This window comes from Pocillopora verrucosa, chromosome 7 (assembly GCF_036669915.1).
Source record: "Pocillopora verrucosa isolate sample1 chromosome 7, ASM3666991v2, whole genome shotgun sequence".
NCBI lineage: Eukaryota > Metazoa > Cnidaria > Anthozoa > Scleractinia > Pocilloporidae > Pocillopora > Pocillopora verrucosa.
Genome location: NC_089318.1, coordinates 14803577 through 14932679, shown reverse-complemented (window position 1 = coordinate 14932679; position 129103 = coordinate 14803577). Strand labels below are relative to the sequence as shown.

The following is a 129103-nucleotide window of genomic DNA, read 5'->3' as shown; positions in this document are numbered from 1 at the left end:
GCTTCCCTATATTGTTCCTTGTGTCTCTCTCTTAGTCGCTCTGATTTGGCTTCCAAGACTTTCTTCTTGAGAGCTCTTCCGTTCTCAGTGGCTTTCCAGTTATCCTATGTGATCCACTCCTTCATCTTCCTCTCCTTTGTTCCAAGGCAGGCTTTGCAGGTCTGCTCGTAGGCTATCTTAAGCTGTTGCCACTTTGTATTGATGTCTCCCAAGCCTTCCAGCGTCTGATCTTCAGCATCTGCTTATACCTGGAACTTATTCTTCAGCTGTAGTGTGAAGGCAGTCTTATACTTTCAGGTCTCGTAGCTTCTCTACGTCAAAGTGTTGTCGCCCTCTCGGACTGGATTCGGTCTTCCTTAGCTTCGGCTTAAGTGTAGCAGTCACAAGGTGGTGGTCACTTCGCACTTCAGCTCCTCTTCTCACTCGGACGTCTAGCAGTGATCACGTCCACATCCTGTTGATTATTAGGTGGTCAATCTGGTTCTTATCTCTTCCATTGGGGGAGTATCAGGTCAGCTTGTGGACGTTTCGGTGTAAAAAGAGCGGCCCTCCAAGGGAAAAATCATAGGCGGTGCAGATGTCCAGTAGCCTCTTTCCATTGTCATTCATGGAGCCACATCCTTCTCTCTCCATGGCCCTTTCGTAGTTCCTGTTGTCATTTTCAACCTTTGCATTGAGATCTCCCATCACGATCTTCATCCCATGACGCTGCTTGAAGCTGCTCGTAGGTTTCCTTGTTGTCTTCCTCACTGTCCTTTGTTGGTGCGTGACACTGGATGATAGTTGTGTTGATGTGTCTCACTTTCAATCTCACTTTTATGAGCCTGCTGTTGATTGGCTTCCACTCTATCAGGCACTTCTCGAGACCTTTCTTGAAGATGATGACTACTCCCTGATGGTGCTAACATCTTCTCTTTCGGAATATAGCACTGTTTCTCCTGTGTTGATTTTGTGTCTGCCTGAAGCTACTAGCTTTGGGCTCACATTATTACTTAAAACTACAGTGCATCAATAATTTCCAAATTTAGTTTCTTCTGCCAGCATGGCAAGAAATCTAATTTAGTTAACAAATAAATAAGCCTTGACTGTGTTCTGTTCTGTCGTAAAGCACGCAGGAAGCGGTCAGGGTGCTAAAGAAGGGTGGGGGGAAAACACGAGACGTAATCTGTTCGTTTCCGCTGTTATTTTGTACGGTTTCTATTTCCCGTCACGCAGTCCGAAGATTTTTTATATCATCACGACATCAAAAATAATTATACGATTGGGCAGATGCTACAGCAATACGTGTATGCTTCAAATCAAAGCTACCTTTGTCTTGAGATCAGTTTTGAATTAGCCCTGATTAGTGCTTACCTTGGTTAGCGCAGGTCCAGAAAGGTTTTGAAGTTAACAAAAACTGGTACCAATTTCAAATTTTATTAATCCAGGAAACTAGTTTTGTTTTTCAACAAATGCCAAAACCATTTACATGATAAGATGTATTTTATATATGTAGCGTGGTTAATTGTAGCGTGGCAGCTAGATAATCATAAAAACAGTGTAAAAACTCTCTGAGTTCTTTGAATCATCTCTACAATACATTAATAACGCCTTGGGCGAATTTCTGAATCTACTGAAGTTAAAACTGGTCGATGACGTCATAGCGAAATGCTCCAGAAAACCACTTTGACGCAGGAATCGAGTTTAACAACAACAATTTCGAAATTGGCGTTCTCGATTCAGTAAAAATAGCTGTGTCGCTCAAAATCAAAAAAAGATGATCGTGGGTGTTACGTATTAGGCTCCTGAATATCTGACTATATTTGCAGTCAGGAACTATATTCACGGACTTCCGACAAATACCTCATCCAAACCTAGTTTGTAATGGAAGTGTTTGAGATATTAGTTTTGAAATACCAAGCCATTCTAAAAATAACAGTGGATTTATTTACTATAAAATCGCAGGGTTCTACGGTCTGCCGCTTGCGGTCTCAAATAGCCGGACTAAACATCCGGCAGTCAAAAGCATTCACTGAATTTCACATATATCCTCCTCCAAACGTAGAGAGTATTTGCTGTTTGTTTGGAAATTCCAAGCTATTCTAAAAATCATTTCGGACTTGTAGTTTAAAAGGGAGGATTCTCCGAGATTGTGCTTACCATGAAGACTGCCGTTCATGGCCTCAAGTAGACTAAATCCCCGAAAGTGAAAAACGAGTAACAAGTTCCCACAGAGAGGCCCATTCAAAATCATTGGGAATGTTAGATGTTTCTTTGGAAATATCGAAATGTGAGATTCGGTTAATGTCGGACAATTCGTCCACTTCAAATCCACAATATTTTTCTAGAATCGCGTAGTATTTCCAAACAGACATCAAACAATCTCAGTAGGTTCAAATAAAGGCTTTTGTCGGACGTCCGCAAATATTTATCGACAGTGAATGTAAGCGTAAGTTTTCTATTTGTGTCAAGTACATAGTGGTGTTATGATATATAGAGGCTCGGATATTTGTTCAAATTGCAAACAAACAGAATACTCTCAAGACATTCTGTGGAAATTCCTGACTGCCGGGTATTCACTCTACTTTAGAAGTTGTTTGGCTGCTGGGCACTTAGCCATTGCGACAACAATATCGTTACATTGTAGAGGTTTACGGTTCCAGTGATTGCAAAACGTTTACTCAGGCCGATTTCAAGATCTCTTACAGACACTGGTTATCGACTTTTTCGAGATTCATCTCGAAAAAAATTTCTATCAAATATGTCTTCTTTGCCCTAAGTTCCCTCTAAACAGCCGCAGAGAAGGGATAGACTAATCACTTCTTACGGATTGAGGATATGCTTCACATTTAGCAAAATATTTCCATTGGAAGAGAAACATTCATTTGAATATTCGTTTAATACGTTTGGTACCGATTTGAAGGTCCTTGTCAGACGTTCAAACATGTACAGGAACATGGAGGGTAAAATAAGAGGAAAAAAGACGCAGGAAAACAAGGCTTGAGTAAAAACAATCAAAACAGGATTTCTGGGAGTAATTACTCAGCCCTAAGCCTGATGGAGAGGCAACCCCCATTTTCATTCTTTTTTTTGTGGGGGAGGGGGCCAGGAATGGGGATAGGGATTTAAGTCCCAATATGATAAAAAAAACAAAAAAACAATAGGTGAAGTTAGACAAAATCTCAGAAAAGGTTCTTTTAAGTGGAATAACCTTAAGAATCCTGAAGTACAAATGTAAAAGAATAAAGAAAGGCTGTAGTTCAATAGTTTTATTGAACATAATTGTACATGGTAATGAACATCATTACATGTTAATGAATGATAATAGAGAAGTCTTCTCTCTAATTACATTTTTTCCTTCAATTGCATCCTTAGGTATTAGGCTCTTTCGTGACCTAATTTTTCTACAACAGCTTATCGAATTTTTGTCAACGTTACAGTTATCACCTTTGAGTGAGAGATGTAGAAATCCATGTGAATAGCCCCTTTGATTACTGCCAATTTTTTCATTCACTAAAAAGCACCTGCTAAAAACCAAAGAAATTATTAAATAGCAGTAATAAGTACACTGTAATTAACTTATATGTTTTTAACGTCTCACCAGAACACCTAATTGACCTATCTTCCATTATTAAGTAACTTTGATCATTTGAAGGCACGAACAGAATGTTGACCATGATGACGGTCACTTGAAAATTGTTTCTTTATTGTGAAATGAATAGAGGCTTACACTTTACTTAAAAGACAAATCTTCTTACCCATTTTCATGCCAACATGTAAGGTTTTCTGCATTTGTTAATGCAAAAAGCAAACACCTAATCAAAAAACTGCTTGAGGTCAATGTGTAGACCTTATACACCACACAACAATTAACTTATCAATTGTGAAACAGATTTCTAGCTACAAATGACCAAAAATCCCTTTTGCGGAACACACTTCCTGCTCATATTTTATTATCTAAGACTTAAGATGAATTTAAGACTAAGTTACATAACTTAAGTTTTGAGTGAAACACCTGGCATCCATGAAAAGTCTTTCTTTTTTTTATTTATTTCCATTTGATTAGGTAACTAGACTAGATTAGGAATTCTTTTAGTATTTTACTTAATTCATCGGTAATTGTTTTAATTACTGTAAACTGAGTGGATATAACGTGGTTAAATAAAGTTACTAAAAAAATAACTCAAAGAAAACAAGTGAACTATTCTAGACAGTAGCATTCGTTATTCAGATCTACGTACGGTTCATCATTCCTTTTCTGTTCCTCATCAGACTCAATTCTAAAGTTTGGATTTTTGGTATGCTCACAGTAAAGCAAGTTATCCAAAAAAGGTAAACCACAATTCTGCTGTCGTGCAGATTTTAAGAATCCACAAGAATAATCATCATCTTTTGAGGGAGGACAATCCAGAAATAAGCGATGATGTAGAATGACCCACAGATATATAATAAAGAATAAACCACCTTATTTTGCGATAGTAAAGAAGAATGTTACTTTCACAGTCATGCATCAAGACATAAAAACCCCCTGACCATACATTTAAACTAAGAACCATTGCATTTTTACTTTCATGTCTCTCTTTTTGAACATTAGAAAAAGTAATTGCAGTAGAAATTATCAAACATGCTACATTTGTTCCTGTTTAAGGTGACTCTGTTGGATGTATTATTACCTTCATCGCAAACAACCGTGAAAGGATCAGTATTTGTAGCAAATATTTAATTTTTTCAAATTCATCGTCATAACACATTTTAACGAGTTCAATGTAATATAAAAGATGTGGTAATCAATAAATCATACCTGGTGTTTGGGAGGTCATGAGTTTGATTCCCATTATGGACTTAGGTCTTTCTTTTGTTCCACAGTCGTGACATGTTGATGATATCACGTCTTTCACATTATCATTTCCCACTTATCTTTTTGTCTTTCTGAACAAATGCAACAAATGAGGAAGATTAATGCACCATTATTGTGCAATAACACAATAACATTGAGGTTTATTGTAAACTAAAAAAACCTCAATCTATCTCCATCAACAGCCAAGCTGTATCAGAGGAAAGCTGCCATTTTGCTTATGTGTGTGCACCGATCCCAAGTTGTGCTTGCTAATCACACACAAAATTCAGGTTTTTCAGGGACCTTTCCTTCACAAAAGATGACAGAAAATCTGAGGGGCTTTCCAAAATTGGGGAAAACAATGGCAGGTCGCCAAATTAGTTTTTGAAGTATTATGCAAAAGATGAGCTACAATGGCAACAGATATAGCGTCAGAAACGCCCTTCACAAATTACCAGACAACAGTATTATACAGATGTCAAAATTTTTTCCTTCTGATTGGTAGCACATTTTATAAAACTTCATTGTTTTACACTCAACACTGAAGAATCCCTTCGAGCCTCTTTAACATACAAGTAACTCAAAATTACTCTGGCCAAAAGAAGTCAGTCTGGATTGATAAATGTTTATCTCTGGCTCAATATCTTACGGTATGTCATTTGAATTGTATTATTTATAAGTTTTACCTGGAACTGAGACAATCATATCAAATTCCCCATACTAAGCTTTCCCGTGCCCTTATGAAACAAAACATTGAAACATTAACTCAGAATTACACAAAGTTAAAAAAGTTATTACAGTAACTTTACATAACTAACTAACGTAGAAACTAAATAGGCATGGAAAAGAGATGCATACTGCTGTGCATGGAACAATAATGATTTCTGTACTCAAATTACAAAGTGCCATGATCACTTTTAAACAAAACTACTTTAATTTTTATACTGTCATGTAAACGTGTTGGATAACCAAAAAAATGTTCAGAGGTTGTAATTTAAGACTGGTAGCCAACATACTAGCAAGAATAGGCCATCTTAGAGTTCTGTGAAATGTAGTCATATCTCTACATAAAAGCAAAGTTTGGGGTGACCTTGACATCACAGACACCAAAAACTAGTATGCATAAGAACTAAAGGATTTGCATAACGAAAGCAATAGGGTTTATAAAGAAACAAGGTCATTGCGAGCCTCACTTCCACTAAAAGGCTTAGTATCTAAGCCCATAATATGTAAAATAGCCTGTTGTGGGCAATTCCATTCACTACAGCGAGTTTTGCAAAATACTCAAAGCATGAGTTCTAAGATACAGTACAATTTCTTTTTACTGAGACCTAGGGGAAAAAGTACAATTGGGGTATTTCTTAGTGGAAATTTTCACTTCAAAAATCTCTGCATTTATACTTGGATTTAAATTGTTTGGTGCACACAAGAACATCACATAGAAAATTCTATTATAAGGTTATCAGGAACTTTACATCAGAGCACAAACACCATTATTTATGTAATGTCGATTAAAAAATTTTGTTGGTTAAAAAACGCGACATTAAGGAACAAAGACTATAAGTTCAAACTTATGCTTAAAGACAGGCGTAGAAATAGCCTGTACTCACACATCGGTTCCCGCTTGCACCCTAAACAGCTAAGGGTGACTTAAACCGGTAAAAACAAGTATGCTAACTCTATAAGACTGAAACTGGAACTAATGGAAGGAACCGCTAATAATATCGATTTAGGTCCACGTGTTAAGGCTTGTGACCTAATTTCTGAGTAAACGAAATTGACGAATTGGCTAGGAGAGTTAAGGATTATAATGAGAGGTAGAGAAGCCTCGATCTGACGTTTATTGCACCTTTTAAACTTAATTTCAAATTATCTTTTAGCTTCTTTTCGTTTCATGTGAAAAAATTGATAAACAAAATTAATTATAATCTTCCCGTAATACTTATAAATCTGTAAACAATTAATTAGCGTGGAGATTGAAATAACGCTAATTAAGCTTTATTAGAGGCCAGGCTGCATTCCATGCCAGTTTCACCAAGGATCTTAAGCATGGATCTTTGACCTTTGCAATATTAATATTTGGTGAATCACCTCATGTTGTGAGGTTGCCCCGCGGAAATTCAGTGTTCTTAAAACAAATATTGGCCAAAGAAGCGAAGCTTCGAGGAATAGCATGCTAGTTTTCATATGCTAATTTTATGCTAGTTTGGTCAAGGGGAAACTATTAGACCAATAGTTCCCAGACAAAAAAACTGTCTTTTATTGTTCACCACTAAGTTTTCTTCCTCTTGCCCATTCAAAATGAGCATCTAGAATTTTCTTTAATGTTTTTTTAGGGTAAAAGCCAAAATCTGAAATGTAACAAAAGAAACCTTAGATGGGCACTTTGAATTGATAGTGCCTCTCCGCGGATAAGCACTATAGTGTCACGTGTAAACCAATTGAAATCGGAGAAAATTTGATGGTGAACTATAATGAGGGATAGTCCAAAACATTAATGTCAAATGTGGAAAAATCCATTGACAGTAACTGCATGAAAAAATACTATAGTGTCTAAAATGGTATCCTTAAGAATGATTATATATAGCGGTAGTGCATTTTTTCATTCCTAGTCAGAAATATGAGTGCACTTGTACAGCTACTTAAGCTGACCTTTCTGTTTCAGTTTCATTACAATGGTCGGTTAGTTGTAGGGAATGGCTCTTTAAAAAAAGCTCTGACATTACTCTTTTTTTCGTTCGACAAATTGAAACGAATGAAATTTCTGAGGAAAAACATTATCCCGAGACTTCATCCCGAGACAGATCTCAGTGAAGGATTTTTTCCCAGTTAGTCGGTAGCTTGGTTTCCTTTGAATCAAATCCAGTCCAAGAAGACAAATATATATGCTTACTTCTCTATTCGTCTGAATCATAATTGATGGTACTCTACTCTGCTTTTAAATGAACTAAGCTTACATATAATTAAAATATGAATTTATGTACCAATACCCTTCATTTCTTAATTTCTTATCATTATAATGATAAACTATGCCATATTTTCGGGCTTATCTCTTGTTCTGTGTCTACCAATGCAGATCCATTCATCTCCATAATATCCAGGTTTTCATTTATAGTTGTACGATCCTTTGATATTGGTACAAACGGCATAAACATTGTTCAAGTATGAGTTTTTTTAGGCACACTTGTCCTTGTCTGAAATACAACAGGAGTCTCTTGTAATTAAAACTTATGAACAAAATAAAGAGACTCTTGAGGTCCCTATGCCAACGATAAATTCCCTTTCGCTAATTAAAACTACAATAGATCCTTTTTTCAGAAAGCTGAGGCTGATGTCGAAATACACAATACCGACAAGCGAATTTTCTTAACGCTTGAAGTGGATTTGCTCTTCTTGGAAACTTTCAGTTGAAACTTTGTATACCATTTTCCGTTTATTCTTCACTCTACAGGTGGTAGAATGAAGAATAAACATTTCAAGAAAGGATACATATCGCTATCGTTGTCATCTTCATCGTCATCGCTATCTTTATTATCATATGATCACTATCATTTTCTCCTTTTCAAACAAAAGACCTTTTTCTTTTGAGTTGAACGTCACAAATGTAAGAATGATGAAGTGGAGTTTCATATGGATCAATAGATGGCGCCTGAAAGGTTTTTTCATCGTTATCGGTTATTTTTATTCTTAATTTTTTTGAAAATTTAACTATTTACTCAATAAAATTTGAATGTCAAAAATTTACAAACGTTTTGCTTTTGATATTTCCATGCTAGAAATTCTGTATCAAGGAGCAGCGGGGAAGCAAAAAATCGGAAGCGATTTCGATTTACCGATCGCGCGCGAGGTTGAAAGCATAGTGGATGCATGGAAGGTAATCAAGAGAAAAATCAATTTGGTTCAAGTCACCCTGGGTATAAATAAACAAACACGTAAGAATAAGCGATATAACACAACATAACATAATTTATTTAACTACAGGGTGTGAACATTTTACGATTTATGCGTTCTACAGAAACAGCTCATTTTCCCTTGTTAATAAATAAAATATCAACTAGAAACATAAAGCAGTTATGCATTGATAATAAAATTCATTATTTTGTACAAGAAATACAAATAATCACTTATAACAATGGTAATAGGTGATCGGTGAACGCAACTGTGCCTTTGTGAAAAAATTCACCATTCGTTACCGGTTAGATTTGTTCTCTAGATGTATTACGCAATTAAGAAGCTGGTGTTGCTCTCAGCTTCCCATCAATTAAAACACATTTTCGAGAAGTTGATTGAAAATTAAAAATAAATGAATGGTATTTTGGAAAACTTACTTGGACATGAATTCCAGACCAGAGAGCTTAATAGAAGAATAGTTTGATTTTCAGCAACACTTCAATTTCATTAAGTCGGCCTTCACAATCTTTTTCACTTCTCTGATCTTCCAAACGTATAAAATGGGATTCAGGGATGAATTCAGATAAAAAACTGAAAATGAGACACGAAAAAGGATCGCCCCAGGAATACCTGAAGGAATTATCTTGTTTATCCAAAGGATAGCTACGGCAATGCAGGGGATAAATAAGAGAATTAGTGTAAACTGAATCCATGCTATGCTAGAAACAGTCTTCTTAAATCTAGCCTCATTTAACTGAGCTGTTCGGTTGCTTCGCTGCTGAGCTCGTTTAAAGTGTCCATGTACCTGCCGTCGATGTCGATAGAGGAGGGAATAGATCTTGATGTAGGAAGCGATGGATGTTATGAAACACAGCCCCACAACAACAAGGAATACAAGCTTAGCAAGATCCGCAGCAACTGTAGTGCACCTCCATCCGCCCAACATACAGCTCAGTAACCAAATGCAAATCACAATTACTCGAACCCGCCTTAATGTAACAACGTTTCTGTATTCCAGCTCCAACACCAGCGCGAGTAGTCTGTCCACGCTTATTGCTGTCGATGTTAAAATGGATAGTGTAGTCAAAATAAAACCTAAAACACTGTTCACTTGTTCGCTGAAGTATGAAAGGTTAGTGCTGATGATCCCCGACGTTATTATCGCATGCACAACGAGAAGTGGCTGCAAAATTAGACCTGTGAGAAGATCGGTAACTGCCAGAGAAACAAACCAAATTTTTGTGGGAGGTGAAATTGAAGTCACCTTGTAGAGAGCAACGAGGATTAAAACATTGCCGATGCATGCTGTAATAGAAGAAAGAGCATTTAGAGCTATACTGATGGCTGCTAATTTTAGTGGCGTTGGTGATGGAAATATTTCTGAGAACAGTGCGTTCCTATCATCTTCGCTACTCAAGTTTGACATGACAAGCTACGTCGGTTAGAGGTCTGCGAGGAAAAATGTCCCTTTACAAACGTAACGCCTTCGATGACTCTGACCAGAGCTTGATAGACTTTTATACTTATTTCTTCAATAATGCAGAGCACGATCACGGATTTCTATTTCCTGTGTTAATCATTTCAGACACTGTAGAAACTTTCAAAGAGAGAGGATCTTTTTAGACTTCAAACATGACTTAAATGAAGCGGATGGATCAAAGTAGGATGCGGCAGAAAAAAAAAAAGAAAATAGAAAACCCGCAGCTGGTCGTCATTTGGTTTGGCAGGAAAACCATTACCATTGTGATGCCAGTTGTCTACGATTGATTGATTTCGTTTGCTAATTTAATATCAAGAAGAAATGAGCACTTGAAGGCTGAGTAATCCCAGCTGTATGTGCTTGCCATTTCATCAATTTCGAAATACTAATATGAAAGCGATCTTTGCAGTAATGAACACTACTTAAGCAGTGGTGAAAATGAGGCCTGAATTTTTTTTTATTTTTAATAGGCCTTAACTACTGTAAAACAGTGTTCATCACTGCGAAGATCGCTTCCTTATTCATTTCCTTGTCTGCAGTTCACATATATGATTTTCATATATTTACAGTCATTTAATTTCTAAATACTATATTTTAAACGATAATAAATTGTTACTCTTTACAATATTTAAATTGGTCTTTCGGCTTCTACTGATTGAGCAAACATGACGATAAAGAGTACCGCGGCAGTGACTGTGGAGCGTGAACTATATTTTGCCAATGCTTAGAATTTGTTTTACTTAGGCGTAAGACGAACTTAGAAGCTTTGAATCATCAAATTTTGAAACAGTTTCTTTTTATTATTATAAAAAGCTTGAAAGCTATTAGCGAAGCGTCCATGGCTGATATTGCTTGAAATTAATTAAGTTCCCGCAAAGGACAAAATAATGAGGTTCACATTCAAATTCACGAGTCATATACCAGATTTGATTGTCAGATCCAACCAAGAGCCCGAGTATTTAATGCCGTCCGACAAAGGAACACGCTACAGTTAATAACTGATCGCGACAACTATACAAATCACCACACATGTTAATATATTCTTGTGCCGCCGCCTAACACAACAACCGAAACCCAGTGGGTAAAATTAGTTAACTGGAGGAAAATATTTCAATAACTGTCACTGCCACTTACAGTTTAGTTCTGCTTAGAATAATTAAACTTTCTTGTTCCACTCAATTAACGTCCTGATGCCAGGTAAGTTCATTATCCATCCATTTTGTATTCTTGCCAAAATTTATGGTAATAAGTTTAAGTCAAACCTTGTTTTTTTTTGTTTTGTTTTGTTTTTTTAGTTGTTCTTGTTGTTGTTTTTTTTTTAGCTTGTAGAATTTCCCACCTGAAAAGCGAGACAGAAATGATCCTAGAATTCAAATGAGCTCCCTTAGCACACGAATGAATAAAAGTTGAACCATCTTTCAGATCATCTTAGTTATTATTGTCCAATTCAAAGTTTTGTTAAGGTGGAAGTGCATAACTTTTATTTCCATATTAACTTGGTCCCTTGCTTTATGAGCAAATTTTTTGAGCTTTGGAACCTCATGTCGACTAAATTTTGCATTAATCCAATTTTGACGGAAATTTGGTAAGGTAATTTAATACATAAACAAAGATACCTTTCTTAAGAGTTACAGAAGACTCCTTTAATTCGAAATGGTTCGAGTTATCGAGAGTTTCCAACTGCATTTGATAATGAAAATACGGTTCAGACCATTTTTTCTCTGTTTAGAAAATGCAAAACTTGATAAAATTGTATCGCAGGTCAGAGAATGGACTAAGGAAAATTAAACATTTTGAGAAAGGATATGACTTCAAACCCTTAACCTAAATACGGTCGAATCTGTATAGGCGGCAGCATATCAAGTGGTCACCCTGTATTTGTTATTTGGGCAATGTAGTATTATTAACTGAGTTGAAAACATAAATTGACCACCTTAAAGAGTTTCCAAGCTGACGTTTAGAGCGTTAGCCCTTCGTCAGAGCGAATAGAGAAATTCTGAGTTGTTTATAAATGCACAAAATGGAGCTAAGCTATTGATGGGAATATGGTGACGAGACAACAAGAATGAATTAGTTGAACGAAAAGCGCTCGTTGATACTGTGAGGATTAACTGAAAATGCCGATTTGAAAGATAGCTCTTTGTTCTAGTGTTTTGTGGCTGTCCGAACCGCCCAGATGAAGAGAAACGCGACAAACTTCCATATGCTTCTTGGAATGATTGCGGAGATTAAAGTGTCCAGCGACTGCGCTTCGGATGAGTCTTGATTGTAATTTTTTCCAATTATCTTGTCTTTTCCAATTTACGTTATCAACTCAGTTAATTTATAATACTAAATTACCCTGTTATACTCTCCCATCGACGTAGCACCACAGTTTCTTTAGAAACTTACCCCTTTTCACTTTTAAGTCATTTGACGGTTAACCTGTAATTAGTGGTCACCCCACCATTTCCCTTGGGTGACCGTTTAATACAGAAGCGATTGTATGAAAAAATCGATGGCTGCTTCAAAATTTTTTTCGTCTTTTATCATTATCATCATATTATTTATACTTTTTTTTTAACTACACAACTATTAATTCTGACTTGAAAGTCAAAGATTTGCAATCACTTTGGTTTTTAGGTTTCCATGCAGAAATTATGTCAGTAGATAGCTTTTGGGAAAAAAATGTAGCTATTTCGAGTTACCAGGATTGAGAACAGAGTAGGTGAACGAAGGCAAATAAAGGGAAAATTTATTTGCTTCGAATTGACGTGGGCATCAGTAAAAGATAACACAGTCAGAATAACAGATATAACATAACGCTGCGATCTTCTATTTGAAAACGGGTTGTGAACTTTTTACAGTTTGTGCGTTCCAAAGAAACAGCTGATTTTATCGTGTAAATAAGTAAAATATCAACCAAAATTGACAGAAATTAACCACAAGACATAGTGTGGTCGGCCTGTGTCCATAGAAGAGAGATGTATTTACCAAGAAGACCGGTTTAGCTTTTGGATAAAAAAAAATCGTACCTTCTCTTTTATATGCTGCACACTCAACGAAAAACGACAAAATCACAACGCCCGCTCCGAGAAAAATTTGGGAAAAAGGTGTCGATGGCTAGCTGTATGCTGTCATAGACTTTAGAATCCACTGTTAAACTAAGATTTTTGTAGTGAAAGAAACTTATTTTGAAGTAAGACCTGTTTTTTTTCCCTGCGAAGGAAAAGATTAAAGAAAAAAAAACAATCATCCTTTTTCATCAAGAGACTTGCGAATAAAAATATCACACCTCGCCATGGTGCGTGTTGATTGTAAACGAAAATAGCTGAAAATACATGCTCTCGTAAAAACTAGGAATAATTCCCTTGCTCAGTTCATCTTGTATCTCAACATGGTTGCCAGAATTCTGCGCTTTTCTGTAGGAAGAATCCTCGTGTTATTTAGAAATGTTGGTTATGGAAAATGAGCGCATCGTCCGAAAACAACCGTGCGCCAGAAACAAGGTCAGCACTCACCCTTGGAAAAATTATGTTGATGGCTGTATACGTTTGACAAAGACTGTTAGAATCCGCTATTAAACTATGATATATATATATATATATACATATATTTTTTTTTTTGGATGAGAGAGACTTTTTTTCAAGCAAGACCTGTCATGTTTACCGAAAGAGACGATTAAAACTCGCATCTTCGGCATTGTGAGTAAAAATATCACACCTTCATCTCGCCGCGTCATGATTGAAAACGCTTTTTTCTAAAAATAGAAGTAATTCTCGTGTTAGGTAGAAATGTTGGTTTTAAAAAATGAGCGCCTTTATGTTTTCGTGTATCTCCATCCGCCCAAAGTACAACTCAACAACCAAAACAAAACTCAGCCGCTCGAACTCGCCTTAATGTGACAACATTTCTATATGCCAGGCGCAAAGCAAGAGTGGTTAGTCTATCTACGCTTATTGCAGTCGATGTAAAGATGGTTGTTGGGCTGAAAATAACACCTGAACCACCGCCCACTTATTGGTTGTAGTATAAAAGGTTGCTGTTGATGGACACCAACTTTGGTATCATATGCACAGCAAAAGAAGTTGCGTAATGAGACGTGTGAGAAGATCGGTAGACACCAAACATCGAAACAGAAGTTTCGTGTGAGGCGAAATCGAAGTCACCTTGTAAAGAGCAATAAAGATGAAGACAGTAATGGAAAGAAAAACGTTCAGAGATATGATGAAGGTTGTTACATTAGTCGATTTTAATGGAGATTTGTTTTCGTCCGTTGCGTTTTTTTTCATCTTCAATACTCAATTTCGACATGAGAAGTGAAATCGGTGTCAAGATTGCGTGGAAAAAATATTTGTAAAATATCACGAATACTTAATTTGTGGTCAATATTTACATGAAAATTAGTACTTTTACTCTTCCTTTTTTTCTTTTTCTTTAATTGAATATACTGGCAGAGCACCATCAAATATCGAATGCTATTTTTCGTGTTTTTTGTATCTGTAGAAACTGTACGCATAGGAACAATTTTAAGGTTTAAAGAGAAATGACTCTTAGAGTTTAAAATGTGGCGTAAATGAGTTGGATCGATGTTTTAAAATATTTATGAGGTTTGAGGCACAAAATTAACAGAAAAAACACAGTATTTTGTCTTTTGCCGTAGTAGGACACTGTTTAAAAACCCTTTGTGGCAACAATGCAAGTGAACCCGTTTGCTTAGTGGATAAGAAAGGGGCATACAAAGACATAGGAATCCCAGCTGTGTCTTCTTAAATGTAACAGTTTTATTCATTTGGCAATATTACATTGCAAATGAAAATAAAGTTTGACCTTGTATGTTTGTTAAAGTCGTTTTATGGCTCATACCGATATAACAAACATGATAATAAAACGTTTCACCGTAGCCTTAAAGAGATTAGCCTTCTCTGTTAATTGCATTTGAAATATTTATGAGGTTCGAGGTTCAAAAAGAAAATTCAGTTTGACTGGCGACAATTTGCTCTTGCTACCATCATGTTTTCGTGCATGCAAGTTTTGACCTCCACTGACAATTGAAAATTATTAATTAGCAAAAACGTTAGACACAAACTGAAACTGCGGCTTTACCCATTGATTTAATTATAAAACGGGGAAGTGAGAGTGTTAATTAGGACACGGAATATGACAGGGAATCTTGAATATTTGCAGACAAATAATGCCTTCTTCCAAGGGCTCGCAATTCACGGTCATCATACAAAATCTCAATTAAATAGTTGATGCATGAAAGCCTATCTGAAACTAAAGGAATTCGTTAGATGTGCAAACTGCTCAGACAAAGCCATCCATTGGCTGAAAAAGAGGACTGAACCAAGAATATGCCTAAAAAGGCTTAGATTCCTTTTATGGAAAGTGGACCGCCCACGTCATACAGATTCGCCAAAAGTTACGGCCACCTTTGGCTTTAAAGAAGGCTAAGATCCTCAGCGCTTGGACAAGGCCATCCTTATGAAGCCCTTAATTTCACTTCGCATTTCCTATTGTTAAAGTACTATCGTTCGATAGTGGAAGGAAACCAGAAAAAATATAATCACAGTGGAGCTTTTGTATTCGTAATTGGTCAGTGATCTTTTCAAGGAAACACAAAATTGGCTGTAACCTCGGTTTGTACACATCATTCGACTGTTCTCCTCATTACCTCGGCGTTTTCGTCTTGCCATAACCTCTGCAATGAACAATACCTCTGCTTCTACCATCGGCTCAAGACAAGATCTTGATTCATCAAAGAACTCTCCCTCCAGAATGGAAGGAGTCACATTGTGTAGTGCTTTTATGCTGACATTTGTCTTAGTTGTTGCGGGGAACTTAATCACTATTATTCTTTTTGCAAAAAACAAAAACATTCGCAAGAAAAATTTATTTTTACCCATCAATATGGCGTTTGCTGACCTGTTTTTAGGAGCTGTTGGTTTACCTATATACATTTATGATGTTGGCTTCTATTTCCAGCTGTGGACCAGCCGGATTGGGAACTTGAGCAGTAACAATCGTCTCTATATTTTCTTCCTGGCCCTTGATACATTCTTCTCACAGGCTTCAATCATTTCTGCAGCCTTCATATCCTGTGAGAGATTTTACGCCATGTATTGGCCGTTTAAGCATCGAACATTATCAACTCGAACATACCGTATCCTTATTATTATCGTGTGGATAATTACCCTATTTATATCGGCGATCTGGACTGGATCAAACCTCCTTCTTTCTACCAAGCACACCATGTTTGTTTGGGGGCTATATACTTTGATTCTCGTGCTAATAATGTGTGGCTGTTACATGGGTATTTGGCGAAAGTTTCAGAGTGGTAGTGTCGCCACTTCACACCAGCAAAACAGAGACTTGCAAAACAAGCGCTTGACAAAGACCTTGTTATTTGTATCTGGCCTTTCTTTGCTGGCTTGGTTGCCTTTAATAATATCAAACTTCTTGAAATTTTTCTGTCTTTTACCAGTAAAATTCAAATTTTATTTCATGGTAAACCTTATAAATTACTTCAACTCTTTTGTCAATCCGGTTGTTTATGCATTACGAATTGTCGAGTTTCGACAAGCTCTAACTACACGTTGTTTTCTCGGAAGAGAGCCAGCGATGAACACGTCACTTGCTGAGGTTAGAAGTGAGACGAGAGGAAAAACTGATTTCATCTATGAACTGGCGTTTGAACAAGTTGTAATGGATATCAAACTGTAAATGACGTCTGTACAGTTTTACTCCTTTTTTTTTTGTACTTTCTTTTTCCTTTGAGCTGTTTGTGCTCAGGACACAAAATGAGAGCAAATAGTAACCTGATGCCAGGAAGTTAGGATGAAAACCTAGTGGCGGTTTACTACATTTTTTGTTATTCTTCAGATAAAATTTTCGTGAATAATTTAATAACTAATGACAACCTTAATTCGGCATGTTTCACCACGGTTTTAGTTTTAAGGCTTTGAAATAAAGTACCCTTGTATGAATTTATAGTTTTATGTTTATAATTATCTCGACCAATGTTTGACTTGCCGACGATAAAAATCAACTGTTGAGTTTTATTTGTAACTCAGTGTAAATACACCTGTGTAAAGAATATTCAAAACCATTTTGTGATAGTTACTTCTAGTGGTTATTCGATACATGTTTAACTGTGTGTGTTTTTAATTTATCATCGCATTAGCATACTTTATTGTAACAATGTACATCTAGTAAAGGTTTAGTCTTCATGTTAATGTAATGGAGAGTTCATAAGTGCACGGAATATCAGAGGAGATGTTTCTTGAGTTCGTGTGATGAAAGAAAAACATACGAACAAAATTAAAGGCAATTAACAACAGTCGGAGAACTGGCGCATTTTTGCAACGGAATAAATAAGATAAATTGAAATAGATGAACAGATATTTTGGAAACGTGCTCGGACAGGAATTCTCTACAAAAATGCTAAAGGAAAGATTTAGGTTGATTTTAAAAACCATATCAATACCCTGATTTCAGTTTTCAAAATTTGTTTCATTTCTTGGATCTTCAAGACCGTGACAGTATGGGGTTCAGAGACGAATTCGAATACAGGACTGAAAGTGCGACATGATAAGGACCACAGCAACCTTTGGGAGCATTTTCTTCCAAGTGCAAAGCATATTCCCTGCAACATAAGACATATAGCAGATAACTTATGTAAACTGAACCCATGCTACGCATGTACTTGCCGGTGATGACGGTGAAGAAGGAGATAAATTTTGATATAACAGGCTGGATGGAGGTTGACAGGCATAGCCCTAAAAAAAAAAATGGGACATTTCTGTATACCAGGCCCAAAGCAAGAGTAATTTGTCTGTTTATGCTTATTGCAGTCGATGTAAAGATGGATGTTGCGCAGAAAATAACATATGAACCACCACCCGATTGTTAGCTGTAGTTTGAAAGGTTATTACTGATGGACGCTAACTTTGGTATCATATGCACAGCAAAAAAGCAAACCTTGGCTCGTAATGAGGCCTGTGAGAAGGGCAATAAGGATGAAGACATTGCCAAGAAATGCGGTAATGGGGAGAAAAGTCTTCAGAGATATGATGAAGGCTGTTACATAGGTCGATTGTAAAGGAAATCTTTTTGTGGCCTTTGGGTTCATTTCATCTTCAATACTTTAGTCCGACATAAGAAGCGACGTCGATTTAAAGATTGCGTGGAAAAGATCTCTCTAAAATGTCACAAATGCATAAATTATGGTCAATATTTACATAAGACGCTTTAAAGCTAAGTACTTATGCTAACTGATGAGGCCTTGTGACCAAATCAGCGCTTAATTAACTTCATTCTTATTTTTTCCTTCGATTGAATGTACGGATAGTGCACTATCAAAGATCGAATGCTATTTTTTGTGTTCTTTGTGTCTGCAGAAACTTTTCGCATGGTATAAAAATTTTAACATTTAAGGAGAAATGATTTTAGAGTTTTAAATGTGGCCCAACTGAGTTGGATCGATGTGTTAAAATATTTATGAGGTTCGAGACACAAAATTAACAGAAAGACCACAGTTGTTTTTGTTAGGCCGTGGTAGGAAATCATATAATTACCCTTTCAGGCAGCGATGCAAATGAATCCGTGGAGAACAAAGTGGCATACTTAGACATAGAAATCACAGCTGTGTCTACTTAAATGTATCAGTTTCATCAATTTAGAAATATTACATTGCATATGAAAATAAAGTCTGACCCTGAATGTTTGTTGTAATCGTTTTATGACTTATACCGATTTAACAAAAATGATTATAACTGAAAATTAATTATTAATTGAAAATTTATTACTGCAATAAGCCCTAAGGTCTGAATTAATGCTCTGCTGATATTTTGAATTTTTCTACCAAGTATTTAAGTGTACTAAGAGGCTAGCCATTTTTTATTCTTGCTAAAATTTTCTGATTCAGATGTTCAAAATTTTTTTAATTTTCAAATTCAAATTACCGTAAAAATAAAAACACAACCCTCAAGTTATGAATTATGCCTGAAGTTTACTTAGCTAGTTAAAGGTTATTCATTCAGCCAACCAATCATTGCATGGTTGTATCAAAATAAAAAAATTAAAAAAAACTGTTTATTGCTGAAAATCATGTGCTTGAACTCAGACCAACCCATGAAAGAGGAGCAGTATAATATTTCGAAATCTCAGATCTCAATCAACACAAGTTAAGATTAGTTTTTTCAATCATGTTCTAACGTATTTTTGCAGAACTAACATGAGTTAATGATCATTCTCCACACGCGATGCAGGTTCATGAAAATACAGGGCGGGTTTTTGCAAAGCGCTTTGCTTCAGGGTACCTAATTGCGCAAGTTATAATTTGAAAACATCAAATGCAATTGGTGGAAACAGATGCGAATTGAATAATTCAACCCTCGATAGGCACACAGAGGACCTGGAGGAAAATTCTGGATATGTCTGCCATGGAACTCGAGTAAGAGGAACCATTGACCTTTCCAAACAGAAATTGATATTTCATTAACTTGACATTGAGGAAAATATGTCAACACGCGAGAAAAGGAGAGTCCGCTTAGTACGTCCGACGTAATTTAGAGGTTTAAGGACAAGTGCTACTTAAACAGGAAACAAGAAAGACTACAAAAACAGACAAAAATAGCAGAGCAAAATTATTATCAAAGCTTCAATGGCCTTAATTCCTTGTTTCGTAGAAAAAGACAGGACAAGTAGTGTTTCAAATATGAATCATTGTAAAATTTATAATGAATTAAAATAAAGGTATTGATAACAAGATTGAACGCAATAAAGTTTTTAAGGATTCGAAGAGGGATTATTATTTTCAGGTAGTAGCAAACTGTGTAAGTGAAGTGAAAAAAATGGGTGGAACTAAGCATTTAGTGAGAAAAGAAACAAATAAAAAAAGAAAAGAAAGCTAGCACATTCGAATCATTTCTGTATCGCTGAGGATAACCAAATATGTGACGTTGATGATCATGAGAGTGATTTAATTCCAAAATCAATAACTATACGACAAGAAAATATTGTATTATGAATAGAAACCGTTTTGGGAGGCAACGTCCTGAAAAATTTCAAAGTACCGACAAAAAGGGGGGAAAAAAAGTAGTTGAGTTATGAATTTTGCCCAAAGGCTGTTACAGAAGCTAATTAAATTTGATGCAGTCACCCAAACAGTTATGGCTTTATACCCAGCTGAGCCTCAACCTTGCTACCCTTATGTCCTAGCCAAATGTAGATTTATTTTGCACGCATATAATTCATACAAGACTTTTTGTGATAAATAGCCAAACGCTGCGAAAAGTAAATTGCCAACAAGGTCTAGATTAGCTATGCCGCTTGAAAAATAAAGGACAGGCCGATGTGAGTTGATAAGCAATTGATAAATTTGAGTTTTAGACTGTAATGTTTTTGTTTGAAAAAAATTACCTTAGTTAATTAAGTTACTGAATTCACACCGAGACGATTTGGCTCATAGGGAATTATTTGCCTCGACAGGTAACAAAGGCAGAATCCATTTATTGACGCCGACTATTAACGACGAAGTAAGGAAACATATTTCAAAAAATTGTTCACCAAACGTATCGGGAAAGTGTACAATTTGAAATGTTAAGCAAAGCAACCGCAAATCTTGTCTCAAAGCATTATCAGTCGGCTAACGTGGCTAATTTTATCGTGCGTTACATTTCTCTTGTCCTCTGTGTGATACAGCACGTAATCGTTTGTTCTTCAGGTAAGAGTGTTTCTGATAAAGTAATTTCGATTTGTGTTACTCGCTCTCCCAAATGCTAGACACTATTCCTTACATTTTCCACTAGGCAATACACAAAAGTGCGAATTTATTGTAAAGGATAGTTCAGTTACTCATTCAGATCTACCAGCCACTGTTAAACGCACCCACCAGCTGCAATATAAGACAGGAAAGCCAAAGTCCAGCTAAGTAATGAATGAAAAATCTTGGATTACATAGAATGTAGAGGTTAATGCTCATGAAAAATTTGTTTATAGCATTTCTCTGATTCGTACGCACATACTGCACGGACCATGTACTATCTCCCTGTGAGAGTAATGTTTTTTCTTATTTTAATACTCGGACACATGATAGCTGATAACACAACCCAGGATTTTGCGTTGTTTTAAATTATTCCCATCATCACCATTATCTCAATAATGGTTATTATCAAAGCCATAGCAAAATTCTCGAAAGCGATTGGTTATCACCAGCCCGATTTGGGTACTAATCGAAACAACATTCTTGAACGTGATTGGTTATCACCAGCCTGACTTGAGCACCAATATAATAGGAAAGTGTACGCGCATGCCTGTGTAAGTGTACAGAACGCATCATGTGCGCGCGTTGTTGTCTCGCATTTCGCCGAGTTAACTGATTTTTTTTATGAAAACGTATAACCGATTTCCAGTTCATTTCTCAAAAAATTTTTCACAGTTTCAATTAATTAATAACAGGACTTCGTGTCGTCCAATTCGATCCGTAATCACACTCGTAATTAACAAATCACACTCCTGCTTCGCGATCGTTCAATTTTCTTAATCACTCGTATGTTTGCAGACCGAGCTGGACTGCACTAGGTCTCATTACTATTATTAATAGGACAGTGAACGCGTCATGCTTGTAATCGGACAGTGTAATAACACGTCATGCCTGTATAAATGGACTGTAGGAGACATGTGCACGCGCTGTTGTCCTTTGTTTTTTGATACGTTGCGTATAGCAGATGTCTGATTTCTTTCTTGAATTTTTTCGAAGTATTGATTTATTCGTAACAGGACTTCGTGTCGTCCAATTCTGCAAGTTATCATTCGCCGTCGTCCGATTTTTTCTATCACTCGCATGTTTACAGACTGAACTGGACTCCACTCAGTCCTATTACCATTATTAGTCATTACTCTTTTTACTATAACTATTAATATCTTGCTATAATTATTAATATCGTCATGATTATAATCATCATTATCATTATTATGTCAATATTTTAGGAAAACTGTTTTTAATTTACATTCATAACTGTATTAGAGATCCTTAAAATGTGGGTGAGGGCTAGTTCACAGATTTTTATCATATAAAGTGAACGGTGACGCACAGTTACTGGGCGTAAAAGTTTCTTTTTTCGTGGGAAATAAAATACCAAAACATCAATAGATAAATAAAGAAGCTAAAACTTTTAATGATTTTTGGCGGAGGGTGAAGAAATATGCTTTCACTGATAATAACTGTTTTTCTTGAGGAGAATGTCGTCAGTTGGAGTTCAAGGCGGAGCTAGCTTTACCAGGAAAACGTCTTACGAATCACGTGATCGGATTACACGTCGACAAGACAATAGACCATTGTGAAGTACTTTGCTATTTGGAACCCAATTGTGTGAGTTATAATTTTAAGATATGGAATGAAAATGAGGGAAGCAGTTGCGAACTGAATAATTCAACTCATGAAGGACAGAAAGAGGACCTTGTTGAAAATGCTAGTTATGTCTACCATGGAGCACGGGTAAGCGAAGTTGTTTGATTTTCCAACCAGAAATGGCTTTATTAGTAGAGTAACTATTTCAAAAAAAGAAAAAAAAAATATTCAATTGAGGGAACTCTGACTCGTCACACGTGCACAAATGATACTTTAGAAAATGATATAAGAATAAATCATTCAAAATGCCAGGCGATAATTATAATTTCGAAAAATCAATTTCGCTGCGAAAAACCCATCATTCCAGAAAGCGACACGCTAAAGATGTTTGGAGCTACTGTTAAAGATATCTTAAAATTCGATAAAGAAGTTTATAACACAGGAAAGTTCCTCAACAGGCCACAGTTTTAGAGTGTATGTGAAATACGCTTTCTTATGATTAAAGAAATAAATGTCACTTATTGTTCCACAGTTAAAACGCTTAAGGGTAGGGATCGGCTGAGAAATTGGAAAGAGTAAACGGAGTGTTATTTGGCGATTTTTCATATGAAGGACTTCTTAGTGATTTAGGTAGCACATCGGTAGGTTTGATCTTAGGCCCTGGCGTTACCAAGGGACCAGGTTTTAAGTAAGCGTCATCTGGTTCTTTTAAGACCTTCATAAATGCTTAAAAAAATGGAATCAGTCCTTCAGACTGTTTAGTATCTCTGAATTGCCCTTTTCTTTCAACGTTTTTATTTACAGATGACTCTATTTGTAATTGTAAATAGGTTTATTTCTATCGTAAATAGTTTTCATAGTATTGTAAATAGTTTTATTTCTATTGTTTCCACATTAATATTTATCGCTTAATCAAGATTTTATTTGTTTTTTTGCTGTTGTTTTCTTCAAATTTCATATTCTGATTTTCTCCACCTCGCTAAATGATAGACCATTACTTGCCTGATTTTTTTTTTTTTTCAATTTAGAGCGCATGTACAAGTAACCCTTGCAAGAACAACGCAACCTGTCAAACCGGTTTTACAGAAAGAGGTTACCGATGTTTGTGCGTCATTGGTTTTACTGGTCATGAGTGTGGAGTCGGTAAGTACTACCTAAAAAAAATCATGTTAGCGAGAATGAACGTACTTAACCAACGCTTTTTTAAGGCAGTTTGGTTTTCTAAGCCAAACAAACTAAATTTATTGGCCTTAATTCTCCCCGCCAACAACACAACGATAACACTGTCTGTTTTTGGCCATGAGAGAAGTTCATTTCCTAGAATGATGAAAGTGGATTGAACAGTGACAAAAAGGGAAGCGAATCATGGGAATTATGAATACACAAAGGTATGTCACGTGGTGTGTGACAATTAATCCCTTTGCGCAATAGCGCCCAATGAGGAAAAATTGTAATTTTCAAATATAAATAAATAGGTGAAAAGATAGACAATCGCAAGGAAAGAACCTTTAGAGGAAAAAGTAAGACAACTTTGATGTGTTTTCCAGATGTCGACGAGTGTGCTTTAGGAACAGACAAATGTAGTGTCAATGCTTTGTGCAGTAATAATGAGGGGTCCTACAGTTGCACCTGTAAGCTGGGATATTCTGGGGATGGTACCGATTGTGATGGTAAGTAGATTTTGCGACTGAATTGTGTTGTGCCAAAATCAACAGAAAGAAAACAAAAGAAAAAACTCCTTCTTCAAGATGTGAAGGATGTACTTAAGAAACAAGCGAATACCGGATGCAAATCTCATTCTTCTGTTTAAATCTCACCTTTAACTTAATTTCGCTTTTTTTTTTTTGCTTTGTCTTGTTTTTTCTAGAAATGTCCTGCCAAGACCTTTACCAGACGACCTCGTGAGTTGCACTGTTACTGTTATTTAGGACAGCATTTATTTTACATAGAAAATGAACGCACCATTAAAATAGTGATAATAATACATTGAGATAAAGCTCAATTTAAGTATTCTATTCAATTTAAAATCCTCAGAGTCAGTACAAGCCCTCACTGTAGTCTTGGAGCATGCGGACAAGGTGCTTGGATGCTTGTGATGAAGATTGACGGCAAAAAGGTAATAAAAAATAACGACGATGATTTCCTCACAGCTCTACAGTAATGCAAATGACTTGCTGTGAGTTTGCTCCTCAGTTACAATCAATCTTTCATTGGTTGGTCCAAGTGTGATTAGTGTCTAAGGAACAATAATAATCGAATTACTTTTTAAACAGAAGGCGCCTTTTTTAACGATTTTTTAGAATGTGTTGTGTCCAATATTTTGTCCAGCTTTACGGCACACATACATGCTCGCGGGTAAAACGAACGGCCACTACTTCATAACTCTTGCTATGAAAAATTATTTCCCCAGATTACTTTAAAAATAGATCTCGTGTGTAATATCGTTTCGATTCATATTCACACAGGAAACCTTCCGTTATGACTCTGAGTATTGGACTAATCAACTGGAATACAATCCTGTTGGAGGGCAGACTGGGTTCGACTCACGAGAAACCAAGCTAATGACCTACTGGAACACATCCTTCACAAAGATCTGCCTCGGTATGAAAGTCGACCAACAAGTCAGTTTCATTGCCGTAGAACAGGAGGCAAGCTCATTATTTTCACTGATCGCTGACGGGCAACGCCGCTTCACTTCACTGGGTCGTAACACGTGGAAGACTCTAATTGGTTCAGAGGCCTCCTTGCAGAGAGAATGCAACATGGAGGGGTTCAATGTGGTCAGTTCGGATGGTTTTAGTTCCAAGGCAAGAATCGGCATCATAAGTAATGAACAAAATGACTGTAGTTCGTGCGACTCGAGAATTGGATTCGGCATAGATGGATCTCATCTCAGGTCCAACAGATGTGGAAATGTAGCTCAGTATTCACCAGATAATGGCGAAAAAAACATAACAGTCATGGGATACATTTTTGTCCGTTAACACGTCCACTGTGGCATACAGCATGGGTCTCACACCATCAGAATGTTCTTTGGGTCACAAGCACTGACTTAGCTGTTGGTCTTCGAAGGAGAGGTCGATATCTATAAACCTATTTTAATCACTTGGCTGAATGAGACTCAAGCTTTACCGTTTATTTATTTATTATCGCTATGCTGTTCCCTTATGGAATTACCTGGATATATGGAGGTTGCATAGAAGAATGAGAATTACGATTAAAACTTGATCATGACAGATAATCCGAGTTCATGTATTGTGCTTCTCCTTACAAAAGAAAACGAACCAAATAACACGAGTATGAAACGAGATGAGCTGAAACAAACCAGGATGTCAACGTAATCATACCGGGATAATACTGTGAGCCAACATTATGAACATATCTAAAACGCAAATTCGGCAGTCAATTTCAGCGAGTGATCAAAGCTAGGAAAGTAAAAGAGAGAGTTAAGAATTAGTTTCCGTTCAAATTACGCAAAACACGACTAGCAAAAAATGTTCACTAAAGATAAAAAGATAAACCAAATAGTGTGAACTTAAGATCTTTTAGAAAATATGAAAACAAACTTATTTATCCAACAGATAATCTTCCACTCCTTAGTGTTTTACTGACAGATTGTGAGGGAGATGATTGGACGTAATATTCCGGTCTCACATCAATTCATTTTGGTGCTTGAAAGATGTTACTGCATGCCAATCTTGTTAATTTTAGTATGATCCCGGCTAGTTTCAAAACTTTCCGGAGCATTATTTCCGCGTCAAGATTATTTAGCAATGCTCAAAATTTGGCTCCCAAGATCTGATTGTTTTTTCTCCCCTCCAGCTGTTACACATTTCTTGGTAGATAGTCAGGAGAATTTGGCGTTAGATCAAGATAACAAACTCTAAATGATAAGTTTGAGTATTCTCCTTACTTTTTTGCTGGATGAGGGAGAAGTTACGTGTTAAACATTTCTGGGAGTTAAAGGGTTTATAGATGGAATAAAAATAAATAAATACTAAGAGATCAGTGATTAGAAGCTGGGGATGGGGGGGGGAAGGATTTTAGGGGGGATCAACAAATTATAAAGGGGGAACTATAGAAAAGTGAATTTTTATTAGCTACCAATGAAAAGAGAGTAAGAGGATCATAAGATTATTTCACAATTTCACAGCCTTAGAGAGATCAGGTAAATTCTATTTTCGGTTACACATCCAACAACCCCAAGTCTCAATTAACCATTTGTCTTGATGAAAAATTGGCCAATTCTAGTTGTTTGATGGGAATATCGCATCATAACCATCCAACGTGCAATTTCCGCACAGCGTTGACATTCCTATTAGTTTCGTTTGATATTAAGGTGTTACAGCGCAGGTAGATAGTGATCGTAAATATGTCGAAAGTTATGCCTGCGAGGAGGCCTATCTTTTCTGCGCTATTGCTAATAAAATATAAACCTGAAGTTTCATTTGCGTAAATTTCGTCTTGATTTACATTGTGGAATAAGGGAGGTCATCGGTTTGAACAATGGCCTCAAGAGAATTCCATTCATCGCAATCCATTAAAAATCTCCGTTATTGCTAAAATGGAGCACATCCTCCAACAGCGATACTCTTCAGGAAGTGAATGATATTCTTTGAAAAAAGAAATAAAAAGAAAAAAGACAGTGCTCTTCGAAAGCGTCCATAACTCAAAACATTTATGATATAACTGATGAACCATATGATGCTTTTGAAGTTCGTTTTTTGACATACTTAATACATCGTCAGCTGTATAACGAAAAATAAAATGAAATTATGCAATAAATAGTGTAACAAACTGAGATGTTAACAAGAATAAATTAACAACAAAAAAGAGTCAAACTATTTAAGCTAAGAAGGGAGACTAATTAGTATGAAAGGGATAAATTAAGATGTTCGACCTGCGAAATTTAAAGACGGCTGCTCCCAAAAGATGTGCATGGCTTCATGACAATTTTCAATTGGAAGCTTGTGGGGATGCGAGTGGCGACGTGTCTGTTGGTTTCACCGACATAACAGGCACTACAGCCTGCTCATGAAAACTTATAAATAACTCGCGATCGTAAACCCGCAGGGATAGGATCCTTGACCCCAAACCAATTCTTAATGTTAAACTGGGTGTGCTAACTAATTTCTTAATTTTGGGTTGCGTTTCGACGGAAAAAGGACCGATGTACGGTAATTTAAAACACAAACAATTTTTCCTTCGAGCAGCACTCTGAGAAGAATCGGAGGTGAAGTTATTGTTAAGAAATTTTCTAACAAAATTCTCGATGATATATAAGCAAATTCGTTTTTCAGAACTTCTAACGGTTATAAGTAGATTTCAATTATCGGGCTATTATAAATACAGGTAAGGTTTGGTTTGGTTTCCCGAAACAAATCCCATCGATAAACAAGTTAATAACTGCCTCCAATGTCCTCAAAGTTTGTCTAGAATGCGGAAAACTTGCTAATTTTTTTGTACCAACCACACCCTCCGGCAAATACTCAAATCGAGTGTCCAAACAACTAATATCCAAAGTCCAAAAGGTAAATTTCACGAGGAAACAGATCAGTTTATATTCTCTTGTATGAGAAAGCTGATCAAAAGTGAACTAAATTTTGTAATTACAGTCATAATTCTTTTAACCCTTTTATTCCCGGGATCAGATTTTTGATTCTCACATTTCTCTGTAAATAAGTTACGAAAACTTGGTGCTAAATCAAGATAGAAGCTTCTAATTAATAAGTATGAATATTCTCATTGTTTGCTGAAAAATTTATGGATATTATAGGGAGAAGTTTCATGTTAATTACTTCTGCGAGTTAAAGGGTTAAACAAAACCCTCAATGAGTTGGCGGGTACGTAGGAGGTCAGCTATGTGCATAATGGTAGCTGCAGACAGTCTCTTTTTATTGGAAGAAAAATGTAACCTATGGCGTTTTTGTTTCCGACGCCATTATCTGAATCCCAGCTGAGTGCAACATCACCAGTGTTTCCAAAGACTTAACTTTTTCAATTCGCTAAATATAGTAATCCAAAATTTTGGCACACTTTCTCTGTTTAAGTCTAAATTGCGAACATTACTCTCATTCTCGTTTTTTTTCTTACTTTTCTCAAGCTAGTTGGGTATATGTTTCTTTGAGTGCCTGCTATTGCTGTGGTTGTTTTAAGTGTGTGTCCTTTTTAATTTCCTTTTCAACCCAAAATATTTTGTGTCGAAATCACGCCATATAACTAATACCTTACTTTTGCAAAATATGAGGATTCTGTAGCTCATATACGCCTCTTGGTTTTCCTACAGGTTTCCTCGCCACAAGTTAAATTTTCAGTGATATTATATTGCATTACTGTTTGTGAATTCTTTTCATTTGTACTTATGTATTATAATTAAAAAATGAAAAATAAGCAAACAAACAAAATAAATAATGAAATAAAATAAATGCGATTCCTCTTCTACTTAACCTGATTCTAGAAGCCCTGGATATGTGAACTTCTTTTTTTTAGTCCTTTGCTACGGTAAGATAGTTAACAGACTTGTGAACAAACAAACTATTTCCAAGTGATGCCTCTAAGTGGGATAATGCAACATTGCTCATCAGAAGTCAGTGAGTACAGTTGGCGCGTTGTTTTATGACATTGCAAGTAACGTTTTCGTAGATCTCCATGCCGCGGGAATTTTTGGAGAAAGATTTGACCTAACAGGTGGGTATCTTGGTCTCCAGCGCATCAGTTGAAAAATAAAATAGTGAGGGCAGTTGTTCTTTTTGTTACAGTTCTTTTACATTGGGAATATAATTAAAAGAGAAAAAAAACATACTAGCGATAATGATAGCGCCGACAACAACTACGAAGATTGTACGTAAGACATAAAAAATGACAATAGAAAGTTGTACTTGTGACAGGAAACTTTATATCGTTCCTTCCAAATACTACTGCACAAATATGTATCCCATTGCTTTGATTTTTTTGTTCCCGTTATCTGCTAGATAATAAGCTTCGTTTCCACACGTGTTGGAGTCATCGTGTTGTCCTCCTCCGCCAAATCCAAGCCTGGAGTCGCATCCTGCACAGTTGTTAAGTTCATTTGATATCACACCTATTCTTACATGAGCATATATGGACGTTCCGCTGTATTCTGCAGCATTGAATCCTTCTTTGTTGCACAAATTTTGCAATGATGCTTCAGGACCAACCAGCGACTTCCAAGTATCTCGACCTAAGGAGGTAGCACGGTACTCCCCATCGGCAATCAGTGAGTAAAGTGATTCAGCTTGCTTGTTGATAAGAATGAACCTGCGCTGCTCACCAATTTTCATACCGAGGCAGATTTTGTCAAAAGAGCTGTTCCAGTAGGTAGGAAGCTTGGTTTCCTGATCGTCAAATCCAGTCTTTCCAGCATGACGGTTGTAATCTATTTTGTTCTTCCAGTATTTTGAATCGTAATGAAAAGTGGTCTGGGTCGAAATGGATGATATTTTATGTAGTTGCAAACAATTCAAGCAAGTATTCAAGAAAATTAGATTTTGATAAGCTGATTTGGGAAGGTCATTATTTATCACCTGTGTGGGCTAGGAGGAATTTTGTCTATTTATGATAAAATTAACCTGATTCCCCAATATGGCTATTTATTATATTGCTGGTAGTGCCAGTGGGCAATAGAAGTGAGTACCGTGTTCTGATTGGCTACCCGAGCGGGATTGCCTGCTCTGGAGCGGACACATAAAGTTTATAATTTTTGGACAATCTCAAAAGGTGGCAAAGAAAACTAGACAACTTCCTTGGGTTTACTACTTCCTCTCGGTCCATAAAAACGTAAAAAAAAAAAAAAAAAAGCTCAGCCAGTATCCAGCCATATTGACCTCGCACTTGGTCAATAACGCATATATAATATTTTTATTATCCCTCCTCCCCTCACACTGTCAGTTAATTAGATGTCAATTCTCCAAACCCCCCCCCCCCCCCCTTCTCCCTTATACTCTGTAAGGGACGACTTATGCTTTTCCGTTTCCCCGGAAAACAGTGTGATCCCCGTCCTTTACCCATCCCAGACGATAAATACCTAAAGATCGCAGATTGACCAGAGATGAAAAATGAGGCTTATTTTTGAAATTATAAAATATGTATTTAAAAGTTAAATGATTAGGAAGTAATGAATTAATCAAGTGAATATAAATTAAAGTGCAAATCAATGTTTCTCAAGAAGAAAATGTAAATCACACCTTACTGCCATCAATCTTCATAACCGGTGTCCATCCACCACCACCACATCCAGAAAGTTCTTTGTGACACTGAACCATAAAGTTTGCTGCTGGAAGTTTTATTCTCGCCACCACATCTTGTGTAAAACTATGGAAAAGAAAAACAAAGGATCAAGATGAAACTGCTTAACTTTGCATTTCACGCATGCATACTGTCAAGAGAATTTATAATAAAGTTCGGATATAACGCGCGCTCTCATTGGTTGAAAGAGCGTGCTATATCAGAGTATCGGAGCTGAGCTAAAGCTGTCACGCCAATTGCCAAATTGTACTATGTCCCACGATTTCCCGGACTTGACTCTCAAGGTTTTTTACGTCACCTAAAAATTAAATTCCAGAACAAGCGAGCCGGAAAATAGCAACAGGAGAATAAAATAAAGGTTTGTAAACATGGCAAGCGCCGTAGTTTACGTTATCATAACGTGAGGAGAGACAAAAAGAGAAAACGAAATAAACAATCCGAGTTTTGAAGGTTTTCACGCTCGGTTATATTGCAAGCTTACGAACATTAATAAAATCAAACACAGCTAACACCCGTTTGGTATATAAAGTTTCGCCTCCAAAAACCAAAACAGAACAAAACAGGAATGATGAAAATCATAGCCAAACAAGAATAACTGTTAAAATTCCAGCTTAAGAAATGGGGAGAAACGCTCGACTGCGTCTCCCTACACTTCTTTTGTGCTCTTGCAGCTTCCTGCGAGCTTTCCAACAAAACAGAACACAGTCAAGGCTTATTTATTCGTTAAATAAACTACAGCTCATATCATTGAGTTTTACCTTGAATTTTTAAAATTTTGTACATGTTCATGGATAGATGGATTTAATTTATCATATTTTATTTCATTTATTTTAATTATTTTAATTTCCAATTTTTTCCAGCTAATTTTTCGCATTTGCAAAGACACGGCAGCTTTATGAGAAAATCAGACGGACTCGTTAAGGTCTTCTGATCAGACCATGTTTAATTGTTATTTGTGTTCTTTGAGTTTGAAACTGTTTAAGCATTATTGTGGTACTCACTTGTGTAAATCATACGCTTCTTTGCAAGAGCTGGCAACAGCTGTAAAAAAACATGTTAAAGTTCAAATGTTAGCTCAGTAAGTCGAGATGCTTTTTAATATGCAGCAATTCTTGTGTTGCTGTTATTGACAGTCTTGGAATATTTAAATGACGATAATTCGACGGCACAAATGACAATAACACAAAAGACAAAACATAATAAAAACCAGTTAAGGAAAAAAAAAAAAAAAAAAAGAAATACACCATAATTCTCGGTAAAGAAACAAGCAAGTAGAAATAAAAAACTAACAATGCAAAAGGTAAATTTTATTCATGGAAAAGCTCTAAAGTAATCAAGAACCATCGTACAAATGGACGACCAAGATCATTTGAATATGATTCGGTTTTGCTGAAGCCAGATCACATAAAAGAATTCCGTAATCAGCAAATATGCGCTTAAGATCGTAAAATAAGATGTATCCCAGACTAATAACCCATGGAATAAAATGGTTCTCTCGATAAACGTAGGTCCCACTTCTAAATTCCATGTTGAGCGAGAAGTAACAACGACAAAGCAAACAACAAAAGAAAACAAAGTTTCTTCGATATGTACCGGTTCTGCACAATTTAGAACTGAACCCTTTCTTGCAGATGCAGTGGAACGTGTCGTCGTCATAATTTGGGACGCAGGTAGCACCATTTTTACAGGGGAAGGAGGAACAGGGTGACTGCAAAGACGAATCACAAAGACAAAGGTCGTTTATGAGTGCATTTTAAAAAAAGCAACTGACACACTCCATCAATATATGCCCAAAACTAGGATCCTAAATATCGCTTTATTTCTCCCAGTGTCCTTTTGTTTTACAAGTCACTAAATAATTTTCACAGCGTCACAATTCCTTCTTCCTCGTGGCCTAAAGTGAATCATAATTTCAATTTCTGGGTGAAGGGAGTGGGGAAGATTTTTGTCTTTTGTGTTTGTATACTTTTAATATTTTCCCCCAATATTTCACAGTAACGTTTCATCTTTAGTTAAATAGAGAAGTTGTTGTCCTTAAAAACCCCTACATATCACGAGCTTATCACAAAGTCACTAACCTTCCGAAAATAATGATTGGAAGTTTGGTTAACATGGTACATGGTAAAGTTTTTGTACTTATCCGAAGACAGCAACTCACACCAAAGCTTTCCATCAGCCGCTTTAGAAGCAGCTACGTTAATAGAATGGCACTTTGAATTTTCCAGACATTTCGAGTGGCAATCGAAGTCATCATGTACGGTGATTGCCTCAACGGGAGGGATATCTAAATACTTGAAGGTGTCTTTCATGAAGCTACGTTTCCGGATATGCTTTGATGTGTAACAGATTTCATCTCCATACAGAAGGTTTGATCCTAGAGAGGAAAATAAATTTAGTTACCACAGAGGTCATGAGCTCATGTAAATAGCCAAACAAAAGGAATTTTACCATTTGTGATACTTTTAGCTTTGAGGTTGTTTCAGATTAGGCCATCCAAATTCTTAACTTCGTTTGATAAATGCCAACTTCGCTTTTCCTCTTGATCTGGGTAGTTTTTACAGCATATCAAAGCAAATGTTTTGCTTTGATGTTGCTGTTGTCATTTTTTTCGGGGGAGGATTCTTTTTTTTTTTTTTAATGATGGATGGAACATATTTCAACGCTGTGCATTCAGAGGAAGCCTGCCATCGCCGGTAATCAAGTACTGTGCCTGCTTTCCATTTCAGAAGGAAATGAATAAACAACAAAAAAACTTAAAGTATAATCGCAATAGGTATGCCAAGCGAAAAAGTTGCCAGAAATAATTTAGGAATAAAGGCTTGAATCATTGTTTAAAACGATATTGGCGTATTCAAAAAGCACTGTCGTCAAATTAAAAATAGTATTGTTAAACACGAATTTAATTGGACTAACCTTGAGAGCAGATCGCCTGAGCCATCGTAGCTAAATAAGCGGATAAAATGCAAGCGATAAGCCTAGAAAACATGGTGAATCAGAATGAAGCTTTCAGCTCACGGTATAATGATATTGCTTTCAGCAGTCCAGAAGGCTCTAATTTGGCGGCAGTCCTGTGATACTTTTAAGAGCGTAATAGTGGTGAGTTCTGAAGGAGTCAATTAGTTGTTGTTATAGCCAATTAGCGCCCTTAATTTAGAGATCTTTGAATTGAATTAATTAGGAACCATCCAAAAAAAAACAAAAACAAAAAAAGAAAGGAACAAAAAAAAAACAGCACTTTCTGCATTATTTTTTTTGCGCTGTAGTGAAAATATCATTCTCTTTTTTTTAAATAAGGAGTTATTATTGCTCTAATCCTAATGCGTTTTCTACCAATTCACAGTTTAGATTAAAATGTCTCAGTTGAATACATTAACCCTGAAAAAAAGCAATGTTGTCAACCTAAGTTTGTCAAAAGTTTACGAATAATAACAAAAATACTCAAAATATACTTTTTCTTTCTTTTCTCCTTCTTTTGTTTCTGGCAACAGCCATAAACATGGAACATATCTTTCAAATCAGCGAAAACAGTTCGACAGGCTACGTTAATTAGCGCTCTGTTTTTCCGTTGTTAACTCAGTAATTGGAGAAAGCGTCGAGTAAAACAAAAGAGTTAAAGAAATGAGCTAAGTTGTCGCTGACATTTTACTAAGTGTTCATACTAACTAAAAGAAAGTAAAAGTGATTGCATTCATGTGTTATCAATTAAAAAATTTCCATGAACTTCAATGACATTCACTCGGGGATATTAACGATAATCTTTAACTGAGGTATAATTCATACTTCAATTTTCTAACAGGAAATGGTGGTTTTTAGATATTCGCGTGGGGTAAAAACTTCATCGACCTTTCCCGCCCCTTTTTTCTCCTTTACAAATTTTCCTTCACGTATTATTCAAGGAAACATAATGAATTATCAGGAGAATGCACCCGTCTTGTGCTCCTTGGAGAACGATGACCGTCAGAATTGAAAGAGAGGCAACACGATAGCTTCGAAGGCGATGACATACGCACAATGATATATCGACTTCACTTAAGGGGCCAGGGTACGCTGTGAATTTGCGCTCTGAGTTCTTCTATTTTGAGACATACAGGTTTTCCCCATGGTAATTAACAAAAGCAGAGCACGTGGTTGTAAAATTTCGCAATCTCAAGATGTTTTGGTCACGTACTGTTGTGTATGTTACGAAGTGATTACAGTTCCTCATACAGGCAATGTGTACTCGGATAACTTGTTAAGAGTTCATATAAATTTCAGGGCTTTCTCTCTCGACGGAAACACAATCAACAACAGGAAAATTTTGAGCAGGGAAATATGTTGCATAGAGGAGGAATTCAATAGTCTGTGCTTTGCCAGTGCACGGGGTCATCAGATCGGCAAAAAGTGAGCGAGCCTTCTTTAAATTTCCAAGAATCAGGCAGTTCTTGGCATTTTAATTGTTATTTCAGGTTCAAAAAATATATCTTTTTGGATTTCCAAAACCATGCCCACTATGTCACAAAATTGACACTCAGGTTCGTGCCCTGCGAGAGCTCAGGCAGTGGGTGAACACCCCGTGGTTGGAGGGTGGTTGAAAGTCCAAAGCAGTGGGCTTAGGAGGGGTTGCAAAAACCTGAGGGCTGAGTGGTAAGGGTAGGATTTTGAAACCCGTTGGCTAACTGGCATTTTTCTCTAAGGCTCGAAGGGGCTCATCGTGGTTTAAAGCCTGCATTGTAGGATTGGTAGTCAGGCTTGTACCCGGTAACACCTCAGCCACTGGGCTAACACTCCATGATAAGAAGAGGGTTGAGTGTCACACATGCCTTAAGGGGAGAGGGCCCAGTCGACAAAAACCTTGTGGTTAGGTTTTCGCTTTAAGGCGGGCACTGCCCGCCCTCAAGCCAGGTTGGCTGAAGAAACTGCAGGGCTTAACGTAAAGACTACTGCCCGCATGCAGCCCAGCCACCAACCTATCGAAAGGTGGGTTGCCAGTGGCTACCTGTTTTGGACCTTGTTCATAAATTCAGAGTCAAACCTTTCCTTTGTGGCATCCCCTCTAGGGCACTAGATCATTTTGACTGGGGGTGGGGGAGAGTTGGGGAAATTTTCAAGTTTGAAAGGTGTTTTCTTGGATATTAACTTTGAGCTTTGAGATTGTATTTTTTATTGGCGAGGTATGTTTTTGTAAATTCACTCAGATATGTATATATATATATATATATACACAGTTTTTAACTAGATTTGAAAATGGATGTAGAAATTCCATATCAAATAGTTAATGGCGGTTTGTATTATAAAATCTGTTCATCTATTTACATTGATAATGATGGCTGCAATTTAGGTTAATATTCTTTGGAAATACCGTTTGTTTCTTACTGAACGAAGATATATCCATATGTGTTGATGAGTTTCTCACCATTATCAGCATTTTCTGGCGCCCTGTTCCCGCATGAAATATTGTTATTTGGCTTTCCTGCAGTCCCAAATCCTATCCTTGAGTCACAAGACGCACAGTTGTTTTGATTGTTTCCAATAATACCGATCCTTGCTTGGGAATGTTTTGCCAAGGTACAAGCAGCATTGAACCCTTCTTTGTTACAGCCACTCTGTAGTGAAGCCTCAGAACCAATCAATGACCTCCACGTGTTACGACCCAGTGAGGTGGCGCGGTATCTTCCATCAGCGATCAGTGAGTAGAGAGAATCTGCTTGCTTGTTGATAACAATAAAGTTGATTTGTTGGCCGATTTTCATTCCGAGACAGATCTTAGAGAAGGACGTGTTCCAGTAGGTGGGCAACTTAGTCTCCTCATAATCAAACCCAGTCTCTCCACCATGAGAGTTGAAAGGTTCTCTATTGGTCCAGAGGTTGGAATCATAATGGAAAGTTCCCTGTTTACGAATTAAACGAAAATTGAATTAAAAACAAACCAAACACACATCCACACAAACAGATGGAAAAATATGAGTAACGTATTCTGGAAACGTTGTTACTACGGTTCATTTCATCTTTCTCGGAATTTTGTGATGGTAGGAAATTTTGATTTGTTCTGTGAAAGTACTCGAGCAAGTCATTCAAATGACTTGCCCGGTTGCTTTCATTGGACAAATAATCAGGAGAGGAATGTCTTAGGCTAACTCAATTAATTATTTATCTCTATTTTACCCTGTGCAATCATTAAAGTTATAGTTCCATAATCAGTACTTTAGCTATCTACCCAGATTAGCCTCCAGCTTTCACCTATCGAGTGCAGAAGTTATTTTCGAATCCTGGTTGTTTTTTTTTTTAATTTCAGTATTGAATTTGGCGGTTATGAACAAATTGCGGAAGGATGGAAAAATGAGAGATAAACAGAGTACGTTGCAGTAGTTTGGTTTGAATTAAATAGCAACGACGAAGCGATTCCCTGTACCTTACTCCCGTTCATTTTCACGACAAGTGTCCATCCACCACCTGCACATGCCTCAAGATCATCAGTCATGTGACAATAGACAGGAATTTTTACTGACTCAATTGTCAGTTCATAGGCTCTGTTGCCATCAAACCTAGATGAAAGAAACAGTTAACAATGCTATGAATAAACATAGGATTGTGACTTTGTGTTATTTATCATGTTTTAGAGCTATTATCCACTTAGGCCAATTGAACTGCAGGTATTGGTACCTGGGACTTAGACCAACCCTCCCCCCCCAAGGTAAGGTTTTTGGTCATGTAAAAGGACATCGGGATAGTGCGGAGCTCGTGGGGAAAGTTAACAAAGTTTTTGTATTCAAAGAAGAAATCATGGCATAAATTGCCTGGAAACAGGGTGCCTATTTAACCAAGCTAGCGTTAGGCACACGACTGAAATAATCCCGGCGATCATATGGAGGCTAAGCTTAAGCTCAAATCCAGTTCTGCTACCGTTCCTATAGTCCAGGTCGCTCGTAATTTTATAGCCTTGTTTCTTTCCATACATTCGTCCCTTCCTCCTCAGCCTTATCGGGGATCATCAAGGTGATATTGACCATCATACCCAACCAGACTTAAACTCTGTAAAATTATGAAAGTGATGTACTCGTACTTGCCTTTTTTTATCATACAATGCCTTGCAGGTTGTTGCAGGTTTTTCGATTTTTTCACAGTTTCCTTTTTGATCGCCATTCTGACACACGCATAAGTATTTCTTCTCAGAAAACCCGCTTAAACAAGTACCATTATTTAAACAAGGACTTTCTAAGCAATGGTTCTGTTGAGGAAAGATCAGATAAAAAAAAAAAAAAAAAGGAAGAAAAAAGCTAAAGACGGTCGTTATTTATCTTAGGAATATTTTTTGGTGTTTGGGATGAGTTATTCAGGACTTTCCTTTCAACTGATGTTGGCTCCTGAGTTAATAAATTATTTGTTGATTTAACCTCCTAAGTGGTTTGAATGGGGGATGGGCTGAAAGGGGAGGGGAAAAGGAGGGGGAAAGGTTATGTTAGCTCACCGTGGAAAGATGTATGAGGCTTTCTCTTTCTTCTTGTTCATCTATTTATTGCTTAAGGGTTTGATTGAGAAGAGTGAAAGACATGCAGGGCATCTTGAGCAGGCAAAAATGTGACGATAGTCTTTTCACTCTATCATCATTTGTATACTTCTTGTGCGTTAAGTTTGATTTGATTAAAGGTGGACCATTTACAGACATGCATCATTTAGTTTGAAACCAACTTGAAAACTATCGAAGATGTGATTTGGGAGTAATAATATATTTGATGGTTATCATACGAGATAAATTTAGTTACCTCAGTACCAGTGTAGGTAAAACCTTCTCTTGGTACGGGTAACTCGTGTGATCAGAATCACTCAGTTCACATAATACTCGACCTGTGATATGAGGTCCAACATTGATTGACAGGCATTGACTCTCCATAACGCACTGAACTCTACAAGAGTCCTGTACATTAGCTGGTAGTGTTAGATTCTTAATAACATGACTTTGAAGCGCAGACCCTTTTATTTCAGTAGTAAATTTAACGTATCGCCTACACGTATCTGTGAACGAAAAACATAAGTCGTGACAATGATTTAGCCTGGACTGAGACCTGAGATCTCGTTATTGGCCGGAACAAGTTGTGCAACAATCTTTCATGCGCATGTTTTCACACGGGATATCTAACCTAATCATCGTTACCAACATTATTACCATCGTCACTTAGAACATGAAATTTAAAAGAGCATATTAAGATTCTTTCGATAACGGTGAACCAGGCCCTTTAAAATTCAAATTTTTTTCCCAATTACTTCTGAACATAGTTGCGTTTAAATGTTTTCCTCCCCAGCGACCAGAGAAGATAAGCAGCAATTTTGGTCCCCTTCGGTCTCACTAAGGCGACAAATACTTTGTTTATTACCTCCAAGTTTTATTCACTTTTGATGTAGATTACATCGCTGACAATTAGGAGTAACTTGATCTTCAAACCATTCCCATTTAGCATCGCATAATTTTGCAAACATCGACCACTGCGAAAGAAACTGCGCGTAAATATTCTTTGCAATGAATGTTCGGCCCACAAGTGTGTATTTTCGCTGTCACAACACGATGAACAACTGATACATGTATGAGAATATCAGGTGACAGTTGAACTCAAATCCTTTTCAAGACTGTCTTGACGAGATCAAAAGAATAAGGGTACTTACCTTTTAGCAAAAATGTTACAGTTTTATATCACAATTCACGTTAGTAGTCGCGTTTTTCCAAGCCGAAAGTAACAGTCAAACCAAGAAAAAATTACTTTTGATACTTCCTAGCTTTCAGAATCGTTTTCGATATAGCTTGGAAATTAAAAGATTTTTGAAGATCTTGACTTATGTCACGATACTCTACATTATTACAATAAATGCAAAAGGTTTAGTTGGAACTGTAAGTTAAATTTCATAATGATTTCAATTTAGGTTTGCCATTTGCAGCCAAAAATTTATCAACTAGAATTTTTCGGTTAAGTCGTTTTATCACCCATTTTCCAGTCTCCAAATTCAGTAACTAACACTTTCAGTATGATTTACATGTTAAATTACAGCCTGGATTGCTTGCAGTAACCAAACCATTAATTTTAAAATAAGGTGAAGAAGAAATCGATCTCACCATGGCTGGTAAGGGAGAGGCAAAACATCCGACAAATCCAAGCGATGAGCGCCAACAATGTTTTCGAAGCAAGCATTATTTCAGGTCAGAACTCAAATAAATGCTTTTCACAAAATTGACTCAGTCAATGATTTTCCCTCGTCAAGCAAAACAAAAGTAATTATTTAAGAAATTCCTTTCTGAGGCTTGTTCGACCGACTATTCGTTAATAAATTATTTAAAGGTCTCAAGAAGAATACACCAAATATCACCACTTGACGCCAAATAATGAAAGCTACAATTTGCAGTCAACTCCCGCCGGTGGACACGTGCACATTGATGTGGCGAACACCTCGTAGTTTGGACATCTGCTAACTCTTGCTCCTTCAATTAAAGAATCTAAGTAAAACGCACCCCCGCACCTACGAATAACGTTCAACTCTTTGGGTCCCCAAACATCAGCGAAATCCCAATGTCCGAGTGGACATAGGGAATATCAAAAATGTGACACATGGTCGAAAAATTGAACATTCATAATTTGCCCAGAGATACAGTGATCTCAGAAACGCGAAATTTTCGTGACCGAAAAACCGCAAGAAAGGAAAGAGATAATGTTTTTTTTGTGATTGAAGTAATTTAATCCCGAGATACACAGCATGGGTAAAAAGGTTAATTGAGAATTTGTTACGAACTGCGATATTAGTAATTAGAAATATTGGTGATTTTAAATAGAGTTCCGTGAGCTCCAGATTGAATGAAATGGTTCCGTTTTAGACATAAAACATACTCAATCCCTCCGAAATTACAGAAGTAGTTATTTAAGAAATTCCTCTCTGAGGCTTGTTCGACCGGCTATTCGTTAATAAATTATTTAAAGGTCTCAAGAAGAACACACCAAATATCACCACTTGACGCCAAATGATGAACTGAAAGCAACAATTTCCAGTCAACTCCCACCGGTGGACACATTGATGTGGCGAACACCTCGTAGTTTGGACATCTGCTAACTCTTGCTCCTTCAATTAAAGAATCTAGGTAAAACGCACCCCCGCGCCTACGAATAACGTTCAACTCTTTGGGTCCCAAATTACTTCAAATACAAAAGGGTAAAGCAGATAAACATCAGCGAATGTCCAAGTGGACATAGTGAATATCAAAAAACGTGACACATAGTCGAAAAATTGAACATTCATAATTTGCCCAGAGATACAGTGATCTCAGAAACGCGAAATTTTCGTGACCGAAAAACCGCAAGAACGGAAAGAGATAATTTTTTTTTTGTGATTGAAGTAATTTTCATCCCGAGATACACCGCATGGGAAAAATGTTAATTGAGAATTTGTTATGAACTGCGATATTAGTAATTGGAAATATTGGTGATTTTAAATAGTGTTCCGTGAGCTCCAAATTGAATGAAATGGTTCCGCTTTAGACTTAGAACATATTCAATCCCTCCGATACAAATCAATCAAATTTAAACGAGCTTACTCTCTTCTGCGCTTTTCACGAGAAAAGTTCACTTGCACCTACTCGGAGCACTGAATTCCGCCACTTTACGGCTACCGACGCTCGTTTCTGTTTTCGCGAATTTTCTGGAATAAGGAAGCAATTTTGGGAAAAAAAAAACAAACAAACAAACAAAACAAAGACAAAAAACCTCACCACCTTTCTAAGTTTACTATTAGGTAGCTCTGACCGACACATGAGGATAGTCATTTTTCGGTCGATAAGCCACCACTCACTCGGTCTTAAAAGAAGTCGCTCTCAAACACTATTTCGTGGTGAACATTTATTTGTTGATGGAACGCACAAAACTGTCTCAAAACAGAAAGATATTAAATAGAGAACATACAAAAAAATATACCAAAACCTCAGTCTAAAACAAGAATTTAAAAAAAAAAACCCCTAAACAAACAAAGCTCCGACCAAACGGCGAACAAATTTTCACGAGTTTGCTGGGAAGAGAAATTACTCAAAGAAATGCTACGTGACGTGTTAACCTTGAGAAAAAAAGCTAGAAAGAGATTACTCGAGATCATTTCCAAGGGCATCGGACCGTTTTCTCCAAGTCGTTCACGTACACAAGTCGTAAACTTTATCTGAACTATTTACAGGCAAATCCATGGTCCACACACGTATTTTTCACTCATTTCAAATATTGTTGCATAATCATTTAATACGATCCCTCAAGTTAGCTCCGCTCGAAGAGTCAATTTACAGGATAGAGCTGTTGCTCTAATCAGCAAAACAAAAAAAAGAATTAAAATTTACTCCTGGCTTGTAAAGGTTGCTAAAAGACCCACACATTTCTAAGCTCAGATATGTTTTTTCCTTTTTGTTTTCTGGACTTGATCGTGTACAACGTTAAATAGCATTCCTATCATTTTCAAATGAATGACCATTAGAAACTTTCCCGATTGAGATTTCGCTCCGGTCTTTTTTTAAAACAATCTCCTTTACTTCCTTTACGTCCGAGATTGAGTCTTCCTTAGCTTTTACTAGGAGAGTGAACACGTTGTCTTTTGTCATTAAATTCATCTTCATTCTTTCACTGTGAGTGCATAGTACATCGCGAAAAACAATTCTTGGGTAAATCGCACAATTTTCCTCCAAAATAGATGTAACAGTTCTTTGAAATCTAGGCTAGGTGAAAGATTTAATTTGTCCTTGCTACTAACGCTTCCTCTTCTTCTTCTTTTCGGTAGACTTGGCAAGTTTCCCTTCACTTTTTCGTTTCTCAGACTTCTTTGATTCTGAAAAAAAACAAAATGCGCCACAATCGTCAAGGGCACGTAGGTGCAAGAAGTATATTGCAGTATATTTAGAGTGAACAGATGCTGGAAATAAACATTTGTTCTTTAGCAGCTCTACGTGTACTTGATCGTTCCTCTCTTAATTTTTTCAACAGCTAGATCAAAGAACTCTCCATCCACCATAAACAAAATCCACTGAAACAACGACAACAGTAATGACAATTGTGATGACGACGATGAAGATAATGACGACAAGAAAGTCCAAAACATAATTACAAACAAATAAAACACGATCGTCCTCACCTTCTTCACGTGGGGTTTCTACTTCCTTCTGTGATGTCTCCGAAGTCGCGCCTTTATCTTGGAAAAAATTTCAAATTACATGTAAATACAAATACGCCCTGTTCTACACTGGAGAAAAATGACCATTATTTTGTCTCAATTACAATCGGCTCTCTTCACCTCATTTCAAGCCAAAGATTCCTTTGCAATTCAGAGGATGTGAGCTAGGCAAAGAGGGCTACTTTTCGTAGACATAAAGAACACAAACGTTGTCACCATTTTGAAGTACACGTAAGGTCCGTCTATGGGTCAAGTCTTATAACAGCCTAGTTGCACCCCACTGCTGGACCTTATACCCAGTTTGAAGCAGGCTGAATCAACTACAGGTAGGAATATTGCCTTCCCCCAGGACATGATGTGATTAATCTCTTGGTTAATCAAGTTTTCTTGATGTTCCTGGGTGGAACTACAGAGGCCACGGGAGAGTGAAATCTGATAGTTCCTGTATTTTAACAAACAAGATGACCCACTCAGGGTTCCAACCCAGACCTTTTGATTTGGAGATCTCCCACTTGCAAGTAGGAGTAAATAATGACTGGTACCAAACAACAAAACATACATGTAAACCAAAAAACAAAATGAAAATAACAAAAAAATGGATCCAAGAAAACATTAAAAGTAAGCTCTAACTTACTCAAAACTGAAAAAAAAAATTCCAAAAGGAAGAACATTTTTTGTTTGTTTGTTTATTACTTGTTTAGTTGTTTTCTATGTCTCTGTTGTTTAATACACAGCAGATCTATTATCCCTTTCTCTAATTGGCTCTTTTCCACACCAATGTACTTCTTAGCCCTTTAACCCCTAAGAGTGACTGGCATCTACTTTCTCCCTGCAATATCAGCCCTGAATAAAACATTAAGGTCATGAGAATAAGGGTAATGATCAACAACTAAAGAACCTCTTGATTGTTGAACAAATTCTCCTTTTAAGAACCTTAAGAAAAGTATAGAGAAAGTATGGAGAGTATGCATACTGATGTTAGTGTGTAAAGGGTTGAAATGTAAAAACAATGCACATAAAAAGATAAAATACAACATTAACAAAGGAAATAATCAAAAGGCAAAAACAAATTCTGGTGTCTTAAGAACCAATCAAAGAATGTGAAAGAGAGTAAAGTTGCTTACCAGTATCTGGTTGCCATAAAGCACTCTTGACAAATCTCTTTGCAGCACCTTTGTCTATTCTTAAAGAAGCTAATAAAAGAAATACAATCATGTAAATAAATATACATCAATACATAATTAAAAGATACATTTGCCTTCAACTTGTGGTTTACAATATATTAAGGAAAGTAAAAATAGAAATTCATAACAAAATCCAATAAAGTTATTGGAGTGTTCAATTATGAAAACTCTCTTACCATCATTAATGCAAGATGACCACTTAATACAGGTTCCGCAAAATAGGGTTAACATAGAAAACCATAAATTGACCATAGATTGATCACTTTATGTAAAAAAACTTGTTAAAAAATACTATGACTACAACTTCTAAATTTAATTTCAGGAAAGAAACATTGATTAAATTTTACTTGAATGATTGTTTTTAGTTTTATTTGAAGGGTTATTATTCAATACAGATGGAAGACAATACAAACAGGCCATTAAGACTCATTAAAGGAGACAAAACTGCTTGATAGAGGTGACTGCTAAACAGACTTGAAAGATTGTTCCTAGTTCTTTTTTAGTAATTCCCCTTTAAGTTATCGTTCAATACAGGTAGAGGACAATGCAGACAGGCCATTGGGACTTAGTAAAGGGGACCAACTGCTTGATAGAGGTGACTGCTAAACAGACATGAGATAGACAGTGATAAAAGGGGGAAAATGTTAGGACATTAATAATCAACAGCTAAATACAGGGTGACCATTTAATACCCTGCTGCTTAATACAGGTTTAACTGTGAATAGTACTCCCTCATTTTGCAACCTGTTTACATCCCTGTCTATTGTTTCCTGCCTTCCCTAAATGTATTGTCGATTTTTTTTCTTTCTAACTCTGAAGCTGAAATTCAAATTTTTTGGACTTTCAGGAGGCCAGGGAGGGAGGAGGCTTGTAAAAATGAATAAAAAATTCTGAAATCAAATGAATTTTTCACACTCTATTTCATTCAGTGTCTAAAAGACAAGCACTTTTGCTATGGATTGACAATTAAATCAATGTTTCTATGTTTCTCTATTTATTTTTTATTTTTGCTTTTTGGCAAGGGGCTTCACTTTCATTTTAAGAACTGAAATCTCAGATGTAGTCAAAGATCATGGGAACCTTTCTTTCCTTTTGCCTCAGTCAATTACAGCAAAGAAACAACTAATACAGAAATACGATTATGCTAGCTCTAACTGACTAAATATGCAAGCAAAGTCTGCGCAATGTCTTGAGAGTTAGCTACAACAAGAACAAGTGTATGTAAATGAAAATAAATGCAAATAGTGTTATACAACATCTAGAGAATGTTAGTATAAACAAAACAACATGCCCGGCTCCTTTCTAAGCAAGTGAGCCATCCTATGGTCCAGAGAGGCTGCTGTACATAAGTACAGCAGTGAACTGTTGACAGAGTATAAACACATAAAGGTCAGTTAACTGTTATGGGCAAACTAATTCTTAAGTGCTGTCTGTTGATGAAATGGAAAAACAAAAGCCACTAATTTGTACCTTCTTTCTTTTCAGTAGCTTCTTTTACTTTACCCATGTATTTCTTTATTCTATCCTGAAACAAACAAAGGGAAGGTAAATGTATGTACAACATCAAGTGTCACAAGACAGGCTCTCTACTGGAATCCCCTGCATAAGAGAAATAGAGAGGCAGACCAAGGAACACTTGGTGTTGTGACCTCAAGGTTGACATCAGAAAGACTGGCCACTCATATAGCTTATTAGAAAGGATTGCCCAGAACAAAGAACTCTGGCACACAGTTGTTGACAACCTATGCCCCAGGAGAAGTGATGGGCTTAGATAGATAGATAGATAGATACAGACATGTATGCATTTATGTGAACAGCACTTGGAGAAACAAATATTTTGTGCTACCATTTTCAGGCTTGTTTTACAATGTCACACTGTGCGCAATGTACTGTAAGTAGTTGTTCTTACACCACATGTGTAAATTTACAAGGGGTCCTAAAAGAGTAGATCAGAGCATTGAAACAATAATATGTCTTACATCTACACAGTAAGTGTTTGTTATCAATAACAGTTTACAAACCAGTTCAGATTTTACAGGATGCTGGCGTGGGTTAACTCCTTGAGTTGTCAAATACACTGTTGATGCACAAAAAAAAAATCAATTTGGACATCAATGTTTCATTGCAATTAAGTTGTAGTCTTAATTGTCAACTAACTTCTCTTTAAGAAAAATTAGCAACTCTAGAGGTGAGATCTCACACCACTTCCAAAAATATATCAATACAGATTCACTAAGTGTATATTAGACATTATATCCCCATGTAGGTACTGACAACAGGAACGTAATGCACATGCAATCTACAGTAGATATTTATCCTGATAAATCACACACATTTTGTTTTCATACAATCATTTACATGTACATGATACTTACTCCAGAACATAGAGTTTATGGCATATGCAACAACTAAATCCAGTTTTGCACTTTGTAAAGGATTCATCTGGAAGGAAAGGCAAACACATGTACTTTTACTTCACTAAGTATAAATACAGTTGATGTACTTTCAAAGTGGAAAAATGTCTCAGAATCAAGTACAATTTGTGCCTTGTGAACAAATAGTTTAGCTAAACTGGTTTACTCTTCTTCGTATTGGAAATAATAATTTTCTAACCTTTCTAAATTTCGATCGCTGTTCCGGATTTCGGATTCCGCATTCCGGATTTCATATTTCATCATCAGGCAACCCGGCCCGTAAACACAAGATCGCATCATATCAAAATGATTCATATTAACACAAATCCTTCACAAAAAAAATTCCTTTTTCTGTTTAACATGGCTATAAAGTACGAGTAACAATCATAACTAAGAATAATTCTTCTTTATAAGAAGCACATGGCATTGAAGGCAAATCTTAACTCACGGTCAAATTTCAAATAAACTGAAGATGTCACCGAACCTTTTCCTTAAGGTCATCGACTGAAGTCTCCAGAAGGGACTTAAATGTATCATCAACTTTTCCCAAAGCTTCGTGGAACGTTTCCAGCGACTCGGTGACTTCTTCGGGTAATTCCGGCTCTTCTACGGTTACAGTTTGAGCCGCCATCTTTAAAATTACCCTGACCGCGACCTGACTGGGTAAGAATACTTGATAACGAGGCTACCTACAAATTTCAACACTAGCGTTATTTTCAGCGTGCGGAAGTTTAGAGAGCGTACCCCGAAAAAAGGGTTGAATTATGTTTCCCAGAGCGGCGATTTCATTTGAAAAAGAATGGTAAAAGTGCTGTATTTCTGCAGTTTGGTTTACACAAAGACTTAACCGAGTAATTATGGGAATGTATCAAAGCTCTCTTGCAAATCTTGTCCCCTGCATTGTTATGCTCGGACTGGATTCAGCCGGAAAGACCACGATATTCAGCAACCTCATGATAAAGAAGTCTGTGGAAACGATTCCTACCTATGTATTTAACGCAGACACCGTTTGACCTTGTAAAGGGGTCACTATCATATTAAGGGATGTCGGTGAAAAGGAGATCTTAAGACTTCTCTGGCAGCATTATTTAGCGAATATCCAGGGTTTGATATTTGTTGTGGATAAAACGAAGGAAGAATCAGTGAGGCAAGGAAAGAGCTTTTTAGCATCCTTGAAACTCCTGAGGCATGGGGATTACCCTTGATCATTATAAGTGACAGGCCAGACCTTCCTCATATGCTTGAGTCACAGGAATTGGTGCAGGAGCTGTCTTTATCAGCACAAAGCAAACTCCTGGCACGTCCAAGAGGCATCTGCCATAACTAGCAAGTGTATCAAGGAAGCTATGTGCAGAATCAGGGATATGATCGGAGAAACTCAAGAGAATTTAACTGTATCACTTATGGGTAATGAGTTTTCAAATACAGTTATTGAAATCACAGCAAATGTAATTTCTATAATTCTCATGTAAGAGACAATTAGTTTTTTTCCTGCCTATGAGGTGTGCAAGTAAACTCTGATCATTTCCAAATAAAATGCACTGAAATATTGGCAAACATCAAAGACTATGGCAAAATAACTTTAAATTAAAAGTCTGAAGCATCACAGCATATTTTTCCAACAAGACTTAAATGAGCTGAAAAGGATGGTTGATTGGTTGGAATTCCAAACAGTCTGCTCTCATTTTTTGGGGTTAAATTTTTGTTGAAAAAAAAAATTAATAAATAAAAATAACACTAAAATACTAAGAAAGTAACCAATTTTAGATTACCTTTCAGTTTAATTATTTTCAGACTTCAGACTCTACAAAAGAGTAAATAGATGGAGAAATAAAAGGCAAATTGCGAAAAAAGACAAGCAATGTGGAAAAAATGAATAAAAAAATAAATAAATAAAGTAAAAAACATAAAAACATCCTTCAACGTGAATCCTTTTCATACAGCTCACTATACACAATTTGAAAAACCATGCAATATTGAGATGGAATTCATGCCCTTTCCTCATCACAATCTTTTATACTATTATCTTTATTATTAATATTAATATCACTATTAATATTATCATCATCATTATTGTTATTATTATCAGTACTCTTACCTTCATTTTATTTAATTCATTAATTGACACTTATTGCCTTTGATGTGTTTTTAAGTAATTCTTTGAACCAGAATTGGTTCAAAACATGTTTATATCTGAAAGCACATCTATTCCATTGTTACTCTCCTAAGACTCTTTGAAAAGAAAATTTGATGCATGGCACCAATGAAAAACAATTAAAGTATGTACAACTCTATTTAGTATCTTTGAATTGAAGGAATTATCTGGACCTAGAATGAAAAGGCACAAGGAAATATTTATAAGTGTAACAATACATAGATTAATTTTCTATCGAGTAAGGCAGCCATAAACAGAGTGAAATACACTGAATGATGAGTTGATTGAAATGTGTTATCGGGATTAATGTGTTTTTTTTTTCGGACACATCAATCCGATCAATCTATACAGTCGATGAAAGCAAAGATTTTTTTTTAACCGATTTAAATTCCAAGAGGTATTCGAGGGAATGTGTCATCTTTTTTGTTTTGTTTGCTAGACCATAAACATTTCGTTCAACAACTCTAACATTGTGAAAGATCGCGGCTGACTTGACACGACCGCTATCCATTCATTCCAAATGTCCTAGTTAAATTAATCTAAAGAATAAACAAAAAAAAGTTACGATCAAGCACAGCAGTCAGAGGACCCTCCGTTAAATTCTTAAAGATTAAGAAACGCATTTCGATCGCACTAAGAAAAATATACCATTACAGCTCGTAAGAAACCAAAACGATTTTGAAATCTTCTTCCACTTCACGTCATCCAATGGAGTCCCCAAAAGGAACCTGAATACTTCTTCAACTTTTTCCGTAGCTTTGTGGGTCGATTCCATCGCTTTTGTGACTTTTTCGGATAGTCTAGTTCGCAAATCTCGTTGCTCTTAGCCTTGGACTGCCATATTAACAAATACCTCAACCGCGAGATGACTGGGCAAGAACGTTTGATAACGAGGCTCATAAGGAAGCTGTTGGCGATGGGTCTATTTTTAGCGGCTCATCTGAGCTGTCAAAATAAGCCACGTTGGCACTGACTGGGTATTCAGAAATTATGTTTCCAGTTACAGCACTCTATGAACATAAAAGCGCCGTATTTTAGTAGTGTTGTTCAGTATCGCCAAACAAAACCTGGTAAAAGACGAAACCACAACGCAGTCATGGGAATCACACTTTCTCAATTTTTCAGTCGAATGAGTGAGCTCTACCGTTCTTTCTCCCATCGTGAGGCGCGCATTCTCATGGTTGGATTGGATGCATCTGGAAAGACCACGATATTATACAAACTCAAGTTGAACGAGACGGTGTCAACGATTCCTACCATTGGATTTAACGTAGAAACTGTTTCACCCTGCAAGGGACTTACCTTCACGGTCTGGGATGTCGGTGGCCAGGAGAAGATCCGACCACTTTGGCGCCACTATTTCCAGAACACCCAAGGGTTAATCTATGTCGTAGATAGCTCTGATCTGGAAAGAATCAACGAAGCCAGGCGAGAGCTCTTCGCAGTTCTCGACAGTCCAGAGATGGAGGGAGTACCTGTGGTCGTCATTGGTAACAAACAGGATCTTCCACGAGCGCTTAGGTCGCACGAGTTGGCTCAGCAGTTGGCTCTGTTGCAGCATAAGGCAAACCCATGGCATGTGCAAGAAGCCTGCGCTAAAAATGGTGAGGGCATTTACGAGGCTATGCACAAATTGAGTGATATGGTCAAGGAATTTGAGAAGAACTCAAGAAAATACTAGTTGCATTGTTAGGTCATGGGTGATAGACAACATGAAGAGCCCAATAAGATTTTGTTAACTGTCACGCCTTTCTTAACTAGAGGAACATTTTACATTTTAGCACTGCAAAATTTTTGCTTTTTACACCATGATGTATCGATATTTATTTATTTGACACTAGGAAAAGAAAGAAAAAAAAATGAATGAGTGATAAAATCAAAGCAACAGACTATAAACGGATAGATCGATTTATAGGTTAGGTTAACATTGATGATATTCTTGAGCTTTTGATATATCATTTTAATTAAACTACATTTTTATGTTTTTTATATGCTAATTTCTAGAAAAGGAATTTATTCATACTACACGTCACTTCTGCTGATGTTCTACCATTTTGAGACTTTTGATTTTCTACCCCTAAAAGATTGTTTTCTTGAACTCTGTCTAATAAATACATTGTATTATCAATATATCGTTTTATATTATACTTCTTAGACACTGAAATGTGGTGGCACAATTCTTAATTTCTCCTCATTTAAGTCGATGTTCAAAACTCACTTGAGAAGCCTCCAAATTTGTAAGCAGAATCAACTCAAACTCAGTTTGGGCTGACTAGAAATCGACGAACAACCTTTGAGTCTCTGAGGATGCACTACTCTCCACCTCGTGTAGAAATAGAACCGAGTGTATGAAAAAAAAAATACGCCCTGTATAAAGGTTTTATGCCCTATTAAACCGAAGCATTTTCCTCTATTCCTTGAGATGAGTTAGTGACACAGTAGACTTTGACACTCTTTGACTGTGATTTAGCGAAAATTGATCTTTGCTGCAAACGAAAAAAGTCTAAAGGCGTATCTGGAGTCGGTATGCTGCCGAAGCTTCTCTGTAGTATGACGACTTAAAAAAAAGAATTAAAAATAATAATAGTAGTAATAGCAATAATATAATAAGAAAAAAAAGAAAGTAAAACTGAAAATGATAGTAAAATCAAGAATTAGAACGTGTTAACTCTCCCTACCTTTAGTCCGTAGCCGCCTTGTTACTCCCGGCCGTTTTAACTCTATTTTGTCGACTTTCGTTGTGTCGCTACGGCTTTTTTCTTTTATTTCACACGGACAGAAATCATAATTTTCAAAACTAGAGATGAAAATAGAAGGAAACTGATCAAAATATTAATTGCTGAAGTTAATTGGCAACTATATTTGTCGAAAGTGAAGGGACACTGCCGCTACTATAAATTTTGTTGGAAAATCAGCCTGTTTAACAGCAGTTCCTAAGCTCAGTTATGCCATGTTACATTTCCTCTGCTCTTTATTTGATGTAGAATTCTACCGTTTGTTTTGTTTGTCATTTTTGTTTGAATACTTTTTTAATTAAAAAAAAAAAAAAAAAGAAAAAAGAAAAGAAAAGAAAGAAAGAAAGGATAAAAAGCGCTGAGCACGAACCAGTGTAGAAGACATAACTTGTGGTCTTGCATGACAACAATTCTGCTTTCTGAGCCGAATGTACAACCGCTGTGCAATCACTGACCATGGCGGCAAAATTAAAGGGAACTGAAAAGAAGCGGAGAGAAAACACGATGGGCAGAGAGAAGCAAACATCCATAATGGCCAATGAAAGTCTCCTTAAATCCAGAACAGCTGCTTCAGTGTTAGCAGAGAACCTGCAACTGGATGTGAATACCATTGGCAGAGTAATTAGTTTACTCGATAGTGACAACACAGTACCATTCATAGCTCGATATCGCAAAGAAGAAACAGGAGGACTGGATCCTACTATACTGAGGCAAATAAAAGCGCAATATGAACTGTCTAAGTAAGTGAATATCTTAATTTAGCTTTTTTGTTTGCGTTTTGGCTTCACCATACGAGAGTAGTCACACAGCAGTCTTGCATAAGTCCACGTGGTGCAGAACGTCTCGAAGGGCTGGGGAGTGGGAAGTGGGAGGAAAGGGTGGGAAGGGGGGGGGGGGGGTGGTGCAAGGATTGGGTCTGGAATAAAACCCCCACCTATGAAGAGTGCAATAGTTTTTGATCAGGGCATGGTATGCTGCAAGCTTTATTAACCCTCCACGCCTAAACATAAGTATGAACATATTCTCCACAGTGTTCCCAATGCACTGCTTAGGATGCTGACAAGTGTCAACAAGAATACTTTTTTTTAAAATAAAGAACTTTTTAGTAATTGATCATGTTCTTAATCCTCATGACCTTATTGTGAGGCATGATCCTGCTGAAAGTTTGACCTAAATGTAAATCTGGGATGTCAGCCCATCAATTTCTGCTTTTGGTTTAGTCATGTCAGTTGTTCAACTTCTTGCACAAGCTTTTAATTTTAACACCAGGTGACTGGATCAAATTAATTTGCAGATCCATCAGGGAGCATGCTAAGTCAGTTATGAAGAAGATCGGTAACAAACTTACACCAGACATCAAGAGGTCTCTTGACAATGCTGTTACCATGGAAGAAGTGGATGAAGTGGTAATTAAACTTGACCACATAAGTTATCAAAACTTTACAATGAGCCAGCATTTTTGTGTTGTTAGTTAACCCTTTAACTCTGGTGACTGACCACAACAGAATTTCTCCCTACTATACCTCTACAATATCATATAGACAAGTGATGAGAATCAAGAAAAATATCAATTGTGGAATTACTAATTGATCCACTATCAAATTCTCCAAACTAACATAATTAGAATTCTTTGGCAGACAGTAAGGAGAATTACTAATGAGATCTTTGGAGTTAAAGGGTTAACTCTTTAAGATATGATTGTTTATTCTCCCCTCTAGCTCCTTATTGTTAACACATTTCCATGTAAATTAGTCACAAGATTCTTGTGTTAAATCCCGATAGGAACCTGCTGATGAGTTTGAGTACTCTCATTACCTGTTTGTGGGATAATGTGTGATGTTATAGGGAGAATTCAAATGTAAATCATGTCTGGGAGTGCAGGGTAAAGAGAGAAGGGACAGAGACCACTTAATATTCAAAGGCATAGAGGACTTTGTGCAGACAGGCAAAAGAGAATGGGAGTGGTTACAATACAGAAATTTTAGTCCATTCTAAGGTTCAGTAACCTTTGTGATTTATTTCAATGGATCAAAAGGTACATCCATTCAGTGTACAATCTGGAATGATTTCTTGTTATTCAGTGAGAAGCTACAATTTTGCTGCTGAAAATACTAAGATCGAATTATTAATCAAGGCTTCATATTAGACATAACTATCCATTGTCAAACTTTAGGCTGCACATTTTCTTATATGGAAACAGGGGTATAATGGATGACATGCTATTGTTGCTAATATAAAGTAAAAGATAAGAAAGTGGTTCATTGACCTATCATATAGTACATCGCTTGATACAGAGTGCTTCACCATAAAAGGATGTAGGATATTTTAATTTTGAACTCATTTCTTTTAATTTTATTTATTATAATTGCTCATGTAATTGGGGAACTGCGCATACTCTGTTTTTCTGCCATTTTTTACTTTAATCACTTCACCTGAGGTGATTGTAGCAGGGGCGCTAAATTTTAAAATGGATGCCCCTTGTTTTGTCACTGTTTCAGAGGAAGTGATATATGCAAAATAAGAAATTTCAACTGGGAAGAGCACAAGTTTGGCAGAGTGCTTTTTAAAAGAAAGATATGAAGTTTTTTGTTGATTGAATTAAATAAATCTGCTAAGAACTGAGGATTTCTTAGGCACTGGCTTTTGCATGTCACAGTACATATATTCATTTACCAATGGGGAGGTCCATATGGGAACAAAACTGTCCTGAGGTCTTGAGTATGGTTCTAAGGCTGAAGACTGAGGGTTGTATTTAAGACCAGGGGCACACTTTTCTACCATATGGACCAACCCAGACGGCAGAGTAAGTTATTATTAATTTTTTTCAGTTGATTCGCTTTTTTCTATGAGTGAAAGATAAAAAAATTCTGGAACATGGTCTGTACTGTAAAAATTGGACCTTTTACAAGTGTGCCATCAGCCAATCAGATTCAAGTACTTGACTTTTGTGGCCAGTTGAAATGCTTCAGGAAAAACAAATTAAACTTATTATTTTGTGTCTTTATTTCCTCCAATTGGCTAGTATGCACCATATAAGCAAAGTCAGAAGGGAACACATGCTGAGAGATCACGTCAGCTGGGCCTTGGTGAACCTGCTGAGCTCTTGCTGAAGAATCCTGAGGCTGTTCGGCTTGAAAAACTAGTTAAACCAAGTGTAAAAGGTACAGAGAAACCATTCCTTTATTTGCTTTGCCTACAATTTATATAGACGTAGCATGAGGAGCAGGGATGGTGCAAAGGTGAGATTGCTTGGCTTTCATTGCTGATTCTCACGCCTTGTATCCCTTGTGGGTTTTGTTTGTTGTGTTACTTTTTGTCCTTTCCCAGAGTGTCCATCTGAGGCTACTCCAGTTCTCCTCCTTCCACCAAAACCTACTTTCTAAATTCAAATTCAACTTCAAAACAGTGGATTAGTAGAACCAACCAGTGGAATAACCACTGCTAAATTCCCATAACCATTGATGCAATTAGTTCCCTGAGTGAACATGGATGTGGTTATATGCAGCAAGTAATGATAAGAGAGAGTGATTAGGAAAAGTGTTAAGTCAGTCCTTCAGGCTCTTCTTAATTTAGATCATACTAAAATTGATTCCTGGACCACCTTTTTCGTTTATGACTCTTGATGTTCTAGTTCCATCTTATTGTCTTGTATATTGAGTTGACAACTGAAAGTGACCAATGAAGTTTTCCCTGATGGTTTTTGTTTTGTTTGCTCATTGGCAATTAAAATTGAAAATGATTATTCAGTGCCAGGTTAGTGGCTGAAACACTCAAGTCACTGGCTCACTAATTGAATTTAATGATTGGTATATTAAAACAAAATGTTTGCAGGAATCAGAACTGTGAGTGAGGTATCCCTTGGCCTTCAGTATATTTTAGCAGATGTCATTGCCAAAGACAGTGCAACTTTAAACTCCATTAACGCATTGTAAGTCTCAAATAGTTCTGTTTATGATTTTTATAAGTCAAGGGAAGTACTTGACACCAAGCATATCAAGTTGTGATTAGGTATCAACTCCAATCTGTACAAATTTGCCAATGAGAGCAGAGAAAAGTATCACAGTGAACTTGTAGGGACTCAAAATAAAACTTAAAGTTTTAGTCTCAACCGATCAGATTCAAAACCAATTGCGACTTTGTCACACGCGTTTTCCCGCGCTTTGAGCTGTCAGTTTAGTGTTGTTTTAATTCTCATTCGTTCGTTGTGATACTTTCCTTGCGTCTATGGTTTTTTTTTTTACGACACTCAATCGAGAAGTGCTCCATTCTTGTATCTGATCGGTCAGTAGGGTGGTGCTAGTTTTCAATCACAAAGTCAAGTACAAGGTAATCAATAAAATCCTAGATTACTATCCGTATTTAATAGGAGATTGCTATAGGAGGACTTATTACTTGTTTTAATCGTGTTTGATAGGTTGGAGAATAACCCAGTTCGTGTGGAAGCATCCTTGCGTCGTTCAGGCAAAAATAGAGAAAAATACAAAAAGTTCGATGGTTTTCGTAAGGCAGCGACTTCACTTAAGGCTCATCAAGTAATATGTTTTTCTTTATCATGCCTTAATATCGACAAACAACTAACAATCTTTGCTACTTTTAAAAAAGAACTAAGTTTTCATGAATGGCGTGGTGATCTTATGAAAAACAAAAACAATTGAAATGATGGATAAAGATTCTACCCTCTTCTTTCCCCTCTCGTTACCTTTCTCGCAATTGCACCTACTTTTTCTTATGGAGTTTCATACTTAGCTTTTTCATGGATGGAAATCACTTTCCTCTGGTACAATGCAGCAACTGTGGCAAAGTCAGCGCGGCACAATTTGGCGTTATGTTAAGTTAAGGCTGGCTTTCTCAGGCGATGGAGTCTGCGTCGTATTCGAAGTCGTAAGAGCGCGTCCGATTCAGTGAAAACTCGAAAATCGGAGTTGTAGGCAGAGTCATAAGCTCGATGGAATCAGGGTCGAAAGAATCAGAATCGTGTAATTTGTTTCCCCTTCCGTTTATGACTCCGACGCTTTTAAGGAGAACCAACCAATCACAATAACATTTTTGTGGCCTTTCGCTTTCGACTCAGTCAATACAGTTTGCACTAGAGAGTAGGCAACGGGGTCGTATGCGGCATCCAAATTTTTGGGTTTGATTTCACTCTTTCGTATTACCGTGCTCTTCTGATTGACTGCGACTCCGTCCTTAGCGAAAACTAGCCATTAAGTGTGTTTTATTTCTCACGTTTTGTTCCGCCTCTTTCTATAGGTGCTCGCTTTAAATAGAGGAGAACAGAACAAGATTCTCAACGTTAAACGTGAGATTCCCAAAAATGTCGAGTCAGAATTTCGTACTGCTCTTCTGGAAAAGTGGATGCCCTCCAATGCATCTGGTGCAGTATATCAATTTTTGTAAAATGGCTTAAAAAAAAATCTTAAAATTAGATATGTAGAGAATAATACATAGGCACACGTAGATATGCAATTTCTCTTCGAGTCTTCAACTCGATGGCTCACTCGAACTCGAGAAGAAAAACTACATGCCTATAAGCAAACATATATTTTTGTTTGGCTATTCTATAAACACAACAGCCCTTTACTGACAAGAAAAGTCGAATGAATGTAAAAAAGGATCCACGATCTCCTGATTCAAGCGGCGCTTAGGCTCAAGATGAAAAAATGCGTTTAATTTTTACAAAAACAAACAATGGGCACAACTTTCAATTGACAAAATTCTCAGTTGTTGACTTTTTTCTTACCGATAGATCTAATCTTTTCAGGTAAACGGCAAAATCGGCCTGTGGCAAATCTTTCAGCTATCGATTTTCCTTCTCAGCCGCGAGAAATGCGATTACCAAAGCCACTGAGTGCGCAACTTTCGGTTTTTTTCTCTTCCTTATTTTGTTTTCCTGGGAATTTTAAATGTCATGTCTGTAAGTCATACGAATTTTCAATGAGTTAGCAGCCATAATCTAAGAAAATTCGACAAACAACCTTGGATTGAGTATGATGAGGGCTTCGCCGTTAATTCATCAACACGACAGAGTGGCGCGAAAGGCGAGTGACGTGTCAGTAGCTGATTGATGATATCAATCATGTGAAAAGTTATATATTTTTGGAGTGTGTTCTGACGGCTTTTCTCAGGGGTGGAAATCCTCGTATAACTCTACATGTTTTAAAGACGTCAAAATGCGTCATAGACACTATATTTTATTTGTTTCATTTCATTTTTGAACTGTCATTTTAAAGTTGTTTAATTTCGAATCATTAGTAAGGTTCTGGATATTTTCAATAGTTGCGCTTCATAGAATCTCAAGAATAAACATTAAAATTGTTATTTCATTTTATAATGTACTGTTTTAATGATTTATCAGCGCAGATAAAGAAATTATCCAAAAGTGCGGTGCTTGATGCTTACAAAAGACTCATCCAACCAAAGATCATCAGGCAAACCAGGTGATGCTGCACAGTATACTGCTACACTGTATACTGCTACACAGGTAATTTAGTGTTAACAACTGGGTTGAAAACGTAAATTAGCCATCGTAAAGGGTAAAAAAGCTGACGTTTCGAGCGTTAGCCCTTCGTCAGAGCGATTAGAGGAATTGTGGGTTGTGTGTGGATTTATATGCAGAAAGTGGGGCTACGCCATTGGTGGGAATATGGTGACGAGAAAACAGGAATAAATTAGTTAGTAGTAATCTGTAGTACCTAAAATCCACAAACCTAACAACCCAGGTCGACCCATCGTCGGGAACCTAGCTCCGAAATACTACTCCGTCTGGCCGAACTAGTACTCACACTCAATTGCTTTTCATTCGGTGGTAACTACTACAAACAAACTAATGACGTGGCCATGAGTACTAAAATGGGACCCAGCTATGCCAATCTTTTTGTAGGTTTTATCGAACATCAATTTTTTAGCCAATACCACGGCCCAAAACCTGAACTCTACGGCCGCTACATTGACGATTGCATCGGCGCTACCTCCTCTACCAAAGAGGACCTCACTCAATTTATAACCGCCGTCAATTCCTTTCATCCGGCTCTCTAATATACCTGGAAAAATTTCCGACACTTCTTTGGCATTTCTAGACATCAAAATTTCAATTGAAGGCAACGGCTTATGTACTAGTGTTTACTACAAACCTACAGATTCGCATAGTTACTTTTTGTATTCATCCTCACATCCATTACACGTCAAGAACTCCATACCTTTTTCACAGTTTCTCAGACTTCGTCGTTTACGTAGTGACGACTCTGATTTTTCCGAAAAATCAGAGGCAATGTGCCAGTTTTTCGATAAACGTGGCTATCCTGTTTCTGTCGTTCAAGCGGGCTACCACCGTGCCCAACAAATCGATCGACAGGCAGCACTACAAACGGCCGAGAAGGAAAACACTGACCGCATTCCATTTACTCTTACATTTCACCCTCACAACCACGCAGTTAAATCTATCATTCTTAAAAATTTTAAATTACTCCAAAACGATTCAGAGACTGGCACTATCTTTTCGCAACCCCCGCTTATTTCATTCAAACGTGACAAAAACATAGGCAACTTTTTAGTCAGGAGCTCATTTCAAACCAATGACCAATCTGGAACTTTTAAATGCGCTCGCTCACGATGCAAAACTTGTCCTTTCATTCACAACGTAGAGAAAATATCGGGACCTAAAAGATCCATTAAGATCATTGATCACTTTACGTGTACCTCCGCCAATGTTATTTACTGCATAACTTGCACTTATTGCAATAAGTTATACATCGGCGAAACAGGAAGACGACTGGGTGACCGATTCCGAGAACACCTTCGCGATGTGGAAAGAAATGACAAGGACGCATCCAAACCAGTCGCTAGACACTTTAATCTTCTTAATCATTCTAAACAGCATATGGCAGTTTGCGGCCTTTCCTTACATCTAGGCAGTTCGGAAAGCCGTAAAACACTAGAACAAAAATTTATATTCCAAATCGGCACCCTTAATCCCCACGGAATCAACGAGCGCTTTTCATTCAACTAATTTATTCCTGTTTCTCGTTACCATATTCCCACCAATGGTGTAGCCCCACTTTCTGCATATAAATCCACACACAACCCACAATTCCTCTAATCGCTCTGACGAAGGGCTAACGCTCGAAACGTCAGCTTTTTTACCCTTTACGGTGGCTAATTTACGTTTTCAACCCAGTTGTTAACACTAAATTACCTGCTATACTATCCCACCGACGCAGCAACACAGTTTCTTTAGAAACTTACCCCTTTATACTGCTACACAGTTTACTGCCTGTTTGAGTTTGGTATGATAATCAAGATTCCTAGTACCAGTGATAGCTTTTAGTGCGAAACAAGTATGATGAGTGTCGAATTTAATTCATGATAACGTTGGCGTTGTTTGCTTCCTTTACTAATTGGTTCAGAAACTGTTAACAACACTCTCAACCAATCAGGTGCATTATAATATTACATGAAAAGTAATTGTGGTTAGGTCACGTGTTCCACGTTTGAGGAAGTTCGTTTCTTTACAATGTGAATTATCATAAGTCTAATAAGGTATTTTCCTCCCCAAAGATGTGGAATATGATGATTTGAATTTGAATTTAAATTTGACTGTTTTTTTTTTCATTATTTCCTTGGAAGAGTATCTTTAACAAAACGGGCTGAAAAGGAGAGTGTCGATATATTTGTGATGAACTTGTATCGTCTCCTCCTTACCCCACCATTGAGAGGAAAGAATGTTATAAGTCTAGACCCAGGCTTCTCCCATGGATGCAAGTTAGCGGTTCTTGGTTCTGCAGGTGAATAACAGACAAACGTAAAGACAAACCAGCAAATAAACAGACAATCAAGCTAACAAAACAACAAGATGACAAAAAATACACAAACCTCGACAAACAGTAGTTATGAAGCACGAAGAAAATATTAAGTCTTTATCAATATCATATACAATTTCTCATTCCAATATAATGCACATTTTGAATCGATCTCCATGGAGTCCTAATCCTCTCAAAACCAATATGTTAATCAACAGGGAAGTGATGCAAAAAAAAAATAATAATAAAAATAATAAGTCTTAGCTGGATGGTCTTATATAGAATGACCACCAAATTCCCTCCAATGCGCTGTGTATTGTTTAGCATCCGGACAGAAGAATCTCACGATGATAAGGCGGAGTACACTTGTTCTTTTGGTCCTAATACAGAAAAAAATGTCTTTTCTTTTGTTCAACAGGTTGATTTGTGACGACAATGAAATGCCTTTTTTAAATTTCTCACTGCAGGCGAGGTTTTAGGGACAGGTGTGATCTTTCTTTTTGGGGAGAACAAAAACCAAGCGCAAGCAAAGGAAACTGTGATAGACCTTGTTCTAAGGCACAGGTTAGTTTTGTTTTTTGTCGGTAGTTTCTATTACAATTTCATTTTACCTCAGGTCTCTAACTTCCATAAGTGACCAACACAGAATCTCCTCTTACAATATCAAGCAAGCAAGTGATGAGATTATTAATTAAGGAATAGCCAGTTTATCTAATACCCAGTTTTCTGAAGTTGCATTTTATCTTTAGATTTTTATGGTAAACAATAAGGGAAATTACTGGTGAGATCTGAGAGTGAAAGGGTTAAGTGAATGGGAGGAAAAGCATACCTCACTGGTTTGTGTGGGTTTATTTCTCGTATTTTGCTTGGGACTTATTTCAGTTAGCATCACGTGACCAATGAGAATAATTTTGGAGAAACGTGGCCGATTGGATATTTTTAAGCCTACTTGCAGTCACTCTTACGAACATGTTTTTATTTTCAGTTGTGACTTTATAGCCATTGGGAATGGCGTTGGATGCCGGGAAACTGAAAATTTTATTAGTAAACTCATCGAAAAAGGAGCATTTGCACCTCGTGACGTTGCTTACTGGTAAGTACCACGAATAAATATCACCCACCTTGAGAGATAAAAAAAACAAATGAACCGACATCCCTTGCAGGATGACCAAGTACATGTAGATAAAAATGCTTCAAAATCGGAACGTTTTTGCGAGAGCTCTTCTTTAACGGAGTTATGCAGCGTTCTTACGTCCTATTGTAGTGTTAACCCTTTAACTCCCATGAGAGACCAAGACAGAATTTCTCCTTACAACATCAATACAATATCAACCAGATTAGTGATGAGAATGAAGAATAATATCAATTTGGAGATAATTAGTTCATCCAATACTAAATTGTCTGGACTAAGATTATTAAAATTTTATGGTTGACATTAAGGAGAGTTACAAATTTGATCTGGGAGCTAAAGGGTTTAGTAGGTTTTTAGTTGATACGATGACAGTTACAAACTGCATGTACGATTTTACGTACTTAATGATAATATGTTTCAGTATCGTCAGCGAAGATGGAGCCTCTATTTACAGTGCGTCTCCCGAGGCAGAGGCCGAGCTGCCAAGCCTCGATATAACCCTGAGGGGTGCTGGTAAGTATCTCCCCTTCTCAATTTCTCAAACCGTTACCCAGAACTATCTTTGGCTTTAGAAACTAAACAAGGTTTATCGAGAAAAGTCCATGTCAATTTTAATATTTAGAATTATAAAACTTGTAGATAATTAAGGGATACTTTAGTTGGTCTCATCTGGCCAGCTAATCATGTCACGCCAAAAGAACCATCCATTTGCTTGATATATGCAGGCGTGTGGATATGATGATCGTGTTGTAATCCTTTTTCATTATAATTATCCATGTTGATATTTTAGTTTCAATTGGGCGGAGACTGCAAGATCCTCTCGCAGAATTAATAAAGATTGAGCCCAAGCATCTGGGTATTGGAATGTATCAGGTAAGAGAAAAACGTCCAAGGTACGATGGAATCCTGTTTACTTAAATCCAATTTAGATTCGGCCTCATTCTGTCGTTGTTGTTGTTGTTATTGTGTTTTTTTTTCGGTGTTTCGGCTGCTGTTTATCTTCTGATGTTGGTTTGCTGCAGCATGACATCCCCGAGAAGTTGTTACGAGAGGCCTTGGACGGAGTGATAGAGGACTGTGTCAGCTTTGTAGGAGTTGACTTGAACGTGGCAGGAGTCTCCATGTTAAGGTATTTTGTTTGGTGTGCTAAAAAAATTTTAGCCATAAATGAAAGATAACGACTCATTTTCCTCTTAAGGCGCATAGCTGGTTTAAATGAAAAGAAAGCGAAGGCTATTTTGGCATGGCGCGAGGAGAATGGTGCCTTCGTAAACCGTGAGCAGTTGAAGGAAGTTAAAGGAATTGGATCCAAAACGTACGAGCAATGTGTAGGCTTTGTCAGGATAATGAATACTCCACCACCCCAGCGCAATTCTACGAAAACATCCGCCATTGGTCAAGAAACGGTTATTACAAGTCCTGACGGAGGAGAGAAGACGAAGACCGGTGGTAAGAAGAGGAAGCGTGAAAGCAGCGAAGAACAAGGATTGAGGAAGAAACGGATGAAAACTGTTGTAAGTCAAAACTTTCATCCCGAGCCGTTGGATATGACCTGGATTCACCCTGAATCTTATCCTGTGGCGAGAAGGTAAATTGCACGTGACAAAATTGCATAAAGACGTATCAAATTAGCTTTAGAACAGGCATAATTAGTTTAAGCGCTGCGAGTCAGGGTAGATTCAAAGAATGCAACTACCGATCGTTATCCGTCGAAATCGCTCAAATTTTCAGAATTATTTCTCACTGCTGAGAAAAAAGGGAAAAAAAAGAGCCGTTATGTTCCTCATCCTATGGTGATGTTTTGAAAGTCCAATCTTCAAGTGCTTCCTAGTATACATATGCAACACATTTTAAGTACACAGGCTTTGCGTGACGTAGGAAGCAGCAACAAAAGCAGTTATCTGTTACAGCTTACTTTCGGTGAGAAGATGGTCAGCTATTGGCGTGCGTTGCTATAGCAGATTATTGATGATGAAACTTGTTTGGTTGTTTCGCTATTTAGCGTTATGAAGATGTTGGGTATTCTACCAGAGCAGATTGGTAAACCGGAAGTTAAAACAGCGATTGACAAATTTCTTCAAACTCACAGTAAGTTAGGACCTCCAAGGTCTCCCTTCCGTGATTGATGATATGAGTAATAATTCCCTTAATTAGATACCATGTGTTCTTACACTGTTGAGTTGGAGAATTGCTTGTGTAACATACAGGCAAGAAAGTAAAAGTCCCGGTATTTAAAAAAAATACATCCAGGGAAAATTAGAGGCAGTGTCCAGGGTGAAAAATTCCTCCATTTTGGAATTCCCCCTTGTCTTTTTTTTCAAGATGAGTGTTTGTTGCTTTGGTTATCTTAATTCTGTCATTGGTGGATTTAGCTGAGTGGACTTATTGTGATTGTCTGCTTTAACTGTCCATTACAGATGTCTGATTACAGCCCACTGTCCGACTCGGTGTCCGATTACAACTCTATAGAATAATTAGTGGAAAATAAAGCAGCTGATGCATCATCACATTTGAGGAAATTTTAACGGTTATGATATATTCAGAAATTGTGCCTCTGGGGTTTTAAATCTTTGTAATAAGTCTGAGTATTTTTTGCTACTGATTTTGTTTTGTTACGTAGAAATTGATAAATTGGCGGCCAAGAACAACGTGGGTACTGTAACATTGCAGCATATTTTGGATGGTCTCAGACAGCCAACAGATCACGACATAAGAGTCAGTAAGTAAAACGACAACCCCCTCTCCAACAACCTTCCTTAACGACAAATTCGAATGAAACAATACTCCTTTCACAGCAGAAGGATGAAAATATAATTGAAAGGTAACACAAATCTTTGATGGTACAAAGTAATCTGATTGGCCACTTACAAGGGTGCTAGTGTAACCAGAGCAAACAGGCATATTCACAAATGAGCAAAGAAGAAAAGAAATAGCATCCTCTCACTCTCTAAGAATAGAAATATGTAAAGAGCGGAGAGTGAGACAAGACAAAATTCTACTGGCAATTTCTCCTTACAATATCAAGCATCAAGTGGCGATATGAAACACTATCAAGCATCAAGTGATGATATATATTTATGAAGGGTGTGTAAGCACTTAGCTACCCCGAATGATCCCACAACTGTGGTATCATCCAAGCCATGCTATGTATGTGTGTTCTGTTTTGTTGTTGAGCACGCACGAAGTGGAGAAACGGAGAAACTCGAGACGTAGTCGAGTGTTTCTCCCCCCTTCTTGAGTGATCTAGCCGCTTCCTAAGTACTTTTCAACAGAACAGAGCACAGTTAAGGCTTCTCTATTTGTTTTATAATAAAGAATCTGTTAAATTTCTTACCTATTACTTTCAATTTTCGAAACAAACTTTATTTCCAAAGCGAACAACAGTGTCGTCAGCATTCTCTATACTCTCATAAAGCACGTTACAATATGCCAATCAGAAACCATGATAGACTGGCTCAAATAATCTGATTGGCTGTACAAGATTAAGGCTGTCAAAAATGTCAAACCATCGAAGTTCAAAAACCATCAAAGTTCACATTTTGCAACAGTTTACAAAGTTAAATAGTTCGGCAGGTGGAAGCCAACACTTTTGCCTGAAGTCTTTTAGTCTCGAATACAGAATCTGAAAATGAAATATTCAGTGAAATCCAGCCGAATGGTGGCTCATAAAAACACGCAAGTTTTTTCAATTTAAAATTAGAAAACACATTGTTCAAGCGTGTCTTCTATGAATGAACGACAGCCGAATTTAACGGAACATGAAAATTGCTCAGGATAACAGCGCAGTGACTGATGTGGCCTTCCACTCATCGCATCGGAAAGGATATCAAAGCAAGCTCTTGGTTTTTCTCTCGAAGGGCGGCTAAGGCTTACTTGATGACCGGAGATCGCCATGATGAGCTAGCCGCGTTGTATCTCGGCATGACAACGTCACGATTAGTATGAGTTTTAACAGCTGTACCAGTTTGGCTATATTTTGCATCATTCCTGTTTTGCTCTGTTTTGTTTTTGAATACGCAACTTTATATACTACACGAGTGTTAGCTGTGTTTGATTTTTATTACTGTACGTAAACTTGCAATCTAACTCAGTGTAAAAACCTTCAAAACTCGGACTGTCCATTTATTTTACTCTTTGAGGATTTTTGTCTCTACTCACGTTATAATAACTTTAATTACGAGCACGCTCTTTCAACCATTGACAGCGTGCGCTATATTAGATCTTTATTATAATATAATTTAGGGGATTATTGGTTGATTTAATACCGAACACTCCAAAGTAATATCATACAAATTGCATTGGAAATTGTGGAGATAATTATTAGTGAGATCTTGGTAGTGAAAGGGTTAGAGAAAGGCAGGGACCTCATATATGTAAAAACAAAATAGGATTTTTGTATGAAAATATCGGTAAAAATACCTTGCAGACTTTAAAATAACTCTGTATCTGTAGAGGTTGAGGCACAGTGATAATTTGAACCTGAGGTTTGTTTTGAGGCACGATTAAGTATAGACTTAATGCTCAAGAATAGTTTCCCTTTGCCTCTTCTCTGTTTAGATTTCCAGAAACCTTTGTTCAAAAAGAACATCACCTCACTGAAAGACATTCAGCCGGGCTCTCAGCTTCGCGGTCGCGTCACGAATATGATTTCATTCGGTGCATTCGTAGACTGCGGTGTTGGCCAGGATGGCTTGCTACACAAGAACGACATGGGACAGTATGAAGGAAAAGTTGGCCTCGGAGATATAGTTGAAGTCACTGTTGAAAGTGTTGATAAAATAAAACAAGAAATTCGTCTGGTTCTAAAGGAAATTTCCTCGAGTTTCAATCCAGAGTTGCTCGTTTCAATGGGAAATTTATCTTAGGGTTACATGCTTTGCGGATTTTCTTTATAACATTTTTAGTGACAAACATATTAACATGTTTTGTTTATGCTTCTTTGTAAGTGCGGTGCTTTCAATGTACAATCACTATCGGTCTTACATTTAACTTAGATGAACTTGAACTCCCAGTCCATCTTTAGCGGCCCCTTGGTCTCTAGTAGTCTTATGAGAGAAAAGAATTGTTAAAAAAAAAAAAAAAAGAAAAGAAAAGAAAACGAGAAAGATGAAATCCCACTCGAATCGAATCGGATGCACAATGAATTGTTTATCTGTTTTGTAAAAAGGGAAAATCCTACATAATGATGCTGGAGGCATTACAAAAGAGTAATTAAACTATATTTTCTCTATAACTTGTCTCTAATAATTGTCTTCCACCTTGCGCTATCAAAAACATTAGTTTCAGCACAACATGTGACATTAATGATGGCAATATACTTCGGCCACGTGTATCTTAAACCTTAAATTATTTTCTTAGGAATCAAGTTAAGACACTACTTTTTCGTTTTGCACAAAGGAAAAAGGAGAGAAAATATCAGAATCCCCACAGGCATTTGGAGACTATTTTATCATAAGCCCCTACAACCATAGTTGGGCAACTATTCCTCTAAAAAATTAATAAAGGGGTAAGTTTCTAAAGAAACTGTGATGCTGCGTCGGTCTATCTATCGATAGAATCACTCTGACGAAGGGCTAACGCTCGAAACGTCAGCTTTTTTACCCTTTACGGTGGCTAATTTACGTTTTTAACCCAGTTGTTAACACTAATTACCTGCTATTCCTCTAAAAAGAAGTCAACCTTTCAATGCTAAGCCGGCTTACAGAGGAGGCCAAAACTTTTCATTAAATGTTCGTTTTACGTTGCTGTCAATCATGCTTTGAGTTTGTCGAGGCCAAAATGCCCCTCGCTGGATGTGCCCCCAAAAAATCGTGTAACGTGTTCGCCTCCACTTCACCAGATTTTTAGCATACTTTAACACTGGATTAAATCGTACAACATACAATGAAACCACTGATGAACTTAACTTTTTTTTCCTTTCATGGCCTTCCATTCAAAACCTTACTAAATGAAGAAATGAAACTGTTCATTCCAATTAGCCCCCTGATTGAGCGTAGTAGGAGATAAAGGCGTGGAATTTCTTTTATATGTAATGTAGAGAAGTTTACGAGTTTGCGAAGCAAAGAACAAATGATATTTTACCTAAAGTTTTCCTGTTGAGCTGTCATAAAAAAAAAAAAAAACAGGGCAGGGCAGGGCAGCACACCAACCGACAGAAAACTTTTAAGTACATGAAAGTTTACTTTGACTTCACTTATTCGATTCTTTTAGCTTTACATAGTTTTCAACAAAATTGATGGTGCATACACAAACAACAACAACAACAAATAGAAACATTCGGAAATTACGTGAATCCGATACCAGATAAGTGTCACTACCCTTCTGAGCAGACGGTACTGTGCATCACAGAACAAAGGAATGGCAAAATAAAACAAATGTGAGGACAAAACTGATACAAAGTCATTCGCAGATGAAGTTCATTTACAATCTTAAACGTGTTCTACGTCAACATTACTGCGTAGTACGAACTGTCCATGGGGAGCCTTTGATTCCTCTCAGCACTTACTCTTCCCATTGCATTAATATTCATGTATCATCATTAATAAGAACAAAGCTCTATGTAGGGATATTTAAAGTAAAGTTTCAACCTTTCTTCATTCTACAGATCAGCACCGAGAGGGACACGACATGCCATGAGATCTTAAAGCTATGCGACAGAACTTAGCACTCGAGACATTATTTCCATGGATACGTTTTCCGCCTGTTGCTTGGATTTTTTTTGTGTAAAATTTGCAGCATTCGTTGTATTTTGCTATGGCTAATTTTTTTGGCCGACATACGGCTATGGGTTAAACCCCAATGTGTCCTTCTTACTGCGAAGTACCTGAACGAATTACTTATGATTATTCCTCCCAGAATAACATGAACAATACTTATACCACTGCCTACTACTGAAAGCTTAATTCGCTTTATATGTTTCTTTCCAACTTGAAACCATGGTGACTGACTGACTTAAAAAAAAAAAAAGAAGAAGAAGAAGAAGAAGAAACGAAAAGCCAAAACAAACAAACTAAAAACATCGAGAAAAGTAATGATGCCCCTATCTACCCCTATAAGCTACTTTGCGTGGATTGAGATGAAAAATAATATTGAAAAAATGTCTTAGAATTTTTTTGCATCTTCTCAGAGTGCTACACAGCAAAAGCCACAAATAGAATTTTTTTTCGGTCCCCAAGTTGTTTGATTCTTACAGACTAGTTCTTAATTAGCAAAACTATGACTTATGCAAGGAAGGACACATCCAAAGCAACTTTTGCATATTTGCCCATTTCCAGAATATCTAGGTTTATATGTAAGGTTGTGTGATCTCTTTGTGTCGTTGCATACCGCATCAGCACTGCAGTTATGTGTTCCTATTTCACACTCGTCGAAGGTTAATTAGGCAAACTCAAAACTGATCCTTTTTGCGCTTGCTAGCATTCGCTTTTGAATTATTGACTTAATAGTAGAGAACACAACAGCCCCTGTAGCTCTAAATTTACCATGCAATATTACATTGCACCACATGTGCAGGTCCATCCGTCCCCAGAATATTCAGGTTTACATTCCTAGATGTGCAAACCCTTGGCATTATTACCTTGCATTGTTATAATGTCAGCAGCTTTTGTTTTCATAAAATTGTATTGATAATATAGAATACCAGTATATGTCTTCAGATTCAACATGCAACACCCCACATGTTCAGGTTCATCTGCACCCAGAATATTTTCTAGTTTACATGTACTTGTTCATTTCTACATTTGATTCCCCAAAATTTCTGCTATCAGCATCAGCACCGCAGCTCTGCAGGTCTTTGTAAACTCATCAATATTAGAATAAGCATTATTTCATCTTGAATAAATTCTGTACCACTGATCTTGCTCTAATAAATTATCCTAATCGTATCAAGTGGGACAATCTCTGTGGCCCCACATTTAATTCGCAATATCTCATTGCATTACCTTTGCAGGTCCATCCATCTTCAGAGTATCCAGGTTTGCATTCACAGTTGTGCGATCCCTTTGTATATTGTTCCAAACAGGAACGGGACTACAGTTAGGCTCTTCTGTAGCACTTTCGTTAATGTCTAAAATAACATAATTATTTGATGTTATAATATCGGTGACATTTGTTTTCAGAACATTAAATCGCTAATATATAACACAACAATCTATGTGCTAATATTTAGCGTTCTTGTAGACATTGTACTGATAATTTGCAATAAAACAATCCCTCTAGCCCCATATTTAATAAGCGATATATATTGCATTACCTTTGCATGCCCATCCGTCCCATGAAAATCCTGGTTTACATTTACAGCGGCACGATCCTTTGGTATTGCTACTCTTCTGTAGCACATCCGTCAATATCTGAAGTTACATCATGCTGATTTTAATTACCTTTGAAAAATTTAGATATTACAATAGTTTTGTAAAGTAAAAGGAGAAGTTTTGCACATATCCTCTCGTGTCATTTTTTATTTGTTATAGGCTGAGAGCAGATTAATCGAATAAATCATCCAGTACAAAACCATTTTTTTTGAAGCCCGTCCGTCCATCACCAGAATATCCAGGTTTACTTGTATAGTTATACGATACTTTGGCATCAGCGTCGGAACTGCAGTTGTACTTTTCTGTAACATATTGGTCGGTAAAATATTGGTCAGTAAAAAAGAAAGAAGATCTGAAAAAAAAATGTCGCAAGGCATGCTATTCAGAGAATAATATCGTGCAGCAGTATCCAGCTTTCTTTGCCAATAGCCTAGACCAGGATTGAAACGTAAAAGCATACTTGTCAAATAGTGGATGATAACACTTCTTGAGCGCAATGCAACAAGGTCCAATAATAACAAAAACCAATTCACTCACATCCTTGGTTTTGTCTTGTTGAAGATTTTACGATCTAGTTTATCTTAACTTACGCAATAATTGATTCTTGACGTCATCAATTCGGATCATGTGATTTATCAGGCGTTGACCATCAGATACTTTAGCGGTCTCAAATTCCAAAAAGCAACAACTGTCCGTGTGAAAATGAGATTTACTTATCATTTTGGGACACTTTTTTTTCAAATGACTAATCTTAATCTATAAATATTGGGGTAGATAAGGTTGATATTAGCTGAATCCCAAAAATGGAGACAAAGACATACAATATTAATAATTTGAGTGGTAGATTTGAAACAAGTAGTGGTTTGACCTTCGGTAGATATCGCGGTTAAACTTTTGAATCAGATTATAAGCAATCGGCGCTCCCCCCGTAAACCGTACCCAGGCTTGCAGAATTTTTGGTACGAAGATCTACCAGTTGTTAACGGACAACGCATTGACAGGTAAGTTGTCATTAAAGTCATATGCGTTAAATGTTCTGCATACTTTCAGAGATAGAGATGTTAAAAGGGTTGTGTCTGAACAGAAAAATGAAAAAAAAGCCATTTTTGTAGGTGCAGCAATGGGATTAAGACATCTGTCATTCCTTTCATGGGCGAGATAGTGAAGAAGAAAAAAATGTATTTTACACTGCTGTTACTCATAATATAGTTTTGTGAATCCAAACTATTGTTAGCTTCAGTTTGTACTTGTAGAGATTCTTTTTCAGATACCCCGATAACGGAATCACGTAAAGAGAGTGGGAGGCAAGGAATTAGTTTACGTCAATATTTTGAGGGGGAGTTACGCGTGAAATTTCACAATAAATGCTCGCTACTAAACCGACACTGGACCGCGTATTCGCATCGCCTTTTTGATTACAATGCTTAAACATATAATAATAACACTTAAAAAAAGGTGGGTTGGCTTTAAGGTAAGGTAAATGCTACTAACCTTCTGAAAAGACCGCGGCATTGAGCACCACTGACGTAAAAGAACAGCGAAATAATATGAAAGCATAGGGTATGCGTGATGAAAAAAAATCATTCGCAGATGTTAACTGAAGTTGTGGAGATGGAGAACCTACGCAGTAAATGTAATACCCAGAAATGGAAATTGCATCAAAATTGACTTTTAAGTTGCTTTATAAATTCACAATAGTTCCAAATGTCTTCCTCTGGAGGCATCAATTCTTAACAAGAAGTTAATGACAGTTTATATTAACCTTGTCCTAGAATCATTTGGAACAAATCATTTTTAATATCCCCTGTCTGTTATGGACATTTTTCAGCCTCGTGCAATTGAAGTTTTAAAATTCGAAATTTATTGAAATGGATAAAATATTGTGCAATTTTTTTTCTAATAGTTGCTAAAGTTATTCTAACTGGTAGAGTTTTTTTTTCCAGCGGACTGGCGTTAACTAACTTGCTGGTTAACTTGTTCAGGAATTCTTTTATAGAACAAGAATCTGAACTTTAAAGAAATAAAGCATTACACTTACATTACATACGAAAAAACCATGAAAAACACAAAAGGTGAAAAGAGAGAAACTATCCTTCGTTTCCCTGCAATTTGTAACCACATGAAGGGATTTGCTAAATCGATGATAACCTTGGTAATTTATAGGTAAACACCAGATGATTAATGATTTGTGACCATAAGTTCCAAAATGGTAAGTGTACTTAGAGACTGTTAAAGGTCTTATGGTGATCCAAGGTTTCCTCTCGTCAAGGCAGTGAAAGAATTAGGTAAATAGGTATCACTTATCATTTAAGTCATTTACCATTATATAAAACGTGTCAAAAGCATTAAACGCTTATGCAGGCAGTGTGCGCGCTCTGATTGCGTTGCATCATGGTCTTAAAAGAAAAAAGTAAGTGATTTCCATTATGTCGTGATGGAGCGAACGTCTATATATGGTGGCCGCGAGAATAGCGTAAATAGACAAATAATGTAATGGGGATTCACTGACTATTGCCGTTCCTTCGAAAATAATAAAGTGTTGAAGGGCCTGCACAACTCTTGCCATTCCTCCGTCACGAATTCGTTCTTAGAGGGCAAATGAAGAGATACAGAAAGAATCGAAACTGTAGTATTGCCTGAGAATCTATGCACATTCCTAGACGGGATTTTTAAATCAAGGAATCGACCCTTACATACCCAACGCATTACAGAGAAAGCCTTTCTGCTATAAAAACTTTTTTTGAGTCATTCACTAGGCGTAGATATAAGATTCGTGACAGGAGAATAGTTACGCCTCCTATATATATGCTGTTTCACTATCTTTTCATGTTTTTGTTTTTTGTTTTGTTTTTCTGTTTGTCTGATTTTTTTTTTGCTCTGTTTTGTTTTGTTAGTTTATCTTCCTTTTCCTATTACTTTCCTCTGATTTATTTGCTGATCTTATGAACGTAAGTTTCACCACGAAACGGTGTGTTTTCCCCTTAAACAAATGATTTCTTTATGTTTGATCTGTGTAATTTTCTCGTGCTCCTGAGTTCGATCACCAGTCTCTTGCATTTTAATTAAAATAGTTCAGTCTGTTACTATGTTCAATTCTTCCTGGTTCTTTCGATCGCTTTCGTTTTCTTGACCCATTTAAAACTATACGATTTCATTTTACTCAATTAAAAAAAAAAAACATGCAGAACTTTTCTTTTGTGATATCTTTTTACCGAGTTGTATGGGATACATTATCACTACACAAGATCTGCATCGAAAGATCGCGTGTTTATGGTAAATATGATTTAACATTCAATTCGCATTGTGTTTTAAATTCAAATTATGAACTAGTTCAATTGTGGCTCTGGTCATAAGTTATAATCAATATGTGTAAATGTTACTTTATCACGATTCTCTAATTTCCTTTTTGTTCATCTCTTGAATATTACTTTACGCAAATGCAAGTGTTATATTAGTGCGTGTTATATTCTGTATAATCGATAAAATGTTCTTGATTGCCAATGTGTTTGTTGATGTTGACTAAGGTGTTGATGTTGTTGATCACCGAATGCACTTTTTTCTCGTTACTGGACCAATATGTATCCCATGGCTTTGATGTGTACCTCTCTAGCATCAATTCCACACGTGTTGTTGTCATCACGCGGCCCTCCTGTTCCGAACCCGATTCTGGAATCAACATCCCCGCATCCGTTATTGTTATTGGCAAGAATACCAATCCTTGCTTTGCAAGCTCTATTCTTCCAATAAGCTCCCTCCGGTTCAAGATTAAACCCTTCCTTGTTACAGTAACGGTGTAAGTAACCCTGTGAACCAATCAGTGACTTCCATTTCTCAGGACCCAAAAAGGTGGAGCGGTGTTGCCCATCAGCGATCAGCCAGTACAGGGAATCGGCTGACTTGTTTATGACAATAAACCTGAGATCTCCGTCAATCTTCATACAGAGACAGATCTTGGAGAATGATGTGTTCCAATAGGTCGGTAACTTGGTCTCCACTGTGTCAAACCCAGTCTCTCCTCCAGGAAGATTATATTCTATCTTGTTGCTCCAAAAATCAGAATCAAAATGAAAAGTTCGCTGATTGGGAATAAAAATAGACAATAAAAATCAAATATGTCAGTCAATCCCAGCGAGTAACCCGCACCAAAAATTAAAAGCCGATTTGAACTAAATTACAACACAACAATTACATGTTTAACTGAGATTGGGTGAGATTACAACGAAAGTCAAATTTTGAACTCGAAACTTTTATCGTAAGTTTCTTAAGATGCTCGTACCATACCATAGATCTTTTAGAAATCAATTAATGCTATCATAAGTAATAAGAAAAATCAAAAGATTATTTGATAAATTGAAAAAAAAATACCTTCTTGCCATCAATCTTCATAACAGGGGTCCAAGATCCCACTCCACATCCAAAATCCCCCACGTGACAGAAAATGGAAGTAAATATCGAATCAATATGAAGTGTAACCACGCCACTCTTGCTGAATCTATTAAATAAGATTAAGGTAGATATAAATGTCAAACTCTGGAACCTACTAGGTATGTGAAATTTCATCTGAGTTTTCAGTTGGAAAGACTGAATATTAACAAACAAATCGGAATCAGCTTGGGTAAATTAACTTCGTATATTAACTTGTTATCTAGAAAAGCCCTTTTGCTCTGAGATCAAGTAGAAACAATCTTATCCTAGTTTCAAACTTACAATTTTCTGTTGTGAGCTTCCTTGCAGTCTGAATTCACTGAAAATAGGAACATAACAAACAAAGTAATAACAACAACAAAATCAGAACCACAAAATAACTGTCACATTGTTACGACGTTTGCGACATCAAAAGGAAGTAGTCACACATTAACTTAGACGTATAAGGGGTGGTGACCCTCCCTATCCTGTTTTTGTTTTTGTCTTTTTTAAAGTTATCAAGGGGATTTTAGCAGGGCTAACAGGACAACTGTCCACTTCAGCACCTTTTGTTTATCTTGGAGACATATTTGTTGCAAACTTGATGAAAATAGGATAATTGAAGCGTTACTTAAATTTATCAGTAACTCCTTGCTGGTTTAATTAAGAATACATGAACCAATACAACAAGGACACAACTAAAGTCACCTTTGCATATCTGCCTATTTCCAGAATATCCAGGTTTACATTTGCAGTTGTGCGATCCTTTTGTGTTGTTGCATACCGCATAAGTACTGCAGTTATGTGTTCTTGTAACACACTCGTCGAAATCTAAATACGAAAATCATCGATCGATCCTTTTAACATCGTATAAAAAACTTTCCTCTCAAAATATTGCTCGTCTAAACAAAATACGAGCATCCATGTGGCTCTACTCGTTATACCATATTGCACAGCACTACCTGTGCAGGTCAATCCGTCCCCAAAATATCCAGGTTTACATTTACAGTTGTGCAATCCCTTTGTATTGTTGCACACCGCATCAACACTGCGGCTGTGTGTTCTTGTAGCACACTCGTCGATATCTAAATATGTAAATAATTAAGACCTTGCACTGTAATGATGTCAGTAGCATTTTTTTTCGTTACATTGAATCGATAATATAGAATACCAGTATGTGTCTCCAAATTCAACATGCAACATTTCATTGAAATACTCGTTGAGGTTAATCTGTCCCCATAATATTTTTTAGTCTACATGTACTTGTACATTTGTACATTTGGTTCCCCGAAATTTTTGCTATAAGCATCAGCACCACAGCCGTGCAGGTCTTTGCAAAATCATCAATATCAGAATACGCATATCATTACTTCATCTTGAATAGATCCTGTACCATTAATTTTGCTCTCTTAGCATAGTATTAATAGTATAGAGTGGGACAATCTCTGTGGCCCCACAAAAACATCATTCTTTGATCTGTTATAATATCGGTAACATTTGTTTTCATGACATTGCACTGCTAATATACAATAAAACAAACTGTGTGCTCTACATTTCACTTAGAGGTCCATCTCTACCCTCAGTATTATTGCAAATAGCAGCAGCACTGTAGCTGTGCTCTTTAGTAGAGCATTTCTCAATATTTAAATATGCATATCATAACTTGATCTTTTATGATGTCAATTGCATTTATTTGCATAACGTGACATTGATAATTTAGAATGCAACAATTCATGTGTTTTGCAACATTGCATCAACGATATTGAATATTTTTGCCTCTGAATTTAACCTTCCATATTCCATGGCATTACCAGTGCAGGTCCTTCCGTCCCCAGAATATCCAGGTTTGCATGTGCAGTTGTACGATCCCTTGATATTGATGCACTCCGCATCAGCACTGCAGCTGTGTGTTCCTGTGGCACACTCGTCAATATCTAAGTATGCACATTACTTATTTACTTGTTAAAATGTCAGTTGCATTTTTATAACATAGCATTGATACCATAGAATATAGCAATCGATCTCGGCCTACATTTTCACCTGTAAGACATTATTTCATTACCTGTGCAGGTCCCTTCGTGTCCTGAATATCCAGGTTTACATTCACAGTTGTGCGATCCTTGGGTGTTGACACAGACAGCGTCAGCGCTGCATTTACGTGTTCCTTATGCACACTCGTCAACATCTGAATAAGCATTGATTTCATACATAATGAGATTTACTTAGTGAAATATTATCGTTCGTGTCTCTGATTGGACGAAAGATATATTTCACAGTCGTGCGCTCCCAGCCTTTGAGATGTGTCGGTCTGTAAGAAAATTCTCAGTATGTATAAAACGAAAACATTATACCATGGAAAGTGCTCGAATGGCTTTCATTCACTTGTCGCGATGCATCAGAAAACTCACTAGTTCGCTTCGCTCACTCGTTGTTTTGCTCTTTTGTTTTTTTGTTTTGTTGTTTTTTTGATACTTTACAACTCGTAAATGAAAATCGTTCCTGCGCGTATTCTATAGAATAATCTTTATATCATCAATCGATCCTTTATAAAGTCTGAAAATAGACCTCCAATAATCTATGTAACGCTATATTAGACATGCAATATTTTACTGTATTACCTTTGCAGGTCCATCCGTCCCCATGATATCCAGGTTTGCATTTGCAGTTATATGACCCATTGGTATTGTTGCACACAGCATCAACACTGCAGCTGGGTTCTTCTGTAGCACATTCGTCAATATCTAAATACGCTTATCGTTAATTGATTGTTTATAATTCTGGTAACATTTAGCGTTCTTGAAGAGAGTGCACTGATGAATTGCAAAACAACAATCTCTCTAGCCCTATATTTAATCTGCGATGTTTCATTGCATTACCTCTGCATGCCCATCCGTCCCCTGAAAATCCAGGTTTACACACACAGCTGTACGATCCTTCGGTATTGTTGCACACAGCATCAACGCTGCAGCTGTGCTCTTCAGTATCACATTCGTCAATATCTGAAGATACATAACATTGATCAAAACAATTTAAGTATTATAATAGTTATGGAAAGCAAAAGGAAAAGCTTTGCACATATCTCCTCACGTTAATAACTATTTTGTTATAAGCAGAGAGCAGATTAATGGAATAGATCAGTTGATTCTCTCTTGGAAGAAAAACGCGATCCATCCCTGAAATTCTGAACGCCTTTATTCGCGAGCCATATTCTCTTTAGAAAGAAACACTTTTACCTTTGCAAGTCCGTCCATCACCAGAATATCCAGGTTTACATGTATAATTGTTCGATACTTTGGTATTGCTGCAAACAGCATCGGAACTGCAGTTGTGCTTTTCTGTAGCATATTGGTCACTGTCTGAAAATAGATCATATTGGTTTCTATCATAAATGAAGCTACCTTTTATTTAGCACGAATTTCGAATGTGCTTAAAGTTTCATAGATAGTAAATTTAAAGCTCAGATAATGGCAATACCTTCATCACAAGTCTGACCCTTGAAACCAGCAGTACACCAACATCGATAACCTTTTTCGGTAAAACCACTTTGGCAAGTAGCGTTGTTCTTGCAAGGATTTGCTAAACAGGTATTCTAAATCAAATGAAAAAAATGACATCTTAAAAAAATGTCGCAAGGGATGCTATCCAAAGATTCATATCTAGCAACAATATCCAGTTTATTATCATTCACTAGGCGTAGATATAAGATTCGTGACAGGAGAATAGTTACGCCTCCTATATATATGCTGTTTCACTATCTTTTCATGTTTTTGTTTTTTGTTTTGTTTTTCTGTTTGTCTGATTTTTTTTTTGCTCTGTTTTGTTTTGTTAGTTTATCTTCCTTTTCCTATTACTTTCCTCTGATTTATTTGCTGATCTTATGAACGTAAGTTTCACCACGAAACGGTGTGTTTTCCCCTTAAACAAATGATTTCTTTATGTTTGATCTGTGTAATTTTCTCGTGCTCCTGAGTTCGATCACCAGTCTCTTGCATTTTAATTAAAATAGTTCAGTCTGTTACTATGTTCAATTCTTCCTGGTTCTTTCGATCGCTTTCGTTTTCTTGACCCATTTAAAACTATACGATTTCATTTTACTCAATTAAAAAAAAAAAACATGCAGAACTTTTCTTTTGTGATATCTTTTTACCGAGTTGTATGGGATACATTATCACTACACAAGATCTGCATCGAAAGATCGCGTGTTTATGGTAAATATGATTTAACATTCAATTCGCATTGTGTTTTAAATTCAAATTATGAACTAGTTCAATTGTGGCTCTGGTCATAAGTTATAATCAATATGTGTAAATGTTACTTTATCACGATTCTCTAATTTCCTTTTTGTTCATCTCTTGAATATTACTTTACGCAAATGCAAGTGTTATATTAGTGCGTGTTATATTCTGTATAATCGATAAAATGTTCTTGATTGCCAATGTGTTTGTTGATGTTGACTAAGGTGTTGATGTTGTTGATCACCGAATGCACTTTTTTCTCGTTACTGGACCAATATGTATCCCATGGCTTTGATGTGTACCTCTCTAGCATCAATTCCACACGTGTTGTTGTCATCACGCGGCCCTCCTGTTCCGAACCCGATTCTGGAATCAACATCCCCGCATCCGTTATTGTTATTGGCAAGAATACCAATCCTTGCTTTGCAAGCTCTATTCTTCCAATAAGCTCCCTCCGGTTCAAGATTAAACCCTTCCTTGTTACAGTAACGGTGTAAGTAACCCTGTGAACCAATCAGTGACTTCCATTTCTCAGGACCCAAAAAGGTGGAGCGGTGTTGCCCATCAGCGATCAGCCAGTACAGGGAATCGGCTGACTTGTTTATGACAATAAACCTGAGATCTCCGTCAATCTTCATACAGAGACAGATCTTGGAGAATGATGTGTTCCAATAGGTCGGTAACTTGGTCTCCACTGTGTCAAACCCAGTCTCTCCTCCAGGAAGATTATATTCTATCTTGTTGCTCCAAAAATCAGAATCAAAATGAAAAGTTCGCTGATTGGGAATAAAAATAGACAATAAAAATCAAATATGTCAGTCAATCCCAGCGAGTAACCCGCACCAAAAATTAAAAGCCGATTTGAACTAAATTACAACACAACAATTACATGTTTAACTGAGATTGGGTGAGATTACAACGAAAGTCAAATTTTGAACTCGAAACTTTTATCGTAAGTTTCTTAAGATGCTCGTACCATACCATAGATCTTTTAGAAATCAATTAATGCTATCATAAGTAATAAGAAAAATCAAAAGATTATTTGATAAATTGAAAAAAAAATACCTTCTTGCCATCAATCTTCATAACAGGGGTCCAAGATCCCACTCCACATCCAAAATCCCCCACGTGACAGAAAATGGAAGTAAATATCGAATCAATATGAAGTGTAACCACGCCACTCTTGCTGAATCTATTAAATAAGATTAAGGTAGATATAAATGTCAAACTCTGGAACCTACTAGGTATGTGAAATTTCATCTGAGTTTTCAGTTGGAAAGACTGAATATTAACAAACAAATCGGAATCAGCTTGGGTAAATTAACTTCGTATATTAACTTGTTATCTAGAAAAGCCCTTTTGCTCTGAGATCAAGTAGAAACAATCTTATCCTAGTTTCAAACTTACAATTTTCTGTTGTGAGCTTCCTTGCAGTCTGAATTCACTGAAAATAGGAACATAACAAACAAAGTAATAACAACAACAAAATCAGAACCACAAAATAACTGTCACATTGTTACGACGTTTGCGACATCAAAAGGAAGTAGTCACACATTAACTTAGACGTATAAGGGGTGGTGACCCTCCCTATCCTGTTTTTGTTTTTGTCTTTTTTAAAGTTATCAAGGGGATTTTAGCAGGGCTAACAGGACAACTGTCCACTTCAGCACCTTTTGTTTATCTTGGAGACATATTTGTTGCAAACTTGATGAAAATAGGATAATTGAAGCGTTACTTAAATTTATCAGTAACTCCTTGCTGGTTTAATTAAGAATACATGAACCAATACAACAAGGACACAACTAAAGTCACCTTTGCATATCTGCCTATTTCCAGAATATCCAGGTTTACATTTGCAGTTGTGCGATCCTTTTGTGTTGTTGCATACCGCATAAGTACTGCAGTTATGTGTTCTTGTAACACACTCGTCGAAATCTAAATACGAAAATCATCGATCGATCCTTTTAACATCGTATAAAAAACTTTCCTCTCAAAATATTGCTCGTCTAAACAAAATACGAGCATCCATGTGGCTCTACTCGTTATACCATATTGCACAGCACTACCTGTGCAGGTCAATCCGTCCCCAAAATATCCAGGTTTACATTTACAGTTGTGCAATCCCTTTGTATTGTTGCACACCGCATCAACACTGCGGCTGTGTGTTCTTGTAGCACACTCGTCGATATCTAAATATGTAAATAATTAAGACCTTGCACTGTAATGATGTCAGTAGCATTTTTTTTCGTTACATTGAATCGATAATATAGAATACCAGTATGTGTCTCCAAATTCAACATGCAACATTTCATTGAAATACTCGTTGAGGTTAATCTGTCCCCATAATATTTTTTAGTCTACATGTACTTGTACATTTGTACATTTGGTTCCCCGAAATTTTTGCTATAAGCATCAGCACCACAGCCGTGCAGGTCTTTGCAAAATCATCAATATCAGAATACGCATATCATTACTTCATCTTGAATAGATCCTGTACCATTAATTTTGCTCTCTTAGCATAGTATTAATAGTATAGAGTGGGACAATCTCTGTGGCCCCACAAAAACATCATTCTTTGATCTGTTATAATATCGGTAACATTTGTTTTCATGACATTGCACTGCTAATATACAATAAAACAAACTGTGTGCTCTACATTTCACTTAGAGGTCCATCTCTACCCTCAGTATTATTGCAAATAGCAGCAGCACTGTAGCTGTGCTCTTTAGTAGAGCATTTCTCAATATTTAAATATGCATATCATAACTTGATCTTTTATGATGTCAATTGCATTTATTTGCATAACGTGACATTGATAATTTAGAATGCAACAATTCATGTGTTTTGCAACATTGCATCAACGATATTGAATATTTTTGCCTCTGAATTTAACCTTCCATATTCCATGGCATTACCAGTGCAGGTCCTTCCGTCCCCAGAATATCCAGGTTTGCATGTGCAGTTGTACGATCCCTTGATATTGATGCACTCCGCATCAGCACTGCAGCTGTGTGTTCCTGTGGCACACTCGTCAATATCTAAGTATGCACATTACTTATTTACTTGTTAAAATGTCAGTTGCATTTTTATAACATAGCATTGATACCATAGAATATAGCAATCGATCTCGGCCTACATTTTCACCTGTAAGACATTATTTCATTACCTGTGCAGGTCCCTTCGTGTCCTGAATATCCAGGTTTACATTCACAGTTGTGCGATCCTTGGGTGTTGACACAGACAGCGTCAGCGCTGCATTTACGTGTTCCTTATGCACACTCGTCAACATCTGAATAAGCATTGATTTCATACATAATGAGATTTACTTAGTGAAATATTATCGTTCGTGTCTCTGATTGGACGAAAGATATATTTCACAGTCGTGCGCTCCCAGCCTTTGAGATGTGTCGGTCTGTAAGAAAATTCTCAGTATGTATAAAACGAAAACATTATACCATGGAAAGTGCTCGAATGGCTTTCATTCACTTGTCGCGATGCATCAGAAAACTCACTAGTTCGCTTCGCTCACTCGTTGTTTTGCTCTTTTGTTTTTTTGTTTTGTTTTTTTTTTTGATACTTTACAACTCGTAAATGAAAATCGTTCCTGCGCGTATTCTATAGAATAATCTTTATATCATCAATCGATCCTTTATAAAGTCTGAAAATAGACCTCCAATAATCTATGTAACGCTATATTAGACATGCAATATTTTACTGTATTACCTTTGCAGGTCCATCCGTCCCCATGATATCCAGGTTTGCATTTGCAGTTATATGACCCATTGGTATTGTTGCACACAGCATCAACACTGCAGCTGGGTTCTTCTGTAGCACATTCGTCAATATCTAAATACGCTTATCGTTAATTGATTGTTTATAATTCTGGTAACATTTAGCGTTCTTGAAGAGAGTGCACTGATGAATTGCAAAACAACAATCTCTCTAGCCCTATATTTAATCTGCGATGTTTCATTGCATTACCTCTGCATGCCCATCCGTCCCCTGAAAATCCAGGTTTACACACACAGCTGTACGATCCTTCGGTATTGTTGCACACAGCATCAACGCTGCAGCTGTGCTCTTCAGTATCACATTCGTCAATATCTGAAGATACATAACATTGATCAAAACAATTTAAGTATTATAATAGTTATGGAAAGCAAAAGGAAAAGCTTTGCACATATCTCCTCACGTTAATAACTATTTTGTTATAAGCAGAGAGCAGATTAATGGAATAGATCAGTTGATTCTCTCTTGGAAGAAAAACGCGATCCATCCCTGAAATTCTGAACGCCTTTATTCGCGAGCCATATTCTCTTTAGAAAGAAACACTTTTACCTTTGCAAGTCCGTCCATCACCAGAATATCTAGGTTTACATGTATAATTGTTCGATACTTTGGTATTGCTGCAAACAGCATCGGAACTGCAGTTGTGCTTTTCTGTAGCATATTGGTCACTGTCTGAAAATAGATCATATTGGTTTCTATCATAAATGAAGCTACCTTTTATTTAGCACGAATTTCGAATGTGCTTAAAGTTTCATAGATAGTAAATTTAAAGCTCAGATAATGGCAATACCTTCATCACAAGTCTGACCCTTGAAACCAGCAGTACACCAACATCGATAACCTTTTTCGGTAAAACCACTTTGGCAAGTAGCGTTGTTCTTGCAAGGATTTGCTAAACAGGTATTCTAAATCAAATGAAAAAAATGACATCTTAAAAAAATGTCGCAAGGGATGCTATCCAAAGATTCATATCTAGCAACAATATCCAGTTTTTCACCCGATAGCCTAGACCAAGATTGAAACGTAAAAACATACATGTTACCGTAAACCCTAAATTCTTATGTAGCGGACGATTATTTTTGTGAATCAAGCAACTGTGAAGTGAAACATTCCTTGAATACAATGTATAAAGGTCCAATAATAATAAAACCAATTAACTCAAATCCTTGGTTCTGTCTTGTTGAAGACCTGTTTACTATCTAGTTAAGTAATTAAAAAGACTGTAATTGACACTTGCGTCTGCTCCTCGGTAGAAATAATTGTAATCCCGAACTAAGTCGTCTTCGTTTTCTTCGTGAGTGACATCATTCAACTCACATTTATGCGTTCCATTGTTCCCATTCGGTTGTTTTTCGAAATTATAACTGACACAGTTTGGCTCCTTAAAACATCGTATCTTACACAATACTCTATCCTTGATGTCATCAATTCGAATCACGTGGTTTATCAGGCGTTGACCGTCAAATACTTTAGCGGGCTTGAATTCCAGAGAGCGGCAAAAATCTGGGTCAAATTGATATTTACTTATTACATTGTGACACCTTTTTCAATAACTAAACCTAATCTGTAAACATTGCAGAAGATAAATTTTATTTTCACTGAGTCACAACGCGAGAAAAAGATATGAATTATTAAAAATTTGACAATTAACTTTGTAATTAAGCTGAGCACAGAAAACATAAAGTATAGTTGTTTGGCGCTCAGTAAATCTTAAGATGAAACTTTAAGCTTTATCTTTAACATTGAACCCAGACCTGCGGATTTCGGGGTCCGATCATTCGCTAATGGGCAATGTTCAACTGAAAATGAATTGACAAGTCAGGGTGTTACTGATGCGCTGAACGCGTTACATAATGTCAAGAGGCGGCAACGTTGGAAGGGTCGTATGCGAAAAGAGAAGAATAAAGCCGGTAGATTTTAAGCGCAATGACTGAATTAAGACATTTGTTAACTATAAAACTGCGAGAGAGTAACGAAGAATTTATCAAGCTCCCCGCACATATTGAACGGCAATTTTTTCCACAGATCCGTAAGCCATTTAGCGTTACAAGGCATTCTTTATTTTTTCCGGAAGGAAAAATATAATGGAAGCTAAAACTTATTGTGAGATGTGCGTTTTACCCCTTTTTTTTTTTTTGACAAGCTTGAATCTACTGGGGTCTAAACTAAATTTAGTTTGAACTTATTCTTGATGATAAATTTTTTCACAAGCCACATTACTGGATTTACGTAATCGAAACGAAACGAAACGAAACCAGATTTTACGCTAACCAGAAATAAAGCTAAAAAATTGTTTCACGTCGTTTTTTTTAGGGCACTTACACGGAAAATGTATACCAGGCAACCGTCAACAAATACGAAAAACTGTCTTTGGAAAATTTCATTCAGTCCACTGGAGAAATTTCAAAAAATATTCCTAATGCTAGCCGCTAAACCGAAACTTACAGTGGATCGTGTATTCGTATTGCGTTTTATATTCGTGTGAACTTAGGGTTAGATAAATGTTAGTAACCTTCTGAGAAGACGGCATCGTGCATTACAGAACAGAGGAACGCCGAAATAACACAGGTCCAAGGGGATCGCATGAACAACAACATTATTCGTAGATCTTATCTAAAGTTATAGAAACTGAGAGCTCTACAACTTAAATGCAACAGTCTGATTTGTAGATTGGATCAATATTCACTAACACATGTTTCTTTGGCTATCTCAAATTCAAGATGCCTTTCTCTTGAGGTATTAATTCTTAACAAGGGCTTATTTTATAAGGTTTACAATAACTTTTACTTAAATGGACTTAGAGCAATTTATCTTGGTTAACTGTTATGCAAATTTTTAACACTCATTTCAATTAAAATTTAGTTCGAAGTTAAATGAAAACCATAAGATATTGTTTACACGGCAATTGATTAAGTTATTCCTATTGTTAACTCAATTTCATTTAAATTGAATGGCGATACCTTGCTGGTTAACTTTGTAAGGATTCTCTCACAGAAAAGAAGCAATTTTGGGTCAAATACACCATCTGCGCTAAGAATGTTGTTGTTAGTGGGTCAGTAGAAAAACATGAAATGCTGCCCATCACCTAGACCGTTGAAATACTAACAAACAGACAAAAAAACAAATAAACAGACAAAAACAAGATTCAGTAAAATCAGCGAGAATGTAGAACTTTGCTTATACCAAGGAAGTGTCTTAAGGGAAATAAAATTTAGAAAAACAGTGTTACGAATGAAGAATTAGAATTAGAAAAGAATGGAGGAGAGGTACGGAAAGAAAGTAACATTTCACTGGCAATCCGAAGCTATTGAATGAATTGACCATAACTTTTAAAACGAACAGTGCATGTAATTTCAAATATTTCTCAGATTTCCCACTAAAAGATAAAATTTCTATATATTTAGTTTTGTTATGAAACTCCTTCGTCTCTTGCGTGGACCATGAATTTAAATTTATCCAATTATTTATTTCTATTTTACTTTTTTTCTTCAGTGGGACAAACTTTTGTGCGGCGCGAAGCTGCGATCTAAAGTCTTGACAATTATAGTATGCTCCAAGGCTCTTTCCCTAATTTGATTTGAGATTAATATGATCCATGCCCTTTCCCTTCACGACCGGCTTATGGACAGAGAAAGAAAAACCGAGCATAATAGAAGAATGCTGAGAGGAAGGATACTGAATAGTGTCTCTCGTAGCCATGAAATAGTTGACAGCTTCCTCACACGTACTTTAAGTTCTCAAAGTGATGAGCAGCACATTTCTCCTCACAGTATCAGCACATCATTACTAGTAAAAAGCATAAGAATCAAGAAACAGATTGCCAAATCTTACTTACGGCAATCTTCAACAAGCCCTCGCAACTGTTGCTCCAAGAAGCGATTAGAGACCAGTTAGGATAGTTTATTTAATCGCTTTTCGGAGCTCAGAGGGTTAAAAGATAAAGTTTGATTGCATCTGTGATACAAAATATGCTAGAAAAAGAATTTCCATCACTAGAGGCATTATCATATCTTACGAGAAGGAAAGAATCAGTGTCAGTTCTAATATTTTGTTATGGGGTCTTTCACCAACCATATGAACAGATACCCTTTAGTATAGCTGAACACAGAACCAGAAATAAAAAGACCCAAAACGAAAGACACGGCTACAGAATTATTCTCCTTCAGAATATAAGAAATATCTCCACGTTTGCTCCTTCAGAATATTTCCTTCAGGAGTATGGGTGTCTTGAATTCGTTAGGCAACTCATTGTTGTTGCTGGTTCTGCACGTTTTACGGAGAAACAATCATTTCATTTGCTTTTACCAGCGACTAATGCGACCTCCGCACACAAAAAATGATGCAAGCCAGTAGCATCTTGTTGTGACTGAAAAAAGCAGCTTAAGTATATGAAAGCCCTTCCAGCCCTCTACATTGTTTTGCATACAGTTACATTCAAGAGACCTCTTTTACAGAAGATCAGTAAACAAAACACAATTTTACTACCTCATGAAAGAACTTAATTTGCATACGAGTGTTGTTGAACACATTTTTATTGCAAGGATAACCCCCTGTTTGTGTGAATTTAATTGGAACCTGTTCGACTATTTTGGGAGTATTTTTAATCAGTCACTGAGCCCTGGGGAAAAAATGCATCGCATCAATAAAGGTGATTCCCAAAACAAGGAAAAATCCATTTCACGTTTAAATTGTGCAAGAACAACTAAAAATTGTCTACATCTTAAGGGAGTGCATCCCCTTGAGTGCCTAAAAGCATAGAATATTTGAAAGGATTTGAAAATTTGCCTTTCCCAAGTTGTTGGATTCTTACAGAGACCAGTTCATAATTTTAATTTTGATTAATGATCGAATTTCATCAATTATTATTACTCATGAAGGAGAGACAGACTCAATTGACAAGTGATAACCATTTAAAAAGGTCCAACATTTTAAATATATGGCGCCTTTGGGTTAAATAAATCCTACTTACTTTCTGAGAAGACAACTTTTAGCATCACGAGACAGATGAACGCGAAAACAACACAGACGCGAACGGAGTGCATAACACCAATTTATTAGTAGATTCTGTCTAAAGTTGTAGAAACTGCGACCTATACATGATACGTGTAACACTCTAATACATGACACATGATACGTGTAACACCACTGAGTGTTTTTCAGCCAACGCAAGTTCCAAAAGTTTTCTTCTAGGGGGCTTTAATTCTTAACCGTAGAGCTTGATGTAGAAAAACTGATGAGAATCAGGTGCTAAGAGCATTTAGAGCAAAATAGTTTGAACATGCTATGCGTGTTACGCAAATTTTAATCGTTGTGCATTTTTCTACAATTGAAATTTAGTTCAAAGATAATTGAAAACGACGTGATATTGTTTATTCATACTGTTGATGCTATGTTTTGTTTAAGCAGATCGACGCCACTTTCTGTTTAACTTTATGAGGAATTCTTGAATACGAGTAAAATCTGAGGTTCGATAAAATCAAATTCTATAACCAATACACTTTTTTCCTGACAATATTCATGTATCATCTGAAATTACAATTAAAAAGGCAAAGGAAGTTTTGTCTTTGTGAATTTTGCCGAAACATTACAAAAAATTGCTTCTAAGATAAAAGATGAGTGGAATTCTGTCTCATCGAGAAGCCAGAGCCACAACGAGGGTGTAGAAATGTTATAAAAGGGAAGCTCATCAACCTGTTAAAATATAAGCATTCTCGTGTCTCTCTATAGTAGTCAGATGTATTGATTAGCCCGTAATTCGAAAGGAGTCGACTCCGCTCGCCCCATTGTTGTTCGAAAGCTTTCTCGCCATTTCTCGACGCTAAATGTAGCAAATTGTCTTTCTCCGGTAGCTCGGGACTGTTATGAAAGTACAGTTTCATTATCTTATATTAGCGTCTAAATCGATCGAAATATTAACTTGTAAAGTTGTTAGAAGATATATACGTGTTTGTGGATTGCTGTTGTAATAGGCCAAATTATACTTTACATGTTTATGTATTGCCACACTTCAATTGACTCAATGGATATGAATATTAGACCAAATTACTATCTTTTTTCGCCTAAATTAGCTTTTTCTTTGTTTGTAATAATTGTAATTCAGTTTATGTCTAAAGTAAATCGAAACGTGGAAAATTTGGATGCTTGAGTCAGCTGGACCTCGAAATCAGCGATTGCTGCTACAATTGCTTTACTCAAATGTTAGTGCTATATCATTGTGTGTTATATTCTGTACAGACTGTTAAGTATTCTTGTGTTCGTAAATGTGACTGTTGTCGTTGAAGATGGTGTTAGTTTTGTTTATTACAGTACTGTATGTTTTCTTTTGTTTGTTTGTTTTTTCCGTTCTTCACTGTACCAAGATGTACCCCATGGCTTTGATGTGTGTGGGGCGACCATCGTTTCCACAGGTGTTGTTGTCATCCTTTGGCCCTCCTGTTCCAAACCCGATTCTGGAATCAACATCCCCGCATCCATTATTGTTATTGGCGAAAATACCAATTCTTGCTTTGCAAGCTCTATTTTTCCAATAAGCCCCCTCCGGTTCCAGATTAAACCCTTCTTTGTTACAGAGACGCTGTAAGTAACCCTGTGAACCAATCAATGACTTCCACTTTTCAGGACCCAAGGAGGTGCTGCGGTATTGCCCATCAGCGATCAGTGAGTACAAGGAATCGGCTGGCTTGTTGATGACAATGAACCTGAGAACTTCGTCAATCTTCATACCAAGACAGATCTTAGTGAATGATGTGTTCCAGTAGGTCGGTAACTTGGTTTCCACCGAGTCAAACCCAGTCTCTCCTCCAGGAAGATTATACTCTACCTTGTTGCTCCAATAATTGGAATCATAATGAAAAGTTCGCTGATCGGGAGTAGAGGACAATTATTGTTAAATAGGCAATAAAAGCAAGTAAATTAGTCCCAGTTAGTTAGTTAAATTAGTCCCGACTAGCAAACAGCTTAAACGATAATGTGAGCCGTAACGAACGCAATGATCATTTATTTATGCACTCGAAACTATTATCCTAAGTGTAGGAAAACATTAGCTTAGATACTTAAGAAATACATTTTTGTTACTATAGGTGATGATAGAAATCGACCAATTATTTTAATAAACAGCTATATACCTTGTTGCCATCAATCTTCAAAACAGAGGTCCAAGCTCCATCTCCACATCCAAAATCTCCCACGTGACAGAAAACGAAAGTTGGTATCGAACCAATATGAAACGTAACCACGCCGCTCTCGTTAAATCTGTTGAATAATGTTAAGGCAAATATATTATTTGAACTGAGGGATCCGTCGTTTGAAGTATAGGGAAAATGTATTTCTTATCTTGAACTTACAGTTTTTTGTTGTGAGCTTCTTTGCACATCGAATTCTCTGAAAATAACAATCAAAACAAAATAAAGCACATGATAACTGTCAAACTGTGACGACATTTTTGAAATCAAGAGTCATGAATTAATTTCCACCTTTGCAAATTTTTCCATCTCCTGAGTATCCAGCCCTACATGTACAGTTGTACGATCCCTTGGTATTGTTGCATACAGCATCAGTGCTACAGTCGTGCTTTCCTCTAGCACACTCATCAATGTCTGAAAATACATCATATTTGCTTTTTAAATTACCACTATGGCAGTCAAAATTTGTTATATATTCCGAAAGCAAGGAAGACAAATGTGTTCGTATTTACTCGCACTGGTTATTTTGCTTAAAACCGAAAACATATTTCATGTAAAACTACAAAACTAGTGGCAGAAAAGGATTTTAAGGAATTTCTAAACACACTCAGAATGAAATCAACATTATTTTTCATTGCGAGACAAACAATTTAAGGATGTTTAGAAATTCATAGTTTTGTAGCGTTAAGTCAATAACCAGTCTTTTCTAATCCATAAAGCAATCGTTAGTGCTTTGAAATGTTTATATCGAAGTACTTCACCACGGGAATACACCTTTCTGAGTATTTTTAATTAGTTAATTATGATTTATTAATTAATTAATAGTTAGCAATATTATTGTTGTCATAATAAGTTAAATTTTCTTGTTTATATTCAAACTAAGAAGCCACATTGCACGCATTCTTAGCCGGAGATGCCATTACACCGTATCCTTAAGAATGTCCTCTGGGAAGCATATCGCATTAAGAGAGCTATGCATGGCTTAATTTTTCTAATTTGCTGAGAAACGCAGACATTGAGTGAATAATTATGTAAAGACGAAGCTTAATCTACTCAAACAAGTAATACACATGAGTAAATTGAGCACGAAGTCTGATCCTCGTGTTAATTTCAAAAATAACCCGAATGTACCTGAACACGAGCGTCCGTCTCCTCTGTATCCCTTCTTACAAGAACAATTATAGGAACCATATGTGTTTTGACACTTGGCATTTACGTCACAAGTATGGCCGTCGGTGTTACATTCATCAATATCTGAACGTTCATAGGTAGTTAAAATCACAAAATAAAACAAAACTATTAACACATTGTGCAGATTCAATCTTCTCCATAATATACAATCATATAATCATGACATAGACGGGAATTATTATGATAAGAACGGTGGGAATCATAACAAAATAACAAAATAAAGATGCGCAAAAGCATCACATTCGACATTCCTATCCTGGCAGCGTAGAAGAATTTTCTCGCCATGGACCTAGTTTGACTGCCCAGCCTGCCGCCAGTCTCCTATAGTTCAGTAATAGAGCATCCGAAATAGTGATCAAATGTTTGTAGTTTCCACTTCTATTGTGAGCACCCGCAGATCTTTTTCTCCTAATATGCCTGTGTCTTTTACTGAATAACTACATATTTCAACAAGGAACTTGGTAACCAAAGCAAATAGGCAAAAACTTTTCAGAAACTAAAATGTTTGATAACTTCATCTACGATGTTGGAATTCCAACCTACCTTTTTCACAATATTCTCCAGAGAAACCGTTTTCACAGAGGCATTCAAACAATTTGTAATTTCGCTTCGTTCGAAAACAAGTTCCCTCGTTGTAACATGGCGTAGAAGAACAAGGCAGCGTCTATCGGTAAAAAAAATAATATACTAAGATGATGATTTAAACAAAATGAAATAAACATTTTGTTAATGAAAAGAAAAAAAAAAGAACAAGAAAAAAAGAACGAACGAGACTAATTTTGGCGGTACTTTCTTACTGGGAAGTAGTAGTGATGTGAACTCTCGTTTTGGTAATACTTCTTTGTGCTGTTCTCCTTATCTGAAGAAAGTAACTCACACCACAGTTTTTCTTCAGCGGCCAGGTTTACAGACATACAGAGAGGATGATCGACGCAATTAAAAATGCATTCAAGGTCGTCGTATACCATGAGGACGTCAATTTGAGGCACATCCAGATAATGAAACTTGTCCAATGAAAGTAGACCGTCTCTGGAATTCACTGATTCTGTCGGGTCAAAATAACGTATTAAATGTGTTAATGTGTTATGTATGCTAAGGAATATCCAGCATTCTTTGACGCATACTTTTGAGTTATTGTTATAAGTAATAGCAAAAAGTTTAAAGATAAAGACAAGAAAGCTTTAAATACGTTACTTATTCATTTCAACCTTAAGCATTTCAACCCATCAGCGACCTCAAAATCAAACTAGTTTTTTTACTTGTTTGGAGGCTATTGAATAGGCTCGACATATTTCCAATTCATTCATTTACTCGTTTTAATGTCATCTTCAACCATGGTGAAACTTTCATGCTCTGGTACGAGGGTACAATCTAGTTGAATAACAATTAAATGCTTTCTTAATAATCATAATACACTCCCGCAATTTTTCAGCTCTCTGTATCTATGATTAGTTTGATCTATATCCTTCCCTTATAGGACGAGTTCATGAACCAAAAAAGAAAACTAAGGCAATAATGATGCAATGAATGTAAACACAATGTATTTCCATCTGTCGAGGCATCTTCATATCTTACGAACAGGGAAATAATCAGCGTCACCCTTGATATCATGAGATGAGGACTTTACTTACCTTGTGAACAGACAGCCCCGAGTATCACTGAACAAAGCCCCGCTGAAAAGTAGATCAAGGCGAAGGACATGCCTTAAAGTAAATATAATAATATTAATAAATATTCACTTCTTTGGAGTTTCAATAAAATTTAGTCTCTTGAATTCTTTAAGCAACTGTTAGCGCTCGTCAGCTCTGTGTTTCAATAAAGAATTTACAATTTTTCGCGTAAACAAAATGATGCAAACCAACAGCGTCCTCTGATAACTGAAAAGAAGCAGCAGAAGGATATTAGAACCCTCAGAACTTTTTATGTTACTCATGCACAGTTCATAAACCTTGCTTCCCGACCGTGAACAAAACGTAGTTTTTCTTTCTGGTGAAAGAACCTACTTTGCATGTGAGTGTTGCTAGCGTAACGAATCAAACACATTGATAGTGCAAGGTTAGCCCCCGGAGTGAATCACTGGGGTAGAATTATTTGTTTGTGCGACTTTATTTGAAACCTTATTAAAAAGCAAGAAAAGTATTTTAACCTTACAAAAGATCCCTGGCGTTGTTAACTTGGCTAGAGGAAACTAATCACAATATTGCATGTGTAACTAACCTTGTTCAACAACGTTTAAGAATTTAAAAGCGTTCAGATTAATTATTTTGAACATAGTGTGTCTGTTATGAAAATGCTTATCCCCACGCTTTCTTTAAAACTGGAATTTATTGTTAGTCAATTCAAACTGTTGAAATAATTCTCACGTAATAGCTAAATGTGTTTTTGAGGGCCACTGATTATAAATATCGTGAAGCAAGGTGTCATAGAACTTTTTGATAAAATTTTTCAAAAAAAGGTTTTCAAAAGGGTCCTTAAGAAATAATAAAATTAATAACGAAGTTTTGCAACTGTCTCTGGTTTATTTATGGTCTGTGGCTCGTAAGACTGGTATTGCATTTAATTTGTTATTCCCGCGAGTGGTGTCACCTTATCGATGATAGAGAAACCTCTGAAAGTTGATCATACACGCAGCTGACATTTGATAAAAGTAAAACAATAAGCCTTAATTAATCATATAGATGATTTTTATAATTGCTCAAAGCGATTGGATTTTCACTTGTACGCATGCAGAGGATACAACTTTATACTTGAAAGTGAAATTAACCACGAACTTGATAAACTCCATATTTGGCTATCTGAAAACAAGCTCTCATCAATTATTGAAGAGTCAAATTTTGTTATTTGTCACCCAGTTCATAAACAAATTCAAATAGCACAAATTTGTGCTATTTGAATGCAAAATATTAATCATTAGTCCAAGAAACTTCAATTCGATACCCTGGAGTTTATAAAGATTCAAATATTAGTTATAAGAGTTACAACAACAACATTGCTAAAAAAAAAAAAAATTAAGTAATGATCAAAAGAAGTGTGGGTATGCTCTCAGGCTTCGCTTTTTCCTAAACGCAAACACTTTATTTAGACTGTATAATATCTTCATTGATCCATTCTTAAAGTTTTGTTGAATTGCGTGGGGTAATGCCTATGTATCAGTCTACTTTTTAAATTTTATTTTATTCACAAATTTAAGCTCAGGGTTTTTGCTGGATGTTGGGGCACGCGCCAGCGTAACGTTTTTCTAGAAAAAATTTGTTATGCTTTTCAAGGTAAAAAAAAACCGTCAAAAGGCGCTGAGCTAGGTTCGGACTATCGTTTGCTGTAGGAAATATCAGCAAAATTGCTTTCGCAATAAGGCTAAGGCTCCACAAAAAAAGGGACAACCCCAGTGATAATTCGGTCAGGCCTTTGATTTTCTTCATTTTGCTTTCGTGAAATCCCTCGAAATTTTCAAAATTTGATAAATTTTTCCTGCCGATCATTTAAAAGCCGGAAAAGTAAGGGATACCAAGGCGGTTTCCTCGCTATTTGCAATTTTGTGTTTTCTTCCTCTATCTCAAATTTGGTCCTATTAATTTTTTTCCCATCAACAGGCAATAGGAAGGACACAAATATGTTTAACGTTTCAGCAAAACTTAGGAAATTCCACCGCAGAAAACTCGATAATCTTATTCGAAAGATCCCTAATTTCTTTGTCGCAAAACATTAAGCAATTGAAAAGAACTTTGCCAAGATTGGTGTGTGGGCATGCGTAAACTTTCGAATCGCGGACCACAAATGTTCATTCCATTTCATATGTTCTGTTCGGACTTTCGAAATTATTAATCGTCGACCAAAGTGGTCGTGGCTATGGTTGCTCCGTGCAAGGTAATAAGGTGCATACCTTTATGCTAGTTATTTCGAGGAATCTTTGCAGACATCATCGAATGTTGCACTATGGCAGATACATCGCCTCCCGAGTGACATCGCGGGTGTCACTCGGGAGGCGATGAACTTTATATTGTAAAATATCCTGAAAACCGTAGATTCCTCACCTGAGATGACCTTAGTGCCTGAGAGCACGTTTTGGAGGTGATTCATTTTCTTTGCAACGGTCTTCGTAGTTGAGTTTTCGCTTGGCCGACCAAATTTTGTACCCTCTACGCAGTGATTCACTCTGTTCTTTACATTCCTTTCGAGGTCGTCTCGAAGCGACCAAACGCGCCGCGGATGTCGCTTCAGCCACTTTAAGGTTGAAAACGCCCAGAAATATATAAGGTGTCGTTGCTGGAATTTCCAGAGTCCATATATATTTTTACAAAAAAATGAATAAATAAATGAAAAAAAAAAAAAAAGCACTCTTTTCCCACCACGCCTCAGCTCTACCCAGGAACTCCAAAATCAACTTTCTGCGCAATGAACGACAACGCATACAGGTGTTCAACACCGACGACATCGCGGAAACACGACCACGCCTTGGACAATATCTTACTCACCAACGGCTATCCTGAAAACGTTATTTTCAAAACCAAACGACCCCGCAGACGCCGACATCAACCACAACAACAACAATCCAATAAAGATTGGCTTTACTTCGAAATCCTATTTATTTCCGACAGATTAGACAGAAAGATCACTAAAATCTTCAGAAAAGAAAACATTGACGCCCGAATAACCCATAGAGTCTACACTCTAAGAAACGCCTTATCCACCAGGAGAAACGAACCACAATGCAAACGCACCAACTGCCCTGTCGCACACAGACAGTTTGCTTTTGTAGAAACACCATCTACAAGATCACATGCGACAGACGCCAGCAATTCTATGTCGGCAGCACCGACCGACACACACACGACCGGGTAAAAGAACATTTAAAAAACAACAAATCATCCGTGTTCAAGCACAAAAACGCGAAAATAAAACTTACATTATCAAGTAAATATTATAAGAGCTAAGAAATAGATCGCCAGTGATTCGATATAGAGACCTTTAACAAACTCTCACAACTGTTGCTCCGGGGAAGAGTGTGGAGACCAACGATGAGAGTTCATTTGATCGCTTTACAGAATTCAGAGGATGAAATTTAATTATATCCCTGATACGATAAAAGAAAGAGTAAGTATTTCCGTTAGTCGAGACCTCTCCATATCTTATGAGTAGAAAAGAATCAGCGGCACTCCTAACGTTTAAAATGAGGACTTGGACTAATTAACAAGGACTAACTATGTGAACAGATAGCATTTCGACTTCCCAGTAATAAACAGATCAAAACGAAAAAATGGCTGATGGTGCGGAGGATTCGCTCCTTTAGAATTTAAAAAAATGTCGGAGTTCTGACTTAACGTAGCTAATGCCTTTGCAACTTGCTTTTACTTAGGTGTTCCACCTTCCGTTGCATAAAAAATGATGCAAATCAAGAGAGCCTTTTTGATGACTGAAAAAAGCAGCTGAACGATGTTAGAGCCCTGAGGATCCTCTATGAAGACCACGCATATTTAATAAACCTTGTTTGCAGAAGGTTTACGAAACGTAGAATTGTAAAGAAAGAACCTATTTTGCATGCGAGCTTTGTGTTCTTAGCTAATTAAACACATCGTTGTGGTAAAAAAAGGCCCCGGAGTGAAACACACTGGCACATTTTTTCTGTTTATGTAACTTAATTGGAAACCTGTTTGACTATTGTGAGAGTTAACTTGTTTTTCATCAGCGATACAGGCTTCAAAGAAATAAATCCCTATTGTACCAATTAAAGTTTATACCCAAAGCATGTGAAATCCGTTTCACCGTTATATTAAGTTACCAAGAATTTCAGTATTTTTATGTACTCAAATCCGCAATACAGGTTCATACTTAAATACGGGAGAAGAAAATGACTATTAACAGAAATTGATTGAACCCTCTCGAAAAAACTCCCCTGCCGTAGTTAACTTAGCTAATCAAACACAATACTACGAGGTTGACACAAAACCTTTCCTTTATTTTTGAGAGATAATGTATGTATTTACAAAACAACATTTGGATGTGTTAAGACTGCTTTTAATACACTTACTTCTGAAACGTTACCTTCAGTCACCATACCTCTGATCATGAATCTGCGTTTGCGTTCTGAGTTTATATTGGCTACCCTTGCAAAAAGGTACCTTAGCAAAAGTACCTATGATTACTCACACATCCATGCAACATAGCAAATACTAATACCACTGCCCAAACATCGTCTAATCCAAAGTTGCCGTGTATCGTGGGTTTGAATACCTATACCTCTAAAATACTTCCTAGCGTAAAGGCTAATGCACTCTTCCTCAAAATCCTTACCTTTGAAACGTTTTAATTTCGCGCTCGGGCTGTTCAAGGTTTTATCTATCTTAGCTTAAATCTCGTTCATCTCTTAAAAAAGAATTATCCATGAGATGCTAAATTTATCTAACGGTTCTGATAGTGCGATTTTAAAATGATTTGTATGTTGTCTCTGGTGGTGGTATATAATTTTGCTCCTTGGACCTATGCTAAGCGTCAGCATGTGTACATGGAGAGTTTCGTTATAACAATGATGCCCACCGTAACTGGATTTATCTCTGGTTATTTCAATTTGTAATTTAAGCTGTCATCATGACAGTCTTAGCTCCATTTGTAAATACTGTTTTGTGTTAGTTATCCCTAGAACAATGTTTTTTAGACTTTGAAAGATGTTAGTGCTTATCATACAGAGTACAAATAGCCATATGGTGTGTAGCGAAGTATGTATTCTTGTGTTGATAATCATGGTTATTGATGCTAATAAATGGTGATATCATATAACACGGTATAAACTCTTCTCTCTCCTCATTGCACAAAGATGTATCCCATGGCTTTAATGTGCCTTTCTCTATTATCAAGAAGTTTCATGCGTGCATCGATTCCACACGTGTTTTTGTTATCGTGTGGCAATTATTATTGTTGTTGGCGACAATGCCAATTCTTGCTCGGGAAGCTTTATGCTTCCAGGAAGGAATCTCCGGTTCGACATTGAACCCTTCTTTGTTACATTTAGGCTGTAAGGAGCCTTGTGGACCAATCAGCGACTTCCACGTGTCACGTCCCAATGAGGTAGAGTGGTAGTGTCCGTCAGAAATCAGTGAGTGCCGCGAGTCACCCTGCATGCTGATGACAACGAACCTGAGCTGTTGGTCGACCTTCATAACAAGACAAATTTTGGCGAACAAAGTGTTCCAGTAGGTCGGTAACTTGGTTTCCTCTTTCCCCAAAAATTGGAATCATAATGAAAAGTTTGCCGATTAGGAATAGAAGAGAATCATCTTTGAGTAGACATGAAATACAAGTAAATAAGGGCCCGGACGCGCTGGGCAAAGTTTTGTTTATTTTGCGAAAAAATCTGTCATCAATTCCCTGAGACAAGTGCGCCCGGTGATTTTTTGATCTAACAAATTTTGTCGAGGTTTACCAAACTTCAAAGAAGCCGTCGTCCTGCCTCCGAGCAGGACAAATTTTTGTCAGGCATGAAATCTGACAGATTTGTCAATTTACAGGCCATGATTTGAAGGAACATGTCAATCAAGAAAATTTTATTTCTATTTTTAGTCAGAGTATTTCAATCCGAAGCCCACCGAAATTATTTCTTAGGTGCGCGGCAATCAAACGGTGAAGATGGCAGATTCGTACAGCATAAACTCATTGGAAAGACAGCGGTGTTAAACCGATCATAGATAACGTTTAACACAAACCGATCGATCATTGATAACCTTTGACATTTTAACGTAAAACAATGAAAGAGAATTCCTGGAGGGAACTATAAATACTATTTTAAGAATCAAGAGTTTACAATTAGGAGAGGACGAGAATATAATAAAAAAGACTATAGTAAAAAGACTTCTGCAATCATTTTTTGGAATATTACACTTAAACCGAAATTATCGTTTCTAATGTAATAGTAAATTTAAAATTGGCCAAAGCGAAGTAAAACAAATATTTTTATTAACTTGCACTTCTCTTTAATTCGACAACTTTCATTATGGTATCAAGTAGAAAGACTGTTTCATGATGAACTTACAATTTCTTTTCATAAGCTTCTCTGCAGCTGGAAACAGTAACTCCTGAAAAAAAAAAAGCTTGCAAAAAATTGAGAGGAAATGTTATGCGTACATGTCGTCCAGAAACATACACTGAAGATGAGTTTAGGCTGACCTATATCATGGCACAAATACTTTTACAAGTCCGTCCGTCTCCAGAATATCCAGGTTTACATTTGCAGTTAAAAGATCCTTTGGTATTGTTGCAAACAGCATTGGCACTGCACCTATTCTTTTCTGTAGCACATTCGTCAATATCTGTATATTGATATATATATATATATATATATATATATATATATATATATCTGTATGTATATGGTCAAACCAGCAATCAGTGCTTATCCACGCTTAATGCAGGGTCCACATAATAAGGTGGTTGTATTTAAAACGACTGAACTTCATTTTATCTCATAATTTGACCACTTGATGTATAACTAATCGCTAAAAAATACCACTGATACTAACTTCGGGAGATAAACATGAAGTATATTTTACTAAAGATTTTTATTTTTATGTGAGTTGTTTCGGGTCAAAGAGACCCTTTCATACAAGTGGAAGAATACAAATAGGCCGTTGGAACTCAGTTAAAGCTGACGACCACCACTTTATAGAGAAGAAAACTACAATAAGTATGAGGAAAAAGTCTGAGACCTTTATAACCGACCACTTACCACAGGGTGACCACTTAACACAGCGCCGCTCAATACAGCTCTGACTATATTATTGATCTCAATTATAATCGCAGCTGCTGTTGATTTTGCCTGCGCAGAAGTTACACTTTAACTTTTACACTTTAAGTTACACTTTAACCTCAAAGACGGTGATTTACGTATCGAGAAAATAATTTACCTTCATCATAGATCTGACCCTTGAATCCAGCAGTACACAAACAGCGATAACCTTTGTTAGTGTAACCGCTGTGACAAGTGGCGTTATTCTTGCAAGGATTTGTTAAACAGATATTCTGACATTAAAGAAAAAAAAAACATATAGAAAGATGCCGACAGGCATATTGTTTAGAAAATCATGCTTTCAATGATATCCAACTTATTTCCATCATATAGTTTTGCCAGCTTTACAACAGATAGCATGTTATTCTCAAATCACGATCTACTATTGAATGTGAAGTTGAGAACCTCTTAAGTACACTGCAATGTTGTTAAACAGTTGCAAATGCTCAACGCAAATCCTCACCGCTGTTCTATTGAACATCTGTTTACAAAATTTTAAAGCAGGGTTTAAGTGGCACTTGCCTCTGCTCCTCGGTAAATGTATCTTTGACCCTCGACCAGGTCGTTGCTGTTTCCTGCGTGAGTGACATCATTTAACTCACATCTGTGTGTTCCATCATTTCCTTTTGGTTTTTTGCGTGGGATTTCCCACACTTAGTCAAGGCCCGCGAAATTTATTTCTTTATTTCTTTCTTTATTTATTTGTCCACGAGAGAGAAGTGCTTGTCACGTGGTTTCTATTTGCGTTCAGTGAGCCGTGAAGACTGGATTCCAGTCAGCGTTTTTTCATAGTGTATTGTACGGCGGCCATTTCTCTTCTCAGTCGTTGGGTTTTGGAGAACTTATTCGGAATTTCATATTTGTTTCTTGGGGATTTTCGTTTCCAAGGTAAGGATAAGTCATTTCATATTTTCACGGGTTCTTTGCGTACTTTAACTTTTCAATTTTGTTGTGGGAGCTTCACGATTAAGCTCTCACGAAAGGCGATTACGTTTGTACACCTGGTTTGTGTTCTTTCTTTCATAATCTGAGGCGTTTGTTTCGTTATTTCTTCAGGTGTCTATAACAGAAGATTTTTTCACGTAAGCCAACACGCTGAAACGCGGCTTGTGTTCAGTGCAGGTTGCACAGGAGCTTTTACGCTTTCACAAGCCAACATTTATCGGCTTGGACCTTCGGTGCGGGTTGTGCCAGATTGAAAGGAGTCATTGTACTCTCGCAAGCCAACATTTGTCGGCTTGAATGTATTTGTGCGGGTTGCGCTTCAAAGAGTCTCAGGGAAAGATAATAATGACATGGATGACATTGCTGGTTATGTTCTCTTCCATAATGATAACCTTAATTCCAGCAATGGATCAAGGTCTTATGGTGGTACAGCTGTGTACAGTAAAATCCCATACTTACCTGGATACCCCTATTGTCACAATATACATGGTGTTGAAATAACAGTAATTAAGTTAGCAAGTCTTTAGGATTGAATAATCATAGGGATATATCACTCCCCAAACGTGCCCGTAAGACAACTTTATGAAGCAATAACTGAGGTATTAATTAACATTTCACCAGACAACAATAACATTACTGGAGACTTTAATATAAATTGGCTTGTTGAAACAGACAGAAGACCTTTGTATAATTTACTAGTGAGGGGTAACCAGTTCATATCAACTTATACAACTGACAACAACACAGTAATTGATCATATATATACAAATATATCGAACATTGATATACAAGCAGATGTTTTAGCAACATATTTCACAGATCATAAAGCTGTTTGGGCCTCATTTCACGGTGTCCTCTAACAAATTACTTTATCATGATGTACATTGTTTTTAAGTTAAGAGAGCAACAAAAGAAAGCAGTAAATAGTTATGAAAAGAGTTGCTTCCCTTTTTTCAGAGGAATTTGTAATGAGAAACTCGCAAAACTATTAATAAGGAAATGCTGCTTATTCATTTGGTACCAGAACAGGCCTTTTAAAATTAAGTTTGAAGTCATCTTTCTAAGAGTTGTCCAGTTTAACAACCATTTACAAAAGACAAAAATAAACTACATAACACACAGTCTTGAAATTTCAAGGCAGCTCCTTTAGCATCTTGGCTAATTTCTAACTGCAACCTTTATTGACAACCCTGCATTAAACAATTATTCCACAGTTAAGTCTGCCGCAACCCCTCCTGAAATACTCCAGGATACCAAAAAAAAAAAACAACAAGCAAACAAACATATTAGTGAAGTGAGCAAACAACCACATGCGTGACTTTCACGTAATCTAAAATTCGTGATTGCAGCATTCCCACGTGCGTAAAGTGCTTGTAACTTATGGGAAACACACGCATGTTACACCAAAAAAACCCACGTGTAGTAGAAGAGGCCGATTACTCGCAATTTCTCGTAGTTTTGAATTTCCCTTTTGTTTTTCAGAACATCCATATACCTGTACTTTTTTACACCGATGCGATAGAAATTAATTGGAAAAGCATTCCTTGAAATAGGAAGTCGTCCTGTATTTTCAGCGAAAAAGATCGTCAAGTGATCAGAACAACACCGGCCAGATTATAGTCACGTGCTCGGCAACGACTTCTTGAAAGCGATCGTCTTTCATTCTTACCATCAAAACAGTCACGTTTGCATAGAAGAATAACAAAACGAAACGATTACAACGGAAAGACCCAAATTGGCGTAGAAAGAAATAATGCTGCAAATTACCATTTTCTTTAATGTCATGGGTACATGTTTCCGTGGGAATTTCTGTGTCAACAGCTTGCTGTCACTCACAAAGTCTTCGTGATTCTCGCTGGTCCTCGTTATGTTTAGCGCATGGACGATTCGAAGACCCTTCAAATTTGGTTTTTAAGTTGATCATAGCACTAGTCTGAAACATTTGAAGTCCATTTCAATATAGTAAATGTCGAAACAGGCCTGTAAAGACAATAAATATCGCAACGATCAGTGCAATCATAATAGCGCCAGGACTTTGGACTTACTTCTTCGGAAGGATAGATCTCGAGTTCGAAGCCGACTAATTACGACTAATTACGAAGAGTCCACGCTAATTTGCATATCGCAGAGCGCCCACAAGAACTCGTTTCTCCGCTATCGTATATCCACGAGTTAAACAGTAGTAGCAGAAATTTTTTCAATTTTTTTTCAATGACTGTTACGAAAATATTTACTGCTCCAAGTATTTGCAGTATTGCCGTATAAACAAATAAATAGCCTAAGCCACCAAGAGGTAATTTATTTGTTGAAGACGATTACCAAACGTTCAAAAACACGCCAAAAAGCTTCCAGGGAGGGAGGGAAAGGCATATTGCTTGATAAAAGTATAAGTTAATAGCCCAGATCTCTCCTGTGAATCTGTATTTGTTCAAATAATTCACGCACAAAAATTACTATTCAGGCTGTTGATTCCAGGCCTAATATCACCCCTGTAGTACAGTTGACTCACGGTGAGCGACAGGTTTGCTTCCGCTCAAAAACCCCTTGCAAACACTTTGTCAATGAAATCCCACACAAGTACGCATTGCGGACCTATTTTTTAATATTATAACTGACACAGTTTGGTTCCATGAAACATCGTATCGCACATAACTCTCTATCCTTGACGTCATTAACTTGAATCACATGGTTCACCAGGCGTTGACCGTCTAACATTCTTTAGTTCTTGAATTCCAAATAGTGGCATTCTTCTGGGTCAGAGGGAAATTTCTCTATTGCTTTGTGCCTTTTTTTTAAATTTAATAAATCTTATCTTTAAGCATTGAGCTAGAAAAGACATATATTCGCTATGCCAGCGTCAGGAAAAGATATATAGTTTTAGTAACTTGACGAGTAGTTTAGTAAATCGCTTAACGCAAGTACTGTTTTTATGATAACTTCAAGATAGATTTCTAGAAATTTTGAGAAATTTCTAGAACGTTGTAATAGGTATATGATGTAATACTACCAAACCAGTTGTGTTGTAAACTTCCTTAACGTTATAGAATACTTTGTAAATTTATATAAGGACTAAGTCGTGTAATAGTGAGACATGCAAACAATGGAGGCCTTAACATATCAAACTTCAATCTCATCGAGAGAAAGAAACTAATATGCTTTATTTCAGATGTGCAGTAAAATCGCCAAAAAATCAATTTTAGGTTTTAGTTACGGGAGTCTATTGCAAACACTCCACAACTAGAGCTAAATATTCCACGACACAGCGAAAGCATGTCGGTAGGATTTAGCCATCCTTACTAGACCTGGCACCTTACATTTTCCAGCTCTTTGAACTGAACATCAGAAACTAAAATGGGGTTGAGGCCTGTAACTTTGTTCATATATTCATATGTTTTACAACTTTGATGCAGATGAAATTATAACTGAAAGAGAACCAAAGCAAGAAATTGTTTTGGTTCGTTTCTATAGAGGCAGTTACGTCAATTATTTCAGTGCATCTGCCGACAGCAAGAACTTAAATTTGCGTTTGAGAGGCTTAGCTAATGCAATTGAGGTTATTTTTTTTGTAGACATCAAAGAAAATAAAGAGCTTGCTGCTTAAATGAAACTGGCACTGCACCACGTATTTGCACCGCATTTTCTTTTATTTCATCATCTGTCTAAACCATAAGACTACTGTCAGGGGGAAAAATTATGTATTTCAATTTTAGGACAAATTTTATATTTATTTATCGGTCTAGATCCAGTTCTGTATTTTGTTCGTTCTTTTACTCGACCGGTTGAGCGGTAAAGAATGGTGAACGAGTTGTTCTATTCATGTTATTGATTATTCAAATTAGTTATAACCAGAAAAAGTAAATTGTTGACATATCACAAAAATATTGTACTTAGGGTTTTCGTGGGTTTTGGGGTAAACATCTTAAAAATATATTCATATACTTTTACATTTGAAATATTCGGTTATTCGGGTTTTTTTTCCTTTGGTAGTTAAATAAAAATGTACAAAAACCACAGTGGCTTTTAGAATGGATTTTTATCGATTACTCGCTTTTACTATGCACCTGCTTGTCGGCACTTTTGTCATCTAGTACATGGGTTTTTTTAGGTAAATATAAGTGTTAATGGTCTTTCTGGAAACATTGGTTTCCATGGTAGATAGCAGCTGAGTTTAAACGCGTAAATCTAATTTCTTTTCATGCAATGGTTTCCAAACCAATCTTGTATAAATAAGCAGAAACTTTTAATTGCTTTTTCGTTTTTTATTTCCTGAGCTGCGCTACTGCAATTAAGATAGGTATTGTTTTCTATACCAGAGCTGTAAATTCGCACCTAGGTTTCCTACTTTAATGGCCTAAAGTTTATTGCATCCGTCTTTTTAATTTTGAGATTCTTTCCGTCGTAGAAACAGATGGAATAATTAAGTAGTTTTCGTTTAACTTCAAAGAGACTTTTTTCCGCTCCTTTGTGTCCTTATTCAAATATTGCGATTTGTGTAACAATAGCACTTCGCACCAGTTACTTCTTAAGCAAGTACCTTGTACAGCTTTGATGATTACAAACTAGAGTATGCTAGAGGTCATGTCGCTTGTTGGCCTGACCTAGAATAAAAGTACTGTGGAACCAAAGATTGTCTTATCCTTGACGTCCGTATAAGCTCGCTCGAAGTAGATCTCCGTGTACCAGGAAATCGTGACGAGTTTCCGTTCTCGCTGCCAAGTCGTCTCTACAGAGTTATTTCCCCCAGTTGTTGTTGTTCCGTCCGCGAAGAGTCAGTCCTCCAGTTTTGGGGCGAAAACTTATCGTCACACTACACAAGGTTAAACACTTTTTGAGTTACATTTGATACTAACCTTCTGAGAACGCAGCACTGAACATCAGAGAGCAAAGGAGAGGTAAAATAACACAGATGCGGAGGGAGATGGACAATAGAAAAGTTTTTTTTGTCTTAAAAGCGTTCAGGTCAATTAACTTTGAACACCGCATGCCTGTTATGAAAAGCTCTATCCCCATATATTTATATATTTTTTCTTCCATTTGAAATTCAAATGTTGAAATAGTTTACATAATAATTGAGAGTGTTGTTATTAATATTCATTCGGATTGGCATCAACTTGCTGCTGACTGATAAACATCTCAAAGTTGGTCATAATACAAGGAGCTGATATTCGATGAGAACAACATCTGTAACTTCTACAAATTCCGATAAAAATTCCAAAATCATATCATTCAAATGCCGAATGAGAGGGGTAAAAAGTTACCTCTGGTTAATATGGGGTAACGAGGTCAGGTATTAGAAGCATTCCCTTCCATAAATATTATAAATTATCATCACTACGTTTGAAGTTTTGTAAAGATGAACAAAAAAACCTAGCTCTATCCGCCTTACGTTAAGAAATTCACTGATTAATAAAAAATAAAGTGTGAGAAGAATCCCTTTTAGACTAAAAAAATTGCAGTGTTTCACACAATGTTGTGGTAAATTAATTTATCTTTGGTTATTGCAATGAAAATATTTAAATGGCATCAAGATATTCTCGGCTCCTGAAGAGTTATATTCTGAATATCGTTATAAAAAAATACAAACCTAAGTTATTGCGTGTAACACTCAGTAAGGATAGTTCAGATGTATGAAATTATCATTTTCATTGTTTTGCTGATTTCAGGAGACTACGGTAGTTTTTCTTGTACATAAAAGTGGTGCCGGTGACAACGTTCATCACCATATGTATATAGTTTTTCTTTCCCGTTACTGTACCAAGATGTATCCCATAGCTTTGATGCTTCTCTGCCCATTATCTAGTGTATGCCCGGAAGCATGGATTCCACATGTGTTGGTATCATCATGCGGCCCCCCTGTTCCAAATCCGATCCTGGAGTCAACATCACGGCAATTATTTTGGTTGTTAGCGAAAATACCGATTCTTGCTTTAGAAGCTCTACTCTTCCAAAATGCACTCTCCGGTTCAAGATTGAATCCTTCTTTGTTACAGTAACGCTGTAGGGAGCCCTGTGCACCAATCAGCGACTTCCACGTATCACGACCTAATGAAGTGGGGCGGTACTGCCCGTCAGCGATCAGTGAGTACAGAGAGTCAGCCTTCGTGTTGATGAGGATGAACCTGAGTTCTTGGTTGATCTTCATACCGAGACAGATCTTGGAGAAGGAAGTGTTCCAGTAAGTCGGTAATTTGGTCTCCTCTGTGTCAAATCCAGTGTTTCCCGCAGGAAGGTTATATTCTGACTTGTCTCTCCAAAACTCAGAATCGTAATGAAACGTTTGCTGATCACAAGTAAAAGAGAATTATCTTTAAGTAAAAGGTAAGGATAAAGAAACCATGAAGCTACAGCAACCAGTCAGTAGGATCAAAATGAACTCAGTAGAGACTCAATAGTTTTCCTCGAGTCTGATAAGCCGAAAGGGTGATGAGAGTTTTAAATCATTTTAATTTTGAGTAAGATTTGACACTTGATAAAAATAAATGATCCTTCAGAATTGTATTCTTCTAAAATTTTATATTGCCTTGCGTCCAAATACGTCATTAATAAATTTTTATGTGTGTTTGAACTTTCTTAGAAGCAAATCTTTTTACATTTGAAATGAGTCCTAAATGCTATTTCAATAAATCAAGGATGACCAAATTATTTTTATTAAAAAAAATAACTCTAAGATTTCCTTAAAAAAATATCCATAATTTGAAACGAATACTCCTTCTTTTGTTTTCTTTTGTCCATGACGTCCAAATTTATCTTTAGTTTGAAAGAGACCACGAAATTAAACATTTTAACACAATGTGGTAAAAATAAATAAATAACAGACCATAGCATCCGACGGACAAAAACCCAGGAAGGAGAAGGCGCTGTTGTGGTTGGGGAGATGTAAACGAAAGGCATATTACGAACATGTTATCTTTAAGGCTTAATTTTTCAAAACTCCAAAATCTGACCCAGTTAGTTTAATAGCTTCTTAACAAAACCTAGGACAGACCTTGTTGCCATCAATCTTCATAACAGGGGTCCATATTCCATTACCACATCCTACGTCCCCCACGTGACAGAAAACGGGAGTTAGTTTTGAGTCGATATGGAGCGTAACGATGCCACTCTCGCTCAGTCTATCAAAGATAAACAATTTAAAATATACATATATATACATATATATATATATATTTTTTTTTTGTATATGTATATTTATATACATATATATATGTATAGTAATAGTAATCAGTGGCTAAATCAGTAACACAACAGCTGGAAAAAACTAGAAAAAAATCACCATATTTTTTCTTTTTTTCTCGCCTTAAAATCTTTACCACTCTATGTGAGATGAGCTTTGTCGTTTATTTTCAAATGTAGCACTTACATCTGCCTGTCATAGGCTTCCTTGCAGCTTGAAACCGCAACCGCTGCAGTAAAAAAGGATTTGAATTTTTAAACTTTATAAAGTTTAAGAAGTCTCAGTGAAAAATTTAAATTTAAATATTGCATCAGCACCGCAGCTGTACCCTCCTGTCACACATTCGTCAATATCAGGAAATGCAACACATAGACGTTTGATTACAATTATACTGTTTTTAAAGCAACCACTGTTTTTCTGTGGCGTTTATATGTACAAATAAATTTCAAAAGTGGGAAGTCCACGTATTTATTGAATAGTTTTACCTTCATCACAAGTCTGACCCTTGTATCCAGCAGTACACAAACAGCGATAACCTTTTTTGGTGAAACCGCTTTGACAAGTTGCGTTGTTTTTGCATGGAGTTTTTTTACAGTTACTCTGACATGAAAATTAAATATATTTGCAAAATTAATAACAACAAAGAAAAGAACAGCGGTGACGGTTGATAGAATAATAATAATAAAAAGAAGAAGAAGAAGAAGAAGAAGAGGAGGAAGAGGAAGAGGAAGAGGAAGAGGAAGAGGAAGAGGAAGAGGAAGAGGAAGAGGAAGAGGAAGAGGAAGAGGAAGAGGAAGAGGAAGAAGAAGATGAAGAAAAAGAAGAAGAAGAAGAAGAGGAAGAGGAGGAGGAAGAAGAAGGAGGGCGAAGACGAAGATACAGAAAAATGAACGATTACAAAACAAACGAAGATCCGTTTACGGTATGAAGATAGTTAATGATATTGGCTTGACAACAGGATTTGAAATTTATTTGATGGGAACATTTCGCGATTTGTTATGTATGTCGCTAAGCAATACGAAATCCCCAAATGTTTATTGAAAAGGTGCATAAGGGGTAAACAGTTTAAATCAACTAGAGAGGACACAAATTTCACTTGCCTCGGCCCCACTGTAAATGTAACTTTGATCTTCAACCAGGTGGTCTTTGTTTCCTGTGTGATCGTGAGTGACATTATTCAGTTCGCAAATATATGTTCCACTTCTTTGGTTTCCAAGATTATAACTGACACAGTTTGGTTCCATGTAACAAAGCAGTTCACACAATTCTCTGTCCTGAACACCATGAACTCGAATCAGATGGTTTCTTAAGCGTTGACCTTCAATAGTATTAGCGGGGTTGAATACCAAATGGCGGCATGATTCTGGGACAGAATGATTTAAAAGAAACAAACAAATAAATCAATATTTTACTTCCAAATACGGTTTATAGCAAACCGAAAGAAATGAATCCTAAGGCTGACAAATATTCGTCTATGACAAGGGATGAAAGATTTATAGAAAGTTGATCATTTATTTGGTTCAGAGCCTGGGATAAAAAATTTTTTAAAAATTTAAAAAAATTTATCAAGAAAACAGAATCCAGTGTGGTTGTGGAACTCAGCATCTTCCAAAAGCAGCAATCTAAAGCATTGTGCGCGCGGAAAAAGTTAATATAAGAAAGGTTACTATTCTATTACCATTCTATTTTTCAAGTAGGCATGCAGTTAGTTACTCTTCTCAGAAGTTTCAGCCTTTAGCATGGAGCTAAATATTCGTCGGGCTGCCGCTGTCAAATATCTTTCGTTTTTTTTGAAAACACTTTCCACCTTAAACAGAATCACTGAGAAAAGCCTCTGTCTGTGTTATGATACGAAATCATCCAAGACGTTAAAAAAAAGTCAAAAAAGATAATAAAACAACCACAAAAACAAAACAGAATGATCCTATTTTGGTAACTGATTCGCTAAACCTAAGACTTTTAACTCCAACTGTGTAAAAGAGAGCTTAAAGGCAGGTAGTTGTATAGTGTTTTTCCCTCGGAGAAGTCATTGAAGAAATTCAGAACACCATCTGATAAAAAGAGAGGAAGATGCATATTTCCAATTCGTAAGAGGAGGAGCCTGTAAAGCGTATGCTCGACTTCGCATTTAAATTATCTGTGTAAATCGTCAAGAATCTTGCCGCTAAACCAAAACTGGTATTCGACCGATCAAGCTATTTGCATCCTATTCGTTATTTCATCACCTTCGAAAATATGGCACTTAACAAAAAACATATGTATATATGAAGTCGGGATATGGGTAAAAATCAAGATACTAACCTTCTGACAAGACGGAACCAGTTAGTACAGAACGAAAAAGTAGAAAAATAGAACAGATGCGAAAGACAAACATGACATAAACATAAAAATGCAAGCAGGACTGTCTCGATGTTTAAGATTTTGGAAGGCACTTCACAGTGAACGAAACACACTGCAACTATATGTCATGAATGATTTTCTGAGTTGAAAAATATACAGGTGTTTACCTCTTTGGGCATGAATTCTTAATGATGTTAAACAAAATAACTTTCCTTTTAAAATTGAAAACTCTCGGTTGAAACAAGACTTATAAGCTGTTGTCAGACATTGAACTTTCCATTGTGCGAAAGTATAAATAATCATTGAATTTGAATACAGCATGTCTACCCAACACCTTTTAACGAATTGACCTCTTAGATAATTATCATGGTGAATTAATTTTTAACACAAGAACTTAAACCGTTGAGTACCCCAATTATTTTTATTCATTTTAATTAGCGTCGACCTGCTGGGATCAAACAAACCTTTCTAAGTAGTAAATTATAATACAAGAACACACGTCTACAAGGGTATTAAGAGTAAATGTCAGTAAAAATCAAGGAAAATTCAAAAAAAGTGGCCACGGTCAAAAAATCGATTGCGCTCATACTTTGTCAGTTTGAAGGCCTAGATAAGTAACTGAAGGATATGAGGTTAGTTTTTTGAAATATTCCATATAACGGCAGAAAACCACGAAAAACGGTCACCCTACCGAAAGCTCGGATTTCACCTAACGGAAACTCGAAATTTTACACTTTTCAGCTTCTCGCTACACAGACGTTTACATAGCTGTGAATCTTTCTTAAGTATAATTGAATACATTGATTCTTCCTTAGTCAAATCATGGGAATTATTTTTATCTCTGCTTATTTGTGAGCGAACTGAGACCCGATTAAGAAGACACACTTTTCTCATTTACGCGAAGGTGTAAAATAATCCAAACTCAGCGACGAAAAAAGCTGACCGGTAGTTCTTCAAATCCTCTGATATTATAACCAAAGACAGTTCAGTCATTGATTTTTAGGTCTACGGTTTTAAATCTTTAGGATCTAGTAGCACTTTTGCATGAACGCCGATCAAAATTCGATAAAATTCCAATTGAGCGCCTTTGAAATCTACAACTCTACATAACAAAGCACTATTGAATAAATTAACTCCTCGGCCAAAGTTTGTACATAAAACATAAGGGTTTTGCTTTTTTAGCGGTTTGAAGCGTTTTAAAAATATATATTAATGTTAAATAATGTCTACACAGGTAAAACAAACTATGAAACACCAAAATTACCACGAGCTGAAATTAAATCTCACAGGCTCGCTCCCTAATCTGCGTCACGCACGAGCGACTTAGCGACAATTAGTACAGTAACAAACAGATATTTACATCCGTTGATTTTAAATAAGTCGTATTTTTAAAATATCTTACTCAAAGATGTGCCAGGTTTCCCTGTTAACTTGCTGAAAAAAAAAGAAAACCTTAATAGTAATTCTAGCTCAATTAGAATTGATTTTATTTAGTATGAGAAGTTTTGTGCCGTCGAAAACCAATTGGAAGTAACTGTTTCCACGAAAAGCAAATATTGCATCGTTCTCTAAATAAACAAATCTACTTAACCATATTACCAGAGTATGTTGTTGGCGAAGTTAATAGACATACATAACAACGACGTCTTGCTCGTTCTTGAATATTGTCGGTGGGATTTGCGGCGCAGACGAACGCACTTGCTAAGTAACTTCCAATGGCTAATTTCTACCCTTAGCTTTCGTCACACTGCTCACGCTGTGTAACAAGGATATAAAACATCGCACAAAGTCCTAAAAAACTCTCCGGACTTGAACCAGAATTGATTTTAGCGAGATTGCGTGTTTTTAAAAGCCAACGAGTTTATTGGAGATGACTACCCGTACCGTCTCATCGCGTCACTTAGGCATAACCTGACACGATGTCGATAGTTTCGACTCCTGATGGCCGAGAGCACTCGGATTTCTTTTTTTCCGAGTACGCCTGTGTCACTTACTGAATAATACATCATTCTCATTTATTCACCAGGCTTAAAAATATTCTATCACATTTATTCCATTGCGCGTATGCCACACATGACATTCCAATCCTAGCAGTATGCAGGATATTTGTCCCATGAAGCACTCGAATTTTTTTTCCGATTATGCCTGTGTCACTTACTGAGTAATACATCATGTTCAAAAGTATTAATTTTTGCACCATACAGGAAGTTGTTTCGGGTCACTCAGCAAGAGCTGTGAAAAGTAGCCGCACTGGAATAGGAATATATTTTTTCCAATCCATGAAGATATTTGACCTTTCAAAATAGCTCGTCCCTATGGGCTCAGGTAAATAACAACTAAAAAATGTACTACCAAGCAGGAACTGTCTCCAATGAGTTTTGTATCCTCTTCATTCTGTTGTCCAATGCGACTATTAAAAACACTATGAGTTTTATGACTTGCATGTTTTACTGATTGCGCTTGTCAAACAACACTACAGTCTGTCATTGATAGAGAAAATAAAGTTTAATTTTGACAATATTCGATGAAAAATACTAAGAATTTTCCAAAGAGGGCACCGAAGAATAAATAATGTGCACTGTCATTTTTACGACATTTAAAAAGGAGGGAAGGGGGTGGGGGAAAGGATTTAACAACCATACTACTCTCTCTCCCCAACCACCCACAAAGTGCACAGTTTGCACAGTATACTAGTGGAAACGTCACATCAACATTTATATGTTTATGTTAAATAGCACAATTACGGTCGTTGCATCACTCCAATATGGCCATTTCCCCACAAAACTATATTTAAGTAGATCTTTGATCAATCTTGTACGTCAAGCTTTGTTACTTTGAATTTTTCTTGGCTTTTTGCGGAGACAATTTCAAACTTTTTAGCCCTAAAACTTTGAATGGATATACAACTGTAATTAGCTTACATTACGGACTGGTTGGCTGGTTTAATTCGGTGGTAGCCTTGAGGTGGTCGCCATACCATTAGTGTATCTACCTCTTCACTGAACACACTTTTAAAAAAAGATAACGATCAAATGAAACGATTTTTTCGAAAGAAAATAAATGATGTTATCTTGTATACAATTATGCGCAAGGCATAATTAGTCAACAGAAAACAGTTTATTAATCTGCTTATGAGGTACAGCCGCACTCGCCTACAAGCTTTGAAAGACGACTAATAAACGGATTCTTTCGTCTTTGTGTTATATCAGAGACGTCCACACCAAATTCATCGCAAATACTGCGCAGCATGTCCACACTCAGTGACATCAGCTTTTTCTTGCCCATGCGCATGAGTTCACAGATGTTGTAACCTGAAGACGATACAATGGGGTGCTGAAGGGAAACCTCTCTCATCACTTGCGCATAGATTTCAGATTGGATTACCTGTTCTTGTGATGCTCTGTCATCTTCTCTAGTGGTCTCTTCGTCCGACTCTTCCCGGTTCACTGTACTGGGAGGAAGCCTTTTCTTTGCTGCCAGTCGTGAGAAGAATCCAGTGATTTGCTGTCCTGTTAGAACTTCTTCTGATAGAAATCGACGAGCTCCTAACTCGTCCCTTGAAGATCTCATCATTTTTGAGACTTCATTCGGATCTGCTTTCCTTCCACTCTGCTCGCCAATTTCAAATTGTTGTTTCAAAAATTCATTCTGTTTTTGCGTAAAACGTGTCTTCTTTGCGATTGTCTTAAGTGCCCATCCCATTGTAAGGGGCGAAAAGCATTGGCTGTTTTGTTCTTCACATTGTAACTGCACAGTGGAAATCCTGCTACCTTCATCCATTAGCTTTGAAGCATATCCTCGTTTTGCTTTGTCATACAGCGTTTCCTGTTCAGGTAGTCGCTTGTGTTTCCCCGTGTCTAGATGTGCTTGTAATGATACAAAGCGGCTGTATGCTATAATGCACCCTTCCTCGGGGCATGGGAAAAGCGGCAAGGCTTGCTCGTTTTCACCATCATCATCTTCTTGTTCTCGGCTATTGGCATCACTGGCTGCGTTTGCATCACTTGCAGATTTTTTATTTACATGTCTGTGTCTCACCTTCTTGAAAGATGGCTTAGTACTCAATTTCTGCGATGGGGGATCAACCACTTCAAGAGTTTCCGGGACCTGCAAAACTCCTTCAAACTGAGACCACGGTAGCAACTTTCCAGGACCCACATTAAATGCCCTCCACGCTCGTATTCCGTTCTCCTCATACTTGAAGTTGTTGAGTAAGCTTACACCATCCCATTTGACGTGCCGAGTGCTTGACGGGTTGAATGTAACGTAACTAGCCTTAGCGCAAGATCCTGGACCAGACTCTATGGCTGTTTTGAGCTGAATTGCTGTTGTCACATCATTGCCCTCGTTTACATATCTTCCAATGTCTCCTTTAATAGTCGCTGCTTGGCGGACGCATATTCCTTTTCCACCTTGAGGATCGGAAAAGTCGTTCCGTTCCACGCCCACGCCAGCAATGTCGCCTGCAAATTTTGCTGAAACGATAGTGTATCCGCTGTGGTAACAGCCGGCATTATCTTGTTTATAAAACGCCCTTTCTAATTCCGGCATTTCCTTCTTCAGCGAAACAAGACAATCCTGCATTATCGATACCACTACAGCACTGTCTTGTAAACAGTTCTGAAAGACATGTACGAATGTTTGAGACTCAAACTGCCCGCCTTCTTCCGACTTCCTGATAGCAACTGTTATGTGCCATGGTAAACCGCGCTTAGCAAACCAGTCTGATTGCGGCTCTCGAAATTTTCGTGGCATAAATTTCATTGCCCAATCCTGCACTAGTAACACGTCGCATTTGCTCTTCATTTTAGCTAGAACAGAACATTTGGCCTGATCTTGGTGAACGGAGCGCAACTGGTGGGCTTTCCAGCTCATGATATTATTTCTGGCCTGCTTAACAGCGTGTAGCATGTCCAATTTCTGCTCCTCGTTACAAACTGCACTCGAACACTCACTCTCCAAGATGCTTAGAACTTCTTGCAGCTGGCAACACTGTGCACATGTTTCGTTGTGTGAATGACTGCAGTGGCCTTGGAAGTCAGAATCTGTTGAGTCACTTAAGGCGTAAGTCCTACAATGATCAGCAATGCTCGAAGACTCAACCACATGGACCTGAAACAAGCCGAAGACAACAAAAACGTAAACAATTTCAATCACCGCATTTCCTCCAATAAGCGAGCTCCTCTTAAGTAAATCGCCCTTGGAACAAGCGCCCAACCTCTATATTAGGAGCCCCTTCCTGACTCGATCCAGCGCCCGGGCACTTAGCGGAGGAAATACAGTAATTATATCGTCCTGATCTTAACTACTATTTCTATAAAACAGTTACATTGAAAAGGTCGACGGTCCCCCTTTGTTTGCAAAATGTATAAATATAACTTACAGGTTATCGACAATAATTCCTTCCTTAGTTACTCACGAGAGGACCTGGAACTAGTTCAAGTATCAATATTATGCATTTTCAAAGATTTGAACTTTAGGAAAATAATTTGCCTGTGTTGTTGCATCAACTTTCTGTCAGTTTTGCGCCTTTCTTTTGAAGTACTTCATAACAAACCGTGTAATGAAATAAATCAAATACCTTGTAGTCACTTTTCAGGTATTGCTTTGATGAGCGTAACTGTTGCTTCATTTCCCTGGCCCACACTTCTGTTTTTCCACAATCAATCAGTTTATCGACCACTTTGTCCAGGTCATCAAATGCCTCTGCTCCTTGAGATGAAAAGTTATCAAGTCCTTGAAAAGACTTCCTAACAGACGCAGAACACTCATCTAGCACTCTATGCAGTGTTCGCCTGCTCATGGGCTCAAAACCTCTTTCACTGCAATATTGTTGGTACTGTTGAACAATACGCTCCGGAATCATCATTCTGATTATATTTGGTGTTTTAATAACCTCACCGGTTGATAACTTCAAAAGCCTTTCGCCAAATGGAACATCTTGAATCACATGTGAACTTGTGATAAATGAAATGAAATCTTCCAATTTTCCTTGGTCAACTTTCATTCTCCTGTTTTCTTGGCGAGGAATCGGTTCTGCTCTTCCATGAAGCAGGGTGTGGTGTCGCGCTATGTCAAAGCGGTAACTTGTCAGGGTTGGGATAAATTCTTGCACCTCTTTGAAAGACAACTTGTCAGCCAGGATTGAGAGTATTTGCCGACGGGTACTCCAGTGTTGAGCGTTCAAATAACTCTCGGCAAACGCTTGAAGAAGCTCCACTTCCTTACAACTTTTCCCGCCAGTTGTTCTTCGATTCACTTCGCGCTCACATAATTCCCTCCACAAGCAATTCGAATCTTCAGGAGCAAGGACTTCCATTACTGCTGAAGCACACTGTTCAGCTTTTCTCAAATAACGGCGTTTAGTACGGCTTTGAGCTACATTCCATGGTACTGATAGTACGTGGCGGACTGGGCTGGTGTCACGAAGCTGTAGAAAGCGATTGAGCTGTTTCAGTGATTCACCTTGCACATAGTTTATGTCATCTTCGCTTTCTTGCGAATCTTCGTCTGGCACGTAAAGGCTCTCTCGTTTAGATCTACCTTCTTTGCATTCAGTATCAGTGATCGGTACAGGAAGGGAAATATCAGTGTCAGCTTCATGATCGACCTGTAGTGCGAAAAAGTTAAAATATTTTCTATATACAATGAACAAAAGATTCGCCCACGATTCGTGGGCCAGTTCGACATTTCTAGTGAAGTTAGTGTTAAAACACCTATGACTTCCTTATATCATTCACGAACCCTGCTTCCGACTCTGGATTACCAAGTTTTCCAGTTAAGCTTTATATTAACGAAATTCTAATTAAGAGCTGTCTAATTTCGGCTGCCATGGACACATATCATAGGACAAGTAATTTAACAGTCCTCGACACAAGCTTTTTTAGATTTCAAATGGTGTAATATAACGTATTTAGGTTTTGATGTACAAATTAATTTTCTTACTTCTGCAGATACACAATGGAGAGGGTTGGCCACCATCCAATCTACATCCTCCTCTCTCCTGCCCCCTCCCCTGCCTCCCACCCAGCCCTCCCCCCCCCCCGGCAAATAAAATAAAAATTAAAAAAAAGACCTTAAATATACTTGAAAGTGTGGGGAATAGATCAAGACGTAAACGACGTCATAATGATTTTGGATTGTGAGTTTGTATGACTTTGTGAAGTGAAAGGATGAATGCTTATTGGTGGCCTGAAGAAACGTTTAGAGATGGGCTGGCATGACAGAAAGACTATAAGGTCTCTGATAAGCGATATAACTGGGAAAGTGTCTTGCCACCGGTATTTCATATTATATAATAAAGCATGTGCGTATACTCACCAGGTTTAACTTGTTCAAGGTTTCGGCGATCTCTGAAACTTCAGCGGTCACCTGGCATTTCTCAGGTGCTCTTTCCTTATACCCACTAAGCATCTTTCTGCATTTTACGCAAATTCCTTTAGAAAAAACATAGTCAAACTCCCGTCAAAACTCCGAAATTACCGAAAGGCGCGTATTTTTAAACACAAAAGTCTGAAGTTTTGTCGACCCACAGAATAAAATAACAATCGAAAGTTGACTGCACGATAAGAGGTGAGAAGAAGGGGGGGGGAGTAGCATTGTGATTAGACTATCCTTTTATTTGTTTATTGTTTATATCTTTCTCAAGTGGCTTTTTGCGAAACGAAATTGAAATGTTTTAAACAAAGTAAATTAACCCCTATTAACCGAATTCCAGGTGCGTACTGTAAGTTACAGACCGTGAAACGAGGTTAGTAAGATATTCATTATGTCTCTGTGGTCAATCGGGCGCGCGGGAATGGAAACTAGTTAAAGTTTAGTGGGCCGCGCAAAATTGACCAATCACACCCCGCGTACGAACTGAGAGATACTGATAAAAAATATGAACTCATTGTATACATGCGGGTAGTGCTGTGCACGCGCTGCGGACCTGTTTGTTTACGGACACCGGCACTCACTCACTCACTCACTCACTCACATACCTGGCGACAAAGTGGGTAGGGCACTATACAGTGCACACACTAATATAAGCGCAATCCATAAAAAAATGAGAGGCATGAAATAAAGGTTGTTATAAAAAAAGTGGATTGGACAACTGAATGAAGAGATAAGTAACGAAATGTCCATCATCAACCTTACTTATTTCTCTCCGTCGTTTAAACAAATGATTCTTTCATATAATCTCAAGTCATCAGAATGAATAGACTAAAAATAATTCATTTGAGACAGTTTCTGTTTGGTAGAACATCAAGTAGTTGGTTGCTTACCTGAGCCCACAGGGACGAGCTGTTTTGAAAGCTCAAATATCTTCATGGATTGGATTAAATTTATTCCTTTTTCCAGTGCAGGTGCCTTCCTCAGCTCCTTGCAGTGACCAGAAACAACTTCCGGGATCGTGCAAAGATTACCCGTCCTTCGCCAACCTAAACCTAACTTGGCACGATGAACCGGACAGATAGTCATATCCGATAAATTCGCCGGCTTTTGAAAACATCCACACCTCGCCAAAATTAATTCTACCTCCGTTTCAATTCCGGAAAATTTCAAGGACTTTTTGTGATTTTTGATATCCCTGTTACACCGCGTGAGAGGCGTGACGGAAGTTGAAGAACTTGTGCGTTCGTCTGCGCCGCAAATCCCACCAACAATATTTAAGAACGAGCAAGACATCGCTGTTCTATGAAGTTCCCCGACAATAAACTCTGGTTTTAGATGCAATGTTTCACAGATAAAGATAATTCGATTTATTTATTTAAAGAACGATGCAATTTTCGTGAGAACAGGTACTTCTGATTGGCTATCGACGGCATAAAGCTTCTCATTCTTAATAAAATCAATTCTTATCGTTTCAGTTTGAATTGCTATTATGGTATTTTCTTTTATTTTTACTTCAGCAAGTTGACTGGGAAACCTGGCACATCGTTGAGTAAGATATTTTAAAATAAGACTTATTGTAAATTAACAGATGAAAATATCTGTTTGTTACTGTACTAATTGTAGCGAAGTCGCTGGTGCGTGACACAGATTAGGGAGCGAGCCTGTGAGATTTAATTTCAGCTCGTGGTAATTTTGGTGTCTCATAGTTTGTTTTACCTGTGTAGACAATATTTAACATCAATATATATTTTTAAAAGGTTCAAACCGTTTTATGTACAAACTTTGGCCGAGGAATTAATTTATTCAATAGTGCATTGTTATGTAGAGTTGTAGATTTTAAAGGCGCTCAATTGGAATTTTATCGAATTTTGATCGGCGTTCATGCAAAAGTGCTACTAGATCCTAAAGATTTAAAACCGTAGACCTTAAAATCAATGACTAAACTGTCTTTGCTTATGATATCAGAAGATTTGAAGAACTACCGGTCAGCTTTTTTCGTCGCTGAGTTTGGATTATTTTACACCTTCGCGTAAATGAGAAAAGTGTGTCTTCTTAATCGGGTCTCAGTTCGCTCACAAATAAGCAGAGATAAAAATAATTCCCATGGTTTGACTAAGGAAGAATCAATGTATTCAATTATACTTAAGAAAGATTCACAGCTATGTAAACGTCTGTGTAGCGAGAAGCTGAAAAGTGTGAAATTTCGAGTTTCCGCCAGGTGAAATCCGAGCTTCCTGTAGGGTGACCGTTTTTCGTGGTTTTCTGCCGTTATATGGAATATTTCAAAAAACTAACCTCACATCCTTCAGTTACTTACCTAGGCCTTCAAACTGACAAAGTATGAGCGAAATCGATTTTTTGTCGTGGCCACGATTTCTTTGATTTTTACTGACAATCACTCTTAACCTCTTTAATAACCCCAGGTATTGCTACGAAATTCCAATTACATGGCAAAACGTTGAGCAGATCTTTCTTCCCCCTTAATTCTTAATCTTAATTAATGCCGAAGAATTATCTGTCAAAGTTGAAAACCACTTTCAAGAATTGCCAGGTCAAGTCAACAGTAGGCCTAACACTCTGACTCGTAAAATTGATGATAATGACGATAATTACGATAATAATATTAAAAAAAGTAATAGTTACAACATCAAAAACCACGCTGATGATAATGTTTCGACTTTAGTGCTGCCTCAAAAACTGCTGTTCATGCCTTTTATTTTTTTCCCCAAAATGGTTTACAAAATAATGTTATTAGCTACAACAGTCAAACAAAAAAAAAACAAAAGTCAAACAACCCTTTCGCTGTATCTTCCCACTAGATCTGTGTAACAGAGGCATTTATAGACATTTACAGAGTGGATGGACTTAACATAAAACTCTCTGTTTTAAAAAGAATTAAAATAACGAGACGACAAAAACAAACAGAGTATTTTTGAGATATCCATAAACGCAAATAAAACGCATCTCAACATCCGCCGTTAATTTGCTTGTTTGTTATAATTGTCTCTTAGCTAAGCGTTAGTTTATAAAACTGAGTACAGAATCTTCGAATTCATTTCTGTTTTATATTTTTATATCAATGTTGACATTTATGTTTCTTTTCACCTTTAGCCGTTGGATGCCTAAGTCAAAAATTTTATTTTTCTTGAATTTAAATCTTAAAGTTTGACAAAGGTCTATATATGTTTTTGACTTTGGATTCGTCGGGATAACTGTTATTTTTTCAACCAAAAATTGGTCCCTTGAAGGAATTCAAGTAACACTAGGGGTAAAAATTTAAGCATACACTGTACCCTTTCCCTGAGTTCTTCATGGAAATGATATATGTATGCAGGCATTTAAATATGTTTGTTGTTTTTTTTAACTCGCAGCACGCTCTTGCGTCTTGCTATGGCTGGAAATGCAGTGGCGACTGAAACAAAGAAAGCGCATCTTGGGGGAAAAAGCCGTTTTGTCTCATTTCTCTTCGTTGTAGTCTATGTTTAGCATTCAATAAACATGACTGCTTGTAGATCTCGCCTTCAACTCGATATCTCAGGAGTGAGGGCTGCGGAAGAGCTAGATATCGAGTTGAACATGAGAAGAGAAATTCCATATCTACGCTCGCCTAAATATCATTCTCTTAGAATACATGTTCTCATCTCCTGTGAATACATCTTTTGAATATTGCTTTGCATAAATGATAGTGTTACATCAATGTGTATGATACTCTGTAAAGATAGATAGCGTGTATTTAGGTATGCAATCCTTTTTTTCTTAATTTTTCGTTATTGTTGTTGATGAGTGTAGTGATGTTGACGTTGTTTATTACTATATGTACAATTTCCGCTCGTCACTGCACCAAGATGTACCCCATGGCTTTAATGAACTTCGACCCATTATCAAGACCGCTTTCATCTGCAACGATTCCACACGTGTTGTTGACATCATGTGGTCCTCTTGTACCAAATCCAATTCTGGTATCAACATCAATGCAGTTATTTGCATTGTTGGTGATAAAACCGATCCTTGCTTAGGCAGCCTTAAACTCCCAATAAGCTGTCAATGGGTAAAGATTGAACCCCTCTCTGTTACGGTAAATCTGCGAGGAGGCCTTTTGGACCAATCAAGAACCTCCATGTGTCACGTCCCAGTGACGTGTTTCGGTATTGCCCATCAGCGATAATTGAGTACAGAGAGTCAGCCTGCTTGTCTTCATACCGAGACAGATCTTGGAGAAGGATGAGTTCCAGTAAGTCGGTAACTTTGTCTCCAATTGGTCAAACCCAGTCTCTCCTCCAGGAAGATTGTATTCTTCCTTGCTGCTCCAGTAATTGGAATCATAATGAAAAGTTCGCTGATTCGAATTAGAACAAAATTATCATTTAACAGACACGATACAGGACAACCCGAACAAAGAAACTTTAAGCTGAAATAAGCTCAATGGAAACAACGGTTCTAAATCAAATCTGAATTGGCATAGGAAAAGTTAGCAGTCATACTCAAGGTCACATCACAAGTGCTTATTTATGATATCAATAATTTACCCTCAAATTTCCATCCAGCTTGATTCGTAGATTGTTATAATAAGTAATAATCTACTGAGTAATAATCGTGTTAGTGTGAGAACCACTAAGGAACCATTATAGCTGAGATTTGGTGAGATTAAAACGGAAGTAAAATCATGAACTCCAAACTCGAGCCTAAATTTTCAAGATACACAGATCATGACAGTAATGCACGGAAAATATGCCTTTAGTCACATACCAATAAAAGAGAGAAATCAATGAAATAAAAGATCGAATATCTCACAACCAACGATTTTCCCAACAACGGGCCATGAACCATTTCGACATTTTACATCCCCCAAGTAAAAAAAAAAAGAAAAAAAAGAAACGGGCGTCGCAATCCTAAAACCTAGATTTTTTAAATAAACCGAATTGTGACATAAATATTCTGATTGTATCTTCTTATTGTCCTTACCAAAAAGAGCAATAGTTAAAACATAAAAATGGCAATCATTTATAAAACCTTGCTGCCATCGATCTTCATGAGAGTATCATCCACGTGACAGAAAATAGAAGTTGGTTTTGAGTCGATGTAGAGCGTAACGATGCTACTCTCGCTTAGTCTATCAAAGATGAATCAGATTATAATGAATAAAATGTGATTTAAAAGCGTCCCGTGTTTTGCATCTATCAGTTTGGAATACTATTTTCAGTTGAGTTTTCAATTGCTAAAAAGAACATAGGCAACAATGACATTATTTAAGTTAGGATAAGTGACGATCTCCTCTTGGGAATTTGCAACTCTCGCTCCAAGATTAAGTTAATTATTAACTTCCTAATATCGTACTTACATTTTGTTCTCATAGGCTTCTTTGCAGCTTGAAACTGTAGCTGAGGAAAAAAGAAAGTCGTAAGAACTATCTAACACCATTAAAGTTTATGGGATCATAAAAAAAAGTTATTACGCTCGTTTGAACTCTTACTTTCACTACGTGTAAAGTTGAAGCAGATAAAACTAAATAAGCAATACACCGCACATTCTTTCGGTTTACAAGCATAAGAGACTCCAAAGGATGTTCGAGAACATGAGAAATGTTTGAGGCTCTTCGAAATTGTTAATAAGAATGCTACGCTTATTAAAAAGCCTTTAAAAGGCCGAGTGGCTTACATCTACTGGGGCTTACCTAGTCTCCGTATAATGACTGGATTCTAGTCAAATATAAATATTCCAGCGTTTTGCCTGGATCCCTTTGTACCTCGCTGGTACCAATGCGCCATTTCAAGTTGGGCATGCGCACGGAGATCAACTTTAACCGGCCACGCACCAATTTACCGCTCAAAAGAGAATACAAGTACTATCACGGAAAATATGGGCTGAAGAATGCAATCACTTTTGGAAATCTGTAAAGAGAACTCAAGACTTTTCGAACACCTTATTCAATAGCGGTTATTATTGTGATTAAACACTGGTTTTGTTTTGAGCCTAATCAAAAGAGTTATAAGATTCTAAAACGCCGTGACTTACTGGATTGCCTGATTTACTACAAGTCCTGTTAAACAACTTGGATGTGACAGCCTCAAATCATGGTACCTAGCTTTTACAAAGTTCACCCATGTGTAAAAGTTAGACCGTTGTGTACCCGGTTCTCTCTTATACTCTTGGATGGAGAGGGCCCTCGAATGATTATAGTAAGAGTCTTCCCTTAGAACACAGCAACAAAGGCCTGCCAGGTCGTAAGCAAAGAACTTCAACCGGAGACAAATTTCCAACGAGTGGGCCATCGCTAGTTTTTCAGCTGGGGCATATTCAGACACGTGATGCGTTAAGAATGAACTAAAATAAATTATGGATTATGACTAAGGATATCGCTAAATTCACCTTGGCAAGTTCTCCCATCCCCAGAATATCCAGGTTAACAATCACAATTGTACGATCCCCTGGTATTGTTACACACAGCATCAGCACTGCAACTGTGCTCTTCTGTATCACATTCGTCAATATCTAAAAATACGCCAGAGTTTTTTTTTATGGTTTTAGTTCAGCCATTGTGTTTCAGTGGTCTTAGAATTTTCACATAGGTTTTAAAAGTTGTGAATCTACCTATTCGTGTAAACAGTGTTACCTTCATCACAAGCCTGACCCTGGTATCCATCAGAACACATACAGTGGTAACCCTTGTCAGTAAAACCGCTTTGACATTTGGCGTTGTTCTTGCAAGGATTCCTGATACAAGCACTCTGACATACAAAAGCAGTAATCGAAATAACGATATTAAATAATCACTGGATGAGTTTTTTTTGTCATATCCAGAATAGCCAAGGTCGAGGCAGGGGTTATCAGACGAAGCCGAAGACTGAGGTTCATAACCCTTACCAAGGAAAAATGTTTTTGCTTCTTTACAGACAACAAGCTAAGCAAAGCTCCCGAACTCGACATGATTACTCGAAGAAATCATGCACCGCGGTCATACATGACAGATTACCCGTGGCCTTGGGTGTCCTTGTCTTGATTATTGTATAATCTGCTGCTATTTGACGTCCTAGTCAATGATTTTGAAAATTCAATGTACGCCCTAGGGCAATCAGAAAAGACATAGCACTGAGTTGAATGTATAATAAATTAGAATAATTGTAACAATGCTAATAATGATGATAAAGATAATCACGATGATACATTAAATTCAATTCAGTTTTTACTAAAGTTGATGATGTAATTCAAGATGACGATGATAGAAGATTATGATGATTATAAATACTTCGATAGGGGTATGCAATTTGCATACCGTGCATAATAATACCATTTCTTGCAACCCTTAAATGGTTATTCTTGTCACTCTGCGAAATTGATAAGTCAAAAAAATTATCTATGATTATTAATGGTACTTGCCTCTGCTCCTCGGTAAATGTAATTTCGGTCCGCAATCAGGTTTACTTTGTTTTCTTCATGAGTAGCATCATTCAGTTCACATTTATGTGCTCCATCATTTCCACTAGGTTGCTTTTCGAGATTATAACTGACGCAGTTTGGCTCCATGTAACAAAGCATACCACAAAACTCATTGTTCTTGACGTCGTCAACTCGAACACGTGATTTCTGAGGCGGTGATCATCAAATGCTCTAGCGGACTTTATCGGAGCAATTAAAAATGTAAATTTATAAAGGGAATGAATTACTATGCATCGCCTTTCTAAGACTAAAGCCATGCAATATCTATCAACTTTGAAGATTTTCTTTACGAGGCCTACTAGCGTTCAAAAGTTTTCTATTTGTTTTGTATCGAGTACATGATTGAAAAAGAAATTAAAAAGAGTGGTAGCCTTCCTCAGGAGGAATTGAATACTAATTGTCAGTAGAAAAATTTGTGTGTGCACACAGAAAACGAAGGACAGTAAATAAAACAGTGGAGGTCAAACCAGAATATTTATAAAATATTCATTGAAAATGGTTGCTTCGAAATTTTGAAAGATTAACGTTGTTTTATAATTAGTAGTTCGTATAGTGTGATCGTCCGGGTGAGTGTAGTTCTGAAAAGAACTGTTGTTGGTGACTGACGTTTCGACAACCTGTGCGGAAGTCATCTTCAGAGTCAAGTGAAGAGTAGTTGTCAGTCGATGATGTTATAAAGTCTGGTCTGTTCAACGTGATTGGTCTGTTTAGCCGAGATGTGATTGGCTGGAAGACTCGTGTAGAGTTTGTTAGCAGTCATTGGTCGGTTTCGATCCGTCTGTTGTTTGTCGGTCTGTTTGTCGGTCTGTTTGTCGGTTTGTTCACGTCGTTAATGAGTCGTTTGTAAGGTGCTGGTACTTGTTGACATCCGTTGAGAGGCGTCTGTTCTAAGTTGGTAAACCAGCTTTCCAAATTCAGTCGTTGAAAATAGTTTGTACTGTAGGTTAAGCATTTATATATATATAGGCCTGTCCCAAGGTCAGGTTGATAAGTGAACGGGTGAACGGCAAAGCCTCCATCATTCGCAATCCATTTTAGTTTGTCGATCTCTCTCGGATAATGGCTGCTAAAACACTGAAAAATCCTTGTCGCTGACAGGCAGTGACGTTCAAACTTTCTTAGAAGGGGGCGAAAACCAAATACAAAAGGAAAAATCGAAATTTACGATTTCAGTTGTTTTAGTAATAAATTTTTCCAACAACTTGCCAAAGAAAACACTTCTCTCTGAGTATTTCTTTACATAGGGGAAGCAAGCGAGGAAAGCGGTCAATGACTGCTTAGATCGATTTGAACGAGACTCGCAAAATATGCTATCTTATCTTCACCGGAATGGACAAGGATTCAGGCAAGAATTCAGTTCTTTATTTGTCATATCTTACATGGTTAATTTACCCTCATAAGAACTTTTAGGGCATTAAATAATGTCAATTGCTTTTCGCAATAAAATTACGCATTTGGCCGAGAAAAATGTTGACATTTTTTTTCATATCCAATCTGTTGCCTTTTTTGGCGATAAGTGAGTCGCTGTTGTTGTTACGTTATTTCTCCAATTGTAAGCTCTCGGGGTAAAATATATTTTCCGCCATTGCTTCACGGCTCGCCTACACAAACTCTTATTTGAATTCGCTGACGAATCAATCGACCATATTTGTTGGAGTTAGATAATGAGCTCGGAGCTATGTTACAAGCTCACAACGACGCTCCGCTCAGCCAATCAGAAGGCTGGAAATTCAATAATCTTGCTCAGTTGTTACTAGTTCTAGTTATTGGTATTTACATATGTTAGTATTATGATGATATTCTTATTGCAAGTAACAGCATCTTGTGAATATTGCTTTACACAACTGAAAGTGTTGAATTAGTGTTTAATACTTTGTACAGATAACCAGTGTGTATCAATGTACGCTTCCATATTTTGGCCATCGCCATTATTTTTGTTGGTGAAGGTAGTGATGATGATTCTTTTTATTATTGCATGTGTACTTTTCGCCTATTACTGTATTAAGATGTATCCCATGACTTTAATGAACTGCAACCCATTATCAAGACCGGCTTTGTCTGCAACGATTCCGCACGTGTTGGTGTCATCGTGTGGCCCTCCTGTACCAAACCCGATTCTGACATCAACATCACGGCAGTTATCTCTATTGTTGGTGAGAAAGCCGACCCTTGCTTTTGGAGTCCTAGACTCCCAATAAGCTTCCAATGAGTAAAGATTAAACCCCTCTTTGTTGCAATAAATCTGCGTGGACGCATTTGGGCCAATCAAGGACCTCCATGCGTCACGACCCAAATTGGTCGGACGGTATTGTCCGTCGGCGATCAGTGAGTACAGGGAATCTGCTCGCTTGTTGATGACAATGAACCTGAGCTGTTGGCCGATCTTCATACCAAGACAGATCTTGGAGAATGATGTGTTCCAGTAAGTCGGTAATTTGGTCTCCATTTGGTCAAACCCAGTCTCTCCTCCAGGAAGGTTATATTCTAACATGTTACTCCAATAATTGGAATCATAATGAAAAGTTCGCTGACCAGGAAAAGAAAGAAAATACCATTGAATAAAAAAGAAAGACAAATAAATATATCAATCCCAACGACCAAACAGCCAAAACTGATGCGAGTCGTTATGAACTCGATAGAAACGCGACAGATTTAGTTGAATCTAATCAGTTAAGACAGTGACTCGCATTACGATAGAAATATACCACAAACGGCTTTCCATTAAGTATGAATTTTTAAAAGTTCTAAAACGATTTTCTTTCTTTTTTTTCGGTTAGAAATCAATAAAATAGCCATCAACAGAAAACTGCATTTTGCAGACATTTTGTTGGTATTTCCTCATGTGACCCGCATTAAAATCACCTTTGGCCAAGAGAAGACCACAATTTTACTTGCAATGAGGCAGGAAAGGTTAAACATGGTAATATGAAAGCGAACAAGGAGTCATACTTGCGGAGGTTGGGTGAGGTTATAATAGAAGCAAACTTTCAGTATCAAAAAATGTCTTCTTAAATTCATCACAAACCCAAACAAAAATCTATTACAAAACTATCGAATAATACAAATAAATGAAGAGATAGATACCTTGTTGCCATCAATCTTCATGACAGAGGTCCATATTCCATCTCCACATCCTACATCCCCCACATGACAGAAAACGGAAATTGGCCTTGAGTCGATTCGAAGCGTGACGACGTTACTTACGCTTAGTCTATAAAAAAAAAGGATTTAAGAACATTAATTATAGGAGTTAAACTTGTGGTATGCATCCACCATTTTGGAATCCCACGAGATTGTAAACTCTCGGGAAAACTAAATTTAACAGGCGTATTAAAAGAATAAGAAATGACAGGATAGCTAGTTGCTCTTTTCTAGGCATTTATAAGTCTTCCTGCGAGATCAAGGAGATCACGTCTATCGTTTTCATTCTTTTATCTTTAATCGTACTTACAATTTCGCGTCATAAGCTTCTTTGCAGCTTGAAAACATGACGGCTGCAAAAAATGAAAAAAAAATCTATTTATGATAAAGCAGATAAATGAATAAATAAATAATGATAAAAAGATCCGCAAGTGTGGACATGCTTCGTTAGAGTCTGCAACATGACGCGGTAAAATATGTAATGTAGTCATTTATCCTTAAAAATCACCTTGCGCAAATTGAGGGCGAGGTAGATAAGTTAGAACTTAACTATCTTGGTTCTATTTGTAGCATGATGGGGTTTTCGAGTAATGCATAGTTATCCACCACTACATTGGCGAACTTCTTAACCTCAACCCGCCCTAATAAGACGGAAAGGGGCCTTCTAATAGCCCACAAACATAGCAAAATAAACTAGCAGCGCTCCCATCCAGAACTAAGCACCCACAGTCCAAAGTGCCGACCAGTAGGACACTGCAAGGAAACTTAAACGTATGGGTCGATAGTTATGTTCCATAAAATTTTGTGGTTCAAAACTTATTTTGAAGCCATGTCTAAATTTATTTGTGACCCCTCACTGATTTAATGAAGAAAGCATTCACATCTACAAGGAAAGAAACAGCCAATGTTACCTTTACATATCTGTCCATTACCAGAATATCCAGGTTTACATGTGCAGTTGTGCGACCCTTTGGTATTGTTGCATACAGCATCAGCGCTGCAGTTATGTGTTCCTGTAAGGCACTCGTCGGAATCTGAATAAGCAAATCATCAATCGATCTTTTACAAAATCAGTAGCATGTCGCTCTCGAAAATGCTGATCAGATATATATTAGAATGTAAAATTCATTTGGCTGTAAGTCTAACATGCAATATTCCATTGGATTACCTGTACAGGTGTGTCCGTTCCCAGAATATCCAGATTTACATTGACAGTTGTGCGACCCCTTGATATTGTTGCACTCAGCATCAGCACTGCAGCTGTGGGTTCCTGTAGAACACTCGTCGATATCTAAATATGCCAATGATAAAAGGGCCTTTGATATGGCTTTTTGCATTTGCTTTTATAACAGTGCATCGGTAATATAGAAAACAATCTATGTGGTTCTAAATTTGATGGGCAATAAATCATTACATTACCTTGGCAAGTCCTTCCATCCCAAGAATATCCAGGTTTACA

At 37.0% G+C, this 129103-nt stretch overlaps 10 protein-coding genes and 1 pseudogene across 10 annotated transcripts in view; 4 read left to right on the top strand and 7 right to left on the bottom strand.

Moving 5' to 3' along the window:
• The first annotated feature begins 15872 nt into the window (after positions 1-15872).
• Positions 15873-16889, top strand: LOC131792389 (adenosine receptor A3-like). The gene has a single exon (XM_059109755.2). The coding sequence runs from the start codon at positions 15873-15875 to the stop codon at positions 16887-16889; it is 1017 nt and encodes a 338-aa protein (XP_058965738.2).
• Positions 16890-18102: 1213 nt separating this feature from the next.
• On the top strand, positions 18103-25520 carry LOC131792387 (uncharacterized). The gene is made up of 7 exons (XM_059109754.2): positions 18103-18208; positions 22409-22665; positions 23547-23661; positions 24066-24188; positions 24386-24419; positions 24553-24634; positions 24984-25520. Exons 1-7 carry the CDS (start codon positions 18103-18105, stop codon positions 25500-25502), a joined length of 1236 nt encoding a protein of 411 aa, XP_058965737.2. The 3' UTR covers positions 25503-25520.
• Positions 25521-29432: 3912 nt separating this feature from the next.
• Positions 29433-39215, bottom strand: LOC131792386 (uncharacterized; annotated as a pseudogene).
• Positions 39216-41615: 2400 nt separating this feature from the next.
• LOC131792410 (nuclear nucleic acid-binding protein C1D-like) lies at positions 41616-47193 on the bottom strand. The gene is made up of 7 exons (XM_059109778.2): positions 47019-47193; positions 46496-46562; positions 46142-46197; positions 45591-45645; positions 44061-44129; positions 42898-42954; positions 41616-42594 (listed from the first exon to the last, which is right to left on the bottom strand). The coding sequence occupies exons 1-7, from the start codon at positions 47163-47165 to the stop codon at positions 42515-42517; spliced, it is 531 nt and encodes a 176-aa protein (XP_058965761.1). The 5' UTR covers positions 47166-47193; the 3' UTR covers positions 41616-42514.
• A 2484-nt stretch (positions 47194-49677) lies between these two features.
• Positions 49678-50583, top strand: LOC131792408 (uncharacterized). Its single transcript, XM_059109775.2, has one exon. It carries the CDS (start codon positions 49702-49704, stop codon positions 50368-50370), a length of 669 nt encoding a protein of 222 aa, XP_058965758.2. The 5' UTR covers positions 49678-49701; the 3' UTR covers positions 50371-50583.
• Positions 50584-51882: 1299 nt separating this feature from the next.
• LOC131792406 (S1 RNA-binding domain-containing protein 1) lies at positions 51883-66540 on the top strand. The gene is made up of 17 exons (XM_059109773.2): positions 51883-52164; positions 52719-52830; positions 54447-54585; positions 55256-55352; positions 55839-55956; positions 56675-56798; positions 57780-57861; positions 60047-60204; positions 60687-60783; positions 61205-61312; positions 61773-61864; positions 62142-62224; positions 62374-62480; positions 62550-62939; positions 63354-63439; positions 63972-64070; positions 65909-66540. Exons 1-17 carry the CDS (start codon positions 51929-51931, stop codon positions 66214-66216), a joined length of 2436 nt encoding a protein of 811 aa, XP_058965756.2. The 5' UTR covers positions 51883-51928; the 3' UTR covers positions 66217-66540.
• A 6683-nt stretch (positions 66541-73223) lies between these two features.
• Positions 73224-74046, bottom strand: LOC131792412 (uncharacterized skeletal organic matrix protein 5-like). Its single transcript, XM_059109781.2, has 2 exons — positions 74026-74046; positions 73224-73736 (listed from the first exon to the last, which is right to left on the bottom strand). The coding sequence occupies exons 1-2, from the start codon at positions 74044-74046 to the stop codon at positions 73224-73226; spliced, it is 534 nt and encodes a 177-aa protein (XP_058965764.2).
• Positions 74047-78562: 4516 nt separating this feature from the next.
• Positions 78563-79385, bottom strand: LOC136282319 (uncharacterized skeletal organic matrix protein 5-like). The gene is made up of 2 exons (XM_066169848.1): positions 79365-79385; positions 78563-79075 (listed from the first exon to the last, which is right to left on the bottom strand). Exons 1-2 carry the CDS (start codon positions 79383-79385, stop codon positions 78563-78565), a joined length of 534 nt encoding a protein of 177 aa, XP_066025945.1.
• Positions 79386-88434: 9049 nt separating this feature from the next.
• On the bottom strand, positions 88435-89460 carry LOC136282545 (uncharacterized skeletal organic matrix protein 5-like). The gene is made up of 3 exons (XM_066170204.1): positions 89432-89460; positions 89213-89339; positions 88435-88947 (listed from the first exon to the last, which is right to left on the bottom strand). Exons 1-3 carry the CDS (start codon positions 89458-89460, stop codon positions 88435-88437), a joined length of 669 nt encoding a protein of 222 aa, XP_066026301.1.
• An 89-nt stretch (positions 89461-89549) lies between these two features.
• Positions 89550-92161, bottom strand: LOC131792385 (protein kinase C-binding protein NELL2-like). Its single transcript, XM_066170203.1, has 6 exons — positions 92092-92161; positions 91772-91831; positions 91258-91505; positions 91004-91124; positions 90401-90523; positions 89550-89683 (listed from the first exon to the last, which is right to left on the bottom strand). The coding sequence occupies exons 1-6, from the start codon at positions 92159-92161 to the stop codon at positions 89550-89552; spliced, it is 756 nt and encodes a 251-aa protein (XP_066026300.1).
• Positions 92162-126496: 34335 nt separating this feature from the next.
• LOC131792383 (uncharacterized) overlaps positions 126497-129103 on the bottom strand; it is a 6290-nt gene continuing 3683 nt past the window's right edge. Inside the window, exons 5-8 of the mRNA XM_066170202.1 lie at positions 128544-128678; positions 127955-127997; positions 127588-127714; positions 126497-127030 (exon numbers count right to left, since the gene is read on the bottom strand). Of these exons, the coding sequence (XP_066026299.1) occupies positions 126497-127030; positions 127588-127714; positions 127955-127997; positions 128544-128678 (839 nt within the window). The remainder of the gene's footprint in view (positions 127031-127587; positions 127715-127954; positions 127998-128543; positions 128679-129103) is intronic.

Coding starts and splice junctions, on each gene's coding strand:
- LOC131792385 (XM_066170203.1), bottom strand. CDS start 92,161: ATGTCCTTCGCCTTGATCTACTTTTCAGCGGGGCTTTGTTCAGTGATA. Junction 90,524..91,003: donor TGGAGAATATTGTGAAAAAG/GTAGGTTGGAAT, acceptor ATGAACGTTCAG/ATATTGATGAATGTAACACC. Junction 89,684..90,400: donor AGACGGACGCTCGTGTTCAG/GTACATTCGGGT, acceptor ATGTATTTTCAG/ACATTGATGAGTGTGCTAGA.
- LOC131792410 (XM_059109778.2), bottom strand. CDS start 47,165: ATGGCGGCTCAAACTGTAACCGTAGAAGAGCCGGAATTACCCGAAGAA. Junction 46,198..46,495: donor CATAAACTCTATGTTCTGGA/GTAAGTATCATG, acceptor GTGCATCAACAG/TGTATTTGACAACTCAAGGA. Junction 45,646..46,141: donor ATCCTGTAAAATCTGAACTG/GTTTGTAAACTG, acceptor TGTTTGTTTCAG/GATAGAATAAAGAAATACAT.
- LOC131792389 (XM_059109755.2), top strand. CDS start 15,873: ATGAACAATACCTCTGCTTCTACCATCGGCTCAAGACAAGATCTTGAT.
- LOC131792387 (XM_059109754.2), top strand. CDS start 18,103: ATGGACGCTAACTTTGGTATCATATGCACAGCAAAAAAGCAAACCTTG. Junction 22,666..23,546: donor ATGTCTACCATGGAGCACGG/GTAAGCGAAGTT, acceptor TTTTCAATTTAG/AGCGCATGTACAAGTAACCC. Junction 24,635..24,983: donor TGAAGATTGACGGCAAAAAG/GTAATAAAAAAT, acceptor ATATTCACACAG/GAAACCTTCCGTTATGACTC.
- LOC131792408 (XM_059109775.2), top strand. CDS start 49,702: ATGAACATAAAAGCGCCGTATTTTAGTAGTGTTGTTCAGTATCGCCAA.
- LOC131792412 (XM_059109781.2), bottom strand. CDS start 74,046: ATGAAGATTGATGGCAAGAAG. Junction 73,737..74,025: donor TGAAGATTGATGGCAAGAAG/GTATTTTTTTTT, acceptor ATTCCCAATCAG/CGAACTTTTCATTTTGATTC.
- LOC136282319 (XM_066169848.1), bottom strand. CDS start 79,385: ATGAAGATTGATGGCAAGAAG. Junction 79,076..79,364: donor TGAAGATTGATGGCAAGAAG/GTATTTTTTTTT, acceptor ATTCCCAATCAG/CGAACTTTTCATTTTGATTC.
- LOC131792406 (XM_059109773.2), top strand. CDS start 51,929: ATGGGCAGAGAGAAGCAAACATCCATAATGGCCAATGAAAGTCTCCTT. Junction 55,957..56,674: donor CTTCACTTAAGGCTCATCAA/GTAATATGTTTT, acceptor CTCTTTCTATAG/GTGCTCGCTTTAAATAGAGG. Junction 61,865..62,141: donor TATAACCCTGAGGGGTGCTG/GTAAGTATCTCC, acceptor TTGATATTTTAG/TTTCAATTGGGCGGAGACTG.
- LOC136282545 (XM_066170204.1), bottom strand. CDS start 89,460: ATGTGCAAAGAAGCTCACAACAAAAAACT. Junction 89,340..89,431: donor GAAGCTCACAACAAAAAACT/GTAAGTTCAAGA, acceptor ATTATTCAACAG/ATTTAACGAGAGCGGCGTGG. Junction 88,948..89,212: donor TGAAGATTGATGGCAACAAG/GTATATAGCTGT, acceptor ACTCCCGATCAG/CGAACTTTTCATTATGATTC.